General features: G+C 32.8%; 15 protein-coding genes and 1 pseudogene across 27 annotated transcripts; 6 read left to right on the forward strand and 10 right to left on the reverse strand.

Moving 5' to 3' along the window:
- Positions 1 to 3,429: 3,429 nt before the first annotated feature.
- LOC123225623 (cyclic nucleotide-gated ion channel 1-like) lies at positions 3,430 to 6,861 on the reverse strand. The gene is made up of 5 exons (XM_044649720.1): positions 6,679 to 6,861; positions 6,129 to 6,409; positions 4,680 to 4,791; positions 4,143 to 4,379; positions 3,430 to 4,059 (listed from the first exon to the last, which is right to left on the reverse strand). Exons 1-5 carry the CDS (start codon positions 6,859 to 6,861, stop codon positions 3,613 to 3,615), a joined length of 1,260 nt encoding a protein of 419 aa, XP_044505655.1. The 3' UTR covers positions 3,430 to 3,612.
- A 10,335-nt stretch (positions 6,862 to 17,196) lies between these two features.
- On the reverse strand, positions 17,197 to 22,860 carry LOC123226204 (cyclic nucleotide-gated ion channel 1-like). The gene is made up of 7 exons (XM_044650738.1): positions 22,771 to 22,860; positions 22,236 to 22,686; positions 20,687 to 20,893; positions 19,755 to 20,029; positions 19,328 to 19,439; positions 18,667 to 18,999; positions 17,197 to 17,872 (listed from the first exon to the last, which is right to left on the reverse strand). Coding segments are annotated over exons 1-7 (1,731 nt in total). The 5' UTR covers positions 22,773 to 22,860; the 3' UTR covers positions 17,197 to 17,521.
- Positions 22,861 to 25,438: 2,578 nt separating this feature from the next.
- Positions 25,439 to 30,025, reverse strand: LOC123225899 (cyclic nucleotide-gated ion channel 1-like). Its single transcript, XM_044650230.1, has 8 exons — positions 29,800 to 30,025; positions 29,337 to 29,470; positions 28,619 to 29,186; positions 27,870 to 28,082; positions 27,328 to 27,599; positions 26,852 to 26,963; positions 26,401 to 26,637; positions 25,439 to 26,282 (listed from the first exon to the last, which is right to left on the reverse strand). Exons 2-8 carry the CDS (start codon positions 29,363 to 29,365, stop codon positions 25,584 to 25,586), a joined length of 2,130 nt encoding a protein of 709 aa, XP_044506165.1. The 5' UTR covers positions 29,366 to 29,470; positions 29,800 to 30,025; the 3' UTR covers positions 25,439 to 25,583.
- Positions 30,026 to 35,096: 5,071 nt separating this feature from the next.
- LOC123226033 (probable protein phosphatase 2C 76) lies at positions 35,097 to 40,365 on the forward strand. 3 transcript variants are annotated; one of them, XM_044650481.1, is made up of 9 exons: positions 35,097 to 35,359; positions 35,488 to 35,769; positions 36,283 to 36,410; positions 36,986 to 37,084; positions 37,343 to 37,501; positions 38,530 to 38,616; positions 38,912 to 39,003; positions 39,479 to 39,553; positions 39,993 to 40,365. In XM_044650481.1, the coding sequence occupies exons 2-9, from the start codon at positions 35,507 to 35,509 to the stop codon at positions 40,152 to 40,154; spliced, it is 1,065 nt and encodes a 354-aa protein (XP_044506416.1). In that variant the 5' UTR covers positions 35,097 to 35,359; positions 35,488 to 35,506; the 3' UTR covers positions 40,155 to 40,365. The 3 variants fall into 3 exon arrangements, with proteins under 3 accessions (XP_044506416.1, XP_044506417.1, XP_044506415.1); XM_044650480.1 differs by having other exon boundaries at positions 35,098 to 35,399; XM_044650482.1 differs by lacking the exon at positions 36,986 to 37,084 and having other exon boundaries at positions 35,097 to 35,399.
- A 1,789-nt stretch (positions 40,366 to 42,154) lies between these two features.
- Positions 42,155 to 48,636, forward strand: LOC123225534. 3 transcript variants are annotated; one of them, XM_044649537.1, is made up of 3 exons: positions 42,155 to 42,356; positions 44,626 to 45,124; positions 46,030 to 48,636. In XM_044649537.1, the coding sequence occupies exon 3, from the start codon at positions 46,169 to 46,171 to the stop codon at positions 48,332 to 48,334; it is 2,166 nt and encodes a 721-aa protein (XP_044505472.1). In that variant the 5' UTR covers positions 42,155 to 42,356; positions 44,626 to 45,124; positions 46,030 to 46,168; the 3' UTR covers positions 48,335 to 48,636. The 3 variants fall into 3 exon arrangements, with proteins under 3 accessions (XP_044505472.1, XP_044505471.1, XP_044505470.1); XM_044649536.1 differs by lacking the exon at positions 44,626 to 45,124 and adding an exon at positions 45,376 to 45,402; XM_044649535.1 differs by lacking the exon at positions 44,626 to 45,124.
- Positions 48,637 to 52,976: 4,340 nt separating this feature from the next.
- On the forward strand, positions 52,977 to 54,784 carry LOC123225536 (abscisic acid receptor PYL8-like). Its single transcript, XM_044649538.1, has 3 exons — positions 52,977 to 53,273; positions 53,846 to 54,061; positions 54,194 to 54,784. The coding sequence occupies exons 1-3, from the start codon at positions 53,145 to 53,147 to the stop codon at positions 54,398 to 54,400; spliced, it is 552 nt and encodes a 183-aa protein (XP_044505473.1). The 5' UTR covers positions 52,977 to 53,144; the 3' UTR covers positions 54,401 to 54,784.
- A 599-nt stretch (positions 54,785 to 55,383) lies between these two features.
- LOC123225471 lies at positions 55,384 to 56,437 on the reverse strand (annotated as a pseudogene).
- A 58-nt stretch (positions 56,438 to 56,495) lies between these two features.
- On the reverse strand, positions 56,496 to 65,425 carry LOC123225624 (ATP-dependent zinc metalloprotease FTSH 11, chloroplastic/mitochondrial-like; the record flags this gene model as incomplete). Its single annotated transcript, XM_044649721.1, has 12 exons — positions 65,238 to 65,425; positions 65,127 to 65,189; positions 64,335 to 64,761; positions 62,168 to 62,287; positions 61,927 to 61,977; positions 61,377 to 61,438; positions 60,368 to 60,425; positions 59,708 to 59,833; positions 59,523 to 59,603; positions 58,878 to 59,007; positions 58,625 to 58,773; positions 56,496 to 56,780 (listed from the first exon to the last, which is right to left on the reverse strand). Coding segments are annotated over exons 1-12 (1,740 nt in total), but the record flags the coding sequence as incomplete, so codon positions are not given.
- Positions 65,426 to 70,677: 5,252 nt separating this feature from the next.
- LOC123225470 (abscisic acid receptor PYL8-like) lies at positions 70,678 to 72,645 on the forward strand. The gene is made up of 3 exons (XM_044649420.1): positions 70,678 to 71,129; positions 71,702 to 71,917; positions 72,050 to 72,645. Exons 1-3 carry the CDS (start codon positions 71,001 to 71,003, stop codon positions 72,266 to 72,268), a joined length of 564 nt encoding a protein of 187 aa, XP_044505355.1. The 5' UTR covers positions 70,678 to 71,000; the 3' UTR covers positions 72,269 to 72,645.
- An 899-nt stretch (positions 72,646 to 73,544) lies between these two features.
- Positions 73,545 to 84,063, reverse strand: LOC123225469 (ATP-dependent zinc metalloprotease FTSH 11, chloroplastic/mitochondrial-like). Of its 4 annotated transcripts, none has more exons than XR_006504129.1 (18): positions 83,076 to 84,063; positions 82,834 to 82,987; positions 82,294 to 82,386; positions 81,996 to 82,081; positions 81,704 to 81,827; positions 81,370 to 81,489; positions 81,135 to 81,185; positions 80,593 to 80,654; positions 79,129 to 79,186; positions 78,468 to 78,593; positions 78,283 to 78,363; positions 77,499 to 77,628; positions 77,246 to 77,394; positions 75,094 to 75,375; positions 74,732 to 74,821; positions 74,597 to 74,650; positions 73,981 to 74,200; positions 73,545 to 73,648 (listed from the first exon to the last, which is right to left on the reverse strand). XR_006504129.1 is itself a non-coding variant. In XM_044649419.1 (17 exons), the coding sequence occupies exons 1-17, from the start codon at positions 83,720 to 83,722 to the stop codon at positions 74,045 to 74,047; spliced, it is 2,463 nt and encodes an 820-aa protein (XP_044505354.1). In that variant the 5' UTR covers positions 83,723 to 84,063; the 3' UTR covers positions 73,545 to 74,044. The 4 variants fall into 4 exon arrangements, 1 of the variants encoding a protein (XP_044505354.1); XR_006504128.1 differs by having other exon boundaries at positions 73,545 to 73,913; XR_006504127.1 differs by having other exon boundaries at positions 73,545 to 73,898; positions 83,076 to 84,062.
- Positions 84,064 to 85,013: 950 nt separating this feature from the next.
- LOC123226000 (polypyrimidine tract-binding protein homolog 2-like) lies at positions 85,014 to 90,501 on the reverse strand. 4 transcript variants are annotated; one of them, XM_044650411.1, is made up of 11 exons: positions 90,372 to 90,501; positions 89,500 to 89,686; positions 89,188 to 89,397; positions 88,046 to 88,108; positions 87,884 to 87,957; positions 87,407 to 87,502; positions 87,109 to 87,166; positions 86,661 to 86,765; positions 86,493 to 86,574; positions 85,801 to 85,913; positions 85,014 to 85,606 (listed from the first exon to the last, which is right to left on the reverse strand). In XM_044650411.1, the coding sequence occupies exons 2-11, from the start codon at positions 89,683 to 89,685 to the stop codon at positions 85,286 to 85,288; spliced, it is 1,308 nt and encodes a 435-aa protein (XP_044506346.1). In that variant the 5' UTR covers position 89,686; positions 90,372 to 90,501; the 3' UTR covers positions 85,014 to 85,285. The 4 variants fall into 4 exon arrangements, with proteins under 4 accessions (XP_044506346.1, XP_044506347.1, XP_044506349.1 ...); XM_044650412.1 differs by lacking the exon at positions 90,372 to 90,501 and adding an exon at positions 90,289 to 90,311; XM_044650414.1 differs by lacking the exon at positions 90,372 to 90,501 and adding an exon at positions 88,985 to 89,042.
- Positions 90,502 to 91,207: 706 nt separating this feature from the next.
- LOC123226001 lies at positions 91,208 to 93,825 on the reverse strand. The gene is made up of 3 exons (XM_044650415.1): positions 93,437 to 93,825; positions 92,461 to 92,712; positions 91,208 to 91,650 (listed from the first exon to the last, which is right to left on the reverse strand). Exons 1-3 carry the CDS (start codon positions 93,791 to 93,793, stop codon positions 91,354 to 91,356), a joined length of 906 nt encoding a protein of 301 aa, XP_044506350.1. The 5' UTR covers positions 93,794 to 93,825; the 3' UTR covers positions 91,208 to 91,353.
- An 871-nt stretch (positions 93,826 to 94,696) lies between these two features.
- On the forward strand, positions 94,697 to 96,986 carry LOC123225200 (pentatricopeptide repeat-containing protein At2g13600-like). The gene has a single exon (XM_044649102.1). It carries the CDS (start codon positions 94,788 to 94,790, stop codon positions 96,951 to 96,953), a length of 2,166 nt encoding a protein of 721 aa, XP_044505037.1. The 5' UTR covers positions 94,697 to 94,787; the 3' UTR covers positions 96,954 to 96,986.
- Positions 96,987 to 98,108: 1,122 nt separating this feature from the next.
- Positions 98,109 to 100,334, reverse strand: LOC123226407 (bidirectional sugar transporter SWEET3-like). 3 transcript variants are annotated; one of them, XR_006504318.1, is made up of 8 exons: positions 100,196 to 100,334; positions 100,061 to 100,097; positions 99,707 to 99,929; positions 99,300 to 99,461; positions 98,966 to 99,085; positions 98,678 to 98,864; positions 98,417 to 98,472; positions 98,109 to 98,315 (listed from the first exon to the last, which is right to left on the reverse strand). XR_006504318.1 is itself a non-coding variant. In XM_044650924.1 (7 exons), the coding sequence occupies exons 1-6, from the start codon at positions 100,230 to 100,232 to the stop codon at positions 98,694 to 98,696; spliced, it is 750 nt and encodes a 249-aa protein (XP_044506859.1). In that variant the 5' UTR covers positions 100,233 to 100,333; the 3' UTR covers positions 98,333 to 98,472; positions 98,678 to 98,693. The 3 variants fall into 3 exon arrangements, 2 of the variants coding, with proteins under 2 accessions (XP_044506859.1, XP_044506860.1); XM_044650924.1 differs by lacking the exon at positions 98,109 to 98,315 and having other exon boundaries at positions 98,333 to 98,472; positions 100,196 to 100,333; XM_044650925.1 differs by lacking the exons at positions 98,109 to 98,315; positions 98,417 to 98,472 and having other exon boundaries at positions 98,500 to 98,864.
- An 8,295-nt stretch (positions 100,335 to 108,629) lies between these two features.
- On the forward strand, positions 108,630 to 110,676 carry LOC123226153 (probable WRKY transcription factor 30). The gene is made up of 3 exons (XM_044650654.1): positions 108,630 to 109,003; positions 109,113 to 109,241; positions 110,013 to 110,676. The coding sequence occupies exons 1-3, from the start codon at positions 108,708 to 108,710 to the stop codon at positions 110,560 to 110,562; spliced, it is 975 nt and encodes a 324-aa protein (XP_044506589.1). The 5' UTR covers positions 108,630 to 108,707; the 3' UTR covers positions 110,563 to 110,676.
- A 2,057-nt stretch (positions 110,677 to 112,733) lies between these two features.
- Positions 112,734 to 116,058, reverse strand: LOC123226409 (transcription factor SPEECHLESS-like). The gene is made up of 3 exons (XM_044650927.1): positions 115,378 to 116,058; positions 114,524 to 115,057; positions 112,734 to 113,058 (listed from the first exon to the last, which is right to left on the reverse strand). Exons 1-3 carry the CDS (start codon positions 115,723 to 115,725, stop codon positions 112,993 to 112,995), a joined length of 948 nt encoding a protein of 315 aa, XP_044506862.1. The 5' UTR covers positions 115,726 to 116,058; the 3' UTR covers positions 112,734 to 112,992.
- Positions 116,059 to 124,832: the final 8,774 nt, after the last annotated feature.

Below are 124,832 nucleotides of genomic sequence, written 5' to 3' on the forward strand. Positions count from 1 at the left end.
TCCCACATCGCTCCCGTGCAGTCTACTGAGCTTGTATATAAACAGGGGCCAGAAGCCCTTTACCCAATTGACGCGTTTTCATAAGAGAAACAAAACCGTGCGGGCTTGAAGCCCAAAGCAGACAATATCGATTGGGCTGTTTATAACACGTTATCAGCACGATTCGCGATGGGGGGGTGTGTTGTGACCTGAAATCCCACATCGCTCTCGTGCAGTCTACTGAGCTTGTATATAAACAGGGGCCAGAAGCCCTTTACCCAATTGACGCGTTTTCGTGAGAGAAACAAAACCGTGCGGGCCTGAAGCCCAAAGCGGACAATATCGATTGGGCTGTTTATAACACGTTATCAGCACGATTCGCGATGGGGGTGTGTGTTGTGACCTGAAGTCCCACATCGCTCCCGTGCAGTCTACTGAGCTTGTATATAAACAGGGGCCAGAAGCCCTTAACTCAATTGACACGTTTTCATAAGAGAAACAAAACCATGCGGGCCTGAAGCCTAAAGCGGACAATATCGATTGGACTGTTTATAACACTGAAAGTATTTTCAATGCAGGCTTTTTTTCAATCAAATCAAACGATAACAGTTGATGGAGGGGTTGATTCGGAAAAACATTTCCGTATTTGTGGTAAAATAAAACCATTTGTAGAGGATGTAGATGAATATAAAAAATGGTCTGCCGAAAACTAAAAAGTCAAGAGTCGGTTATTAGTATCAAGGAGTCTAGAATTCACATAGCCTTATTAGGATTACCACAATCTGAAATTTTGAATATTTTGTCAAAAACCTTATGTGATGGAAGTGATTGTGTTACAAGTTTCTGCTTTGAATTCACAATTAAAGGGATTTAAGTAAGTCAAAAAAAGAATTCATCCATTGATATCCTTTAAAACTCTTTGTTAATTTAGAGGTTTGATATACTAGAATCAAACTTATAGCAGTATAGGTAGGGGAGGATTGGAGATGACGAACCAATTTGAATTAGAAATAGTTTGAGTTTAAGCTTGCACCAAATCAAATGGTAAATCCAACCCTACCTTATACGTGGAAGTGATGGGTTAAAGTTTTTGCTTTGAATTCATAATTAAAGCAAAAACAAAATTCATCTTTACTTACAAATATATTCACCCCTTTTCATTTTCACCGTCTTGGATGTTAAAAATTAAAGACAAAACAATACTTAATTACATGATAATATATTATTATTTGTAGATAATTTTGTATATATAATTTTATTGAAGAAGAAACTAGACAAGAACTAATTACATTTTGATCTCATACCATATTTGCTTATACCTTTCTTCAATCATAATTTTCCCAAAAAATTGCAGAGAATTTTGCTAGTTTAGTTGTAGATCATCAAGCCTTTTCTTTGCTAGATGCTATGAAACCATACGTGAGAAGGTAAATCCTGTAACTGATTTTCCTTTCTGCTGTTTTACCTGCAACTTCACTCAAAAGCTCTTTATCATTATTGAACTCAATTTTAATTACATGGTTTTGTTTTTTAAAATTAAGTTTGAGTTTGGGAGATGTCCTAATTAGCCAAGCTCACAAACCTAAAAAAATTTCATTCAAATTAGTAAAAATAAGATTATTTTAACTAATATCACTTAAATTGATTTGAAAAGAGTTTATCCGACTCTAGCTCAAGCTTCAATTCAACTTTTTCACATCAAATTAAACTTTTGAACTCCACTTTAATCAAAACCATCTCTTTTGTTAGATTTTATTAGTTATTCCAACCTAAAATCTATCTTATTATAATTACCCTTATATTAAACATACTAACATCTATGGGGCGTTCGGTTAAATGTTCACAAATATTATTTTAGTAATTCATTTTTTATTATTTACGTTATTTTATTTGTTTTTATAAATAATGAAGAATTTCGATAATCTTCTATTACTAATAGTGATGTGATAGATAATATAAAAGATAATCTGCTTACTATTTTTACCTTAGATATTAAAAGATTACCAAAGTAATTTTGATTTTATTATAACTATATATTTATTTATTTATTTTTTAATTAATATAACAAATAACATAAAAAATATTTTTAAATAATTAAATCTAAATACATTTAAGTAAAATAATATAATAATATTCTTTTATTATCTCTAACTAAATACAATAATTTTTATATTTACTCATTTTTATTAAATTTTATCAAATATAGTAATAATTTATACCAAATAATTCATAAAGTAATATATCTTTAGGATGATTTTATTATTTTAATAATAAAACATTACTCAAACCAAATACCCGTTAAGGTTTGCCCGACATGTGGGATAGGCCAAAAACTACTCAAGTGTTCTTTATCATCACTGAACTGAAATTTTCATGATTTAATATATTTTTTCGTTCAAATTTCTTTTAGGAGAAACCGTTTTGAAGGAGATCTCACTTGTCACACCAAATTAATTATATTGAGTAAGTCAAACGTTGAATTTAATGACTGATTCTATAATTATTGAATTAAATAAATTAAAAGTTTGATCTCGATATATCAATAGAAGAGATTTGAATTCATATTTTATTATACATAGACTCCTCTTTTGACATTCAAACTATGAAAGGTACCGCTGTTTGAAAGCATGACTGAATCACTTCTGAATGACTTGTGCAATGGACTGAAGCCGATGCTGTTCACAGAGGGCAGCTACTTCCTCCGGGAAGGCCACCCAGTCGATGAGATGCTGTTCGTCATGCAAGGCAATCTTTCAAGCGTGGCGACCGACGGTGGAAGAGCAGGTTTCTACAACGCTCACTATGTCAGGCACTGAATCTTCAGTCCTCTAATGCCCTCCCGATCTCAACAAGAACAGTCAGAGCCCTCACTGAAGTAGAAGCGTTTGTTTCAAGGCTGATGAGTTGAGGTTTGTGGTCTCCCTATTCAGGCCCTGCCACTAAACAACAAGAACATTTGTATAGCTACTATACTGGTCCGAAGAGATCTGATGTAGCCCGATTAATACAGCAGGCTTGGCAAACATACAAGAGAAGGAAGATTGTTTGTGCCGAGAGCTGGACATCTCGTGCTGGGCCAAAGACAGTAAAACTTGATATTTCACGAGCCATGTTCTATCAAGGCCTGTAAAATGTAGATCTTGATTGACCAAACTAACCCACAGAACATCAAGGCCCATGACATGACCCATAACATAACATAACTGGTCATGATTTTATGGGCCACTTCACAAATTAGATTGCAAAATTATATATAAATTTTTATTTTTAATTTATTTTTGTGAGTCATACCATACTGACCTGCAGATCTTCCCATGAGACCCCTAACATGACCCACTTTATTTACAGGTCTAGGCACGACCAACAAAATGATATATATATCTGTTGCATTACACAAATATATAAATAGAAGTATTTTATTTTTCTAATTTTATTATATTACAAAATGAATATAAAATTTTTGAGAATTTTTTTTCCTCACAAGTTCATACCAACCCCATGTCATAAAGCAAGATATCTAAAGGAAATCTTCATGTATTTCTGGTGCAAAACTAAAAGCAACATTAAACATGTATATATATATATTCTTGTTGCCTTCACTCTTTCGAAATGCATAGCAGACACCTTACCAATTTATTGTTCCTCTACAGTGATCTCAGGCTCTCTTTGCTGCTGATCAGATGAAACGAGAGAAAGATTGCCTGAAACATGCTCCTGATGATGCGTTATGAATATTTTTCTCAGGTCATAGGCCATAAGAACAAAGACTTCGACATCGGTAACGGCCTGAAGGGTTCTGGTTGAGATGGGGAGGTTGGAGGGTGAAGCATCATCTCTAGCCCAAGCAACGAGTTCTCCCCCAAAGAAATCACCCTCTTCAAAAAATTCATTTTCACTCTGATGGGTAGTTGCAGTGCCACTGGAGCTGTAGGTCCATAAGTTGCCTTGCAGCACAAAGATCATCTCATCAATTGGGTCTCCCTCCCGAACAATGCGAGTCCGCTTATCATAGAAAGCTGGCCTCAAACAATCACATAGCTCATACAAAGTTATCTCATTCCAGTTTTCAAACTCATCCACCTGGACACATTTAAAATTCAAGGATGAGAATATAACCAACCAATATACGCATATGGATCTAAGCAGAGAAGAAGGAAGCTCACTTTTTTTAGAAGGTCTAAGCAGAGTTCGCGTTTTATGTCGCCTTTGAGGTCCTTGGAAAGATTATTGAGCAAATTTTCTACATTTACACCATTGATCAGTTCCCAATTGTTTGGCGGTTGTTTCTCAATCTGCCTTTGGAGATTCTTAGAGATCCTTCTGAAGGGCAGCCATTGCATTATCTTCTGATTCTTCAATTCCATCTTTAATAATCCTGTGCGTGCATAGTCTGCCGTAGACTGTTTTACAAAAACCAGCCATAGAAATCAATTCTGCATCATCTTAGGCATAAACAAATTGACAAGTTTAATACAGAAGAAAATCTATACTACCACGAGGTAAGAATTATCATATGTCTATATTCACTCTCTTGTTTATCTGAAGCTTCAGTTTAAAAAAGAAGAGAGCAAAGTTAATAAAAGAAATGTCTAATTTCATTATCATTCAACATTTGCATCATATTAAAATTAATATCAATCAAGTTATGCTAAACCCATTAATAATTTTATGTAATAATTTATGCATATATATACACAAACCTGGAAATGCCCAGTAAGGTAGACAAGAAACAATACACCGAAGCAGGTAATATGAACGACGAAAAGATTTTCCCATAACTCCGGACTTGTCTGGAGGCCCTGGCCAAAAGCGCTGCAAATAATTGGATTTGAATGAATGTGTCAATCATTTATCCCATAAGTTGTAACAAGCCTACATATCCTCAAATTGAGAAAATTAAAAGGTTGTAAAAGTTTGTACTAGATAAAATAACATGTCAATTATGCACTAGATAAGGATAAATTCGAATCAAGTTAAATCTAACTGAGTTGAGTTAAACCCTAGGATTGGTTCAAGATCAACTTAAATTTATAATATCTAATTTGAGTTTGTTCGAGATAGTTTACAATGTCACTAGAAGATTGTCGTTGTGATGAATAATGTTGCAGAACACTAAACAATATTCATTGGAAAAACAAAAGAATTGAACTCCAAATGAGTTGGAGCTCCAACTTGAGTTCAACTTGTTCAAACCAAACCGATTTGGCTCAAATCTACCCTTAGCACTATCTAATGTCATATACTTTTTTTTTTTTTTTCATAATTTTGACAATATTTGAAATATATTAGAAATTAATGTAGTTACACGGTGTTTTCCTACATGCAGAATATCTCTCTGAGGAGGAGCATCGTTACAATGGACCAATCCAACCAACCGCGATCCGTGACTAACTACAACATCAATGCTTAGGCACATCTCCTATGTGCCATTTACCTAGGAGCACACAACACAGATAGACCTCCCATCTTGTGGTAAAGAGCAAACCTTGCGCAGCAAAAATCTACAAAATATCTTCAAAAGGATTTTCCTCCTTCCCAGTGAAGATAATTTTGTTATCATAAATGTTTCATTTTTAGTTGAATTATAATATGAATATATATCTAGAATTACATTTAAATTAGGAATTTTCATATATTTTTATTAAAATGTAATTTGTCTTTTCAAATCTTATAAATATAAAGAATTAATACAAGAAAAAAAAGTGATTTATAAAGAGAGAGAAAAAAATATCTAGCTAATTATTATTATAAACACTCTTTCATAAATATCCATTTTTGATGTCTTGTAATTTCAATTAATTACTATATTGTCGGTGGGCTGAACTACATTAAAATTTTAGCGTCTCTTTTATTTTTTTATTTTTGCTTTATTTTCTAATATTTTAGTAGATATGAAAGTTTTTTCTTTTTGTTTTATTTTCTAATATCTTAGTGGATATCAGAGTTTTACTATCTTTATCGTTGCTATTATGGCTTAACTTGCATAAGACTTAGAATTACATACTTTGATTAATAACAAAAAATCTCATCAACAAATACATATATTACATAAATTTATTTGTTAATTATGTGAGTGACATGATACTCTTAATGCAATTTAGAATTTTGAATAGGCAGAGACAAGATAAGTATGGTAATTATATACAAACCTGAGATTTTGCACACCCCATCGAAAAGCGTACCTTTTACGCTTTTTTTGGCTGGTTGTAACATCCACAATACCAGACTTAAGAGCATCGAAGAATATTCCAAAATCGTAGATCGTAGTATTGAGTGTCTTTGTGGGGCAAAACTCATTTAGAAATGTGTTGTTTACTAATCCATCATGACAATAAAAGGAGCCACATCCAGTAGTGTGATTTATGCAAGCTTCCTCCCAGCATGCAGTCAGTCTTTTTATGGCCAAATAGTACCACAAATGTCCAATCGCCTAGAAGCCAATAGAAATACATTTTAACTTTTAAATTATAAGTCAACAGAAGATAGAAGAAACATTTGAATAGTTGTATATGGAGATTACTCTCAGTGGTGCAGAACAATATTCATTTAAAATGCTTTAATTCTATAAGATGAGAAATCATCTTCATTGAGCGATGATGCAACCGAATCTTCAATCTATGATGTGACCGAAGTGTGTATATAAAACATTGCTCAAATCAATACATCAATGAATAGAAGGTTTAATTGATTTTAACTTACACCAGCAGCTTGCACATAACAAGCAGCAAAAGTGTGCGTTGCCAAAACTAGTATCCCAGAATAATCACTAAGGTTGCTTGCTACAGTTCCACTTCTCAATCTCAGTGGATGCATTTGCTGTATCCTCAGCAGATATTGGATAAGAAAGAGGTCGTATACCAACATCAAGTTCATTCTTGTCATTTTTCTATTGATACACAAAATCAGCAGCACCTGGACCAGTCAGAGCCCATAAGTAACGTTCATTTATTTCCTCAATCCAATGGTGTTAGAAGAGGAAAATTAAAAGATAATTTCTTTTCATATAAACTCAATATCTTTAAGTTATGAAATTAAAAAATATAACTCATAAGTAGTACCAGAAAATTAGGTTACATAATCTAAACCCTATATGCTAATATACTGAAAGAAAATTTAACAGCCTAAAATTGTCTTGCCTGTGCGATTGGAAGAACGCTTAAAAGGTCAACGAGGAAGGTGAACCACAAAAGTAACCCTTTCCTTGCCTTTGAGCGTAAATCAATACAGAGTTTGAAAATTACGTAGGCCATATAGCAAAAATCAATTAGTATTTGCCAAACAATATTACTAGTTCCAATTGCCTTGTTCAATTCAAGGCACTTTTTATCATCATTCACCACCAGCATGAATAAGTAGTCAGAACCCAAATTAAATGCCATAAATGGCAGGAACATAAGATACAACTCTCCGTCAATTCCCCGTCCTAAAAGGGTTGACTTCATCTTAAACCAAAATTTAGCAAGCTTTCCATCATTAGATTGTGGTGATTCTCTATTTCTACTAATCCCCTGAATTTCAAAACCGGAAGGTGGACCTCTTTGAAAACTTGTTGAAAATGAATTAGTTCCATCTCTTAGATCTCTATGTTCCGGGGAAAGTTGCCCTGCTGTACCTTCACCTATATTCAAGGCCAGAGACCTGATCAAAATAGAAGTAGTTTAGTGTTAATGTTTTATTTTACCGAGTTTGAATATTAATCAGAGTTTCGGATCGATTTTCAGTCAAGAATTTGTACAAGAATCGTATAATAAATCATACACAAGTCAACACACCAATATTTACTTGGTTCGGGTTCAAAAGATTAGAACCCTACATCCAAGGCAGAGGAATCCTCTAGCAAATCCACTAATTTGTAAGTAAAATAGTACAACTTACAGATTCAGAAGCCGATCTAGCAATACAGACACAAACGGAAACGAATCCAACCTTCCGACTCGAATCCTTCCTAAACCCGAGCACCACAGCGACCTTGTACACTGACTCAAGTGTTTAGACAACTAGATCTAAGCAAAAATAGTGGACTAATGCATTTCTTGTAAACCCTAGCAGAGAAGAATGAAAAGAATCCAGAAGAAAAAGCAGCCTATTTTCATCTAAAATAAAGCAGCCAACGGAATGCCTTTTTTCTTCTATTCTTCTATTCTTTTTTAGAACCAACTAATGGTTATAAACCATTAGTTAAAGCATTAAACCCAGCAAGGACAAAACTACCCCTGGATAATAACTATAGCCCAAACTTTGCTCAAACTTTGCTCCTTATTTACAAGACTGCCATTATTAGTTTATGCCACATACTTAACAAAACTCCACCTTGACAAAAAACTAATATATATAGGACTCCTCTGCAGACCACAACACATTTACATTGAACAAATTTTGAGCAAATTCAAGGCATCCTTAAACTTACTCAATGGCACAGGCTTTGTTAAGATATCAGCTGGATTGACATCTGTTGATATTTTCTTCACATTAACTTTACCAGCAGCCAACACATCTCTGATGAAATGCAGTCTTACATCAATGTGTTTAGTCCTCTCATGAAATGCAGAATTTCTGGACAAGTGAATAGCACTCTGTGAATCACTAAAGACTTCTGGAACATCAATATTCAGCCCCAATTCAGAAATAATTCCCTTCAGCCACAGTGCTTCTTTAACTGCTTCAGTTAATGCTATATATTCAGCCTCAGTTGTTGAAAGTGCCACAATGTGTTGCAAATTACACTTCCAGCTTACAACATTTCCACCAAAGGTGAAAACATAACCAGTGAGGGATCTTCTTTTATCAAGATCAGCTGCAAAATCAGAATCACAAAATCCTTTCACAGAAAATAGGTTAGTAGCATCAGCAGTATAACATAAGCCATAATCAGATGTACCCTTCAAATACCTTAATAACCATTTTGTTGCATTCCAATGTTCTTTACCTGGATTACTCATAAATCTGCTAACAAGACTAATTGCATATGCTATATCAGGTCTAGTACCTATCATTGCATACATTAGACTTCCTACCACATTAGAATATGGTATATTCTTCATGAAATCAGATTCATCAGAAGACAAAAATCCAGCAGATTTTAATTTAAACTGAGCACCCATAGGAACATTCACACACTTTGCATTGATCATATGATATAGTTCAAGTACTTTTCTAATATAAGTAGATTGAGATAAAGTCAAACATCTTTTCAATCTATTCCTACTTATATCCATACCAAGTATTCTCTTTGCAGGACCCAAGTCCTTCATTTCAAATTCAGAATTCAGCATACATTTCAAATCAAGTAAAGCATTCATATCCTTAGAAGCTATAAGCATGTCATCCACATAAATCAGCAAATATACAAAACTGCCATTTTCAATTTTCTTAAAATAAATACAGTGATCATAACTGCTTCTAGAAAATCCAATTGAAAGAACAAAATCATCAAATCTTTTGTACCATTGTCTAGGTGACTGTTTAAGACCATACAAAGATTTATGAAGTAAACAAACCTTATTTTCATTAGCAGGTTTCACAAACCCTTCAGGTTGTTCCATGTATATTTGTTCTTCTAATTTTCCATGCAAAAAGGCAGTAGTAACATCCATTTGTTCTAATTCTAAATCAAACAAAACAATAGTAGATAACATTAGTCTAATAGATGTATGCTTTACCACAGGAGAGAATACCTCATTATAATCAATGCCTTCTCTTTGTGAGAAGCCTTTAGCAACAACTCTTGCTTTAAATCTTGCTTGTTCAACACCAGGTATACCAGGTTTTCTTTTGAAAACCCACTTACATCCAATTACCTTTTTACCTTTGGGTCTATCTACAAGTGACCATGTATGATTTTTCTGTAGAGAAGCCATCTCAGTCTCCATAGCTTTTACCCAATCATCCCTGTATTTACTTTTACAAACTTGCTTGAAATTAATAGGTTCATCCATTTCTATCACATCACCTATCTGTAATGCATATGAAATGAGATCTGCATGTGCATACCTAGAAGGTAGTCTAATTTCCCTTCTAACCCTATCTCTAGCAAGTTGATAATTGGACAAATTAGGACTACTTTCAGATTGAGAACTTTCTTCTTGACTCGGTAGTGGTGGTTGCTGATTCAAGTCTGAGATTTCGTACTTTGAAGCACGAATTTCATCCAAACCCAATTCAGGTCCACCACTAGACTCTTGAGACTGCCTATGTAAACTAGACTGTGGTGTCTCCACCTCAATTTGAACCTGTCCAGACTGAGTAGTAATAAACAAGTCTTTATAAAATTTTGATTCATTAAAGACTACATCTTTACTTATCACACATTTTTTATCATCAATCAACCACAATTTATAGCCTTTTGTACCTGTAGGATAACCCAAAAAAACAGCTTTTAAAGCCCTAGGATTTAATTTTCCCTGATTTACATGAACATATGCAAGACATCCAAAGGGTTTCAAATGACTTAATGATGGTGGTTTTTTATTCCAAAGTTCCATAGGTGTTTTAAAATTCAATGCAGATGAAGGTGATCTATTAATCAAATAACATGCAGTGGCAACTGCCTCTGCCCAAAATCTTTTGCTTAAACCTGAATCTGCCATTATACACCTAACTTTATTCATAATGGTTCTATTCATTCTTTCAGCTAACCCATTTTGTTGAGGTGTTTCAGTACATGTTCTATGCCTAAGTATTCCTGCTTTCTTACAAAAATCTGAAAAATGTTTATTACAAAATTCCAATCCATTATCTGTTCTTAAAACCTTTATTTTTTTGTTAGTTTGATTCTCAACAAGTGTTTTCCATTCTTTAAAACAATCAAAGGCTTGATCCTTATGTTTTAAAAAATACACCCATACCCTTCTAGAGTAATCATCAATAAAGGTTATAAAGTAATGAGAATTAGCCAAAGAATTGGGGATCTGTGGAGATCCCCACAAATCAGAGTGTATATACTCTAAAACATCCTTAGTTCTTTGAGTAGCAGAGGCAAATTTAAGTTTATGTGACTTACCCAAAACACAATTTTCACAGAAATCCAAATTACCAATCTTATCAAGATTAATCAATTTCTGTTTACAAAGTTCATGCAATCCAGCAACACTTATATGTCCAAGTCTTTTATGCCACAAAACAGTTTCATCAGATTTAGGATTTAAATTCATAGAATCTGACACAATAGAACCTTCCAAGATATACAGCCCCTGATTTAATTTCCCTTTCATAACCACTAAGGACCCTCTCATTACCTTAAGAACACCATTTTCAGATTTAAAAGCATATCCATTTGAATCTAAAGTACCTAAAGAGATTAAATTTCTTCTTAGATTAGGCACCAACCTCACATTTTCAAGAATTTTAATAGAACCATCATGCATTTTAAATTTGACACTACCAACAGCAATAACATCACATGACTCATCATTTCCCATAAATACTTTACCTCCATTCAAGTATTTAATGTCAGTTAGCCAATCTTTCCTAGGTGTCATGTGAAAAGTGCAGCCTGAATCCATAACCCATTCCTCACTAAGCATTCTCTCTGTTAATGTAAGAACCTCAGCACTCTCATACCCTTCTAGGAAATTTACTGTGTCATGGTTTTCATAATTGTTATTATTATTATACAATTTCTTTTTCTCTGGGCAATTTTTCTTAAAATGACCCTCTTTATGACACTGCCAACAAGTTTTCTTACTTTTAGATTTGGATCTAGAGGTTTTCCTATTTTTCAGATTATTTCTCTTTTCAGTCCTACCTCTAACCTGAAGCCCTTCATTGATTGCCTTCCTTTCAAATTTAATTTCTAAATCTTTTGATTTTAAGGCACCCAATACATCATCTAAAGACAAAGACTCCCAACCATATTTTATTGCAGCTTTAACATCTTTAAAAGAATCAGGTAAAGAGTTCAAGATGATTATTGCTTGGTTTTCATCAGATATCTTCTCTTCTATATTAGTCAAACTAATGACAATTTTATTAAATTCATCCAGATTATCATCAAGAGATTTATTAGAATCCATTCTAAAACCAAACAATTGTTCCTTCAGGTAGATTTTATTAGTTAGAGACTTAGTCATATACAGTGACTCTAATTTCAACCAAATCTTTGCAGCAGTATTTTCATTATCAACCTGTCTTAAGACATTATCAGATAAATGCAAGATAAGAAGACTATATGCAGTTTCTAAAATTTCAGATTTCATATCAGGGTCCATATTTTCAGGGAGAGCAGATTCACCACCCAATGCCTTAGCACATTTTTGATGAACAAGAACAGCATGCATTTTCTTTCTCCACATATTAAAATCACCCTTCCCATCGAATCTCTCAACATCAATTTTTGTTTGACCCATTGTTAATCAAGTATTTACTAATCCAATTCTTTACAAGCCACAATAACAGAAAGAGATCAAAGCAAACTATTTATTATTTTATTTCTTTAAGCCACAGTGACAAAATATCTAACACATGAACAATATAGTCACAATCGGCAAACAGAGAACAAATAGCAAGCAAAAAATAATTTCAGCTCTTTCAGAACAACAATTTCAGAATGTAAAGAATATCAAGATAAACAAATCTTGAACCAAGAAACACTCCAAACAATTTTCTTCAAACAAAAATAACAATATTCAACTCAAGAGTGCTCTGATACCACTTGTTAATGTTTTATTTTACCGAGTTTGAATATTAATCAGAGTTTCGGATCGATTTTCAGTCAAGAATTTGTACAAGAATCGTATAATAAATCATACACAAGTCAACACACCAATATTTACTTGGTTCGGGTTCAAAAGATTAGAACCCTACATCCAAGGCAGAGGAATCCTCTAGCAAATCCACTAATTTGTAAGTAAAATAGTACAACTTACAGATTCAGAAGCCGATCTAGCAATACAGACACAAACGGAAACGAATCCAACCTTCCGACTCGAATCCTTCCTAAACCCGAGCACCACAGCGACCTTGTACACTGACTCAAGTGTTTAGACAACTAGATCTAAGCAAAAATAGTGGACTAATGCATTTCTTGTAAACCCTAGCAGAGAAGAATGAAAAGAATCCAGAAGAAAAAGCAGCCTATTTTCATCTAAAATAAAGCAGCCAACGGAATGCCTTTTTTCTTCTATTCTTCTATTCTTTTTTAGAACCAACTAATGGTTATAAACCATTAGTTAAAGCATTAAACCCAGCAAGGACAAAACTACCCCTGGATAATAACTATAGCCCAAACTTTGCTCAAACTTTGCTCCTTATTTACAAGACTGCCATTATTAGTTTATGCCACATACTTAACATTTAGAAATGATAAATTCATGACGCCATATATCCATATCCATCCATGGCAAATAATAATAAATAATATAAGCAAGAAATTTGGCAGACAGATTTTTGTCCTACAACTAACTGTCTAGCAATATTTTAACATTGTACAAGTCCGTTCAAGTACTTACATGATTAAAACGTGGAGAACTCTTTCAGAAACAGGGTCTGTTGCAGATATCAGCACTAAACTTATTCAAAGAATAATTAGAGAGGTTTGATCGACATAGAATCTGAGTCACTCAAGCTACGTAAATAGAATTAACCACAAATTCAAGGCTGCTGTAAACTGTGTCAAAAGATTTGATCGCATTCTCTGGCCTGGAGAATGAGTCTGAGAATGTTTTCTAATCAACTGGTTAGTCGTCGTAAACACTATCTGCAGTTTCCAACTGCCCCACTGGGCTATTTACTACTGTTTTTTAGTCATTGCAGTCTTCCCTCACGTCGATATCTCTTGCTTAGTTTTCTTTAGTCAAGTCTACGCATTCACACTATAAAATTCTGCTTCCGTCTCCCTCCTTTGGATTGTTTATGAACCAGGAAGAAAATATATATATAGGTCCTGAAAGTATTTTCAATGCAGGTATTATTCTTATCAAATCAAACGATAACAGTTGATGGAGAGGTAGATTCGGAAAAACATTCCTATATTTGTGGTAAAATAAAACCATTTTTATGTAGAGGACAAAGATGTATATAAAAAATGGTATGCCGAAAATTAAAGAAGTAAAGGGTTGGCTTTTAATATCAATGAGTCTAGAATTCACAAAGCCTTATTAGGATTACCACAATCTAGGAAATTTGGAATGTTTTGCCAAATACCTTATATGATGGAAGTGTTTGTGTTGCAAGTTTCTGCTTTGAACTCATAGTTAAAGGGATTTAAGTAAGTCAAAAAAAAGAATTAATCCATTGATATCCTTTAAAACTCCTTGTTAATTTAGAGGTTGGATTTACTAGAATCAAACTTATAGTAGTATAGGTGGGAAAGGATTGGAGATAAAAGATCAATTTGAATTCAGTTTGAATTAGGAATGGTCAACATGAGTTTGGGCTCAAATCAATCAAACGGTGAATAATGATATTGCTAAAAGGAAGAATAATTATCGGAGAAGAAAAAAATCACCAGAGAAGAAGAGCTCTAACGCTATGACATTGACGAACTATTGAACAAGAGCTTCAAAAAGTTGGCTTGTTTGATTCGGTGTGAATTCAAACTCAAGCTAAGTCGGTTCGAATCCAACCATTTTTTTTATAACAAAAAGTCATACTTGAGTCAAACTGTCTTTTTAGAATTAAACCTACTATATCAAGCAAATGAAACCTGGATCCATTAAGAGAAGTGTTTAATTTTGAAATATAATCAAAAGAGGTTTGAACTTTTGCTCTTATAATTGAAACTATTTCTTCTTTACTCCTCAAATTACCTCTTGAGAACAGCCTAAATCCACCTTTACCCATTGTAGGATCAAGACCGTGTACAAAAAGTCTTCGTTAACCGCTAGAGCTTTAACTTGAAAGGCGAAAAAAAAGTCTTCGTCGGGGGAAACTTTTAGTTTTTAAAGTTTGGGGGGGTAAAAAGAGATAAAATTTTAAGGAGTTTGAGTTTCGTTAATTTTAACTGCTCATGAATAGGTATTTGAGATTTTCAAAGTTAAAAGAGAAAAAACTTGAAAAAAGAGCATACCTTGGGTGGGAAATAGTCCTTTGGCCAATGAAAAGACTTGAATGTTCAATTTAAAAAACAATAGACTTTGACTCATGCGGCTCCCTCGAAATTTAAAATTAACTTCTGATCACAACAGTTTGGTAGTTTTCTAAGTATGATTTAATATCTAATTTTCATGTTTGAATGTCATTAGAATTCTCCCATGAAATTTCTTATCACCAGCCCCCATCGTGCGTGAAAAAAGGTGACTAAAAAGTGAATTTTGATTCAAGTTCTCTTGACGGCATACAAAGAATATATTCTTAACTAAGTTGGTCTAGTAGTAGTTCTCATGGTTCAGGGGTTTAGTCATAAATCTGGAGTTTTACATGTTTAGTATAGTTAGGTCAACCCCAAAAGAGAGATCTGGCTCCGATGGGGTTTCTTGTTACCAAATATTTTAAGTCTTGTACGAATTAGACCATAATAACAACAATAAGCATATGGTAAAAGATCCAAATGTCTATTATTGTTTGTTATCCATGGCTAACGTAGATTATTCTAAAATTGATGTACGTAATGCTTAGCTAGATAATTAGCCTAGTTGAAGAACCAGATTAAAATATAATTCTAGGGGTTTATTTTTATTCTTATTGAACAAAAAAGGAAATTATCTTTCCTCATTGATAAAGAGTAGAATAAGAAATCTTTTTGAAGATACCATATAGATTTACGCTTAATCAAAGGTCTTCTGGCTATTATGGGATGAAATGTTAGTGCTCTGGAGTGAAGAACGAACAAGAAATGTATTTGAGCGCTCGTGTTGTAGCTATTAGCTGGATTTGATTGCTCAGACAAGTCCCTTTGAAGTGATGCTTCTTGGGAAGACACTATGTGGGTTGGAAAATACAATAAAACAATATACATGTACTTTTAAATATATAATTAGATACATAGATGATTTTCATAATATGATTAGATAATTTTGAATTAAAAAATAAAATAACACTCACATCATCTATATATTAGAGTGTGTACTCGAAATATATATATATATATATATATATAGCGTTGCTAAGTAAAATACCTTATAACATCTATAATGTATCCTTTACAAGAAATGACAAGAAAAATTCCAAAGCAAGTAACTTCCAAGGAAATAACTTGGAAAGTTAACCATAGAAAATCTTAAATAAACAAATAAAAAACAAAAAGGAGTCAGGTTTGTCACCTTTGATCACAACAGTTTTAGTAGTTTTTTAATTCTTAAACGTCCCTTGAGTTTTTAATACCATATTGCGAAAGTCTTCAGACCCTTATAGAGGGTGAGTTAGACACCTTCTTCTTCTTTTTCTTTGCCGATTTTTCTTTTACAATAATTTGAATGAGTCAAGCTCAAATTAACTTTTGTTTAGGTTAACGCAAAGATTATAACAATTTCTTTTTAAGAAAATTGTTATAATCAAAAGCTCCTCTACTTCTGTTCAAACTGAGGCAAATACCCCTATGCCAAGACATTAAGGAATAAGAGGAAAATCAAACATGTTAAATAATTGTGTTTCATAATTGAAAATTGTTTCAGTCAAAGTTTCAGAATTGATAAAATCACTATTCTAGACACAATACAGAACGGGGTTATTCCAAGCAAGAAACAACCGTTAAAGGCATTGTAGAAGAAAATAACAATCGTTTCATCAAATTTATCATTGCCCATACCAGAAGCATTTTAATCATTCTAAAGAGAAATGAATCATTCTAATGACCGTTTCAAGTATGTCAATTTGTGGGAAGCAGATTGGGAAGGGGGGAACGACGTTGTTCCATGAGGAGGAGCATAGTTGAAGAGCAGAACAAGCATATTAAATTGTAATTTGGGTTCCACTATATAAGAGAAACCTTATTCTTATATGCATGAAGGTGTAGGTCCAAGTTATCAATGTATTAGAAAATATGTTTATCTAACTTTTTATATATAAATCAATTGTGAATTCAAACGATGAGTACTAACTGATATCTTATTATATAATTGTATGATGTAATTGTTTATTTTTTTATTAATTCAAAATTATTTAATCATATAATAACCTTTGATGTTTGATTGAGTTAATTACTTATTTACTTTATTTATCAGTCTGATCTCTTTATCTACATCATCATAACCAGATTCGACAAAGTCCCATAAATCATACCACAAAATGTTGGAAATAAACCAGGCTAGACAAAGCAAAAGACTGGACAAAAGAACAAGACATACTGAATAAATTTTTGCTGCACTTTTCATCCATAATTTAAGTGCCTATAAAGAGGCTAATAACATAACAGAAAACCAGACCCCAAGCAACAAAGAAGGGATGGGTTCGAAATCTAACGGTAAACTCTTGATTCACATAGTATAGTAGTCATGGGCCACTGACTAGGTCTAAGGTTTCCCAGCATGGTGTTGTCAGATGATCCAGCTCGACTAAAAGCTACTCGTTACAAGTAAATTAAAAAAATGTGCAGCAACTTATTTTTTGAATCACTCTTCAACGTATAAGTATTTTCCTTTCTGAAATCATCTTAGGTTTAATTTGCTTGCTACTGATTGTACTTGCTGAATATTTTCTTCAAGTCGTAAGCCATAAGAACAAAGGCTTCCACATTGGTAAACGCCTGAGCAGTTCTTTGTGAGACTGGGAGGTTGCATGAGCAGACTTCAGCCTGATTTTTAAACCAAGTGACAAGTTCTTTCCCAAAGACCCCACCGTCCTTCAAATATTCAGGGCCCCTAGAGTTGCGAGTCTGGAGTTCACCGTGCAGCACGAAGAGCATCTCGTTAATTGGCTCTCCCTCCCTGACGATTAGAGTGCGGTCAAGATAGAAAACTAGCTTGACATGATAACATAGATCCTTTAACGCTGGTTCTCCCAAGTTTCGAAACTCTTCGACCTTGGATATACATTCAAGAAAAAGATGAGAATACATCGAATATCTAACGAGGAAGATACAGATCAATATTTACTAGGCGGGGTAACAACACCTATAAAACTATCGCTGGACTGAATTTTGTTATCAAATTTTCAAAATTTTTTATTAAATGAATTAAACTCTGACTATTTTTTATCAAAAGAAACAAACTAATCACTAGATTTGAACATGAATTGAGTTAGCTTAGGCTTGAAAGCAGACTAAGTATGGTTCGGTTTAATCTGCACTTGTTTAGATTGAGTTCAAGTTAAAAGGATCAACACGATTTTGAAATCGAATTGAACTTGAGTTGAAGAGAGTTCGACTTAGTCTAACTCGCAACTAAAGTGGATGGGTCAAGTCAGTTTGAACTTGTCTCACGTTACAATTTAAATCATGTCAAATAATTGTCATAATAACATTGTTTTGCCCATTATTGGATAAAACGACATTGTTTTATCTATGAGCCGTAAATTCAAGTCACGAATTCGAGTCATAAACTTAGGTCGAGCTCTAAACTTTAAACTTAGAAATCAAATCAAGCTCAAGTAGCTCCAATTTTTGTTTGAGTTAAACTCGAGTTAAAGGATCTTTGGATTCGACTTAGTTCGTATTCAAACCTACTAATTATCTTGCTTCCAAAACAAACAATCATAATAGTGTTTGTTTGATATCTTTAATAATAAATGTTGAAAATTTCATCCATTTTAAAAAAAAATTTAAAAGTTTCGTCTCTTCAATAGGAAAAAAAAGTGAATAGAAGCAAAGGTACTCACATTCCTCAACTGCTGCAGGCAAAGTTGGACCTTTATGTCCCTTAGGAGATCCTCTGGAAGAATATTGCTCAAAGTTTCTACATGAAGAACTTTGGTTTCTCGCCATTTGTTCAGCTGCAAATTGTTTATCACTTCCAATTGCAAATTTTCAGGGAGTTTCTGGAAAGACAAGCACTGCTCCGCCGTTTGTTTCTGCAACATTTCAGTCGATTGCCCCGGCGCTTGAACCTGAAACAATGTCATCTCCTCATGTATCGGCATTTCTCCTTTTTTACGTGCTGCCTCCTCTTGTCCCCTCTGTTTATCTGATTTTTCTTCGGATGTCAGGTAACTCTGTTGGCCGGGAAGCACCATTAGTAGAATTAATTAAATTCACAGGTTAACGACACCCGCAGCTATCGAATAATCATATTTTTTCTATTGAAGTGACCACAAAAAATTGAACTTTCAAATTTTCTTTTGAGGGGAGTAAACTAATCTTTAATAGGAAATACCAAGAGTTTGATATCTTTTATATAAAAATCTGAAAGTTTGTTTTAAAATCTGAAAATTCAATCTTTTCAATATAAAAAACAAAATTCAGTCCCTTCAATAGAAATAAAAGTGATAGTTCGATATCTCTTATTATTGTTATTTAGAGAGAGATATAATATTTACCAACCTGCATATTTCCGATTAAGAAGACAAACAGCACCGTGGAATAGATGATTATCGAAACCACAAAAATATTTTCCATGATAAACGTACTTGGTGACAGGTTTTGGCCGAAACAGCTGTAGAAAAGTTGCAATTTCAATCAAAGTTGCAATTTGATGCTATCAATTCAGACACAAATAGAGGTGAACTTGATCCGAATAGAGTCTAGGCTGACTCAAGCTTAAATCATTCAAGTTGGTGAACAATATCACCAGTCAATGACATAAAAGATGTCTTTTAAAGGTAAACAACATTGCAAAATAAATGCATCCATTGTGAACTAGAATTCTGACTCAAAATTAACTCATTCAAACTGAACTATGGATTCAATTTAAGTATACCCGGATCAGATCCACCCCCGGATACAAAGGTTAAAAGTGATATGCACAAACCTGAGAGCTTGCAGGCCCCATCTTAAACAGTATAAAAACTTTTTGAAGAACTGCCGTTCCAGATCCACAATGTGAGACTGAAGAGCATCATCGAAAATTCCAAACCCTTTGATCTCGGTAGCGTTTAATTTACGGCAATGTAGCCCTCCTTTGTTCTTATGCTGATCACGACAGACGAAAGATTGAGGGTTAAAGTTATTCCTTTTGAAATACTCCTCCCTCCAACATGCCAAAACTCTGTCGATAGCAAAAGAGTACCATAAAGCACCAAATACCTGGATTCAGGAACATATTTTAGAAAGATATAACAATTTAGCAGAAAAATAAGAATGGTGACTGTTCTTTCATTAAGTGGTAATACTATATGCAAAAACTAATAGATAGGGTTAGGTTCAAACCAAACGAGTTTAGTTTGAATTAGTTCAGTTCAATTTATATTGAATTTGAACAAGAATTGCAATTTGATAGTTTGGCTTGTATCCTGAGGTACATTTAATCCCATTAGTGATATTATTCATTCTATCAATGACCTCCAACAACATCTCTAGTCAATTCGAATTCTTGTAGAAAAGGTTTTTAGGTCAAACTTTGGGTGAGAAAAAATTGAATACACTACACAGGTGCATAGTATCACTGAATGGTTGATGATAAGGCAAATGATACCATCAGATGATTGAATAGTGGTACTGATGGTATGAATAATATTACAAGATAAATAAACAAGTCAAACTCAAACTAAAATGTCAAATTAGAACTTCAATTCAAGTTTAACTTACTCGAACTGAGGGGTGGATTCTAAATGAACCAATTCAAATCGAATCCATCCCTACAAATGGGTATTTATGTGTTGAATTTTCTCTTTATAAAAAAAAAAAAACAACTATAATCATCAAATAAATTAAGAACAATAAGTGAGGATTGAATTAACTTACATGGCCTCCAAGCAGGTAAAGAAAGAGATTGTATACAGCTTTTACCCACTTTTGTCTAGCAACAAAGCTACTGCTGTTGCTCTCTATGGCATGTTTAATTGTTAATGAGAGTCCGATAACCAGTAGAATATATCCGAAAAGAAACAAGTTAGCCGTCGTCAAGAAGATCCTGTCTTCCGTTCCTGCTGTTAAATCAGGAAGCACTGTCTGTATACAAGGCATAGCAGATTTAAAGAACCATCTAATAATGATATAATTCCGAAAAATTACTATAATCTTATTAATGTGATGAAATTTAGAGTCTTGTGAAAATATGTTACGGTAGCCAAGATTAGAGTTTGAGAAGACTATGGTGAGCCCATTATGGGTGTATGAGAGGATAAATAGATATAGATGAGAAAAAAGATGAAAAACAAGATTCCTTTTTTTAACATGGTTTCACTCAATGATTAAAATATCTAAGTTCACATATAGAGTTTTCACTAGTCTAAGTATAGTTGGGATAACAACTCTTTAAAGGTATCAAACTATACGCTTTTTTCTATTAATAGGAACGAATTTTGTTTTTTTTTTTTTAATATTGAAAAGATTAAACTCTCAAATTTTTCTATTAAAAATATTGATCTTTTAGATTTTTCTATAACAAGTACAAAATTTTTATTATATTTTATTGAACATATAATTGTGTTGTACAGTATTTTTAATAAAAAATACTAAAAGGTTTGTACCTTCTATAAAATTATTTTTAAAAAAAACAAAATTTTGTCCTACCAACAACAAAAATGTGGTATTTTTTATGGGTATTTAGTTTGGATAATATTTTATTATTAAAATTAAAAAATTACGTTGAAAATATATTATTGGGTATAAATGATTACTTAGAGGTAATAAAAAAATACTAATAAATTATTTTACTTAAATATTTTTGGATATAATTATTTTAAAATATTTTTTATATTACTTGTTACATTAATTAGAAATGAAGTTATTTTTATCCTAAAAAATTAATAAACAAAAATATAATTATAATAAAATTAAGATTACATTATTAATCTTTTAATAATTAAGCTAATTGTGATAATTAAATTATTACCTACATTACCTATCACATCACTATTAGTAATAAAAAATTACTTTTATATTTTATTATTGATAAATTAAATCAGATAAAATAAATAATAAAAAATATATTACTAAGGTAATTTTTATTTACTAAGAATTAAACAACTCCTAAAAGTCATCATTCCAAGTTCAGTGCAAGAATAATATATTATGTTATGCATTGTTATACTCATAAGAGACTTTCGTGAGTTTTTTTAGTATCCAATCACTATTATCATAGTCTATTTCACACAAAACTCAAACAACACTAGTGACGAGTAATCATATCAGCAATTTTTTTCAAAGTTGACCATATGCATGCATAAATAAACAATTGGAAGGAGGGGAGGGGGGGTGGGGTGGGGTTGTGGTGTGGTGGTGGGTTTTGGTGGTGTGGGGGTGTGTGTGGGTGTGGTGTGGGGGGGTAAACATCATGAATGGACCTTACCAATGTCATAAACAAGACTGGTATTTGAGTGAAGACGAAATGATACTTCATCGTTTTAGAACTATGGGCTCGATCAAGCAGCTTTTTGAAAAAATTCGGCGCATACAGCAGCATCAAAGCATTGAGGATGACAACGGGGCCAATGGTGGCGTACAATTCATTGTCAATTTCCAGGCAATTTTTTTCAGATTTGATCACATAAGCGTAGTAACGCAAAGGATGCATCAAGATGACGATCAGATATGCTGCAATATACAGCCCTCGCCCCCAGTTGGTTTCGATATCGAATTTCTGGCTCAGCCATTGCAGAAGTTTTCGCAAGGGCTGCGGAAGGCAGCCATAGCAAGATCGGAGTTTGCCTGAAAAGCGTCCAGGATTTTCATCTGGCTGCGACGCCCGGCTCCCTCCCTCTACATCGGAAGCCTGGTGATGAGAGTATGACGGAGCAGACCTGAAGAAGCACTGAATATTGTAAAACTGAACTTGAAAAAACTCAAGAAAATATATATGAAGATTTCGTTTAATAATCACTTACATGATGAATAACACAGAGATCTATTGGAGGATGCTGATAGATCAATGAATACATGCATACATATATACTTTAATTTATGTTCCCTTACAAGCTTCATATATATATATATATATATATATATATATATATATATATATATATATATATATATATATATATTTGAAGCTTATAAGGGAACATAAACTACAGTAAGAATAGTGTGTGTGTGTATATATATATATATATGAAGCTTATAGGGGAACATAAATTAAAGTAAGAATAGAGTATCTAATAATTGCTTCGATACCAGATTTCCACAGCAAAAAAGAACTTGTTTGTCGGGCCAAATTTAAACGAAAGGTATAAAATACGGCATCTCAAATCATTTTTCCTTGTTAAGTAAGCAAAAGGAAATGTTCGAAAACTTGCGTATCCTAAATTAATAAAATTATATGTATCTACTTTAAGTATACAAAATGATACAGATAATGTGTTACTATATAATCGAATAATTTTAAATTCAAGATAAAATAATATTGGATCACATGAGTGTATATTAACATATATACATCAACATCAACTAAAGGATGTTATGATGTTGTAATATTTAGTCTAATAGGTGTGTTATGATTTTTGCTTTTGGGTTTGTAACTCTAATCGCGTTTTCACAATTTATAAGCTTATAAATTATTTAATTAGTCTTTTCTTATGATCTCTAAACAGTGTAAGATACTCATATATATTTAACATCATTCTTGTATTTTATCAACATGACATTTGACTTTACATGTTACAAATGTAGCCAAGATATAAAGTCTCTACGAATTGATAGCTATTATCTGTTTGAGTTCTTCATTTAATTAAATATTGGGATAATAAGACTTGAATGTATCAAGCTATCACATTTTTCTTATTGAATAGACTAAATTTTGTTCTTTTAAATTTTTTATTTAAATGACCAAACTTTCATATTTTCTTATTAAATGAACCAAATTTTCATTATTTCCTATTGAAGGTATTGAACAAATCTTCTTATTTTTAAAACAAAACAAAATAACAATCTTAGTTGCATGTATTCTATATCTTCAACAGGAAATAATGAATGTTTAGTCCTTTTTATAGAAAAATATAAAAGTTTGGTTCTTTCAATTAGAAAATTTGGGAGTTCAATCTCTTGAATAAAAAAAAAAAGTTCAATTAACTCGTGTAACATGATGAGTTAGAGATGTGGAAGAACATAATATGGAAAAGATAAAGTTCAGGGTAGAGCATAAATTAAAGCATAGAACCCCCCCTCCCCTTTATCTTTTCAACTTCTATAATTCCATATGCTTATGTTTTCTTGAAGAAACTGTTTATGTTGAAGCTGGTTGGAATATGTCATTTATTGCTGGAAAGGGGAAAAGAGAAGAACCAAAGTGCTTGTGTCTCACATTATCAGTTTTTTTAATTTTATCTTTTTGAAGGAACTGTCTAAGTTCAAGTTTGTTAGAATATATAAACTAGCAAATAAATTTTTAAATTTCCCAATTAAGGAGATGAAATTTCTCTATTGTGAAAGAAGGAAGACTAGCTGATTCAAGTGGGAACTAGTGCTAAATCTTGCCTACGTTATCATATAAAACCCATTTTAGTTATTAAATCAAATTGACTCAAGATTAAACTGTATAAATTAGTATCAAAACATATTTTAATCATTGTTAAATTGGTCTGATTGTCATACTGATATTATATAATTAAAACTTACTTAAAAACTTTTAATTATAGCATGTTAACATTATTGGTACAATTCACCAAACAAACCACGAATCGACCCATTAATTGATTAATACCCAATCCAGGTCAAAAAAAAAAAACCATTGTGAAACATGCTCATCATGATAAATCTTTTGGCATAATCTATATCCAACATGCAAACTTTTTTTTTTTGGGGGGATAAGTAACAAATGACTTTATTGTGTTATATTAGAATAGAAGGTACAAGTTTGGAAGATTATTAGATAAGAAAGATACAGTTTTGGATCTGGACACATGAAATCAAGCACACCGTAGCGCTTTACTTCACAAAAAGGTAAAAGTTGAAAGGGATGATATTGAAGTCAAGTGATAATGTGTTCACATGATTTTTCGCACCCCAAGGCACCTTTACGGGCTAGCTCCAACGTTCACACAAGTTGATTGTGCTAGCTTCTCCTTAAACAATCACAATTAAAAGTTATAACGTTGAGTTTGATATTAAATTATATAAATACTAAAAAAACCACTCATTTAAATCTACTCTTTAATATTAGGAAGTTTAAAATCATATTAAAGTTGAAAGGGATGATATTGAAGTCAAGTGATAACATGTTCACATGATTTTTCGCACCCCAAGGCACCTTTACGGGCTAGCTCCGACACTCACACAAGTTGATTGTGCTAGCTTCTCATTATACGATCACAACTAGAAGTTATAACGATGATTTTGGTATCAAATTATATAAACATTTAAAAAACCACTCATTAAAATCTAGTTTTTAATATTAGAAAATTTAAAATCATATAAACTACACATCAAAAATGTCTACTTTCTGATGTTAAATTCAATAGATCTTAATATATTCTCATTCAACATTCTTACTGGCTTTTGAAATATTCTCATAAGCAAATTTTTTAACTGTTTATATGTACTTAGATGGCTCAACTAGAATGAGAACAAACTCTATCAGTGATGAGAGTGTTTTGCATATACAAACTAATTTACATAACCCTCCTTGTCTTGGAAGGTTTAAACAATTCAATTTTTCTTTTATACAACAAAGCCAACCATACATATATAGCTAAAGACAGTTTACCTACTGCTCTTCAGCTGTAAAATCAGGCTCTGCTGGCTTCTGAAGCAGCATGGGTGGTACCCTCTCTGGCACCCTTGCTTTACGAGTACCATTACGCCGAATTGCACGAAGGAGATTGGCAGCAAATCTCGAGGCATAAATAGTGGCTCCTAAACTTGGTGAATTTCCACTAGCCTTAGACAATGCATCCTGCAAACGATTCTCTTCTGCACGTAAAGACTCTTCAAGCTTCTTTTTACTATAGCGACGCCAAGCTGCTTGTATGAAACAAGCTGCCCAAGTCCTCCATTGCTGTGAATAAAACCTGAAAGTATGACGCAACTGCTTACTGTGAAGCCGCCTGAATTGAGAGGCAACAAACTTCAAGTCATCAGCCTTTAAAGCAAAGGCTTCAACTTCTGTAAGAGTTCTAACAGTTCTAGTTGAGATGGGGAGATTGGAAGAGCACTGAGGATCCAGAGCCCATGTGAGAAGTTCTTCACCACAGAAATCACCAGCCCCAAGATATTCAGAGTTAAAGAAACCAGTTCTTCCACCGTTCGTAGTTATAGTCAAGAGTTTGCCTCGCATGATGAAGAGCATTTCATCAACAGGGTCACCCTCTCGGACAATGTAGCTTTCTTCCGTGTACAGTACTGGCTTGAGACAGTCACACATGGCATCCAAAAGTTGTTCATCCATTTTTTCAAACATTGGCACCTTAAACACATCCGAAAGAAGAATCCAGGTTAAGAAATCACCAGCAGTACTGTTCTAAATCTAGCAAAAGGGTAAACAAAATGATGAAAACAAACTGTAGTACAAACGAGGAACTCACCCTCATGAGCAAAGCCAAGCAGAGATGTCGCTTTATGTCCCTTTTAAGATCTCTGGGAAGATTACAGAGCAGATTCTCTTCGTCAACTCCTCTGGTTTCTTGCCATTTGTATTGCTCATAACGTCTTATTCGCTCCCTCAGAGTATCAGGGAGCAACCGGTGAGCCATCCATTGTTCTGCATCACGTCTTTTCACTCTCATCTCCTCTAATCTTGTAGTTGTGGACTGCAGATATGTCTGTTTCATAGCAATTTCAGTTCATCAAAATCTATACTAATGGACCTATTTCTGAAACTCAAGTCTCATGCACAACTTTAGAAAATCAACTCAGACTTAAAGACATGTTGTAAGCTATATAATCACATGAAGTTGTGTTCTACTTAACATTTAGGAACCACTGTATTGCTCCAAATAAACCAACCCTCTGAAAATTTTATGAGCACTAACCAACCTGCATATTTCCAATAAGAAATGAAAATAGAACCAAGCCTGAAATTGAAATGAAGACAGCAAAGCAGATTTCCCAGACATAAGTACTTGTTTGAAGGTTTTGACCAAGAGAACTGCAAAAAATAGGAAAAAGCTATCAGATACACTTAAAAGAAGAAGACTGTCATATATCAGAATACTGTAAGAACATGGATCCATCAAAAGAATAAGAACAGAAATTTGTTGAGATGAAATTTGTAAACATGCATCAAAAGACAGTAGTTTGGCATAAGTATGAGGATTCTACAAACCTAAAGCAACCAAGACAATAATTATAAAAACCATTCGGCAGAACCTTTCTAAGCATTAACATCAGTTTCTTACAAGTTGCAGATTTAGCAAAAACATTGTTCTGTCATGATCAATCAAGATGTCAAATGTGACCTTAGAAAAATTTAAAACATGATAAACAGAAGTAAATATCTTATATGTGCACACCTCAGATTTTGCAGGCCCCACCAGAAACAGTAAAAGAACTTCTTTGGAAAATATGTTGACTCCGCAACACCAGATTGGAGAGCGTTGAGGAAAATTCCAAAATTAAATTGCGTCGCATTTGGTGTTTGTATCGGACAAGCAGCACTTAATAATGCACTATTTCCTTCACCATCACCACAATACAAAAAGCACCCAGTATGACCCTCACAGGCTTTTTTCCAGCAAGTTGTTTCTCTTTCTATAGAAAACAAATACCAAAACGCTCCAAATATCTGCACTAAAATCTTACAAGTTAGTAATCAGAAAGTTCAACCAAAAGAGACAATTGCAAATTCACATCACAGCATAATTTAACCAGATGAGTTCTGAGTGCACGGAATAAACATCCTCCAAAGCCAACCAACAAAGCTACTTAACTAGCGTTATCAATTGTAATAACCAATTAATTGCTCTTCCCTTAAAATATCTCCAAGGTTTAAAAATCTTGGCATGTGCAAAGATTTTTAACATAAAATGACAACAATTCTACAAATCAAACTTACATGGCTAGCAAGCATGTAAAGAAATAGATTAAATGCAGCTCCAGCCCATGCAGTTTCAGTAAGTATACCAGAAGTCCTTGTAACTTCCTTGTACAATGGATATATTCGAATAAACCTAGGCAAGTATTGCAAGATAACAACAAATTTCAATAAGTTCTTTGTATTCAGAGCTTTCGATCCTCCCATTCTTGGAATGATAATTAAAATCACCACCTGCAACACACATAACTAAAGTAAGAAGTCTACAAACTGATTTCTAAGAAGAAATATGATCCACTCAGGAAGGAAATAAGCATATAAAAGCAATGATGACTAAAAATTTGGGAACAAAGAATATTTTCAAATAAATCATCAATTTTTGATACAGAATGTCTAGCTAAAATGAAAAATACACTCAATTTGGTAGTTTGAATCTTGCATGCAAATGACCAAGAGGTATGTAGGTCACACAATGCAAGGCCCAGCAATAGATAAAAAGTCTCTTACAATAAGAAACTGACACAAAGCATAAACATAGAAAACTTAAATGGTCCAGCAATAAGCACCAGGGAAACAATTTCAGTCTCCCAGATGACATCAAATGTAACAAACAAGAGAAGTTAAGCTCCCTGCACAGAAAGAATTGCCTACTATATATTGTCATTACTTTTCCCACAATACTAAACTGAGTTGAAAAAAAAAAAATAACTATTAAGCAGCACAAATGCACCACAAATAACACTTTTCAGGACATAAAGAAATCCCTTTACCTGTGGGAGTGGAAGGAGTGCAAGAATGTCAATGAAGAAATACGATGATAGATACTTCTTTGCTATCAACCAAGTATCTTCAACCAAAACACCTCTTCCAAATACCCGAGAAGGAGGAGCAATAAAACCAGTGCGAAACTGGAAAATTATATGAAGTAAATAAAACATATCCGTGAATGAACGCAACACACTTGCTGTAGTCTCCATCTTGCTGTCGAAGGTCAGGCACTTCTTACTATCATTAACCACAGGAACATAAAAGAACAAAGGATCCAATGAGATGGCAACCATACATGACAATACAAATATCTTATTCCACCTCTCAAGGAATGGCCCTTGTGGATCAAGAACCTTCTTCTCAGAACCCAGGCCTTTATTCACAAAACAATTAAACGAGCACGCCCTCAATGTTTTCCTAAAGCCCTTAAACCTTTCACACCCAGCTTCTAACCCTCTTTGGAACTTCTCTGAAAATGAGTTTATTGTATTTCGGAATTTATCCGATTGCATTCTGTAATCCCCAGAATATTGTCCCACCGGACTTTTATCTGAATCCCAATCATTAATCCTGAAGAATAATACATAGCATAATAATGTCAATCTAAATGCAGCCACCTAACAAGCCATAGAATAGAAGCAATAATGAAGTTATAAATCGCCAGAAAAACTTACTAATAACCAGTTTAAAACTATGCAAACGCAGAATTAGAAAACTAACCTTACTAACTTCCCTGACCTGTAAGTCATGAGTACAGCTTATTCACAATACAATATCCAAATTCCAAAACAACAAATCAAGATAAATAAGCCCAGTCCACCTCTTCATGTACCGTGAAATTCCAAATGTCTCACCTGATTCAAAATTTACATAAAAAGAAAAAAATAAGTCAAAACTGCAAAGTAGGATTCCAAGTAAAACAGGTGAAAGAGTCAAAACGGTTCTCACAAAAAAAAAAATTTGAAGTCTCAAATGAACCGTTTCAGAAATGAATCCGAACCGCTTTTTTCTTGCATCAACAACAACAATAACAGTCAGGCTGCTACAGTACTAAGCCGGTAACATTACCGAAATTAATATTACATAGTAACCTATTAGATAGTGAAATCTCCAGTTCTCCGGCAACAGAGCAAAATTCAGACTTGAAATACCAGAAGCATAATAGAGAGAAGAAGAAACATACCTTGGCTGACGGAGGTCAATGAACAAAACTTTGCTTGAGTTGGATTTGTGAAACCGAGAGACGGAAGTTTCGAGGAAGGAAGGAGAGAAGAAGGCGGGGGCCAGAGGGTATTGTTTAGTTGGGGGATAGATGACAAGAATCCTGAAGCCCGAAGGCAGCTACAGAGTTACAAGGGAGATGACAACCCAATCCGCCCAAAGTTTCTTGTGAATGTGACTTTTTCAACCGTTTGATAAATGACAGCCAAGGAAGCGCCAGCCACACTGAAGGTTTCCAAATTTGTTTAGATATTTACTATTAATCTCTTACTTAACTTAGAATTAAAATTAATTTAATTTAAATAAAATTTTTTAATTATTAAAATCATTTTTTAATTTAAAAAAAGTTAGATTTTATGAAAAAGGGAATGAATGATTTTCAAATTTGCAATATAAGATACGATCGATTTTTGATATGACACATAAAAAAATGGATCTTAATAAATTTATATTATATAAATAAAAATTAATTTAATTTAAATTAATATTTTGTAATTTGAATGAGACTCTTATATCAATATTGTATTATATTTAAATTATATTATTTTATATCAAACAGGTTAGATTAAATCAATTTACATGATATATACGAATATCATAGATTGATTTGATTAGCAAAAGGTTAGTTTGGACATTTAAAACTCAAAAAAGGAAATTTGTAATTTCATCAAACATTCGATAGAAAATAGTCATTTAGCCTTACCATACTCTTTCAAAAATCCAATATTTTACAATTTCAATATTCCCTTTCTTAGAAAAAGACAATTTAGGGTGAGGTTTAAATATAATTTAAATACTAAAAAGGGTATATACGACGTGGGGAACAGTTATTTGCTGTAACTGGATGAGTAAGACATTGCCCAGAACCGGATAGATTTTATTCTCGTGTTAGCAGCACATATCACGGTGAAGACTGACTAGAGTACGCTGCCGTCTCTCGGTGACACAAGTCAATATGCTTACACGTAGGATTAGATTCGAACTGAATCAAACTCAAGCTCAATTCAATTTATATATAGTTAAACTCGAGATTATAAAAGTCAAACACGAACTCAGCTCAAATTTAATTCGATTCGTTTTTTATTATTAAAACGACGTCATTTTAATATATATTAGTCAAAATAATATCGTTTTGTATCAAAATAATATTAAAACGACGTCATAAATAGCTTGAGCTTGTATAAGATTGGCTCATTTCGAACTCATTTAAATTAAACTCGAGCTCAAACAAACTCAGTTTGAGTCCAACCCTACTTGCAAGAGATTATATTTTTCGTTGACTTTTTATGTTACCCATAGGTTAGTGTTATATAGGAACTAGATTCAAATCGAGTTTATTTAAATTTAATTTAAATAAATTTAAAATAAGTTTAGTTTGAGTTTAAATTTGAAGGTTTTATATTTGTGAGTTCGATCTTTAATATGTTTAATTTGTCAAACTCATGAGTTTAAAAAATTTGATATAAAACAATTTATTTCAACAAATATATATTAAAATGACGTCGTTTTAATAACAAGTTCAACTAAAATTTCGAGTTTGGTTCTTTTGAAACAAGTCAAACTAAAACTCAGTTCTATGCAAATTGAGCAAAACTTCAGCTCGATTTAGTTCAAATTTAACCCTACTCATATAAGCCTAGCCGAATTTAAATACTCATTTACTCAAATTTGTATCAAATGAAAATTGGTTAAGTTTAAATTTAGCTTGAATTCGATGAGTTAAAACTAAAAGTAACTCGAATTTAACTCAAATAAAAATAACTTAGTTCGGTTCAGTTTGAGTTCATAACTCTAATATATGACTGGATTTATAACTCAAGTTTATAACTCAATTACAAATGATGTCATTTTATCTCATAATCATAAAATTTTGATAATTATTTAACATAATCTAAATTGAGCCAAAGTCAGATTTAAATCTAATCGAATTATCTTTGACTAATGAGTTGAATCAAATCAAACTTCTTTTAACTTAAATTTAACTTAGTTTAAAAATAAATCAAATTTTTTAAATTCAAATATATTCGAATACGAGTAAAACTAACTTTAAAAACCGAAGCAATTTGATACGGGCACAGCCTATCCTTAGCTTCCGAAAGGTTATTTTATTTACAAATACAGGGTATATAAAAATTACAATGTATTTGTGAAAATACGTGAAAATTATCATATTTTTTTTAAAAAAATTTAACCTGTAAATTATATGAAACTACAATAAGATTAATCTGATTTTAAAATAAAATAATTAATAATAAATTTTCAACACTAGAGAGGCTCTGCATGGCCATTTTGATAACCAATCAAATTATATACATAAATAATATATATAAATTTTTATATAAAAATATATATTATTATATAATTAGATAATTTTAAATTAAAAATTAACATTCAGTTATATAATAATATATTATCACCCATATATAAATTTATATATATTGTTTATTACATAATACTTTTTTTTTTTTTTTTGACAATACAAGACCCCTTTCCAAGGATTTTAATTAAAATACCTTATTTTTTTCTATTATATATATATATCTCTTAAAATATAAAATATCTAAAATATTTTTAGACTTTGTATTCATCCAATCAAACATAAACTCACCCAATTAAAAATATAAAATTTACTCACTTATCCAACCAAGGCTGAAATATGAGGTAACAATGTAAAATTTTTCAACGACTTTGACAGTGGAAAAATTGGGTAGGTGGTTCAGCAAACTAATTTATTTTTAAAAATCGTTTAGTAGGTGTTTGGTCAGTTAACCAACCCATCTAGCTAATCCTAAATATCATAATTTTTTTCTTTTAAAGGTAAAATCAAATTATAAACTCGTTATATTTGAATGGAAAAACAAAACTATAGATATATATATATATATACACACGAGGCAAAAAAAAAGAAAAAGAGATTATTTTATTAATATCCCCCCTTTCCAACTCATAAAGAAGCCAATTAACCAAATAGCAAAACTTTGAAAATCTAATGACAATTTTCTCTCTCTCTCGCTAAATATAAATTGAAATTCAGATTAAACAAATAAAATTTTAACAAAAAAATTACATTTATTGTTGTAAACAAGATGAGTTTGAATCAGACTGAAACTTTTGAATTCAAATTAATTTAAATAAAATTTAAAATTAAATTATTTTGGAATTAAATTTAATCATTTACTTTTAAACCTCGAATTGGAGCTAAGTCTTCTTTGTAGGAAGAAATAGAGTTGTTGTCAAATCTCATACCAAGAAAAAGTCCTTATAGTCCCGTTACAGGACTAGGATCGGACACAACTTTCTTACTGTTTGATATTTTATGTAGACTTCTTTTAGATTTTATTAATATTTTCCTACATTTAATTCTTATTTTAACTTTGGTTTAGGGTTATATTCGATTTGAAATAAACCGGAATATCACCTAATCCAAGATCAGCTTGAATCTAACAAAATTAACTCAAAATCAACTTGAAATTGATGATTCAAGATTTAAATTCACTTTGAACATAATTTTTATTTTGAATACAATATAAACTAGTTAAAACTCATTTACGAAATATGAGTCTATTTTTTAACTTAAATCTGTGTCATTAGATTTAAATACGAATTTAAACTCAAATATCTTAGACATAATTCAACTTACTTTTTCTAACCATGTCTTAAAGAGCACTTATGACACATACAATAGTATAACTAAAGCAACATCTTATAAAAACTTAATGAAAATTTGAAGGTCAAATGACTATTTTCCACTTAAGGTTTGATGACACGAATTCTGTCTTTTAAGTTTCGAAATGATGAATTCCTATTTGTCATCAACTTTCATTAATAAATCTATTTGATTTTCTAAAAATAATCGGTTTACCCTTTTATTGAAATTATAAAAACTATGATTAGCACTTAATAAACATGTCAAATTATTAATATATCTTTAACAATTTAAAAATTTACCATTTAAACTTTTAAAAAATATTAGAACTTTAACTAATTTTATAATTTTGTGGTTCAGTCAATTATTTAGAGATATAACTATAATTTTTAAAACTATCAACATGCATATTAAAATTTAAAAAAATTATCAAACTTTTTTTCAAAGTTCTAAAAATTCCTTTGAAAAATTCAATAACACGTTTAATATTTTAAAAAATTATAATTTGCTCAAACACTTGAGAAGGGAAATTAAAAAAATAACAGGGAAAAGAAAAAAAAAAGAATAAGGGAAAAAAAAATTATGTAAAATAACCTGCTTACCATTTCACCTAACAAAATTTATAAACAAAAGTTGATAATAGGTCCTAAAACTTAAGGGAGGGAATATGATAATTCACCAAACTGTGGGTGGGACATAGTCTTTTGACCAAATTCAAATAAATAAAATTCTAATGTTTAATAGCTTTGAGAAGGGATATTTATTTTTAGAGTAATGTTACGTATACCCATTTTTTATTATTCAATTGAATATTTATATAATTATGTATTATTTTATTTTTAATTTAAAATTAATTAATCACATAATAATATATAATATCATATTTAATTAATTATTTAGAACTGAATATATATAATTTTATTATTATTTTTATTATTTAATACAAATTAAAAATTTATTAACAGTCAACCAATCTTTCTATTAAGTAAAATGGACTAAAAATGTAGTATTTGAAATAAAAAGGACTAACTATCTTCACAAACTTAATGTAGCTACATTAATACAAATAATGTAGCTTAATATTGTATGGCTACAAACAAGACTTATCTCGAAATCTTTTCAAAATCAATAAATTGAGGTTTAAAAATTATTTAATTTAAATTCAATTTGATATATTAAACTCAAATATCCTCATTGACTCGAACTTGACCTATTTATGAAAAAAAGCCAAATCTTTTATTTGAATTGAGCTCTTTCAAAACAATCTAAACTTAAATTTAAATTCAATGAGTCATTTAATTATATATTATAAATATATTTTATCATAATTATTATTTTATTAATGTATTATTATTTAATAAAATTATATGTTAATAATAATGTATTATTATATGAGTAAAAAATATATTAATTTTTATGATAGTTTAGTTTATTATATTTATTTTTTTGTTAAATAATTTTTTTGTTTATTTATTTTTATTTGTTATTTAAAAATAGGAAGAATAAGTACGATAGAGTTGAGTGCAGAGGATAATTGCTAAAGTAACTGCATGAAAAGTGCCACGTTGCCACTTCTCTTTGGTCTCAGGCTTAAAAAAGCCAGCTCTCTCGTTTCCTCTTCGCAATCTTACACTTTCATCTATTATCATTCACCACGCACTCTGTTACTGCTCTTCATTATCTCTCTAGGGTTTCCAGATTCTTTCGCAGAGAGAGAAAGCTTCTCAAATAAATCTCATTCCAACTCAAATTGCGTCTTTCATCAGATTCGGATCGTCCATTTATCCGACCAGAACTCAATCGCCTACACCGCCTCCTCTACGCTCATTCCGATTCGATCCATTTCTCGTTCGGACCTCCGATTCCGCAGAGATCCGTAATTCTTTGAATATTCTCTTTACGCATTTTTTAATAAAGTAAGATTTAAATTTTAAACACGTTTGAATTTGTAATCTGACAGCATTTTTGTGACATTTACAGTGCCCTTTTTTCTTGGCATTGCAGGTTTGGTGGTCGATTTTAGATGGTATGCAACGGTTATTTAAGGAGTGTTATTGTAGGAGCTGCGAGAGTAGGAATATTGACGAGAAGGAAAGTGCAAATAAGCCACACTCAGAGGAGTTTGCATGCGTGTGTCCACGTAAATTGCACGTGGAACTGCGGATTTAGAAGGAGCTTAAAGATGATGGTCGATTCATCAGGTGCAGCAGCGAAACGCAGGATGATTGTCGATATATTGCCGGAGAAAGAAGATGAGCGTGGATATGTCAGTGGAGGATGGAAAAGGTGATTAAGTTATTGCATTTGGAAACATTGTGTTGATCGTAAGATTACTGCTTTTCCTATGATTTGCATTGATTAATTGTACATTTTTATTGAATTGCATGTGGATTGAATTCTACTGCTTATTTAATTGACTGGCCATGTGTGTTTGAGATTTTTATGGAATTTTTTTTATGGATATCTTTCTTTGAATTTAACAATTTTTATGGAATTTTTTGAAAGCTTTTTATTTGTTGAAATGGGAAAATTAATTATTGGAGATGGTATTTTTTTAGCATTTGGCTTTAAAAGTGTATACTAATTCAAGTGTTGGTAACATTTTTCGTATAATTGTATTTATATAGAGAGAAATTGGTTTCTTGTGCTCACATTAATTTTTGTGTTGAGGGTTTTACTGTTGAACAAAACCATCCAAAGTTTTGCAATAGTGGTTGTATCTTATGCTATTCATTATAGGTATGTGCTAGATCTATAATCAGGTCTAAACTTACTATTGGTTGCATCTGTGATGGACAGTGAAGATGGAAAACTGAGCTGTGGTTATTCGAGTTTTAGGGGAAAGAGAGCAACAATGGAGGATTTCTTCGACATTAAGACTTCCACAATTGATGGGCAAGCTGTCTGCATGTTCGGAATCTTTGATGGTTAGATTTTCCATGAACATCTCTTGCCTTGGAAAAAGTTATAAAATTATGGGCATTAAAACAGTGTAACATGGATACAGTCACCAAGTGTGAACATGGTCACAAAAGAATATTGAAACTGCTATATGGAACCAGTGTTTCAACCAGTTATTAACATGCACGTGACTGATGGGAAGAGACATGCTTTATTACACGTCTTATCATGTCAGTCTTGAACGTTATGTGTATGGTAATTATGATCCATGACATGATGTCTTATGCATGGAATGAATTTAGGTTTTACAGACGCAAAGTCAGCTGACTCCTGGCATCTGAGCTGAAGCTTGTTGTATGATTCAAATAAGATCCTCTTAGAAAGTTAAACATATTTGCATTATTATAACGCAAATAGGATCCTTGTAATAATGGTACAAGGTCAATGTTTGCTTCTACGTCTTTGAAGGTTTATTTAATATTCAACATTCAAACCTGCCCACATGATCCTCTTATCCTAATGTCTGCGAATGGATAATAAACTGTCCAAAAACAATGTGTATTTTGTGTCTATGTTAGATTGTTCATTGTAACCATTACAGGTCATGGTGGTTCTCGTGCTGCTGAGTATTTGAAGGAACACCTATTTGAGAATCTTATGAAGCATCCACAATTCATGACAGATACTAAATTGGCAATAAGTGCGTACATACTTTCTGATACGGAATATTGTCATAAAGTAATTGATCCATATGATTGTAACATATCCTTTGTTATCAGCATTCAGTGCAGGATCTCAAGTTTCAGATGTTGACTTTCCTCTCTAGGAAGGAATGAAACATCTTTGGCGCTAAGTCTGTCATTTTTGGGTATAGTTTGTGGGGTCCTGCATGGAGTGTTTTCCAGTTTTTTGATAATGATTTGTGTGGTTCCATCCAGTGACGCGGGTGAGCTTGCAGGTGAAACATATAAACAGACTGATGTCGATTTTTTGGAGTCTGAAAGAGATACTTTTCGAGATGATGGTTCTACTGCTTCAACAGCGGTATTGGTTGGTAACCACCTATATGTTGCCAATGTTGGAGATTCAAGGACTGTGCTATCAAAGGCTGGTAAAGGTATTGTTCACATTTATATTTTCTGTGTCTGTTCTATTTGAGGTAAATGATGAGTTCTTAAGGATATTGTGGCAAAGTAGAACATGCTTTATTTCAATGGACTGCCTATTGCAGCTAAAATGGCTGTTTCTGAAATTGCAAATATTAAACAGAGTTGTCATAAAGGATGACGTTGAATATTTGAGCTTATGGAAAATTTATCATATGCTGGTTGATTTATGTGTATATGGTTTTTTAATCTGTTGCATAATGTGATTATGGTCGATATTTGGCATCAATGCAATAATATTGTCGGCTAGAAGTGACTATGCATGTATAAATTTACATGCATTTTCTGGCTAGAAAAGTTAAGGGGGTGTATATATGGATATTTAATAAAATATGAATATTGAAAATCTTGAACAGGTAATATGCTGATAACTAAAATGCTAAGGTCTAAAAGTGTGATTTTATTGCTTAAGGAGCATGGGGTAGCCACAAAATTATGTTAGATAGACTTTTTCTCTCCTAATAGAAAGCATGCTATCTGATATGAATGAGAAGTTTCTTTTCTTTTTTTAGAAGCAACACTGGCTCAGTGTTAACTTATGTACTGCATTTGCTTTGCATTTATGTTTTCAAATTAGTTATACTTTGATAAATACTTAGAAGTTATTTTCATATAAAAGAAATTAAATGTAAGAGATAAAATGAAGTAGTTAATGCACTTATATATGTATCTTTAAACTTATTATGAGTGGAATAAGGTTTACTGTTCATATTTAACATATAATGTATCTTCTTTCATATACAGATAATGATCCTATTCGAGTAGGGCAGCCCACCCAATGTTGTATCTGAAATCTGAGCTGTTGTTTTATGTTGCATTATGTACTTACTTTTCTGGAGGTTCTATTCATTGTTGGTTGTTTTAACCAGTGGATAGGCTCATGATTGTTTTATTTATTTACATTTTTATTGCATATGGAAATGAATATTGAGTATTGTATAGATGTTCTTTAAAGCTTATCTTTTTATTTTTCTTATAGCTATTCCTCTCTCTGAGGATCATAAACCCAACAGAAGTGATGAGCGGAAAAGAATTGAAAATGCTGGTGGTGTTGTAATGTGGGCAGGTAAAATTATTTCCTTTATAATGTTTATTATTGAATTGAGAAGATGCAAAATTGTCTATATCATTGCTGTATTGCAAGCAAAGAGTATATACTGCAACTGATCTGTGGAGTTTAGCAATAATTCACAGCCTACAGTTGCTAAAGTTTGTGCTTATTAACTAAGTTTAGTTGCTTATCACACATTTCTGTTGGTCAGAAAGAGTTTGACCTAAGTCTTAGGGTGAAAATTGGTATGGGATAGAAAACCATGACTGAGTGCCTTGATAGACTGTTGTTCCTTTTATTGTTTTGTCAGGCACTTGGAGAGTTGGAGGTGTTCTAGCTATGTCACGTGCATTTGGTAATCGTATGTTGAAGCAATTTGTTGTTGCTGAACCTGATATCCAGGTAATTGTCAATGTATATATAATGGCCCCTTTAGGTAGTGATAATCAGGGGTTTTTATGGGCTATGTTTCATCTAGTTTGGAGACCAGTGGAAAATTTACATCTTTGTAACTATATCAGAGAGACTTCCCCGATTTGTAGTTTCTCCTTGTTCAAATTACTTGTATTTTAACTCACTAAGATCTCGCTCATTAGCTTCATTTATTAGTCATAATCATGTCACTTTCAGTATTGGAATGTTGACGGTTCAATAAATCTCCATAACTTTTCTGCACTACCTATATGAAATTGCAATTAGAAAACCCTTTTTCATGCTAGCCTGTACATTTTTTGTGGCTCCTAATTTGATATGTATATTTGGGGACCACTATCTATAATGACTATCACTATACATTGTGACTATTGTCAGATATGTTTTTGGCTGGTCATGATTTAGTAGAAATCAATATATGACATGTCTTGCTGTATTTTTACAGGATCAAGAGATAGATGAAGAATTTGACTTGCTTGTGCTTGCAAGTGATGGGCTATGGGATGTAGTGCCCAACGAGGTAAGCCTGCTTTCTCTTTCTATCTCTCTCTAATGCACAGATGCAAGCATATTCACAAGAAAGGCATTTAGACAGATATACAAGATATCATTTCCTGGATCTGAGAATTTGTCTAGAAGACATTATTGAATTATTTTAGTTGTGGACTTGTACTTGTGTTTTGTCTAGAATATATTTAAGTGGATTTATTTGAGGACTGTTGATTATTTTAGACTGTAAAAGGAATAGAATTTCAGGAATTAGTCTATTAGACATTTGCCATGAAAATACATTATAGGGTTGAGTGGCCAGTCAATATGCTTTACTCCTATTCCAGGCGATTATTTTTGTAACTGTGTTTCTTTGTAAGCCAGCCTTTAAAAAAGGTGGTTTTACGGCGAAGTATTTGCAGATTTCCTTTATGTCCACCTGCTTAAGCATTTATGAATTCCATGTTCAGGATGCTATTGCACTTGCCCAAACGGAAGAAAAACCTGCAGCTGCAGCTCAGAAATTAGCAGAGACTGCTTTTGCCCGTGGCAGTGCTGACAATATAACCTGCATCGTGGTGAGATTTTGCCATGGTGGTGATGCAGGTCCAGTTGATCGCCAGCCTGATTAGACATCTTAATTTTATGTTGCATGTGTAGATTTTTATTGAAGCAGCAGTGCAGGTATAAATCTTCGTTCCGAATCTTGCACATGCATGTTGGATGAATGTGCATAGCCAAAAAGAAGGCAATTTATTTATTCTTCATTGTTTTGTTTGTAATTTGCTCTTGTAATGAATACATGAACCATTTTTATGTTCATTCCGTAAATTTCTGCCTGCATAATGTGGCCTTCTGGGTATTATGTTTTAATGAAGACATGATAATACCTCCTTGTTTAGGCAACCGTTAAAATATTAGATGCCAACTGAAATCGAAAGGTGGTGTTGCAGGAAGACCCTTGACCTAAATTAAGGATTGGAGAGAAAATTCAACACACTAAGTCAAGAATTTCAAGGCAAAATAACTGACTTTTGAAAGTCTGGTCAATAATTTTGATGGATGGCGGCCTTATGGGAGAAATGATAACGAGAGATCCTGTACTTCAAAATTTTGACCATAACAACATATTAAAAAAAAAAAAACCAATTACGTTATCAAAAAAACACTTCATGAATTCAATGGTAAGGATTCAGCGACAACCTTCTTCCTCTTTGCAAGTGTTGTTATGGGAGAGCTCATTTTGCTGACAATTTTTCTTCTTGTTCTTTAACAATTTTTCATTTTTCGGTAATTCTACTTTGCTTTTAATTACATTTTATCTCAAGCTGTTTGTTTTAAATTTGAGTCAAGCTAAAATTAATCTTTATCGCTTTTGTCTCAATTCAAATCCAACTCTAGAAAAGAAGTTGGCTAGAGCAAAGATGGTATGGTTCAATTTCACTTTTTCTCTTAAACGGGCATGTGGGTGTGCTCATATTCATCACTTTCACATGAATGACATACTAAATAATATGTGCATACACAAATTTATAACCTTTAATGTGTATGTATAAATTTAGACACATAATGTGTCATCATATGATTGGGTATTATTTTATTTTTAATTATTCAATCAAATGACAATATGTTATTGTTTATGTATAAAATTGTACATAAAAGTTATGTACGTAGTATTACTGTTTTTTCCATAAATAAATTAATGTAACATGAAAATAAATATACAAAGTCACAAGATAAATTTCTTATGGATTTTGTCAAAGAATTTGTCTAGTTTATTTTCAAGTGTGGATAGGATGAATACAAAGCATCAAATGTTGAAATTTCAGATAATTCGTAATAAATATTAAAATATAATTTTATTTTTATTAATTGTATAGGATTGTTATTTCCGTTATAATAAAAATAATTTAATCATATGGTGTTATGTCAGTTAATATAAATTATTTAATAAAAATATTTGTACATCGATTTTATCTAAATATTAAATAATAAAATCACATTTATAAATAATAAATATAAATTTAGATATAAAATGATGACATATACTTATAAATATAAATTTAAGTACAGAATGGTGATATATATGATATAGTTTTATACTCAAGTAAATGCAATTAGATATGCAAATAACTTAAACCAAGAGTTAAAAACTAACCCTAGTTAAAAACCTTGTTACAAAAAGGTGTGTAACCAAACCCATATCTTTTTCTAATTTCTATTTTCTCCATTTTGGTAATTTAATTTAATTTCAATTACAATTTTTTACACTTTAAAAGAGAAAAAAATCTCTCAAACTTCTCATTGTTCTCAGAGCCTTTCACAATATGAGCAAAAAAATATGTCAAAAACTGAGAATAAATAATAATGTACCATCATATTATTATATAATTTTTTAATTAAAAATATAATAATATTTAATCATATATTTATACGATATTATATATACTTAAATTTATAGTTATAATATATGCACATGATTATAATTAATATTTAATGCAATTTGACAAATAAATAACTCAATGTTAGAGTTACAAACTAACCCTAGTTAAGAACCCATTATATAAAGGAGTGTAATCATTAAAAAAATTAAAACATTAACCAGATCCATACTTTATTTATTTTTGTCTTTTTTTTCTATTTTTTGGCAATTTAATTAATGTATTTTCAGTTACAATTTTGTGCCTTTTAAAGTAAAAAAAATAAAAAAGCTCCCTTCAAGTTCTCATTGTTCTCAAGGGCAAGGCCTTTGACAATATTGGGTCACTGTGCCTGGTGATTTGCATATGGTCACAGATTCAAATTTGCTCAAGTTGAAGACTTTCTTTTACTTGGTAGAACCATACCCATTTCTTGTCTCTTTATTATTTTCATATTTTCCTTTTAAAGATCGTGTCTTGTTGTTGGTAGATTGCTTTCTTTTGCTTATCAAAGATTGTAGAATCTAGGGTTTCAGTGACAGAGTTCAAGTTGCGAAATTTGAACGCTACGAGATTGTTTGAATTTTTTTTCCTTTTATCGTTGTGTTTCTGCAATAGATCTATGGTGACCCATGTTGTTTAATTTGCTGTTAATAGGGTTGACAAGTTTGATATTCGATTATTATGATTGGTTTTCTGTTTATGTTGTTCAATGTAGCTCAGCCGCAGATATGATGCTATGCTAGTTTACTAAAGCAAAAATTTGATTTTGATTTGGTAAATTACGTGGGCAGGTTTCTCGGTGGTTTTGTTTATCTTTAAATGAATTCATTTATTGTTTTTTATTTTTTATTTTTTATATCACCTGGAGTTTTTTAAGTGTTTTCTTGTAAATTCTTGTTAAGTCTTGTTGAAGATGAGCAATTTTAAGTAAACTGGATTGTTGTAATGAGTTTCTTTATTCTTCTCTAAGCCCGAACGAGAGAGAGAGAGGAAAAAAAAAAAGAGCGGATATTGAGATTTTATATGGGGGAATGAAAATGAATTTGCTTGGATGTTATTTTTAGTTTAGGGAGATAATGATGTAAGGTTCTACAGTATTATGCCTAAACTTTACAGTGTTAAATATTGGTAAATTAGGTATTTTGGATGTTACTTTTAGTTTGGGGAGATAATGATTTAAGGTATATTACTGTTTCTTTTTTCCCCAGTTTGGAGGGGCAATATCTTACTGTAGAAAGTTTGGTTTAAAGAAGGAAACTGATGCTTCTATCCAAGTGAAATTATGTTGTCTAGTCATTGTAGTGCGATTTTTATTGAAATTTTTAGTGTAGTATAGGCTGGTTGGCTTCTCTAACACCATTTTGTCTGTTTTTCTTTTGAATTTTATTGTCAATGTGGATTTATTCATATTTGTTGTTGGAGTCCACACATGGGGTAGAGGAAGTTAGAGAAGTCAAACAGTTTGAGAATTTAGATGAAACTTCGCCTCTTCTCTAATGTTTTTAATTCACAATTTGGGAACATTTAAGATATGATAAAGCTTCTTCCTATTATCCTATCATAATTGTTTTCTTGTGTCTATATAACTGATATGTACTAGTTATTGCTTCTTAACACCCCAGCCAACCAACGCACACAGAACAATAATTGCTTCTAGAGTTAGAGCAAAATCACAATACCAGAGATTGTAACAATCTCTTGCAGTTGGTAAATGGAAATCTAACAAGGAAATCAAAATGATCACTGACAATTTGAGGAGTCAGGACCTCCTTCACCTAATGGCTGTGCAAACCATTCCTCTAACTAATTTCTCAAGCTTTCATTTCAAGCAATCCACATGGCCTTCGCCAACCATATAGGATCTTCCAAAATCTTATTTAACCTCACAATCTTTATCTTGAACAATTTTTCTAGTATTTGCTCAACGTCCCTTATTGTACACCTTAAATTTGTCTAGCTGGAAAACAGTGACCAGGTTTCCCTCCGTTAGAGCCACCTCAATGCTGCTCCCTCCATACATACTGTCACCGATGACAATTCTTTAGGTCAACAATTTCCTTCACAAAAAAGTACCATTCTGCCTTCAACAACCACCCACATAGATCCTCTCCATTGAATGTTGGAAGTTCTAGTCGTCGTCCTTGCGATTTATGCCGATTTTCCTCCAGACTCAAAATGGTTTCCCTCCTATTCACCCTTTGCTCTACCAATATTTCAATATTAACATCTCTTGTGATCACTCTTGGGTAACCTTCTCAGCTGTGGTTTCTGCCCTTGGTGTACCCTGTTCCACCGACAATGAGGATTTCTCTTTTGAAGCCCTTCCTAGATCTTCTCTTTGAGTGGAAGAACTAATGATATTGCCAACGTAATTCTGTAAGTTCTGTTGATTGGTTGTTATTGTCTCCAATTTCTGCACAACCAAGCTGACATTCTTTGAAAGCTCAATGGCTTCCTTTTTCATTTGGCACCCCTCCGTTATTGTTGTTTCCATTCTCCTTTCAACCATTCCCCAAGGAGCGTTGATACCACTTCTGAGCACGCCAGCCAGCCAACACACAAAGAACAGTATTTGTTTCCAGAATTAGAACAAAATTATAATACCAGATAGTGTAAATACCCACTGCTGTTTTATATATTCACAGAGAATTACAATATGTGCATAACAATTCTCTTGCAGTTGGTAAATGGAAATCTAACAAGGAAATCAGAATGATAACCATAAATTTGAGGAGCCGGATCCCCTTCAGCCAATGGCATGGCTGCCCAAACTATGTTCATAATCCTCTCTGCTCTCCTTTTTTTTTTTTTTTTTTTTTTTTTAAATTTTGGTATCCTTTTTATTCCACCTTTCTAACTAATTTTCCAGGCTTCCATTACAAGCAATCCAGATGGCCGTCCCCTATCATATGGGATTTTCTAAAACCTCACTTAGCCCCACATTCTTATCCTGAACAACTCTTCTAGCAGCAGCTCCACGTCTCCTACTGTACACCTAAAGGGCAGGGGTCCTAACATTGCTTAAGCGTTTGGATTGTCCATATCAAAACACAACATGGCAGTGGTACTCTGTTATTTGTCTGCTGGGGTAAAGCACCTACCAATCACTGATTAGCATGACCAATGACATTGATGAGCTAGTTTGAAATTGTATACAGTACATTAGGGAACCACTATAGGTAAATCCCTTGACTGTCAAGTTGGTTAAACAAAACATGATGGCATGGCAGCTTCAGTTTTCAAATATATGTCGTCTTATATATTTGCTAATCCAATTGATCCTATTTAAGTTTAAATGTTTTGGTTTATTTGTTTTTTCAATTGTATTGTCATTAACTATTGAAGGTTTATTATAATTTATTTTATTTCAAGATTTGTTTCAGAATCTCAATGAATAAATAGTCAATTATATTGTTGTTATCTATTGTAGGTTCAATATCATTCATTTTACATTAAGGTATGTTTCATAATCACGACAAAAATTATGTCTACGTAATTTTTTGTAATGAGCTTATTTTCAATATTTTTGTTGTGTCTACATGTACATAGTATACTAATGATTGGCCACATATTGGTTGGATTGTATGAAGATAAAAAGAGTGGAAATCAACATTGTGTTTCTTGGTACTGAATACTAACTTCGAAATTAGAGTTAATTATGTAGAAGGGATAAAATTAGTGTCCGTGCAAAATTTATTTGCTTGATGTCATGGTTCATTGCATGCATTAGAATGTACTCTGTGTAAATGATTGAGCCATCAGTGGCCTTGATTAGGTTAATTGCCTGAGAGTTAAATTTTTCCTGTTTGCTCAGAAGGAAACTAAGGAAAACTTAGGTGGGATTGAAGGGTAAGAATCCGGTGTCAGAAATCCATACCAAGAATTTTTATCAATTTCAAGTCTTAATGTAGTATTTTTTGGGTCAAATATGGAAACATTCTAATGAAAAATATTTTATTTGGGGAAGATAAAATATTTGTTCCAGTTTTAGTAACAGAATAAGTTATATTTTATTACCTTTGCTGATGTTTTTCTGTAGAATTAGTTCATAGATGTCTTTTGACTCCTGTCCCATTTGTTTCAGGTATTAAACTATCAAAGCTACTGACTCATTGTTCAGATTTGTGAAAGAGCATTGGGCCAGATAATCAGACTGTTGAAGTTTTGCTAATATTTTAATATCAGGGTGACTGACAAGCATTTTACAGACACTGAGGGGGGTTATGGATTGTAATAAAGATGAGGCAGTCAGGGCTAAGGAAATTGCTGAGAGGAAGGTTACTGAAAGGGATTATGCTGGTGCCATGAAATTTGCTTCGAAGGCTCAGTCTTTATATCCTGGGCTTGAGGGAATCTCTCAACTGTTGACAATAATCGATGTGTATGTCTCTGCAGAGAAAAGAATTAATGGGGAAGCAGATTGGTATGCCATACTTGGTACCAATCCTCGGGTTGATGATGAAACAGTGAGGAAACAATACCGGAAGCTGGCTCTGGCACTTCATCCTGACAAAAACAAGGCTACTGGTGCAGATGGTGCATTTAAGTTGGTTTCGGAGGCCTGGAGCTTCTTGTCTGATAAGTCTAAGAGAGTAGCTTATAATGAGAAGTTGTATTCAAGAGTCAGGTCAAAACCTCAGTCCAAGATCAATGTTCCATTTTCATCAACTAGTGCAAATGGCTTTCATACTTCTACAAGTAATACATCTTCAAATGCCAGGACTCAGAACAATGCTACCCGAGTGGGCCCAACATCGGCTCCTACTTCTAATCAAAAGCCTGGTACATTTTGGACTATTTGCAACAAATGCAAAACTCAGTATGAGTATCTGAGGATTTATCTGAATCACAACCTCCTTTGCCCCAACTGTCGTGAGCCTTTTCTGGCTATAGAGAGGCCTCCTCCTCCAAATGCTTTCAAGTCCTCTAATTTGTCTTCTGGCCAGCAGCATCAGAATTCTAGACATCATAATGCAAGCAGTAATAATACTGGGGCTTTCACTGGCCCTAGTTCATCTAACAACACAAACCGCCAGCGGGGTTCTTTCTCTAGAGTGGCTGATGGTAATAGCAAGGTTGCCTCAACTTCTACTGCCACTCAGCAGGTGCATGAGCAATTGAAGAGAGAGAGTAATGAAGCATGGGCGGCGATCTCAAAAAAGAGAAGGATGAATGATTATTGCATGAATGGGTATGTTGGTAACATGGCAAATCAGATGGCCATGGGGAAAGTAGTTGGTTTGGGAAATGTATATGAATCTAGAAGGGGCAGTTCTGAAGTTGAACGAACCTATGGTTTTTCTGGTACTAATAACAAGTACAACAGGGAGAGAGAACTATCATTATTAGAGACTCGTAACATGTTGGTGAACAAGGCACAGGGTGATATTCGTAAGAAACTTCAGGAGTGGAGCTCAGTAAATGCCAAGAGTGCTAACAAAGAAGAGAAGGGGAAAGAACAGGAAAATAGGAAGCAGAAAAGTGTGGCTAATGGTGAAATGGATGATACCATTAATGGCTCCAACAAAAAATACCAAAACAAGGAGTCTCTTCCCAGCTCTTCTGGTGATGATTCAGATAAAGATACCCCTGCGTTGTCGATAAATGTTCCAGATTCTGATTTTCACAATTTTGACTTGGATAGAAATGAAAATTCCTTTGGAGATGACCAGGTCTGGGCTGCATATGATGATGATGATGGGATGCCTCGCTTTTATGCTCGAATACACAAGGTGATATCTTTGAAGCCATTTAGGATGCGGATCAGTTGGCTTAATTCAAGAAGCAACAGTGAATTGGGCCCTATGAGTTGGATAGATTCTGGTTTTGCCAAAACTTGTGGAGATTTCCGATCTGGTAAGCATGAAATTAGTGAAACGTTAAATTCTTTCTCCCACAACATTAAGTGGACAAAAGGTACTCGTGGGATCATTCGCATATTTCCTAGTAAAGGTGATGTCTGGGCTCTTTATAGTAACTGGTCTCCTGACTGGAACGAGGAAACGCCTGATGAAGTGATACACAAATACGACATGGTGGAGGTGCTTGATGACTATAATGAGGAACAAGGTGTGTCAGTTAGACCACTAGTTAAACTTGCCACTTTCAAGTCAGTGTATCAAAAGAACATGGATCCCAAGTCTGTCTGGAGAATCCCAAAAGAAGAGATGTTTCGCTTCTCTCACCAAGTTCCAGGTCACTTGCTTACCGGCCAGGAAGCTCAAAATGCTCCCACGGGAAGTTGGGAGTTAGACCCAGCAGCTATTCCTGTGGAACTCCTTCAGGTAAGTACAGACGGTAACGATTCACCATTGGTAGAGAATGATGGGGAAGTCGAGGAAGAGACCTTGCAGAGGGACCCAAAAGCTGAGGTAGATGACAAGAGATAGCGGGCTTGCAGCTGCCCTGACCTGATAGCAGAGGCACAGCTGACATGGTAGGTGATGCGGAAACAGCTAAAAAATTATAGTGGATACTGCTGAAGATACTTGAAATTAGGTGAGTTTTTTTTACCCTTTTTTGTTTAAGCCTCAGCCAAACTGTAGAAATTGGTTCTTGTGCCATAACTGTATCCAGAGATACAGATTTTTTTGTTCTTGTTGTTTCTCCATATCTGGGGACAGTTAAAAAGGTTGTTATAGGAACTCATGCATGACAATACCCAAAGTTAAACATTATTTTCTTCTTGAAACTTCATTCTTGCTTAAGTTCAGAGGGAGCAAGTGTTTTTTCATAAGGTGAAATCCCGAGTCTAAAGATCAATTCCATAAATATTATATCAACAATAAAATTATACGTATCTGTTTTGAATATATAAATGAATATATATTTAATGTATCCCATCATATATTTAAGTGCTTTTGAATTAAAAATAAAATAATTTTCAATTACGCGATGACATGTAAATGTTTATCTATTTAGATATTTAAAGTTAATATATATAGTATTACTCTTGCATAAGATCCATCAAGAGTTCGATGTTGATATTTGTTGGTGGATTTTGAACTTACATACTTTCTCACTTGGCGGTTCTTATCTTTTGTCACTTATTCTATTCTTTGGAGGCTTAGAGGGAGCAAGTAGAAGTGGCAAAACTTGCCCAGAAAAGAATATGAAATTTCCATGAATGTGGGTAGCAAGTTTTGTCACGACCATTGGTATTGTGTTGAAAATATAGGAAGAAAATGATGAAATTAAAGGTTTGCAAGGGAAAACTTACATTGTTTTTCCTGGAGATACGAAGTGAAATACAGCTTATGGTTTTTGATACACATTCAAAATATCTTTTATGAGAAGCTCTTATGAAGGGTCGGTTTCGATCTAGGTTGAGCTTGAATAAGATCTAGTATTCTATTTCTTTGAAGATAAGATTTGAAATACAACTTATGTCATTTTTCTTTTGATTTTTTAAATGTTATTTTTTATGGTCGAATATGAAACACATTTTTCTTGGTTGTGTAAGGCCGAATCTTGGTTCATAATTTTACCGTTTTGACTTATAATCGAACCACTTGATTTGCTCTGTTTTACAGTTACATAATTTTTTTTTTTTGAATTTTACAATTATTGAGATTTGACCTAATACATTTTCAAGTGTCACTAGGTTAAAATAAAATTCTAATTAAATAAAATTCAAATTTTATATTTAATGATTGAATAGACAAAATCATTTTAAATATTATTTTTTACATTTGTTTATATAGTAACTAATCTAATCATCGATTGACTTGAACCATTCACTAGTTTATTACTTAATCTGAATAATCTCTTTACGTATTATAGTTTTGTTGTAATATTACTTTGATGATACAATCTACAACCACACTTATAATCTGTAAAGTATGAATTAAAAAGGAAAGATTACGTATTGGAAACTCATACATTTGGTTGTACTTTAACATTTTCGTATCATCTATAAACTTCCATAAAATTACATGTTTCAAACAAAGTATAATCAATGAAATTTAAATAAGATTTTGTTAATCAATTGAAAGAATAAGGTTAGTGCAAGGTCCGCTTGCATCCAAGACGGTTATTTTAAACTAGCTCACACTAGTTGGTGAATAGTAATATGAAAAAAAAATTATTAAAAAAGAAAAAAAAGAGTTGCTAGTGAGACGAGCTCAAATGTCAACGTCAATATCAAGCCAATCATAAGCTCAGATGAATTAATCCTTCTTCAATTTAACTGAGCTAAACATTGAACTAAACTTTATCCAACTTAACTTGAATCCAACTTTAACTTTAATTGCTAGGTTTTGGCCAAACTTGAAAGGAATCTTCTAGCACTTTACGAATAATTATAAGTACAAAGATTGTGGAAAGATTGAACAACAGCATTAAGTTGGTTAAATTATATGTTAGTGGATGCAGCCTTGGATTTGCAATGTACATTAAGCTAAATTAATAATTAATCCTTTAATAATTATATTTACAAACAGAATTTATACAATAGTAAAAAGTTCATTTCTCTTTTCAATTTCAAAATTATCTTTAGGATTTGGGATCACATTTGATGATGATTTGCTATGTGTGATTATAAAAAATATAACAAAATTGCTTTGAAATTAAGCACATAAAATTAGTGTAACATGTGGAGATTAGTACTTTATCACTTTCATATCAAGTTCGAGTCTATTTAAAGCTCGATTTGTTGATAAAGTTTGATCTAAACTTAGTCTGGAAGCATAAAAAAAAAATACGCAAGTGTTGATGTAATTTTTCTTTTTAATGATAAAAAAATCCTGTCCAACTTAGTGAAACAAATAAATTCTGGGATGTAATGACTAGACTTACAACTACTAGACTAGATAAATCAGGTATGATTTATCATGGTATATCGTTAATCAACCTGAAGCTATTCATACGTAACAATATACCACGATAAATCACATCTTATTTATATGATGCAGTAATTTTGGGTTTAGTCACTGCACCTGGGAGTTTACTTATTCAGTGAAATTGGGCGGAGTTCTCAGGGCATAATTAAAAAAGTCATTGCACCCCAGGGTTGATGTGATTTTTTACCACTACCTAAATTACACAATTCCGAATCATATGCATGTAAGGATTCTTACGTTTGTAAGGGAAAATCTAGACATCCTAAACACAGGTGTAAAGATTTTTGGCCCATTAGATCTAGTTGAAGACACCTTGGAATATGACCTGTGATTTTTTAAACCCTAAGGTTTGGCATTGATTTCCTTGAAGTCCGGTAAAATCTAATAGTAACACTTAAGTCCTTGTTAGGAAGCAATTGTTTAAAGAAGTTTTGTAGAAATTCTAAAATGGCTATAATATGATGTTTTTTATTATTAAAAAAAAATACTTTTAATTGACAAACGGGTGCTTATAAACATTTCATTAGTTTTAATTAAATATAATTTAGTGTATCACCGATTGACCTAAATCAACTATTTCACTAGGTCATTACCTAAACTGAAAAATCTCTCAATGTATTATATTTTATCGTAATATTACTTTAATGACACAATCAATAACCATATTTATAATATGTGACCATATCCATTGTAATGTGCGAGTTAAAGAAAAAAATTACGTATTAGAAACTCATCCATTGCATGTTTCAAACAAAGTATAATCAATGGAATTTAAATAAAATTATGTCATTTTTTTCAAGAAATCAAAGAAAAAAATTTCCTTATGCATTTGAATTTAGTAAAAATAAAAAAGAATATCAATAATTATATATAATGATTAAACAAAAACTTGTTTTAAAGATTATTTTTAATGTTTATTTAAACAATAACCAAATCCAATACTCAATTAACCGATCTGACAAACCTAGTTAACTTAGACTAACACTTTCACTAGTTTGTTGTCTGATATGGAGTTTGAAAACGTGAGGTCAAAGATGATAAAGAAAAATCTCTTTACATATAATAGTTTTGTCGTAATAATACTTTAATCACTCAATTTATAACTACATTCTTTGTAACATATGAATTAAAGGAAAAATTATGTATTAAAAATTCATACATGTTGTTTTTTAACATTTTCAAATCTTCTATAGATTTCCATAAAATTACCTTTCTCATTATGTCAGTTTTTCACGAAACGAAGAAAACATATATAGAGAGAGGATATGACCACATCATTATTAAGTAGTGATATATACATAAAAAAATGTGTATAAATTTATATAAAAATAATAACGTATTACTATATGATTAGATAAGTCTAAATTAGAGATAAAAGAACGTTCAATCACATAATGATATGTCATTGTTTGAGCACATAATTTATTGCATTATTATTATATATAAATTAATATTAATAAGAAGAGGCCAATATGTAGGGCTAGATTCAATTTGATTTGTTAGAGCTCGGATTGAACGAGCTAAGTTATAGTAAATAATTGGGTTTATTTTTATAAAATGAGCTGTGTTTGAATTGATTCCAATATTTAAGTTCGAATTAACTCAAATCAAATTTGAAATTAAATTATCTTTGAATTGAATTTAAATTTTAACTTATTAATTTTAAATTGATCATAAATTGACTTTTTTAAACTTATATTCATCTCAAACTAAAGCGTGTTCAAGTTCGGTTCGAGTAAAATCTTAGCCTACTAACATGGATCAAATGAACCATAGCCCACCGCAGCCGACCAACCTTCAGCAAGTATAACTAACAACAAGGGCATTTTTCACAGAAAGAGAAAATGTCTGAAAGAGACCAGAAGAATGGCATATCCGTGAATATTAGCCAAACTGAAAGTCATTTCCGAAAGGCACGTTTTGAAAATTATATTATTTTCAAATCTAGTTTAAACCTCGTCTCATCAATTTCTAACCTGTCTCGAGCTGCCTTTTTAAATTTAAGCCGGTCTCGAACTAAATCATATGTGAATTCGATCGGGATGGAATCAAAACCACGGCTAAGGCCAGCCTTCACCACCTAAAAGAATGGCATATCCGTGAATATTAGCCAAGGTCAGGGTCATTTCCAGAAGTAAGCTAGATTACAAAACAAAAATGGATATTTATAAGAAATGAGTAATGCTCGTAGTTGGTATTCTTATTATGATTTCAGGAGGTAAACAGAAAGAAGACGACATTTTCTTATTCTAATTCTTCTTCTTTATCTTCTTCTTCTATAGAAACGAGCTGAAAAGTTATACAGTCTTTGACAAAAGCTGTAAGCAGAAGCTGAGAGGTTAGGCGGGGTTTGGCAAAAATGAATAGCAACGATTACAATAGGGGAGATGACGAAAGTAAGAATATTAGAAAACATCATACACACGATGTAGCTGATCATCAGTGTAGTTCTGTTCTCACCAAGCACATCAGAGCTCCCGTTCCTCTCGTAAAACGTTTTATTTTATTTATTTATTTGTATATATGTGTTATTTTTTGAAAGAGTTCGGGTTATGACTGTTTTAGAAGTTCTTTCAAATGGGTTCAAGTTTCAATCTTGAAATCTGGGTTCTGTGATTATCAATGTGGTTTTGATGGGTTTTAGATTTTTAGTTTCTTTTGTGAGATTTGTAGTTGATCTTGATCCGTGTTATTTTTCAAAGATTTTTTTTTTGTTTGAATCTGATGTGACTGTGATGAAGTGTTTTGGGTTCTGGTTTTTAATCTAGTCATAACGTTTCTTAGGGCTTTTGTGAGGTATAATTATGATAAGCAGTGGATTCTCTGCAAGTTTTGATTATATGGTCTGTTTGGTATCTGAGAAAATGTAAGGAAAAGCTTACCTACCAAGTGCTATAGTGGGAAAGCTGATAAATGGCTTTTGATTGAAGTAGAAACTACTTGTTCTTCCAAAATTATAGGGCTTGAAGGATGTTTTTGTTGAAATTCAGTAAGTTACTGCATTGCTTGAGTTGTTTGTACAAGGGATGCTTCACAATTCTGGAAAATTTCCTTTTACAGGTATGGTCTTTGGTGAGGAGGTTTGATCAACCGCAGAAATATAAGCCGTTTATCCATGGGTGCGTCGCAGAGGGAAACCTTCAGATCGGAAATCTCCGAGAAGTCAATGTTAAGACCGGTCTTCCAGCCACCACAAGTACCGAAAGACTAGAACTTCTCGATGATGAAGAGCATGTTCTCGGAGTCAGGATCATCGGCGGGGATCATAGACTCAGGGTATTCAATCTGTTCTTCCCCTTTCATTCCTCATATCCTTACATTCCATTATGGTTCTTTCTTTATTCGATGAAATGATGTTCATTGCACAAGCGATTCAATTAAACGACTGTCTTATCGTTCTTTCCTCAGAACTACAGTTCGGTCAATTCCCTTCATCCGGAGATTTTCGAGGGAAGGCCAGGGACGTTGGTTCTTGAGTCTTTCGTAGTGGATGTGCCCGAAGGGAATACCAAGGACGATACATGCTACTTCGTTGAAGCTTTAATCAAGGTCAATCTGAAATCGCTTGCTGAAGTCTCTGAGGATCTTGCAGTGCAGGGTAGGACATGCCGTTGAGGAACGCAATGCTTGCCGAGGATGACACTTTTAAGGCTTTCGCATCTCGGTCGGAGGCTTTCAAGACGGACTGGCATTAGTACTTGTTTAATCATCCATATGCACACATTTTCCTTTTGTTATGTTGTGTCTTTATTTGTTAATACGTTCAGTGTCTTTAAGTAGGTCAAGAACCACAGCTCTGTATTTTTGAGTGTTTTGTTGGTTTTCTTATCTCTGTGTACAAAGCGTACTGGAAAGAGTTAGTTCCTGTAAATTTTGGTTTCATGCCCTAGTTCCTAGCACAGTAGCAGCTATAGGATAGCTGTCCTGTGTTTGTAGCCAAATAACTAGCTCGAGTTCAATTCAAATTAATAGTATCCAATTTGATTTGAATTTGTTCAAGTTAGTGTGTAATATTATCGATAAAATAAATAATATTACCAGAGAGATAAATGATTGAATTAATCAAAGTTTCCAAGTTAAGAGTTTCAATTCAAACAAATTCAATCCAGACTGGCTTACATTGAATCCATCCTAGTTGAGAGAGATGTTTTCCTGGATTAAGGAAAAGTTAATTGTACAAACCGTTGTGTATTAATAAGTTCAAACAAATTAACATATTATCGTGATTGAATAAATTTTAATTAAAAATAAAATAAATAATTAAGTATTTCAATTACATGATAACATATCAATTTGTTTATATCGATTAACATCTATTATTTGTGCATATAACATTACTTTAACTAGAATGCAACTAATCTAGCTGGCTTTAAACAACAAAAGTCAGCTTTCAAGCGGTCTAATTCTTGTTTCTTTATTTCTGTCCACAGAAAGATCTTTCAAGTAATAGCAATGGCCTCAAGATTCCTCTATTGAACGACAATCAGCCATCATTTCAGTACGAAATCTTTAGATTTGCAGAAACCATGATATGATAAGCCAAAACAGGCATCATAGCGAGCATGGAAGGAACATGAAGGACGAAAATATTATTAGAGTTTCTAAAAATCTTAAATTATTGCCATAATTCAAAATTTGACCCATAATGGGGTGAAGTTTAAACCCAAATGATACATGATTTTCTACCCTTTTTGGTTCGTTGTTAGAGCAGGGGAGTTAGTTGCTTCCAAGACGAGCCGCCTGTAAACAGAATTCCTATGGCACATCTTTACAATGAAAACAATATAGGTAGAAAATTGCATCAATTTGTATAAAAAATCACCTGTGGAGTTTTTGATATACCGTACAGAGCTCCTCAAAACCTGAACAATGTAAAGATCATCCTCTCATGCCAATACAAGCTCTCCCTCTTCTTGTTGTTCGACTTGTTGCTCAGGGAGCCGTCCTTCTCGGAAAGGAAGAAGAATGCGCTTTATTTCCTCTGAACTCAGTGTCTCGTAAGAGTGCGTTTGCTAGTGCATGTAATGCCTTCTCATGCTGAAATATCTAAACAAAAATTTTGACATTAGAAATCTGTCAGGTCATCAACAGTTATGACATCAGTTAGTAGGCTGGATTTGAGACAAACCAGACTCGGCCTAAAGGAGTTGAGCTCCCTTCAAACCAAGCTCTAGTTTTGGCTTGAATTTCACTGCAGTACAGAGCTGAGCTAAAAACTCAGCTTGGCTCACAGTTGTTTTGGCCATGGCCATTTCAAATCAAGCTTGCCCCCAGGCTCATGCTCACTAATACCACACCCTCAGACTCGAGCTCAAGCTTGCCTAAATTTAGCTCGTTTCAAGCTCAATCGAGGCATATATATAAAGTGCATAGTTTAGGATAGTTTATTCCTCCTCTCAAAAGACAAAAATACCAGACAGATAATCAACTAACCTTCTTTAATAGGGCCTTTACGCGATCATATGCTTCCCTTAGGAGTTTCACCACCTGCAAAACCGATCAAGTAAAATCAGATTGAAAAGAAATTATCATAACTAAAATGTAACGAAGCTAAAATTCAATACACACTTCAGCATCAATACGTGATTGCATTTCTGAACTTGGCCGCTCTTTAATGTTGACAGGCCCAATTGCATCACTCATCCCACAGTTTGATACAGGTCCATGATTTTGAAAACCAGCTAATTTTGTTCAATATTTTAGGATAAAATACCATGTATTGGGCAAGCTCTATAGCTGTGTGAAGATCACTACTTGCACCAGTTGTGACATGATCCTGACCAAAGATGAGTTCCTCTGCAGCCCTTCCCCCCATACAAACATCAAGACGAGCTAATAGCTGCTTCTTGCTAACTGATGTCTCATCACTTGAAGGGAGCTGGGTCACCATTCCTAATGCAGATCCACGTGGCATGATTGTTGCCTTGTGAATTGGATGTGCACCCTCAGTGTTAAAAGCAACAATTGCATGACCACTCTCATGATATGCAGTGAGCTGAAATAACAAGTATCAACAACTCAGAAAACATGAGCAATCTTTTATGAAATATCATATGGATTTTTTTATATAACTACAAAGCTGACTATCTATAAGCTTCTAAACTAATACTCCCAATAATTTATTTTAAAAAATAAAAAGCACACAGCTAGTATCATTGCCACAGGGCAACTATAATGAATTTTCCATAACATGCCAATGGAATCTCACTCCTCCCCCACCGATCTATATTAAGTACTTAGAAATGACTAAATAAAGAAAAGTAGGCTTAACCCTTGAAAGGATTAGATGATAATAATAATAATAATTAAAAAAATTAATTAAAATTTGATCAAAATAAAATATTTGATATTAGGATAAGATATCTAAGATTTGTATTATATATTTGATTTTTAATATATTTGATTAAGATAATATTTGAATTTGAAAGTTAGAATATTGGTAGAATAAATAGACATGAATCCATGGAGTAAAAGAGAGGGATATTATTATTTGGATAAGGAGTTGACACCTCTTATTGCCAACGTTAGCATTGTTCATATTAAAATAGTTGCTTTCATTAAGAGGTTTCTAACAAAATGGTATTTAAGCATTGTAATCCCAAGGATGTGGAGATTTGATATCATATAAGATGAGAGTGGACAATGGAAGAAGATCCGAAGACTAACAGAATTGGAAGCTCAAGCAATGGGAAAAACGAAATTTGTTTTCATTGTGAAAGCAAAGAGAAACCCAATCATAACTGCATATGCAAATCATGAGATGTCCTATTGGTGGATGAAGACGGATTGCATGACTATGCCATCTTGATTGTGTATCATGTTTGATGAGAGAAGAAAGAAACAGATACAACTGAGACAGTAGATTACGATGAAAAATCGGCTAGTTCTAACAAAATTATTAAGCTAGTGATGGACCCAGAAATAGAATCAGCAAAAACTGTGGTTCAGTTGGTCAAATAAAATGACCAGGAGGAGGAATCAACATATTTGGGGATTCAATTGATAGATTTTGACGAGCTTAACTGCTGGAATCCATTTGTACATCTAGTAATCTAATTCAATTAGTAACAAAAACCAAACGGGTAATGAACAATGAAGAAAACATGAAACAAAAAGAACATAAGATGTTGATGGAGACACACCAAGCTAGGATCGACAAAGATGATGTTGAAAATAAAAAACGAGGAAGTGTGACTTCTGACAATAGGAATAATGGCAAAATGAAAGAGGTTTTTCAAATTGAGTAGGATAAAATGGAAAGATGAAATAAAAGAGGGTCAAAATGGGTGTTTAAAAATACAAAAACTAAACAAATAAAAAAAAATCCAATTTACCCACCTTGAGGACAAGGTGGTTCAGGTAATGTTAAGATTAGATGACGATAATAATAATAATCATAATAATAATAAGAAGAAAAAAAAATATTTAATTAGAATAATAAAGTTGAGGTTAATATAAGATATTTAAAATTAGAATAAAATATTTGATTTTAATATAATATGTTTGATTAGGATAATATTTGAATTTAAAAGTTAGGATATTGGTAGGATAGAGGTGATTGGATGGAAGAAAAAAGGAGGAATATTATTATCTGAAAATTTTGGACAACCTTGATTGGGAGGCTACGACCTTTGAAAGAGCTTACACCTCCTTTTGCCTGCATTAGCACTGTTTATATTGGAGTGGGTGTTCTTTGTTAAAAGGTTCCAACAGTCCTCAAGATACATGGCTTATGGATAGAGCATAAATGACGCCCATAATTGAACTCATAAGTGGAATAGAAATTTGAAAGACTGTATGAAGCGAGAATTCTTCATCTCAAATAGTCAATTAACACACCTTTTTTGATTCTTCTGATATGAACATAGTTTTACGCTCAGTACCCAAAAGTATCCTGTCTTTAGCATACCCCAACTCAGTGGCTGTTATCTTCTCCAAACCTTCAACAGCAGCCTTAATGGCAGCAATGTTTACCAAGTTTGCAAGATCTGAATGGGAAGAAAAGAACATGCACACAATTTATGAGAAACACATCTGTTTGATGCATTTTTAGTGAGAAAGATGGTAGTTTAGTTGAATGAAAGGATATTACCTGCTCCATTGAATCCTGGTGTACCTCTGGCAATTGATTTAATATCTACATCCTCTGCCAAAGGTTTATCCTGAAGATAGAGCTCCAGAATTTCCTGTCGACCTCGCACATCAGGATTTGGAACAACAATCTAAAAGTAAATTTTATTAGTCCTCTTCACTATCACTGAACAAAAATCATTCGAGTAAAATTTTAAACACTTTTTAGAACTAAAAGGCTAGGTTTTCAATATTCAAAAAATTGAATTTGCCAAAAGTGGTAGAGAACTTATCCCTGCAAGAGACACATGCCCATGCATAGGCCATTTTCATGTACAGGAAGGTTGGGGTAATAAACAAGCCCAACCATGGCTGTATGATGCATGCAACTTGAAGTGCATTTAAAGTATGATAGACTAGAAGAACAATAATGGAACAAATCTCTGGAGTCACCACAGATTCAAGAAATCTCACCTGGTATCACCATACGGATAAAACATGGATTCTGCTAAAAAGCAGACACATGTGAAAAAGGATGGACTCAGTTATAAGACAAGTAATAACAAAGTATGCATTTAAGCAAACCAAAAATTTCAACAGTAAAATCTTCAGTTTCTTCGCTAGTTCAACTCCAAAAATCAAAGAAATATGAGATATAAAAACTTACATTCCTGTCAAATCTACCAGGCCTTGTCAAAGCAGGATCAAGAATGTCAGGCAAATTTGTTGCGGCCATCAAGATTATTCCCTGTGGATGATAAAGTTACACAAATTCTTTTTTGAGAAGAAACAAAGATTGGTTGAAAATATTGCAGATAAAACTCATTCATAAAGCAAGATAGTTAAACACACTGCATTCTGTTCAAAACCATCCATTTCAACAAGTAGTTGATGCAATGTTTTCTTGGTGTGGCCTTCCCATTGTTTTCTTGTGGATCCAACAGCATCTATTTCATCAATAAAGATGATGCAAGGTGCCTATAAAACATAAAAATAATGTTACATCATGTGATGAAAGAAATACCCCACAGAATTCAAGTAAACAAGTATGACATTAACAAATGTTGAAACTGATCATGATATCGAAACGGCTCAATTATACACGTAGCTACGGAGATATACTGCACTAGCCATTTTGCAGCATTATAGTTTCCCTTTTAAAACAAAAATGGCACTTGCACATATTTTTATCCTCAGAACAAGGCATTATTTGAAATATGTCACCAGAGAACTTTTCTTTGGGCAAGTTTATTAAATAAAAGCAAAAGCAACTAGAAACATTGTAGACAAAAGCATTGCAACATGTATGAATAACGCTTATATCTGTCTTAATGACATCTACGCAATCCTCAAAGATCCAAATAGAAGCATAGTTAAAATTTCATATTTAAAAGCAAAATGGTTGTTTAAAAAATTTTAATATTCTTTTTAATAATAATTTCCCTGATCTATTTTTATTTACTTTTTGATTTTCTGCTACTGTCACTGAAAAAATGCCTGAAAACAACAAACCTTCTTTTTAGCTGCTTGAAATAAGGACCTTACACGTCGGGCACCAACACCAACAAACCTGCCAAATAAAAGGGAAAAGACTGAGCATCACCAGCATGCATTTTTTTTCTTTTATTGATGAGTTGCTAATGCATGAATATCACACATTGACAAGCTCACACCTTCAACTATTGCAGTTGAAATCAATTTTCAGACTGGTAGTTCTTCAAGTTACAATTTATACGATCACAAAAGCAACCATGTAAAAGTTTCGTCTCTGTTTCATTTTTGCATAATTTTACTCAAATGTAATAGCGAAAGCTAGTGCCATATTTTAGTTACTGTTCGACAGAATAATCCAAAACACACACCCTTCTCTTTTTCACCTGACCAAAAACAAATGTATAACCCTAAAATTTGTATTGATAGACATTAATAAACTAGTCACATCAGACACCCTTAGGGACAGCCAAAAGAGGACGTCAATGTTTGAACCAATAAACAGATTTGTAAGAAGTGAATAGCAATAACAAGTCTGTGAGAAATCAACAAAGTCTCACATTTCATAATGCCAAAACTCTTCTACAGATATTAATAGATTTGTTAAATTTCTCAGAATAGATCCCACATTTATTTCTTGTTAAATTACTTAGAAAAGCCTAGATCATATTGAGCCTTAGAAAAGCCTAGATCATATTGAGCCTTCAATAATTAGTAAAAAAAATCTTTTCAAACTGGAAAGAGAGCAATCATAAAAGTGGATGATGCATAGGAATATCTAAAATGATGTCTTGCAATAGTAGTACGGAAAAATAAACAAAATCTTGATTTATCAAAGGAAAAACTACAACATGTTGTCACAACACCGAAAATACACCATTGTTATTTTCATAGTATCTAATATCTTAGCCAAAGCACATGCAACCCTACTTAAGCATAATTTGCCCAAGACAAACATCACTAGATTAACAAGGTCATAAAGGAAATGAAGATTAACAAAACAGAAATATAAAAACAATAGATGGCTTACATTTCCTCAAATTCAGATCCTGCTCGATAGAAAAATGGTACCCCAGCTTCACCAGCAATAGCCTTCAAGGTTCAAAAATTGTGAAACCATTTTGAGAAAAAAAAAAAAAACTAATATTAAAAAAAATGGTCTGATATGTGAAAGTGAAAATATCTAAACAAATGTAAAGGAACCTAATTCGCCATTACAATTCACACGTCTATGTTTTTTTCACTTTTTTCATCTATGATAAATAATGGTTCATAGGAAAAGCTATACAAGGAAAACCTAAACGATTTTGATATGTGTAACAACCTATCCATGTGCAAGAACACTGCCACTGGATGCAGTTAAAAACAAAGGAACAAAAGATCAATTAGGTTAAAAAAAGGTAAGTGAATGTACTAGCTTTAGCAAAACTTGAAACCTAAAACCCCTTTTACAAGTTAAAAAAACAATTGGTTCATGAAGGCTAAAACCTTATTAGTTAAAAAAACAATTTAGCAAATGAAACCTAAAACCGCTTGGCAGGAAAGAAACAATTTATGAGAGTACAAAAGAAACACCTTACCTTGGCAAGCAAAGTTTTTCCAGTTCCTGGCGCTCCAGTCAAAAGAATTCCCTGCAATGTGTAAGACTGGTAATTTTAAAACAATCTACTAGTGACACTAATACAAATTCAATAATGAAGTTATTTAACCTAACAAGGAGGCATGAAACCATTTATGCTTAACTGCTTCTTGAAAATGCATAAGAAAAACAATGTTTAGCAGCAGGTTCCTTCATATGAGTCATAACTAATGTGGACAAACCTTAGGCAACTTCCCACCAAGTCGAGTAAACTTTGATGGGTTTTTCAGATACTCTACCACTTCCACAAGCTCTTGTTTAGCATCATCACAACCTTTGACATCCTTGAAGGTTTTAACATTCTGAAAGAGAACCAATAAGCAGGAACAGGATGGAGGATCAAGATTTACAGTCATATCTCAAATACAAAACTGAACCATAAACATGAGTGATTGCAGATCATTTGAATGCTGCATATGAAGCTCAAGGATTATTTAAAAGAAACGAACATGTGTAAGCATTCCTACAAATGGTCTGAGGAAACCAACTTCACAAGCTCACAATAGTATTGATAGGTTAACCATGTTTTGTGGGAGCTAATGACCCAAATTATTATTTTTATTATTATTCTATTATTTTTTACATTTGCCTTTTGGCTTCAATGTATTTTAACCTTTATCAATCGGTCACTCTCAAAACACCCACGTTTCAATTAATCCCCAAACGACTGTTACAGCCCTGTGCTTCTTTGTGCTGGACACATGTCTCATTCCACCGCATTTCTCTCACATCAATCAATAGCTCCCATTTTTTAACATTCCAAATGCTGTTCTTTCATCCGCTGGAAATTGAACATATTATTATCAAACTTTCCTGTTTTTGTCGGTTAAAAAAAAGAAATTTAATTATCGATTGACTTGAACCACTCACTAGGTTATTACCTAATCTGAATAATCTCTTTACGTATTATAGTTTTGTTGTAATATTATATTGATGATACAATCTACAACCACACTCATAATCTGTAACGTATGAGTTAAAAAGGAAAGATTACGTATTGGAAACTCATACATTTGGTTGTACTTTAACATTTTCGTATCATCTATAAACTTACATAAAATTACATGTTTCAAATAAAGTATAATCAATGGAGTTTAAATAAGATTTTGTTAATCAATTGAAAGAATAAGGTCAGTGCAAGGTCCGCTAGCATCCAAGATGGTTGTTTTAAACTAGCTCACACTAGTTGGTGAATAGCAATAAAAAAATTATTGAAAAAGAAAAAAAAGGAGTTGTTAGTGAGACGAGCTCAAATGTCAACGTCAATATCAAGCTAACCATAAGTTCGGACGAACTAATCCTTCTTCAACTTAACTGAGCTGAACATTAAATTAAACTTTATCCAACTTAACTTGAATCCAACCTTAACTTTTGATTGCTAGGTTCTGGCCAAACTTGAAAGGAATCTTCTAGCACTTTACGAATAATTATAAGTATAAAGATTGTGGAAAGATTGAACAACAGCATTAAGTTGGTTAAATTATATGTTAGTGGATGCAGCCTTGGATTTGCAATGTACATTAAGCTAAATTAATAATTAATCCTTTAATAATTATATTTACAAACAGAATTTATACTTTTTAATAGTAAAAAGTTCATTTCTCTTTTCAATTTCAAAATTATCTTTAGGATTTGGGATCACATTTGATGATGATTTGCTATGTGTGATTATAAAAAATATAACAAAATTGCTTTGAAATTAAGCACATAAAATTAGTGTAACATGTGGAGATTAGTACTTTATCACTTTCATATCAAGTTCGAGTCTATTTAAGGCCCGATTTGTTGATAAAGTTTGATCTAAACTTAGTCTGGAAGCATAAAAAAAAAAATACGCAAGTGTTGATGTAATTTTTCTTTTTAATTGTTAGATTTTTTGGATTTTTAAGTGTTTAAATTTTGGACAGGTTCTGTAAGCAATAAACAGCAGCTTCCTTTGAAGAAGCAGAACACTTGTTTTCGGAAGAAGAGCAACAGAGGTAGGAAATATTTTTCTATATATTATCATTCAACATAAAAGGTTTTTATATAAAACAAAATACAATATTGGCCATAACTTAATTAATGAGCACCATACTTATAACAGCAAAAAGGTGCTTGAAAATATGGATCATCATCCATTTAACCATAAGCTGCAACTAACACCAACAACTTTTCTGACTTAGATACAAGCAAAAAGACACAAACATCCTCAATAAACTAACACTCCTCCTTTGAGGTGTTTGCTGTAACTCCAAATCTTGATCTCAAGTGTTCAAATATAGGTTTAGGAAAAGCCTTAGTAAATATATCAACCACTTGATCCTTAGAGTTGCAATGCTTTAGGCTGATTTCTTTTGATTTTTCTACCTCCTGAATTGCATGAAATTTCACATTGATGTGCTTTGTTCTACCATGATGAACTGGATTTTTAACAATTGCAATGACTGTTTTATTGTCCACAAAAAGCACTACACTTTCATCTTGAACATGGCCCAAGTCCTTGAGAAGTTTTCTTAGCCAAATGGCAGCAATGTATTTTGCCTCAACAGATGATTGAGCAATAGCCTTTTGTTTTTTTGAATTCCAACAAAACACCGCACTTCCAAATGAAAAACAGTAACCAAAGGTGTTTTTTGCATCTTCCACACTTCCTGCCCAATCACTGTCAGAAAATCCCACAAGTTTGTTGTTTTCTTGTTTAGAGAACCATAAACCATACGTTGATGTTCCCTTTATGTGCCTTAAAATCCGTTTGGCAGCAACCATATGAGCATTGCTTGGTGATTGCATGAATCTGGACAAGAAAGATGTAGAAAACATAATGTCAGGTCTGCTGGAGGATAAATATAATAGGCTGCCAATTAAGCTTCTGTATGCAGTGGCTTTTGCTTCAGTCTCTGAATCATTTTTCTTCAGTTTTTCATTTACAACTAGAGTGTAGAAACTGGTTTGTAATTCTCCATCTGAAATCTTCTTAAAAGATCTTGAGTATACTTCTTCTGAGAAATGAATATACCACACATTTTTTTATCTATTTCCATGCCTAAAAAATATTTCATTTCACCCAAATTTGACATTTCAAATTCTTGTTGCATGATCTTCTTGAATTTAGCTAAAGTTTTTATATCTCCTCCTGTCACCAAGAGATCATCTACATACAAGGAGACAATAAGTTTTACTTCATTCCCAAGTCTTTTTATGTAAAGTGTTGATTCATTTGGGCTGCATAGAAAACATTGGCTTAGCAAGTATGAGTGAATTTTAGAATACCAGGCTTTTGGAGCCTGTTTCAGGCCATAAAGTGTTTTATGTAACTTGTACACATTTTGCTCTTTGCCTGGAACCTTGAAGCCTTCACGTTGTTCTACAAATATGTCTTCATCCAGTATACCATTCAAGAATGCAGATTTAACATCTAGATGGCATATAGTCCAGCTCAACTTAGCTGCCAAAGCCATAAGCAATCTGATTGTTTCATATCTTGCTATAGGTGCAAAGGTATCAGAAAAATCAATGCCAGGTTGCTACTGATATCCTTTGGCAACTAACCTAGCCTTGAGCTTACTTATAAAGTTATCTTGATTGAATTTAGTTCTATAGGTCCATTTTACACCAATCACTTTCTGATCTTCTTGCTTTTCAACAAGACTTCATGTGGAATTCTTATTGATCATATCTATTTCAGTCCTCATTGCAGATCTCCACTCTTCATTTCTGGTGGCTTCCTCAAATGACTTTGGCTCAACACTTGCAACATTGCACCTATCATAAATGTCTTCAAGAGATCTCATTCTAGTTACAGGACCAAATTCTTCATCACTAGAATAAGTTTCATCATCTGGACAAATGTTGGTTTTATGTTGATGGCTAGACTCACCTTTATTCTCTTTTTTGGCTTCCCAATTCCAGGCTGCTTGCTCATTGAATTTAACATTCTTGCTGATTACTATCTTCTTGGTCTTGGGATTGAAGATCCTATACCCTTTTGTGACATTACTGTAACTAACAAATACACCCACTTCTGACTTCTTATCAAGCTTAGTTCTTTTTTCATTAGGCACATACATATAGCATAAACACCCAAACACTTTTAAGTGCTCAACTGAGGGTTTTTTCTCCAGACCACTTTTAATAAGGAGTTACATTATTCAGTGGCTTTTTAGGAAGTAAATTCAGTAGATACACTGAAGTGTTAGCAGCTTCAGCCCAAAAATTTTTAAGAAGTTTTTTCTCAAACATGAGGCATCTAGCCATTTTCATAATTGATCTGTTTTTTCTCTCACAAACTCCATTCTGTTGTGGAGTGTAAGGGGTGGTCAATTGATGCATTATTCCCTCTGTATTGCAAAAGGAAATAAATTCCTTTGAGGTGTATTCAATGCCAGTATCATACCTGAGCACTTTAAGTTTACATCCTGTATATCTTTCAACCTCTACCTTAAACTTCTTAAACAAGTCTAGGACCTCAGATTTTTGTTTCAAGAAATAAATCCAACTCAACCTTGAGAAATCATCAACAAAAAGTAAAAAAATCTGCTTCCATTCAGAGAAGGAATACTCATTGGACCACACAAATCTAAGTGCACTAATTGAAGCCTCTCTGTAGCTCTTGAATTACTACTGGAAAATGGAATTTTAGTTTGTTTTCCAAACTGACATACATCACACATAGTTTCATAATTACTCATAGCAAGTAAGTTTAACACAATTTGCCTGGAATGCATTTGTTTCAAAGTTGAGTAATTGAAGTGACCGAGTCTTTTGTGCCATAGAGTTAAATTACTCTCAGTGTGTTGATAGGCATGATCACCAGCTTGCATCCATTTAATTGCAAAATTTTTATCTTGCATTTTAATAGTCATTAGCTCACAATCATGTTGATCAATTATAAAACATGACTTATTTGCAAAATGTAGTGAATACCCTTTTTCTAGCATTTGTGCCACATTCAACAGATTATGATTAATCTTAGGAACATAAAAAACATCTTTAATGACTTTAGTAATTACTGAAGTTTCTATGAACGCTGCACCCTTTCCTTTGACTTCCAAGAGCTCTCCATTTCCAATTTTTACTTTGGATGAGTAAGTCACATCCAAGTCTTTAAGTAAATTAGCATCAAATGTCATATGGTTAGAGTATCCACTGTCTATTAGCCAGATATTGTGCCTACTATCAGTTGCATAACATGTTGCAACAAACAGATTTTCACTTGGCTCTTCTGGTTTTGTAACAGTTTGAGCTTGTTGAATCTGCTGTACTTGGTTTCCTCTCTTGTTCTTGCACACTCGATCAATGTGTCCAAGTTGATTACAAAACCTGCACTTAACATTCGGTCTGTACCAGCAGTAATTTAATGAGTGCCCTTTTTTCTTACAGTGAAGACAAAAAGGATATTTTCCTTTTTTCTCACCACTTTTGTTTCCATCACTCCCTTGCTTCCACTTTTCCTTCTTTTCTCCAGGTTGTTTCTTGTTGGAGCTGCAGTTTACTTGTTTTCCAGTAAGCTTAGAATTGAAGGCTCCTTCAGCAGTTTCTTCTTGCCTTAAAGCTCTTCTTTGGTCTTGAGCTTTCAGAGCATTTACTACCTTAGACAAAGTCAATTCCGAAAAATTCTTTGAATCTTCAAGTGAAGATATTTTGGCTTCATACCTTTCAGGAATGGATACCAATATTTTTTCAACAATTCTCTGATAAGATAGTTTTTCTCCCATCAACCTAATCTAATTTACAACCTTCATAGTCTTGTCAGTGTACTCTTGGATTGTTTCTTCTTCCTTCATTTTCAAGACTTCAAAATCTCTTCTTAAATTGAGAGCAAGCATTTGCCTTGACCTCTCATTGCATTGGGAGTCTTCTTTGAGTCTGTCCCATGCATCTTTGGCAGTTTCACAAGCCATAATTTTAGTGAAAACTGCATCAGTCACTGCTTGGTGGATAGTGGACAAAGCTTTTGGACCTTTGGTCGCTTCTTCTTCATGCATCCTTATTTGATTCAAAGTAGGATTAGACCCCAATGGAGGTGGTGTTTTCTCCTCCTCAACATATTGCCACAACCCTACTCCTCTCAAGAATGCTTTCATTTTGACTGCCCAAATATGATAATTTTCACCATTGTAGACAGGTGGTGTCATTGAAGATGAAGATGAAGTCATTACTTAAAGAAACCTTTTCCTGATAAGCTCTAAAATTTTACACACACAACCTCCCTTAAGATCTAAGCATACTTTGATACCATGTTAGATTTTTTGGATTTTTAAGTGTTTAAATTTTGGACAAGTTCTGTAAGCAATAAACAGAAACTTCCTTTGAAGAAGTAGAACACTTGTTTTTGGAAAAAGAGCAGCAGAAGTAGGAAATATTTTTCTGTATATTATCATTCAACATAAAAGGTTTTTATATAAAACAAAATACAATATTGGCCATAACTTAATTAATGAGCACCATACTTATAATAGCAAAAAAATGCCTGAAAATATGGATCATCATCCATTTAACCATAAGCTGCAACTAACACCAACAACTTTTCTGACATAGATACAAGCAGAAAGACACAAACATCCTTAATAAACTAACATTAATGACCAGGAAACCCTATTCAACTTAGTCAAAAAGATAAATTATGAGATATAATAACTAGACTCACAACTACTAAACTAGATAAATCAGGTATGATTTATCACGGTATATCGTTAGTCAACTTGAAGCTATTTATACGTAGCAATATACCACAATAAATCACATCTAATTTATATGATACAATAATTTTAGGTGTAATCACTACACCTTAGAGTTTACTTATTCAGTGAAATTGGGCGGGGTTTTCAGGTCATAATAAAGAAAGTCATTGCACCCCAGGGCTGATGTGATTTTTTATCACTACCTAAATTACACAATTCCAAATCATATGCATGTAAGGATTCTTACGTTTGTAAGGGAAAATCTAGACATCCTAAACACAGGTGTAAAATTTTTAGACCATTAGATCTAGTTGAAGACTCCTTGGAATATAACCTGTGATTTTTTAAACCCCAAGGTTTGGCATTGATTTACTTGAAGTCCGGTAAAATCTAAAAGTAACACTTAAGTCCTTATTAGGAAACAATTGTTTAAAGAAGTTTTGTAGAAATTCTAAAATGGCTATAATATGATATTTTTTATTATTAAAAAAAAATATTTTTAATTGACAACCGGGTGCTTATCAACATTTCATTAGTTTTGATTAAATATAATTTAGTGTACCACCGATTGACCCAAATCAACTATTTCACTAGGTCATTACATAAATTGAAAAATCTTTCAATGTATTATATTTTGTCGTAATATTTCTTTAATGATGCAATTAATAACCACATTTATAATATGTGACCATATCCATTGTAATGTGCGAGTTAAAGAAAAAAAATTACGTATTAGAAACTCATCCGTTGCATGTTTCAAACAAAGTATAATCAATGGAATATAAATAAAATTATGTCATTTTTTTCAAGAAATCAAAGAAAAAAATTTCCTTATGCATTTGAATTTAGTAAAAATAAAAAAGAATATCAATAATTATATATAATGATTAAACAAAAACTTGTTTTAAAGATTATTTTTAATGTTTATTTAAACAATAACCAAATCCAACGCTCAATTAACTGATCTGACAAACCTAGTTAACTTAGAGTAACACTTTCTCTGGTTTATTGTTTGATATGGAGTTCGAAAACGTGAGGTCAAAGATGATAAAGAAGAATCTCTTTACATATAATAGTTTTGTCGTAATATTACTTTAATGACTCAATTTATAACTACATTCTTTGTAACATATGAATTAAAGGAAAAATTATGTATTAAAAATTCATACATGTTGTTGTTTTTTAACATTTTCAAATCTTCCATAGATTTCCATAAAATTACCTTTCTCATTATGTCAGTTTTTCACGAAACGAAGAAAACATATATAGAGAGAGGATATGACCACATCATTATTAAGTAGTGATATATACATACAAAAATATGTATAAATTTATATAAAAATAATAACGTATTACTATATGATTAGATAAGTCTAAATTAAAAATAAAAAAACGTTCAATCACATAATGATATGTCATTATTTGAGCACATAATTTATTACATCATTATTATATATAAATTAATATTAATAAGAAGAGGCGAATATGTAGGGTTAGATTCAATTTGATTTGTTAGAGCTCGGATTGAACGAGCTAAGTTATAGTAAATAATTGGGTTTATTTTTATAAAATGAGCTGTGTTTGAATTGATTCGAATATTTAAGTTCGAATTAACTCAAATCAAATTTGAAATTAAATTGTCTTTGAATTGAATTTAAATCTCAACTTATTAATTTTAAATTGATCATAAATTAACTTTTTTAAACTTATACTCATCTCAAACTAAAGTGTGTTCAAGTTCGGTTCGAGTAAAATCTTAGCCTACTAACATGGATCAAATGAACTATAGCCCACCGCAGCCGACCAACCTTCAGCAAGTATAACTAACAACAAGGGCATATTTCACAGAAAGAGAGAATGTCAGAAGGAGACCAGAAGAATGGCATATCCGTGAATATTAGTCAAACTGAAAGTCATTTCCGAAAGGCACGTTTTAAAAATTACATTATTTTCAAATCTAGTTTAAACCTCGTCTCATCAATTTCGAACCTGTCTCGAGCTAACTTTTTAAACTTAAGCCGGTCTCGAACTAAATCATATGTGAATTCGATCGGGATGGAATCAAAACCACCGCTCCGGCCAGCCTTCACCACCTAAAAGAATGGCATATCCGTGAATATTGGCCAAAGACAGGGTCATTTCCAGAAGTAGCTAGATTACAAAACAAAAATGGCTATTTATAAGAAATGAGTATTGCTCGTAGTTGGTATTCTTATGATTTCAGGAGATAAACAGAAAGATGACGACATTTTCTTATTCTAACTCTTCTTCTATAGAAACAAGCTGAAAAGTTATAGAGTCTTTGACAAAAGCTGTAAGCAGAAGCTGAGAGGTTAGGCGGGGTTTGGCAAAAATGAACAGCAACGATCAAAATAGGGGAGCTGACGAAAGTGATCATATTAGAAAGCATCATACACACGATGTAGCTGATCATCAGTGTAGTTCTGTTCTCACCAAGCACATCAGAGCTCCTGTTCCTCTCGTAAAATGTTTTATTTTATTTATTTATTTGTATATATGTGTTATTTTTTGAAAGAGTTCGGGTTATGACTGTTTAAGAAGTTCTTTCAAATGGGTTCAAGTTTCAATCTTGAAATCTGGGTTCTGTGATTATCAATGTGGTTTTGATGGGTTTTAGATTTTTAGTTTCTTTTGTGAGATTTGTAGTTGATCTTGATCCGTGTTGTTTTTCAAAGATTTTTTTTTTGTTTGAATCTGATGTGACTGTGATGAAGTGTTTTGGGTTCTGGTTTTTAATCTAGTCATAACGTTTCTTAGGGCTTTTGTGAGGTATAATTATGATAAGCAGTGGATTCTCTGCAAGTTTTGATTATATGGTCTGTTTGGTATCTGAGAAAATGCAAGGAAAAGCTTACCTACCAAATGCTATAATAGGAAAGCTGATAAATGGCTTTTGATTGAAGTAGAAACAACTTGTTCTTCCAAAATTATAGGGCTTGAAGGATGTTTTTGTTGAAATTCAGTAAGTTACTGCATTGCTTGAGTTGTTTGTACAAGGGATGCTTCACAATTCTGGAAAATTTCCTTTTACAGGTATGGTCTTTGGTGAGGAGGTTTGATCAACCGCAGAAATATAAGCCATTTATCCGCAGGTGCATCGCAGAGGGAAACCTTCAGATCGGAAGTCTCCGAGAAGTCAATGTTAAGACCGGTCTTCCGGCCACCACAAGTACCGAAAGACTAGAACTTCTCGATGATGAAGAGCATGTTCTCAGAGTCAGGATCATCGGCGGGGATCATAGACTCAGGGTATTCAATCTGTTCTTCCCCTTTCATTCCTCATATCCTTACATTCCACTATGGTTCTTTCTTTATTCGATGAAATGATTTTCATTGCACAAGCGATTCAATTAAACGACTGTCTTATCGTTCTTTCCTCAGAACTACACTTCGGTCAATTCCCTTCATCCAAAGATTGTCGAGGGAAGGCCAGGGACGTTGGTTCTTGAGTCTTTCGTAGTGGATGTGCCTGAAGGGAATACTAAGGACGATACATGCTACTTCGTTGAAGCTTTAATCAAGCTCAATCTGAAATCGCTTGCTGAAGTCTGTGAGGATCTTGCAGTGCAGGGTAGGACCGAACCTATCGATAGGATGTAAGAGTAGAGATAGGAATGCTGTTGAGGAACGCAACGCTTGCCGAGGATGACACTTTTAAGGCTTTCACATCTCGGTCGGAGGCTTTCAAGACGGACTGGCATTAGTACTTGTTTAATCATCCATATGCACACATTTTCCTTCTGTTATGTTGTGTCTTTATTTGTTAATACACGTTCAGTGTCTTTAAGTAGGTCAAGAACCACAGCTCTTGTAAAAGGTCATCGTTTGCTCTGTATTTTTGAGTGTTTTGTTGGTGCTCTTATCTCTGTGTACAAAGCGTACTGGAAAGAGTTAGTTCCTGTAAATTTTGGTTTCGTGCATTAGTTCCTAGCACAGTAGTAGCAATATAGGATAGCTGTCCTGTGTTTGTAGCCAAACAACCAGAGTTCAATTCAAATTAATAGTATCCAATTTGATTTGAATTTGTTCAAACTAGTGTACAATATTATCGATAAAATAAATAATATTATTAAAGAGATAAACAATTGAATTAATCAAAGTTTTCAAGTTTGAGTTTCAATTTAAGTTTAATTTAAACAGATTCAGTCCAAGTTGGCGTACATTAAATCCAACCTTAGTTAAGAGAGATGTTTTCCTGGATCAAGGAAAAGTTAATTGTACAAACTATTGTGTATTAATAAGTCCAATCAAATTAACTTATTATTATATGATTGAATAAATTTTAATTAAAAATAAAATAAATAATTAAATCTTTTAATTATATGATGACATATTAATTTATTTATACCGATTAATAAATATTGTTTGTGTATATAACATTACTCTAAGGAGTCGTTTGATTTGAGTAATATTTTATTATCAAAATAAAAAGATTACCTTAAAGATAAATTACTTAAAAGATTACTGGGAATAAATGATTATTATGTTTGATAAAATTTGGTAGATATAAATAATTATTGTGTTTGATTAAAGGTAATAAAAAATTACTAGTAAATTATTTTACTTAAATACCCTTGAATATAATTATTTTTAAATATTTTTTATATTATTTATTATATTAATTAAAAATAAATTTATTTTTGTCTCAAAAAATTAATAAATAATAATATAATTATAATAAAATCAAGACTACCTTAGTAATCTTTAAATTCTTAAGGTGAAGTCAATATTGGTAATAAAAGATTACTGTAATATTTTATTACTGTCAAACTAAATAAGAGAATAAAAGATAAATTATCAAAGTAATCATAAAAACCACAAACCAAACGCCCCTAATTGGAATGCAACTAATCTAGGTGGCTTTAAACAACAAAAGTCAGCTTTCAAACGGTCTAATTCTTGTTTCTTTATTTCTGTCCACAGAAAGATCTTCCAAATAATAGCGATGGCCTCAAGATTCCTCTATTGAACGACAATCAGCTGTCATTTCAGTACGAAATCTTTAGATTTGCAGAAACCATGATATGATAAGCCAAAACAGGCATCATAGCGAGCATGGAAGGAACATGAAGGACGAAAATATTAGAGTTTCTAAAAATTTTAAATTATTGCTATAATTCAAAATTTGACCCATAATGGGGTGAAGTTTAAACCCAAATGATACATGATTTTCTACGCTTTTTGGTTCGTTGTTAGAGCAGGGGAGTTGGTTGCTTCCAAGACGAGCCGCCTGTAAATAGAATTCCTATGGCACATCTTTACAATGAAAACAATATAGGTAGAAAATTGCATCAATTTGTATAAAAAATCACCTGTGGAGTTTTTGATATACTGTACAGAGCTCCTCAAAACCTGAACAATGTAAAGATCATCCTCTCATGCCAATACAAGCTCTCCCTCTTCTTGTTGTTCGACTTGTTGCTCAGGGAGCCGTCCTTCTCGGAAAGGAAGAAGAATGCGCTTTATTTCCTCTGAACTCAGTGTCTCGTACTCTAAGAGTGCGTTTGCTAGTGCATGTAATGCCTTCTCATGCTGAAATATTTAAACAAAAATTTTGACATTAGAAATCTGTCAGGTCATCAACAGTTATGACATCAGTTAGTAGGCTGGATTTGAGACAAACCAGACTCGGCCTAAAGGAGTTGAGCTCCCTTCAAACCAAGCTCTAGTTTTGGCTTGAATTTCACTGCAGTACAGAGCTGAGCTAAAAACTCAGCTTGGCTCACAGTTGTTTTGGCCATGGCCATTTCAAATCAAGCTTGCCCCCCGGCTCATGCTCACTAATACCACACCCTCAGACTCGAGCTCAAGCTTGCCTAAATTTAGCTCGTTTCAAGCTTGATCGAGGCATATATATAAAGTGCATAGTTTAGGATAGTTTATTCCTCCTCTCAAAAGACAAAAATACCAGACAGATAATCAACTAACCTTCTTTAATAGGGCCTTTACACGATCATATGCTTCCCTTAGGAGTTTCACCACCTGCAAAACCGATCAAGTAAAATCAGATTGAAAAGAAATTATCATAACTAAAATGTAACGAAGCTAAAATTCAATACACACTTCAGCATCAATACGTGATTGCATTTCTGAACTTGGCCGTTCTTTAATGTTAACAGGTCCAATTGCATCACTCATCCCACAGTTTGATACCTGAAGCAAAAAGTTGAACTTAATATCAATCAATTGAATTAAAACAAACTAATGTTAACCACGTAGGAAATAGATGAAAGTTCCTAATATTTTGAATTCTAATTTCTGTAAAAAATTCAGAGTAAATATATTATAAAACGCACCAAACAACTTGAAGTTTAATTATTCGATTCAGACAACTTTGGGATAGTTATTTAGCAAACAAGTGGCAACTCCTTTGTCCATGATTTTGAAAACCAGCTAATTTTGTTCAATATTTTAGGATAAAATACCATGTATTGGGCAAGCTCTGTAGCTGTGTGAAGATCACTACTTGCTCCAGTTGTGACATGATCCTGACCAAAGATGAGTTCCTCTGCAGCCCTTCCCCCCATACAAACATCAAGACGAGCTAATAGCTGCTTCTTGCTAACTGATGTCTCATCACTTGAAGGGAGCTGGGTCACCATTCCTAATGCAGATCCACGTGGCATGATTGTTGCCTTGTGAATTGGATGTGCACCCTCAGTGTTAAAAGCAACAATTGCATGACCACTCTCATGATATGCAGTGAGCTGAAATAACAAGTATCAACAACTCAGAAAACATGAGCAATCTTTTATGAAATATCATATGGATCTTTTTTATATAACTACAAAGCTGACTATCCATAAGCTTCTAAACTAATACTCCCAATAATTTATTTTAAAAAATAAAAAGCACACAGCTAGTATCATTGCCACAGGGCAACTATAATGAATTTTCCATAACATGCCAATGGAATCTCACTCCTCCCCCACCGATCTATATTAAGTACTTAGAAATGACTAAATAAAGAAAAGTAGGCTTAACCCTTGAAAGGATTAGATGATAATAATAATAATAATTAAAAAAATTAATTAAAATTTGATCAAAATAAAATATTTGACTAACATAAAATATTTGATATTAGGATAAGATATCTAAGATTTGTATTATATATTTGATTTTAGGATAATATATTTGATTAAGATAATATTTGAATTTGAAAGTTAGAATATTGGTAGAATAAATAGACATGAATCCATGGAGTAAAAGAGAGGGATATTATTTTTGGATAAGGAGTTGACACCTCTTATTGCCAACGTTAGCATTGTTCGTATTAAAATAGTTGCTTTCATTAAGAGGTTTCTAACAAAATGGTATTTAAGCATTGTCATCCCAAGGATGTGGAGATTTGATATCATATAAGATGAGAGTGGACAATGGAAGAAGATCCGAAGACTAACAGAATTGGAAGCTCAAGCAATGGGGAAAAACGGAATTTGTTTTCGTTGTGAAAGCAAAGAGAAACCCAATCATAACTGCATATGCAAATCATGAGATGTCCTATTGGTGGATGAAGACGGATTGCATGACTATGCCATCTTGATTGTGTATCATGTTTGATGAGAGAAGAAAGAAACAGATACAACTGAGACAGTAGATTACGATGAAAAATCGGCTAGTTCTAACAAAATTATTAAGCTAGTGATGGACCCAGAAATAGAATCAGCAAAAACTGTGGTTCAGTTGGTCAAATAAAATGACCAGGAGGAGGAATCAACATATTTGGGGATTCAATTGATAGATTTTGATGAGCTTAACTGCCGGAATCCATTTGTTCATCTAGTAATCTAATTCAATTAGTAACAAAAACCAAACGGGTAATGAACAATGAAGAAAACATGAAACAAAAGGAACATAAGATGTTGATGGAGACACACCAAGCTAGGATCGACAAAGACGATGTTAAAAATAAAAAACGAGGAAGTATGACTTCTAACAATAGGAATAATGGCAAAATGAAAGAGGTTTTCCAAATTGAGTAGGATAAAATGGAAAGATGAAAAAAAAAAGGTCAAAATGGGTGTCTAAAAATACAAAAACTAAACAAAAAAAGAAAAAAAAATTCCAATTTGCCCACCTTGAGGACAAGGTGGTTCAGGTAATGTTAGGATTAGAAGACGCTAATAATAATAATCATAATAATAAGAAGAAAAAGAAAATATTTGATTAGAATAATAAATTTGAGGTTAATATAAGATATTTAAAATTAGAATAAAATATTTGATTTTAATATAATATGTTTGATTAGGATAATATTTGAATTTAAAAGTTAGGATATTGGTAGGATAGAGGTGATTGGATGGAAGAAAAAAGGAGGAATATTATTATTTGAAAATCTTGGACAACCTTGATTGGGAGGCTACGACCTTTGAAAAGAGCTTACACCTCCTTTTGCCTGCATTAGCACTGTTTATATTGGAATGGGTGTTCTTTGTTAAAAGGTTCCAACAGTCCTCAAGATACATGGCTTATGGATAGAGCATAAATGACGCCCATAATTGAACTCATAAGTGGAATAGAAATTTGAAAGACTGTATGAAGCGAGAATTCTTCATCTCAAATAGTCAATTAACACACCTTTTTTGATTCTTCTGATATGAACATAGTTTTACGCTCAGTACCCATAAGTATCCTGTCTTTAGCATACTCCAACTCAGTGGCTGTTATCTTCTCCAAACCTTCAACAGCAGCCTTAATGGCAGCAATGTTTACCAAGTTTGCAAGATCTGAATGGGAAGAAAAGAACATGCACACAATTTATGAGAAACACATCTGTTTGATGCATTTTTAGTGAGAAAGATGGTAGTTTAGTTGAATGAAAGGATATTACCTGCTCCATTGAATCCTGGTGTACCTCTGGCAATTGATTTAATATCTACATCCTCTGCCAAAGGTTTATCCTGAAGATAGAGCTCCAGAATTTCTTGTCGACCTCGCACATCAGGATTTGGAACAACAATCTAAAAGTAAATTTTATTAGTCCTCTTTTCCACGAGCATAGAAATTAATTTAAAAAATCGATTGTTAAATCTAGTGCAGATAAATTGACTCATCACCATGAGAATGAATATATGGTTATATTCATTAAATTACCATCCATAATCTCAAAAGCTAATCCAAAGACTTCACTATCACTGAACAAAAATCATTCAAGTAAAATTTTACACACTTTTTAGAACTAAAAGGCTAGGTTTTCAATATTCAAAAAATTGAATTTGCCCAAAGTGGTAGAGAACCTATCCCTGCAAGAGACACATGCCCATGCATAGGCCATTTTCATGTACAGGAAGGTTGGGGTAATAAACAAGCCCAACCATGGCTGTATGATGCATGCAACTTGAAGTGCATTTAAAGTATAATAGATTAGAAGAACAATAATGGAACAAATCTCTGGCGTCACCACAGATTCAAGAAATCTCACCTGGTATCACCATACGGATAAAACATGGATTCTGCTAAAAAGCAGACACATGTGAAAAAGGATGGACTCAGTTATAAGACAAGTAGTAACAAAGTATGCATTTAAGCAAACCAAAAATTTCAACAGTAAAATCTTCAGTTTCTTCACTAGTTCAACTCCAAAAATCAAAGATATATGAGATATAAAAACTTACATGCCTGTCAAATCTACCAGGCCTTGTCAAAGCAGGATCAAGAATGTCAGGCAAATTTGTTGCGGCCATCAAGATTATTCCCTGTGGATGATAAAGTTACACAAATTCTTTTTTGAGAAGAAACAAAGATTGGTTGAAAATATTGCAGATAAAACTCATTCATAAAGCAAGATAGTTAAACACACTTCATTCTGTTCAAAACCATCCATTTCAACAAGTAGTTGATGCAATGTTTTCTTGGTGTGGCCTTCCCATTGTTTTCTTGTGGATCCAACAGCATCTATTTCATCAATAAAGATGATGCAAGGTGCCTATAAAACATAAAAATAATGTTACATCATGTGATGAAAGAAATACCCCACAGAATTCGAGTAAACAAGTATGACATTAACAAATGTTGAAACTGATCATGATATCAAAACGGCTCAATTATACACGTAGCTACAGAGATATACTGCACTAGCCATTTTGCAGCATTATAGTTTCCCTTTTAAAACAAAAATGGCACTTGCACATATTTTTATCCTCAGAACAAGGCATTATTTGAAAGATGTCACCAGAGAACTTTTCTTTGGGCAAGTATATTAAATAAAAGCAAAAGCAACAAGAAACATAGCAGACAAAAGCATTGCAACATGTATGAATAACACTTATATCTGTCTTAATGACATCTACGCAATCCTCAAAGATCTAAATAGAAGCATAGTTAAAATTTCATATTTAAAAGCATAAATGGTTGTTTAAAAAATTTTAATATTCTTTTTAATATTAATTTCCCTGATCTATTTTTATTTACTTTTTGATTTTCTGCTACTGTCACTGAAAAAATGCCTGAAAACAACAAACCTTCTTTTTAGCTGCTTGAAATAAGGACCTCACACGTCGGGCACCAACACCAACAAACCTGCCAAATAAAAGGGAAAAGACTGAGCATCACCAGCATGCATTTTTTTTCTTTTATTGATGCGTTGCTAATGCATGAATATCACACATTGACAAGCTCACACCTTCAACTGTTGCAGTTGAAATCAATTTTCAGACTGGTAGTTCTTCAAGTTACAATTTATACGATCACAAAAGCAACCATGTAAAAGTTTCATCTCTGTTCCATTTTTGCATAATTTTACTCAAATGTAATAGCCAAAGCTAGTGCCATATTTTAGTTACTGTTCAACAGAATAATCCAATACACACTTTTCTCTTTTTCACCTGACCAAAAACAAATATATAACCCTAAAATTTGTATTGATAGACATTAATAAACTGGTCACATCAGACACCCTTAGGGGGCGTTTGGTTGGGGATTTTTAAGATTACCTTGGTAATCTATCTTTTATTCCCTTGTTTAGTTTGTCAGTAATAAAAGATTACAGTAATCTTCTATTACTAATGCTGACGTGGCAGGTAATATAGATGGTAATCTGATTACCACTTTCACCTTAGGTATTTAAAGATTACTGAGGTAATCTTGAGTTTATTATAATTATATTATTATTTATTAATTTTTTGAGATAAAAATAAATTTATTTTTAATTAATATGACAAATAATATAAAAAATATTTAAAAATAATTATATTAAGGGCATTTAAGTAAAATAATTTACTAGTAATCTTTTATTACCTTTAACCAAACACAATAATTATTTATACCTACCAAATTTTATCAAACATAGTAATCATTTATATCCAGTAATCTTCTAAGTAATCTATCTTCAAGTTAATCTTTCTATTTTAGTAATAAAACATTACCCCAACCAAACGCCCCCTTAGGGACAGCCAAAAGAGGACGTCAATGTTTGAACCCATAAACAGATTTGTAAGAAGTGAATAGCAATAACAAGTCTCTGAGAAATCAACAAAGTCTCACATTTCATAATGTCAAAACTCTTCTACAGATATTAATAGATTTGTTAAATTTCTCAGAATAGATCCCACATTTATTTCTTGTTAAATTACTTAGAAAAGCCTATATCATATTGAGCCTTCAATAAATAGTAAAAAAAATCTTTTCAAACTGGAAAGAGAGCAATCATAAAAGTGGATGATGCATAGGAATATCTAAAATGATGTCTTGCAATAGTAGTATGGAAAAATAAACAAAACTTTGATTTATCAAAGGAAAAACTACAACATGTTGTCACAACACCGAAAATAGACCATTGTTATTTTCATAGTATCTAATATCTTAGCCAAAGCACATGCAACCCTACTTAAGCATATTTTGTCCAAGACAAACATCACTAGATTAACAAGGTCATAAAGGAAATGAAGATTAACAAAGCAGAAATATAAAAACAATAGATGGCTTACATTTCCTCAAATTCAGATCCTGCTCTATAGAAAAATGGTACCCCAGCTTCACCAGCAATAGCCTTCAAGGTTCAACAATTGTTTGAGAAAAAAAAAAAAAAAACTAATATTAAAAAAAATGGTCTGATATGTGAAAGTGAAAATATCTAAACAAATGTAAAGAAACCTAAATCGCCATTACAATTCACACATATATGTTTTTTTCACTTTTTTCATCTATGACAAATAATGGTTCATAGGAAAAGCTATACAAGGAAAACCTAAACGATTTTGATATGTGTAACAACCTATCCATGTGCAAGAACACTGCCAATGGATGCAGTTAAAAACAAAGGAACAAAAGATCAATTAGGTAAAAAAAAGGTAAGTGAATGTACTAGCTTTAGCAAAACTTGAAACCTAAAACCCCTTTTACAGTTAAAAAAACAATTGGTTCATGAAAGCTAAAACCTTATTAGTTAGAAAAACAATTTAGCAAATGAAACCTAAAACCACTTGGCAGGAAAGAAACAATTTATGAGAGTACAAAAGAAACACCTTACCTTGGCAAGCAGAGTTTTTCCAGTTCCTGGCGCTCCAGTCAAAAGAATTCCCTGCAATGTGTAAGACTGGTAATTTTAAAACAATCTATTAAAGATACAAATTCAATAATGAAGTTATTTAACCTAACAAGGAGGCATAAAACCATTTATGCTTAACTGCTTCTTGAAAATGCGTAAGAAAAACAATGTTTAGCAGCAGGTTCCTTCATATGAGTCATAACTAATCTGGACAAACCTTAGGCAACTTCCCACCAAGTCGAGTAAACTTTGATGGGTTTTTCAGATACTCTACTACTTCCACAAGCTCTTGTTTAGCATCATCACAACCTTTGACATCCTTGAAGGTTTTAACATTCTGAAAGAGAACCAATAAGCAGGAACAGGATGGAGGATCAAGATTTACAGTCATATCTCAAATACAAAACTGAACCATAAACATGAGTGATTGCAGATCATTTGAATGCTGCATATGAAGCTCAAGGATTATTTAAAAGAAAAGAACATGTGAAAGCATTCCTACAAATGGTCTGAGGAAACCAACTTCACAAGCTCACAACTTTAACTTTTACCTTCTCTGGCATAAATTCTTTATTCAAGTCCTTCGGAGAATAAGAAGAACTTGAGCCAACACCTGAGGTTCCTATCCCACCCAGGCTTCCTATGTACTTTTGAAGTGCAGCAGCACCCATTAACCTGAAAGCAGTTCATAGTTAATAATAGTAACATCTCCAGTAGACAAGCAAACACTAACAACTTTGACGGCATGAGCAAGAGAGAACTTGTCTGATACTATGCTGATTCTCAAATTAGAGAACATGACGATCAAGTTAAACAACAATAAGTAAACCAAAAGATTCATACCATACTAATCCAACAGCCACGGTGAATAAGATAGTTGAGATAAGCTCTTGTGCAAATCGAGATTTGTTTGACACTTTTGGGTCAACCTGATAGAAGACATCACATAATTCAGGATCCGAACATGTTAAACACACACAATGAGAAAGAAAGAGAGTCTTAAAAAGAGGAAGCATAAAGGTGGAGAACAAACAAATATTTTTGTCTGACATCCTATAACTATGGGATTTCCAACAATCATATGAGAGCTAACATGCTTTTCCCTTCCAGGAAGAACAACTACTCCTGTTTTGAGACTTACCATCACCACATGCAATGGCTGTTTCTCAGATATGCCAGGGTTCAAAAAGGGCTCATTTGTGTTCCCTGATGCACGTTGCTTCAATTCTTGCAACTACAAGTAAAAATTAGAAATCGATCAGCTATGCAAAAGTCATGTAGTCAGCATATTAAAGAATTTTCATGAAGGAGGCTAAAAATTGAGGGAACCCCTATAAAAGAAAGGGCTATGACCATGATAATGGATTTTTTCAAATAAAAATCCTGTCAGGAGTTGTACGCCAGGTAAAACGAAATTTATGGCAATGGGAAAACATGTCTTGCAGCTTATGGCTTGTTCACCATAAAAATAGTTTGAAAACACTGAAATCATTGTTTAGAGCAAGGAAGGTTTTGATTCACTGCCCAGCTCTCTAACAGTGCTTTCCCTGTATAAATATTCAGGTACACTTCATTACCTTACTGAGATAGAGAAACTTACTCTTCACAAATGAGACTAAAATAAATCAAATCCCATCATTATTACATAGAAAAAGAATTACAGAAGAACAAGGATGATTACCAATGAAGGAAGAGCAGAAGGCTTGCCAGATTGTTCATCTGGAAGATACTCAGCAATAGCATTAGTAGCAACAAGTGCCCGAAGATATTCTGCCACACCTCTGCTATCCACATCATGCTCCCTTTGCTCAAACCGTTTGATCACAGCCTCAGGACTAAAAAAAAAAAAAAGAACTAATAAATGCCGTTACATATACTCCACTTTGTAAGAAACAAAACAGTTGAGAAAAAGTAAAACTGAACCTGTGCTTGTTGAGTTCAGCTAAGAGAGCATTCTGCAAGGCAACATCTTTCGGATTAGCATTAGCCTCAGCAATCAGCTGTTCAAGCCGTTTCTCTTGCCGCCAAAACGGCCACCAACTTAACAAATCCCAGGCCATCATTTTCTCAATTCCTTTTTTCATCTTCGTCCACAAGTCCATCAAAAACACCAGCAAAAGAATTTTAGTCTTTGCCCCCTCATTTTCCACCGCACTCGCGCCCACTCCCTCACTATCGTCGCCATTCATCTCCTCCTCCACCTTCAACTCACTTTCAAAACTCCCACCGACGGCAGTCTCTTCAAAGCTGGAATTCGACACCTCGGAAGAAAATTTCAAACCATTACCATCATCATTGCCTCCGCGAAAATCGGAACTAGAATTGTTAACGAATTTAGAATCCCGGGAATCGACGTTGTCAGGATGCAATGTGCAAGGAATTGAAAGATGAAGGGGGCGAAAACACAAATAATTAAAGGAGGAAGAGCAGTGGTGAAAACGGTGGCGTGCAGGAGGAGAAAGAGGGTGGTGAAAACGGTGTCGTTTAGAACAAGAAGAAGAAAGAGGAGAAGTATAGAGAGAAAGTGAAGAAGGCTTACAAAGAAGAGCAGCTTGGAGAATGATGGTCATTGTTAGGGTTTATTTGTGAAGAAGAATCTCTCTCACGCGCTGGCTCACTCTTCTCTTCTCTGTTTTGTTTTTGTCTTGACTGGTTATTATTATGTATCTGGGAAAAGAGAGAGAGAGATGAGACGAGAGCCACAAGAATTGGTTGATTAAGAGACTTATCTCGATTGAATTGGCGCCGGCTTTATGCCTGTCTGTGCGACTTATGAGTGAGCAAGATGGATTAAGTATGTCACTCGTGTGCGGGTTTTTTGTGAGTGAACTCAGTGAGTGGAAGATCTTTCCTCGCCGCGGAGATAGTTCTGAAATCAAGCCGGGTATCTTGAGCTCCGATTAAACATGGTGAGTTAAATACATTTTAATTAAAAAAAAATCAATCCGAGACGAAAATATTCAAACTTAAGCTAATGATACTGTACAGCCAGGGTTAGATCGGCTTAAAATAATTCAAATTTATTTAAATCAAATCCAAATTAAGCTCGTATCAAAAGAGTTGTTTCATCTAAATCTGAATTAAACTTAAGTTAAAAAAATCAATTTGATTTAACTCACATAACAAAAAATGATTTTACTCGATTCAAATTTAACTCATAATTCTATTTGAGGTTGGATTAACATTGACCATAAAAAATAGAAAAACTCAACATGGGTTTTAACCAACTCATGACCATTCCTTCCCCGAAACCTTTTTCAAATTAAACTTTATTCAAACTCAACCCAAGACAAATCCAAGCGTATTCGGATTCACATAGACCCAAAAGAAAATTCTTCGGTAGAAATTAGAAATTAAGTTAGATTCAAAGTCCGCTTAACTTGAATAGATTTGAACACAAATCTAAATCAATGAACACAAACCCAAATACAAATTAAAAAATTAAACCAAAACCAAACCCAAACCCAAATTCAAACTAGAATAGTGCTCAACTCGTAAGCCAAACATGACTTTCTTAAACCCTTAACAAACAATATCATTTCTAACTCTACCTAGAGATAAGATTAGATTCAAAATAAGTTTGTTCAAATTTGAAACAAACTTAATTCGGACAAATCCAAACATGAGCCCAAAACAATGAATAAGAACCCAATCACAACCATGTGATTGAACAAACTTGATGAGCCTAAACCGAATCCAAGACGAGCTCAATCCAAAACAAGCCGAAAACAAACCAAACCCTATTCAGACTCGGCTTGGCTCAACTTGTTTCCAGCTGTAATTACAAACCACATTTCTTTATATAAATTTTTTGTAGTGTGTCCTAATTAAAAAAGCATAGAATTACATGTAAGACTGGAATAGTTCTCAATGATTGGCTTGTAATGACAGCAACTTAATAGTCAGGCTGAAAATATACAGTAAAAGTAATTTCACATTAACAAAACAGCGTTTGTAATCCAGTCTTAGCCTGCCACTTACATAGGCTTCCTTCAGAATTGGAAGGTGAAAGTTCGCCTTGGCTTCTTTTGCCCAAAATGATATTTTCCATCCACCCAACCGAACAGCCACTTTTAGAGACAGAGGCCTCCGATGACTGCACAAAATTTATCAAAATGATCTCAGGAGATGTGCTATTGCATGCGATCAGGTCTAGTTGGAGGCATTGTCCCTATGTGCGGTGGCATGCCACGCTGGCCGGGCATCTGCATCATTCCTGGGCCCATTTGAGGCATTGTGCCAGCTGGCATGTAGGAATGATTATGCATCATGGACATGGATTGTGGTACTGCTGGAGGTGCTGAGCCCCATCCTCCTGAAGGCTGATGCATTGCAGGTTGTGGAGGAGCTGGAGGATACTGAGATCCATTGTATTGATGCACAAGTACAGATGACTCGGGGTTCACCATGGGTGTGTTCGGAATCGTGTAATCCCTGCTTCGATCATTATTAACCTGCAACAAACAGTCAAGATCTTCGAAAGATATTCAGAATGTAAAAGATGTCCCAACAATGTTCACTATTTGAAGCTACAATATGATTGACTCCATGGGACACACAAAGCGATAAAAATCCACCCTATATCTTCAAACAGTTTGTCGTATTAGTTTATGGAACCAGAGCTCTTCCAAACTGCGGAAATAAATACCTTTATACTGAGATCAGTATGGCGGGAATATGATATGTGAAGCTTGCAAAACCCTCCATCATAAATGCAGTGTCCTTCCAAGGCTTCCTTTGCAACTACAGCTGTCTGAACATCTGCAGATGGTAGAGTGTTAGTTGAGACAAAATGCATAGGACGGCTAATAAAAACCAAAGAGTGGACTGCCTTTCATGGTTTCAAAATATTTCTTTAAAAGAAAACTGATCTCCCGTCACCCAAGCATAAGCCATTTCTTTCTCCATAAAGTGTACAGAATATACAAAACACAGATATCCTTCAAAAACATTATTTCTTATAAATCCCAGAAGATCAGAACAAATGCCAAAAAAAGGGGGTAAAAATAGATCGACAAAAGAAAGAAAACAGGAGATCAGATAAAACAGAAAGGTGGAAATTAAAAAAACAAAAAGAAATATCAAGTGATGCATTTTTGGAACTTTGAATTGGGTATGTTATCCAAAGCAACAATTTTCAGATCCCAGAGGTAACATTTATATTCTGTTTTTAATAAAATTTAGGATTTGATATATGATGTGACCAAATAATGAACATAAAAGATTGTATACTTTGACAACACATATAGGTTCAGAAAATGCCAGTTTATTGACATATGCACAAAATAACCATTAATTGTATTTTACACAAATATAAGTTGACAAGCTCCACGAAATTACCAGGATATTGAATCAAGGCCTGAAGTCCACCATTCTTATCAAACATGGCAATCTTCTGAACAGGCCCAAAAGCAGAAAAAACCTAGTCATGGGAAAAAAGGATGCAACTGGTTAGTGTTGAGAAAAAACAAGTCCACTGAGAATGTCAACAATTGCAATTGTATATACCATGTGTAAAACATCCAAGGTGACAGAATACTGCATGTTCTCAATAGATGCAAGAAGAACATTGCTCTCAGGTTCTAGTTTTTTCCCATCAATGCCCACACTAAACTGCATGAGAACAATGAGAAAACTATTTAATAAAGAATTCAAGCATAGAGATCATCAGATATTCCACCAGAATATGTAGCGATCTAAAGCATCATCATATTTTAAGTCTCACTCAGATTGCATCTTGGCACATAGAACACATACGAGGATTCCATCATATTAAACTGGCGGGGAAACATTATACTAAGAATTCATTCACGAAAATCAAGCACAAAACATTAAGAGACCGATTAACCAAAATAAACTCATAATGTACATGCTTCAAAGGTGACAACTACTATTTCAAACTGCAATTTGTAACAATTAATATACATAACACAATAAACTTTTGAGCACCAGTTACCTGACCACTAGCATCTATGGCTGATGGAGCAACAGGAAGGTAAGGATTAGTGTAGTCCCTGAAAGGTGTAATTAACATAAATAAGACAAAATCCGATAAATATCAAGACAAAGTAAGAAGTCTAGTAAATAATAAATATGCAAAGAATTATATAACCAACTGGGTAAAGGGAACAGAATGGTACAAATAGTTGTAAAAAAAGGTAACTAGTCGTCCCACATAAAGAAATTAGTGTGAAGCTAATACGCATTGCAGTACATTAAACAGTCATATGCCAAGTAACCGATAACTGGAATACCTGCTGCGATGACTCTGGAATTTCACACTCAAATCTGTGTGGGCAGAATATGTGATCCTCAGGGCACATTGCCCCACATTCTCAGGAAGAAGATACCTGATACCAATGAGAAGAGAATCAATAATATATTTAAGTTGCACAAAAGATACTAACAAAATTATTAGAACTGGTACATGCATAGCTTAATCAGATCCATGTAAAACATGAAGATTAGAGGAACTATCATTGCCAGCAATTTACCAGATAAAGAATAAACTACTTATCGATGGTAAGCCAATTTTTGTCAAACTTTCAAGGATTAAAATAAAGTAGGCCCTGAGGGGCTTCATTGTCCATAGAAAGTATAATTATGACTCTTAAATGTCTTATATGTTTATTTCCAATCATGATATGTTCCGTAACCTAGGGATGCTATTGTCACCTAGAGCCATCAATTTATGACTAAATACCATGTCAAAAATCTAATACAATTGTCACCTAGGGATGCTTCTTCCATCCAGGGCATTTTTTGCTGAGGAGGCAGTTTCTGTATCGGAAAATTGCACCAAGGCCTGAAAAGATAATTGTAGTGTGTGCTCAGTTTCAAAAGAAGAGAAATCACCAATACAATTATGCCACCAGCAAAAAATATATATACACCTGAAATCCAGCTGTTTTCTCAAAAGTAGTAATCTTATGCACAAACCCAAAAGCTGAAAAAACCTTCATCAATGAAATAACTGTTAGAAACATGTACTGAAAAAAAAATCCACAAGCTCAAAAAGCAACTTCCCTGCATGGTTCTTTGCAGTAAATATTACATAAAACCAAACACACATATGTTTAAATTCTCCAGGTTTGAACAAGTACACAGCACATTTTATATACCAAAGGGAAAAAATACAAAATGAATAGAAAAACACAAAACATTTAAATCATATTTTAAAAAATAGCATCTCTACAGAAGCTTTATTATCCCTGCAGGGCTTAAATTCAGATAATTTTTATGAGAAAACAATATCTCTCTCAGATGAAAACCAATTACTACTAGTGCTATGGACACTTCACCTCCGTGTACTTTAGACAGGCAATTTCCTCGACTTCACAATGACTTAATCACTCTTTCTGGGCTACAAGTAACCCCTCCTTAACACAGATTAACAGCAAGTTAATGAGAACACGTAGACACTTGAGACTCAACTCTTCCAGTAAAGTAATAAAAACACATTTCTATCATCCAGTCTCACCAGAACTTGTACAAACAAAAGATTCGTAAATTCAGAAAGGCTAGCATCCAATGGTGCAAAAACCTTCTGTAACGCCAGAAGAAACAAGATAAAACCAAAATTAAATGGAAATGATAATAGCATTGCGTCCCAAAAATTATAAGCAATTTTACAGGAAAAACCAGCAACACCATTAACCATGGGATAACCAAAACATAATGTAGAGCATGCAGATATAAAAGAGTGAAGGGATGCACAAGAGAAAAGAAATGAAATTATCCTAAACCATTACAATGTTAGGAATAGGAAGGTAGGAGGAAATGAAGGGAAGAGAGAGGTAGTGTTAAGGAAAGGAGAAAGTAGACAAACACACATGTGCTCTTTTTCTCGATGCACTAAGCTGCCATTGGAGATATTGCCTTGACATGGGCCTGCTGATCCATTTACATTCAAGTCAAACAAAAGCTTTCCAAAGCATGACAAACTACAACCTAATTACAGAAGTTCATTGACAACATCCAGTAGTAGTATGTTTACCTTGTCTAACCATAAAAGAAAAGCATGAAATTAGCTTACCAAGTGTAAGACATCAATGCTGACAAGGCGTGCATCTGTACCCTCAATTGTTACCAACAGTACATTTCCAGCAACATCTGCCGTTGTTTTGTTGTTTACTATCTCCTGCCTATTAGAATATTGCAGGTACACAGTCTTCCCTCGCACTTGAGCAGGCTCTGAGGATGAAGCATAATATGATATCATGGCAATAGCTTGATTTAAATCTGCCTGAGGATATGCAAAAAATGAAGGATAAATTCCCAAAATACTAGTTCTAAAAAATTACGATAAACAGTAAAACATGAAGATGAAGGATCCACTCCCACTTACAAATTCTATAAAAGCCTGATTCCGGTTTGCTCCAACATTGCATTTAGTGTTCACAACTTTACCAAACGGTTTCCCAAGTTCAATTAATTCCTCCTCTGTGCATTCCCACGGTAAGTTTCTCAAATGCAGCACCTTAGATGGGGGTTGGGTGTAACGGAACTGTGGCTGACTAGATACAGATGCCATCCTGAACAACCACCACAATCTAAGTTATATCATGTGTCGCCCCTTTGACTACAATATTAAACCACATCAAAACCACATTCACCACTGCAAAAACCTATATACTTGAGTCTACAACAATTATCAACCAAACACAAGAAAATGTTTCATATCCATAACACACCTACAAAATCATTCCCCCCACCAAAGCTATAAATACAAGTAGTCATAGACCCATAAAAGTATATACATGGAGTTATTTAAACATATATACAGTAAAAGTTCATTTGTATACTACAGTGCTTCTCTAAATTTTCAAAATATGTAGAATAGAACTCTCCTCAGCGATGCCTTCTTCCCAAATTGCCAACTTCTCTCATTCAAAACAAAGATTTGAAGCCAGTCTTTTAAAAAATTACAGAGTGATAACCTACAAAAGAAGCAAAAAACGGCGAGCACGGCCCACAAGAAAAAATTGCTAAATAATTTTTTATCACCATCGATAATTGCAATGGGAAACAGAGCACTCTTATGTAGTAAATAATCTACAAAATCTAATTAATGTAGAGCCGAAACAAAGGTAGACAATAAATCTTTTAAAAGAACAACCAGAAAAAAAACTTTCACCTAGGGAAATAACAGCTGATCCATCTATTGAACAGAGAAAGCAAGGATAAAATTGAAATCATAAAGGATTAGAAATCATATACCTGAATATTTATAAAGCCGGATCTTGAATGGGATTTTACAAAAGTTAGGGTTTGGAAGGAGAAATGAAACTGAAGCGATTTATAATGTTATCCGGGCTGGTGTTTGGGGATGCAATATTTTTGGGCCAAAAGACTTATTCCCACCCAAGGTATGGGAAATTTCATTTGTCACCCATAAACTTTTAAAAATTCAAATACCTACCTATAAATAAATTTCTATTAAAAATATCAGATATGATAACAAATAAAATTTTTATTTATTAAAATTTTTATCATATTTTTCTTTTCAAGTTTAAAATTTTTATAATTTTTTATTAACTCAAAGTTTAAAAAATAACAATACTTCTCTTCTTTCTAACATTGATTTGCCCTCTCAAATAGTCAATTGTCATCTCTCATATCTTATCTATCTCTCCAATCTCTCTTCCTTCCCTTTTCAACCAATTCAGCTAAGATAATATAATAAAATTTAATAGCATTAAGATTGGAAAATACGATATAACCACAATATTATAATACAGTTTCTGATTATAACGGTATTTTACTAGTTAGGTTATGATTTCAACATAATAGTATTGAGATTGGAAAATACGACATAATTTTATTGCAAGTCCCAAACCTGAATAAAATTTAATTTAAGATTTAAATTTTTTTTAAATTTTAAATTAGTTAAATAAATTAATAATTAGATTCAATTTTGAAAAAAAATTAATTTAATTTGTTTTAAACTAATTTAAACCCAATTTGTTTTATGAAACTAATTTGAACCATAACCGAAACCCGACTTATTCTATACAAACTATGGTCAAGCATATGATGTAATTTGACAAATCAGAGGCATCAAAGTTTATCCATTCATTACATGAGCTAGGCAGCGTGGAACTCAGTCGAGAATTGTGAGTCCAATAAATTAATGAACATAAACGAATATTAGAAATCCTAATATGGTGATTATAATATTAATCAATTGAAACTACGTCGTTCAAGTGATCTGGCGAATAAGCACATCCTTGTAAGGCGTTGGAGGTTTTGCTGGTGGGTTTGTGGCGTTGTTTTCGACCAGAGCAGGCGGCGGCTTTTTTATCCTTCGTTGTTCTTCTATAAGGAGCGGAACATGGCCTTCCCTTTCTTCAACCAGTCTCTCTTGCGCTCCTCCTCGCAGTTTCTCGAGCCGTAGCACGTTAACTTGCTGCATTTTGAACACTTTCACCACGTTCGATATCCCTCCAATGAAGAACAATATGCTCGCAACGATCCCCAACCAGACCCAAGTGCTTCCCTGCATGACGAAATATCTTATACATAAAATTCCCATAAACTCGATTTGATTAAGTCCCACCATGCCTTCTAATAAGGTTCTTAATTGGACAAGCAAGCTATTTAAGATTTGAGAAGAGTTTTTCAAACACAATTAAAGAATCAAACTTTGTTTTTTTTTTTTTAAGGAATCCTACTTGACGAAACCGACCACCCTTTTGGGACTGAGCTCAACCATAAAACCAGTAAATTTCAAAGAGACTAACCAATAATACAGAAAATCTCACTTATTGGAAAATGACCATTCAATCGGCTAACCTAGAGTAGACCAGCGCATCAACCCATTACCAAGCCTCTCACTTCAATGCAAGGCACCTCACTTGGCCGATATACCTTGAGGAGACAGTCCAGTATGACCACTAAACTGGTAAACCCTAGGGAGACTAACCCAATAACCCACTGTGAGATCTCTACTTCAATATAAGGAACCCTATTTTATGGAGCCTGATCATAAACCTATAGAGATTAGCCTAACAATCCATTGTGAAACCTTCCATTTTAGTATAAGGAACCCTATTTGGTGGAGCTGACCACTAAGTTGGCAAATCTCGAGGATAATAGCTCAACAACCTATTATACAAGCATATAAAAAAAAAAAGCTAGTGTATACATTTAAGTCTAAATAGGGGAGTGTGAAATCAAACCTAGATATATATTTTAACTCTACTTTCGAGATTTCATGCATTAACTAGTTGTTCTGGTTGCGGCGGGTTGAAGTGGCTTTCAAATATCTTAATTTATATTGAAATTGGTGTTATAGCCACGTACTTACCAGTAGGTGTAATCCATGGTGCATGACACTGGCTTGCTCTCGGGAATTGATAATGGCGCCCACCATTAAGAATAAGCTTCCCATCAAGAAAGGGAGTTGAACACTTTGTTGCAGGATTTGAACATGGCCATCAGCTCTCTCATAGATTTGACAAGAATTGTGGATGGATCCAAGCACCCATAAAACAGGACCAGCAATAAGCATGTTCAAAGCATGCTTTTCCAATTTGAAGAAACCATATCCTTTCTCCTCCTGCAATATATTTGTAGATAGTCAAGGCAAATCAGCACATTTTCTCAAATAGGCATATTAAATAGGGGTTACTAATCCCACATCAATTTCCATTAAAAAAAAAATCATCATTAATACTTAATTATAGGACAATGTTTTTAGACTTGAACCAAACATTAATCCATCTAGGGGTGAATCTGTAACAAGTTAGTTTGGATCAAATTCACAACTTGTTTCAAACGAATTAAACTCAAACTAAAACTCGATAAATTTATTCAAGATCAACTTATTCTTTTATTTAATAATATTATTTATCTTTGTTATGATACTATTTATTTTATTGGTAGTGTTATGATATATTGTACATTGAAACGAGCTCAAATACAGGTTCAAGTTGGAATTATGGCTTCAACCGAGTTTGAATCAGTTGCAACCTCAGATCAACTCAAATAGATTCCACCTCAAGATTAGTTAAAAGGGTCATTTTCAGTTTTAGTCAGTCCGACGTTGATTAAATAAATATTAAAACAGTATTCATACAGTTTTGCAGTTCATGATATATATTCCTTTGTCAGATGGATTATGTTGGGGCGTCAAACAAAATTATGAAAATTTACATACTGACGGTTTGACTGGATCGACCGATTCAAGTCTACCCTAGGAAATTTTTTGCAGAAAATTTCTTAGAAAGTGTGTGATTTTCATTAGCAGACATATGATAATTATATATATATAGATAACGAACCTGAATGAAGAGAAAGAGAAATCCCAAGAACAAAAGAATGGATCCCAAAATCTGAACGAAAGGAACTGCAAACTCTACAAGCGCAAGCTGGACGTCAAACTCCATCAATGGAAACCAATAATCGAAACCCGCGAGATGGGCAATAAGATCATGAATATTAACAACCATTATCAACGCTAAAGCTATAAGCAATAGCACCAAACCGGACTTGGGTTCCATGGAAAACTCGGCTGCAAAGCCACTCAATAGCACAATCGTAGCAAAGACATACAGCCCAGCGTTTGTGTACTCCGCCCGGTTCCTGGATAGCCGGGGCCCGTACATTCGGCTCTCTCGTGCCGATGCGAGCTTCACCATTGTCGTTGTTCGTGATTAGGGTTTGTGTTTGTGATCGATCGGTAGTTGCAGAAAGAAAGGAGAAGTGCTGACGAGATTTTGTGAAGAAGAGAGAGAGGGGACACGTGTCCTCATGCATGGGAGGCAGTTTATGATGAAGATTGAACAGTGAGAGAGACCACGTGTTGCCACTTTGTGTGAATTTGAGATTATGGAATAGAAAGGGTCATATTACTACATAAATAATTATGCTGAAAAATAATTAATTTAATCCTGTTTTAATCCTGTTATAAAATTTTATACCACTTATTATATATTATATAATTTTAATATTATTAATTAAATGATAATTATATTTATAATATTAACGATTTTTTAATTTTAACAATTAATAAATAAATATTTACATTTTTAAAATTTAATAATTTTTTAATTAAAAAAATTATTTAAATTGTCTACCAAATAAAATTACAACCAATATACTATGTAAATTAAAATTTTAATTTTAAAATAAGGCCAATGGGACTTGAATATATCTTTTCATTGTTAGGCTTTCCTTAACTTATACTTACCAATAATATTAGCCATCGTTTAGTTAGAGTTTAAAAATTATTTTAAAAATACATTTTTTTATTATTTATATTATTTAATTTAATTTAAAATAATAAAAAATTTCAATAGTTTTTACATATTTTGATTATCATCTCCATCATTTTATTATAATTATATTTTTATTTATTAATTTTTTAAATTAAAAATAATCTTAATTTTAATTAATATAAAATATTATTTAAAAATAATTATATTTTAAAAATATTTAAATAAAATAATATTTTTTATTTTTTATTATTTTTTATCAAATATAATAATCATCACGTACAATTTTACCAAATTTTAGTAATAAAGTATTAGCCGCATCAAAACCTTAACAAAATTTGTAGGTAGTCACAGCGTATAAAAACCTTCCCACACTGAGGAACTTATCTATAACTAATTTTCTTTCTTCGTTTTCAAAATGTTGTGGAAATCGTGTTTCCCGGGAAAGTGGAAGCATAAACGGTGGAAAAACTCGAAACTGTACTCGACGAAAATTCAAATACAGCGAACCCAAAGCACCCACATAGTCTCCACAAACATTGCCATAACTCGGCACGCAAAAAATGGCCAGTTAGATATTGCTCGTAATCTGTTCGATCAAATGTCAACTCGAACAGTTGTGTCGTGGAATATCATGGTTTCTGGTTACTCAAATTGGGAAAAATATGACGAGTCTCTTAATTTAGTTTCAACAATGCATCGTAGCAATTTCAAGCTCAATGAAACAACTTTTTCTACTACTTTAAGTGTGTGCGCGCAGTTGAAGTCTTTAATTGATGGAAAACAGATTCATTGTCATGTTTTGAAATGTGGGTATGAGAAGTTTGAGTTTGTGGGCAGTTCTTTGTTGTATTTTTATGCAAAATGCTTGGAAATAGAGGAAGCTAGGCGGGTTTTTCAAGAGTTGCATGATGATAATGAGTTGTTGTGGACTTTGATGCTTGTGGGTTATGTGCAATGTAACTTGATGAGTGACGCTTTGGACGTGTTTATGAATATGAAAAGAAGGGATGTGGTGGCGTGGACTAAGCTGATTTCAGGTTATGCGAAGAGTGAAGATGATTGTGAGAAGGCTTTGGAGTTGTTTTCGTGGATGAGAGAGAGTGGTGAGGTTATGCCAAATGAATATACTTTTGATACTGTTATAAGGGTTTGTAGCAGACTTGGTGTTTTGTGTGAAGGCAGGGTTATTCATGGGAACTTGATAAAGTATGGTTTTGAATTTGATCACTCGATTGGATGTGCTCTGATTGAATTTTATTGTGGTTTTGATTTTGTTAATGATGCTAAGCGAGTTTATGATAGAATGGTAAATCCATGTTTGAAATCTTCAAATTCACTTATGAATGGGCTTATATTGATAGGTAGGATTGAAGAAGCAGAACTGATATTTAACAGACTGACAGAAGCTAATTCTGTTTCGTATAATTTGATGATTAAAGGTTATGCAGCCATGGGTCGAGTTTTAGATTCAGAAAGATTGTTTGAGAAAATGCCTCACAGAACAATAATATCTACGAATACTATGATTAGTGTGTATTCAAGGAATGCTGAAATTAAGAAAGCTGTGGAACTTTTTGAAGAAACAAAAGGGGAAAGGAATCCAGTGACTTGGAATTCTATGATGTCCTGTTACATTCAAAACGATCTGCATGAGGAAGCTTTGCAACTTTATTTGACAATGTGCAGATTAGGAATAGACCGTACTAGATCGACATTCTCTGTTCTGTTTCATGCATGCTCATGCCTTGGATCTCTGCAGCAAGGAAAATTACTCCATGCACACTTGGTTAAAACACCATTTGAGTCCAATGTTTATGTGGGAACATCCCTCATTGACATGTATTCCAAATGTGGGAGCCTCACAGAAGCTCAAGCATCATTTAGCAGCATCTCTGCACCCAATGTGGCAGCTTGGACTGCTCTTATTAATGGATATGCACATCATGGGCTTGGCTCTGAGGCAGTGTTACTCTTTGAGCGCATGCTAGAGCAAGGAGTGGTACCAAACACTGCTACTTTTGTTGCCGTGCTGTCTGCTTGTGGTCGTGCTGGTCTAGTCAGTGAAGGGATGGCGATGTTCCACTCAATGGAAAGATGTCACAGAGTAATCCCTACATTAGAACATTATGCATGCATGGTCGATCTTCTTGGTCGGGCAGGCCATCTACAAGAAGCTGAGAAATTCATCAAAGAGATGCCAATTGAAGCAGATTGGGTTGTCTGGGGAGCTTTGCTTAGTGCTTGTTGGTTCTGGATGAACCTGGAAGTGGGTGAGAGGGTGGCTGAGAAGCTGTTCAGCTTGGATTCCAAGCCAATATCTGCTCTTGTTATTCTGTCCAACATATATGCCATATTGGGGAAGTGGGGAGAAAAGATGCTCCTGAGAGAAAGATTGAAAGGCTCAGAAGTGAAAAAGGATCCTGGATGTAGTTGGATAGAGCTGAGTAGCCGAGTTTATGTGTTTTCTGTTGAATACAGAAATTATCCAAATTGTGATTTGATATATGCTACTTTGGAGCATCTAAATACAAATCTTAACTCGATTGTCCAAAATCTTAATTCCATTGTCCAATTTGATTGATATTCGATGTCAATACAAAGTCTAGTTATTTTAGTTCAACATCTACCATTGACCAAATTTTTTGTAGCTGTTTCATCCACAGCTTAAGTTTTGGATTGCCAATAATAATTATATGATTTCTATTTTTTCTAAAACAAGTGATTGATATCCATCTTCCTTTATAATTTTTTTGACATTTTATTCTATAATTCTTACAATATAGGTGGCATTGTTGTCTCATCTTACTCTTTCATATTTTAAGATGCACTGGATGGCTATCTTCAACATCAAAACACCATAGTTTCTTGCATATTTCAAAAACTTTGTAGACTCAGAGCACTGTTCTTATAAAATTACTATATAGGCCAAAGTGGTTTCAGTACTTTCAGTACTTTCAGTAGTTTTTCTCTATTTAGCAATGATGATAATGCAGATTAAATGTTGTTCTTGGAAAAAGATTGCATTAATATGACTCTTGTTTCAAAAGATAAGAAGATTATCTGTCTTAGGCTTTTGGTTGTGCTGGTGCCTATATTGATAGAGCACATTTCTACACTCTACGGACGTTTAATTTGATTAAATGAAAATGACACTTCCTTGTTAAGATCCCAAGTGCAAGGTATGGGACTTGGATCCCACATTGGAAAGTATTGGCAACTAGTATGAGGTTTATATGGCCTTGGGCTCTCCCATCTCAATAGCTAACTTTTGAGGTGTGGTTCTCCTAAGCTTTGTATCATTTCGTATCAGAGTCATCATCATGTCTCCCAGTTGCAATCGTACGGCACGGGTGGTGACGCCGGCATTGCAGTGTTCGCTCGGGGCTAGCAGAGAGCTAGCGCACAGCCAGCCCGCGTGGGCGCCGGGGCTGTGGAGCGTGGTGGTATGTTAAGATCCCAAGTGCAAGGTATGAGACTTGAATCTCACATTGAAAAGTATTGACAATTAGTGTAAGGTTTATATGGCCTTGGACTCTCCCATCTCAATAGCTAGCTTTTGAAGTGTGGTTCTCCTAAGGTTTATATCATTTCCTCCTGGTGATTTTGTTGACATCGTTGGTTGCTGCACATAACGGACGGCGATGGGTGATTAATTGTGGACCATTTCATGCTGTTATCTTGGAACTTTTGTACAAAGACGTGAACTGGTAATTAACAATACATTCGGAATTGTCCTTGATAATTATTACGTTCTGTGTTGAGCATATTAAAATTGCTTTTACAGCATATCACAGTGATCCCTACATTAGAGGGTTACGCATGTGTGGTCTATCATATGCATCTGCTGCTCCAGTTTTTGAACTATTTATTATTGCTCCCACTTTGGCATCAATTTAAGGGATGTGGATCATTTTCTTCCTATGTTCATGCTGTTTACTGAGACCTGCAATTAGAAGTAACTTTTTATTATTTCATGACATTGCTTAATTAGCATTCTTTAAATATTATCAGAATTTCTTGAAACAAAAAAGCCATTTTAATAACTTCAGCTGTGATTATCCTCTTCTTGAAATTTGTTCCTCCAAGAATTGAAGTCACTCCTGTCACAAACAAGCAATTATCTTAAAACTCTATTGATGCACACAGGTTGACTCAAGGTTAAATTTAGGTTCACATGTGCATTCTTATGGATCAAAGAATGCTTGAACAAATGCATTTTCAGACCTTTATATTGAACATTGAATTCATTAGAAATAATTAATTATTTCTCAATATCTATAGACACCGGGGGGAACCTTGTCAGACCTTTTAGTTGAATTCTTCAACTCTTGCTGTTGTCATCATTATTCATCATGAACTGCAACTGTTTGGATTTCTCTTCATTTTGTTCTAAATCCCATTTGTTTGATTCTTCTATAGTTCCCCTTTTCCTGTACTTGCAATAAAGAACAAGTTGGAGGATGCCTAAGGGGCTACCAACCAGATTAGGGGACTGCAAGGATCAAGGAATTCAATTATGAAGCTATAAGCAGCATAAATTGTTTTTAGTTTGTAGTTTTGCCTTAGAAAGAGGGTTTTGGTAGCTATACATACCGCAAGAAATAGATCATGGCTCAGCAGTCCATAGGTCATCCAAAGTGAGCTAGCAATGAATGAGAAAAAAGATAAATAGAATGGCATGAATTCTACGCTCTTCGTTTGTATAACTTGCTTCTGCAGTACAAAATTTTAGTTATATGAATAAAAAAGTCAAGAGGATACACAAATGCAGGCGGTGATGTGATGTGTAAATATTTATTTTGTGTGTGCATCAACAACATAATGAATGTTAATTTACTAATTTTTTCTTTTTTTTAATTGGGAGATTCTTTTTAGGTTACTTAGAAGAATACTACCATGATCCAATAATTGAGAAAAGGTGACTCACCACAGCCACCAGTGGAGAACCATACATTGCCACAGAGGCCACCAGTCCAACACTGCCCACAAACACCTTGCGATGATGGTGGTCATGGAATACAAAACCTGAGATAACTGCAGTGATGCTGAACACTAGGATAACAGGTATCAACGTAGCAGCAACCTTCATCTGTAGAATCATTGCATTTATAATACTTTCCTGAACTATGTCTATGAAAATGCATGCAGCAAGATTACAGACCGTCTCATGTTTTTGCTTACTTCTGCTGAATGTAAATGACATTTGGCATGTATGGAAACAAAATTATACATTTTCTGCATACACCAGTTTCTGTGGACTTGAATAATATCTTCCTTTCATGCATGCAAATAATTCTATATCATTTCAAACAGACATTATTTTAAATTGCTTACCTTGCCTCTGGCTGAAGCAAACCAAAAGTGTATCAAAATGAAGGAAAACTCAAGAAGGATACCTAAACCATTGATAGTGACCACAGGGAAATTCTCCCATCTGTAACTTGTAATAGGTAGTCCATACCAAGTATAAAGGAGACAGTTTAACAGTGCAATGATATAAGGGATGCATGAAAACCCTTCTGTGCCTTTCTTCCTTATCACCCTTGAAAATGTTAATCTGGCAACATAAACAAAATAAATGGTTTGAGTTTCCAAGTTAACTGCTTCAGACCTCTATGAATTATAAATTAATTCTAATAAAATATATTGTATAAAATAACATGTAGAAGAATATTGTCTCAACATTACATGGGTGCAGCATAAAGTAACAAAGAAGCTGCATTTCCTGCAAGAAAAAACATTGTTAGTGTATTAGGTGAATGTTTTGCTGTCCTTGGTGATATATTAATAGAAGGAAAAACAACAAACAAAGAAGAAAGGTACCCATGACTCCAACTGCCAGGCGCAATCTATCTGCCATTTTTTGCCCTGTAAAGATGGTCCTAATATGGAGAAATGGTCCCAACAAGAAGAGTTAGTAAACAGCTATATAAGTTTGTTGCATGGACTGTTTAACAGCCTTTAGGGGATATTAATATTGGAAAGATTCGTAAATAGAGAATAATAGAAAATTGATAGAAGCAAAGTGCTCTGTACATTGATCCCAAAGGTTGGTCTAAGTGGTGAAAGGCCAAGGGTCATTTATAAACGTCTACAGTTTAAGTGACCGTAGCGTGATAAATCACAATAAAGATATTGTTTTGCTATTTTGAATTATCATGAGTGGAAGCTGTCACATTTCTTCCACTAGTCACTTGAAAAAATTTCTTTAGGTTTATTTGTCTGATACTTGATCCAACATAGAGCGCTAATAGCTTTTTGTTTTTGTTTTGGCTCAAATTTAAATGTCTTCTAATTTTGCATATAGGGACACCACTAAAGAAGTGTTGTCTTGACTGACAATTTTGTATTTAAGTCTATGCAAACAAACTGATGCATGACACTTGCTTTAGACAAGAAATTATATCTACCATTGAGGCCAGATCAGTCTCCATGGGCAAGCAATAAAAAGCAGAACAAATTGTTTTACAGAAATGATAGATATCCAATCAACTTCTTAAAAAAAATTTGACAGCTATTATTCTAATTCTCTCATTACCATGGTTCTTACGCAACAGCAAAAATTTGCTCAGAATCAAACTCTTCTGACTGGAAATATTTGTGCAACGTGCTTTTAATACAAAATGTTTTCGAAGCAGAAAATCATAAGTGAACGATTTTACAGGGGGTTTAAGGTCAAAATATACCGTGTCTAAAACTGGAGTTCCTTTCCTCATGAAACTTTTATTTTTTCTTGTGTATGGGGGGACCATTTGATATGATTGTGATATCAGCTTCCTTTTTAGCTGTCTTCAATAATTATTCTATTTTGCTTCAACAATCCTTCAAAAATTCTATATCCTCAACGCAACATTGGGGTTCCTGATGCCTATTATATGTCACATTTGGTTCTGTTACTTGACTGATGCCTAGTGTTGTTTCTGATAGAGAGGAAAACATGGAAATATCTACCTATTGGACTCTTCATTGTGCCACCATAGAAGATTGTAGAGGTCAGACATTGGCAATAGCTGCAGGAGTTGCTTGTGAACCTAGATCAGGAGAACTGGTAAGATTGCAGTAATAGATGAATATTAATTTGATGGCTGTTTTGAGAACAGTCTCTTCGTTCAGAATATATTCCCCAGCTACAAATTACTGGCAACCGCAATTTGTTGTTGATGTTTTGCAGCAATCAATCAATCAAACTTGGTGCAGATGCTTGAAGATTGCCACTGTTAATGTGTTCACATTTTTTTATAATCAAGTACAAGATACGAGACTTGGATTTTATATTAAAAAGTATAAGTTTCTAGTGTAGAACTTATATGATCTTGATCTCTCAAATCTCAATAACGTATAAGGTATAAGATTGAGATCTCACACCAGAAAGTATGGCCGTCTAATGTGGGGTGCTCTTCAATCTCAACAACTAACCTTACATTCCGAGAATTAAATTATTGGTTGTGATCAATCCAAGAATATGGTTAGTCTCTCTTATCCTGTTCACACAATCTGTTTAAATGCATTTATTCTCCAAATGTTTATTCTATGTCAGTGATCAAGCAATGAACCTCAATGTGTAAAGAGGAAGGTTGGATTAACACTAAGATGCATTTTAGTGTGCTTTTGCAGGAAGAATTTTATTGATTCGACGTTGATAATAAAAAAAAACACTCCTAGAAACAGGTAACGTGAACAAAAAGATACTATAATTATTCTAATCAAGGAGAAACAAGCAAACTGAATCTTTCTACGGTGGTAGAAAAAGATGCTTATAAGTCGAAATGTGATATTTCATGAGTTTTATGTTTGAAACCTTTTTTTTTTTTTTTTTTTTGTATATTTCACTCTTTTTTCATCGAAATGACACTTTCCCACCCTTGAACTTTAAAAACAACACTTTCATCTTTTGTTAAAATTCAAACATTAGTTTTAATGGTCAAGTAGTATTTTTAATCGGCATATAAAATATACAAATATTATAGGGTTAGTATCACTTGCACCTTTAAAATACAAACAAATTATATGTTCCTTTACCAACTTTAACATTTATCGCTTTGACCCTTATCTTGAGTTGAAAAACAATCAAAACCCTAAGAAATGAATTAAAAACTTAAAATAATTGTTGAAAATGGCAATCAGAATCACACTAAGGTAGTGTATTTTCAATCAGAAATATACTACCTCAATGTGATTTAATAGGAGTTATACAAAAATGACGAAATTTCAACAATTATTTCTTATGTGTCTATCATACAACTTAATGAATTTATTTAACTAATATTACGTGATGAAAGGTGAAAAAAAAAAATTATTTTTAATGTTTGAAGGGGAGAAAGTGTTATTAGAGTAAAACGTCGAAGAAAAATAATTGTTCTTTCTTATATTATGGGGTATTCGGGTTGTGAAAATATTTTCCCGATTGCCAAACTTAAAAAACTTAAATTATTTCATAGTTCAGGGTGTGTGAAAAAATCACTAAAGAAAAAAGGTTATGGGAGAGTAGACCTAAAAGATGCTGTTAATGCTGGCTTATCGAATAAGCACCTTTGGTTTCTCCTTTATAAAGACAAATACTTTTTCATGTGTTTTCTGAGCCAATGGAGCCTTTGATTTATTTAATGTAGTCATTATCGTTCATTGATTATCATGACAATCATTCTGTTAAGCTGGATTTCATCCAGACAAGGGCGAATTTGAGATTAACATCAATGAGTTGAAATTTGAATTCGGTTTGAAAATAATTTAACATTATCTTAGATTTGAGTTAGTTCAAACACAAATGTTTAAATTGATTCGAACAAAACTTTATTAATAAAAAGTAAGCTTAATCATTGTTTGAAACTCAATTTGTTTGATCTAAGGTTTGAGCTTAAACAACTAGACTCCAACACAACTACTGATTTATTTTACCTCTAAAATAATTTGTCATGGTAGAATTAGTGCGCAGAAGAAGTTGTTTATAACTTAAAAGGGTAGAAATCTGTCCTTTTGAAACTTAAAGAGTTGAAATTTGTCATTTCATAAAGTTTTGATTATCCAATTATAAATAAAGAAAAAGCATGAAGTGGTTGACTCAGTGAAAGCGAGGGTTAAATTCAAAGAATGAAAAGTGTAAAGTCCACACGCGGTCTCACCAAATAATCCAAGGTGTAAACTCTCGTGGATTGTTGCGGCTGACTGGTTCATTATAGGCCTTTCAACTTCAACTACCATTTGACAAACGATGTCTCAAGTCTTAACATATTTAATTGCTCTTTGTCCCCTGGGGTTCAAGTCGTTTTCAAGTTGCCCTTTGTTTATCCTGAAAGGGTAATGTTATATATATTTAATTTTAAATATTTAAATAATATATTATTATATTATTATATATTATTTTATTTTTAATTTAAAATTATTTAATTACATAATAATATATTATGTAATAATTATTTTGTTTTAATATTTGATTTCAAACAAAACAATTTCGAGACTGATCATATATATATTTTAATTTTGTTGGTTTTTTTTTTTTATGGGAAATGGCAAAGCTTGCTTACTTAGTTTGACCAACAAACAAGTAAATTCTAGAGATATTAATTCAATAATCTATCGTTAAGGTAATCTATTATTAAAGTCTCTTACTTTAATACAAATATATTAGAAGACTTTAGCGTGTGCGCTCAAATCTATTTGAGAGAGCGTAAAGTCAAATCTAGATCATTCGACTCCACTGTTAAAATTTTATATTTTAATTAACTATTTTATTTATGATGGGTATTTTCTTATCTTTGTTATAAGAAAAAAATAAGGTTTTAGTTGCAAATTAAATTTGAAACTAGTATCTCAAATTAATGATTTTCATCTAATATATTTAAACATTGTGCTATATACAATAAACTATACAAATTAACAATAAACATTAGATTATATATTAATAATGAAATATTATTATATGATTAAATAATTTTAAATTAAATTTAAAATAATATTTAATTAAATAATAATAATAATAATATATTATTATTATTATTATTATTATTACATAAATTAATATTTATTATTATCATCTTACTTAGTATGATATGGTAAGGGCCACGTCTAAGTTAATGCGGCTGGCTACTAAATTCTCCCCCTTCATATTGTTCTGTTCCCTCACCCACCATCACTGTGTTGACGGTTGACAACTAATATTTCGGTGTCTGTGGCTTTATTTAGAAAGGAAAGAAAGAAAGAAGAAAGCAAGAAAGAAGGGCGGTCCAATCATTGAACTCGAGTTGCTGCTTGACTATTTGTTCTACGCTTACACTTAGGAGGGTCATCCAGTGAATCGGGCTGAGGAGTACATGGTTTGAGCTTTATTTTATAATTTAAAGATTGAGTTTGAGCTTATTGATCCAGAAAAATTTTTGCTTGAGCTTACTTAGTTTAAACGATCAGTTCGCTTAAATTCGATTTGAATTAAACAAAAAATTATTTTAAACCCTTTATAATTTTTAGAAATTTTATATAAACTCTATAATTAATATATTTATTAATTATTCATATATTCAAGATTACAAAATAAAATTTTAATAATGTAATTACAATATTTGAAATTTCTAAGAATTTATTAATATTATATTGAAATTGAGATCACAGGCTTACCAAGTTAATCAAAATCAAACTTAAACTTAACTCAGTTGTACAATATATCTTATTACGTGTCATAATACATACATACATACATATATATATATTCAAAGCGCCCAAAATGTTTTCAATAAATTATTTGAATTATGTATTTTTTTATTTATGATTATTTGGAAATAGTTTTAAAAATTATGATATATGTAACGAGTATAAATTATTTATGTATCTAAAAGTTCTAAACCCTAAACTAAATCAAATATGGTTAAATAACTTCAAGTGGGTAATCTCATTTTATTTATTATTATTTTTTATTATTAATTTGGGTTTACATAATTTTTATATACCCGTCTCAGTGTAAATTTTTTATTATAATTTATTAATACAATATAAGATATGTGTTTAAAAAAACCTAATTTTAGATTAAATTAAAGATGAATTTAAATCAAATTAAATTAAAAAAATTATTTGTGATGGAGTTTAGTTTGTTTAAATTGTCAAATAAAAAAATTGTAAAAAAAGAAATTACTCGACTCTTGAGAATAATCCAAAAAGAGGTAGAAGAAGTGTTAAAAAATAGAAGAAATATTAAAGAAAAAAATTTATTTAAAAAAAAAAAAACCAAAACAAAAATCTTCAACCATGCCAGAGAGCAACTCATGAATCATGGCACAGAAAACGACTCAAATCTGTGCAGTTTCATGAATCTTGAAGCAAGTTGATTGGACAGACTTATTGCAGAATTTTTATTTCAAATTTACACATGAAAAAAACAAAATCAACGAAATTAATTAATTATGTGCCAGCAAGCACTGCATGAAAGCCGCCAGGAAACTTCCAATTTCAGACACAAAGTCGATAATTTATAAATTCAGAAGAGACAAGCTTTCGGAAGCCCCAAAATATATAATGCAGTTCATATTTGCCCACGTGTAATCCACACTTCCAATTTCAGACACAAAGTCGATAATTTATAAAGGCCAAACGACTATTTCCCACCCAAGGTTTAGCGTTTTCTCAAAAGTCCCCCCTTTAACTATGGAAACACCAAACACCCACCCATGGCCGGTTAGATTTAACCAAACCCTAACGGCTGAAAATTTTATCTCCTTTTGCTCCCCTAAACTTTAAAAACTGAAATTTTCCCCCCGCCTAAGTTTTAAAAAATGACAGTTTCACCCTAGGGTTTGGTTTTGAAATCTCCGGCGACCTCTCCGGCTCCGTTGCCGACGGCCACTCCCTCCCGAAGCAACCTCTCCTTCCGGCGATCTCTTTCCTCCCATTTGGAGGTCCGATCGACGCCCGGAGACGTCGTGGGAGACGAAGACTTCGTCGGGAAGACGAAGTTCTTCGTCTTCCCAGAAGAAGACCTCTGGGAAGACGACCGTCTTCCCAGACGAGGACGACGGCGTCGGCTTCGTCTGGGAAGACGAAGAACTTCGTCTTCCCGACGAAGTCTTCGTCTCCCACGACGTCTCCGGGCGTCGATCGGACCTCCAAATGGGAGGAAAGAGATCGCCGGAAGGAGAGGTTGCTTCGGGAGGGAGCGGCCGTCGGCAACGGAGCCGAAGAGGTCGCCGGAGATTTCAAAACCAAACCCTAGGGTGAAACTGCCATTTTTTAAAACTTAGGGTGGGGGAAAATTTTAGTTTTTAAAGTTTAGGGGGGCGAAATTAGATTCTATTTTAGTTTATTTTTAATATTATAGCCAAAATGACGATTTTACCCCTACCACCGTTAGGATTTGGTTAAATCTAACCGGTCATGGGTGGGTGTTTGGTGTTTCCATAGTTAAAGGGGGGACTTTTGAGAAAACGCTAAACCTTGGGTGGGAAATAGTCGTTTGGCCATTTATAAATTCAGAAGAGACAAGCTTTCGGAAGCCCCAAAATATATAATGCAGTTCATATTTGCCCACGTGTAATCCACACTGCTTTATTAATTGATTATATAAATAATAAGATTATTTTAATCAATTAATAAACACAGAAGTGAAAATAAAATAACATATGCTAGGACTTAGTTTAAAACGTGGATTGGTCGGTGTAACTGGTTTGATAATCATGTTGACTATCATAACGTTAATATCGTTAACACAATTATTAAGAATGAACTAATTCAGACCAATATTAGGAGTGGTCGGTTTGAGTTCAACTTAAACAAAAAAGACGTTGAGTTCAAGTTAGTATTAAGATTATCAAAAAGAGTTAGGGGTACACACGGTTTGATTTAATACAATTTAAGAGTTTTTACAAACCTAATTGAAAAAAAGGTTTGGAAGAATTTCAAATCAAATCAACTGAAAAAATACAATTTGATTTAGTTTGATATAGTTTGAATTTATTATAATTATTTATTTTAAATATATATTATTTAATAAAATTAATTGAAGTATAATTTTCAAGATAATAATTTAAGCACGCAAAATAAATATAAAAACTATATACAATATACATGTAAAGAAAATAACAAATTAAATATGAAAAAAATGTGTACATCTAATTATTTATTGAAAAATTATGTTAAATATATTTATATATGTATTTTAAAAATATACAGTTTACAGTTTGGTTCAATTTGAAAATCGTCAAAATTACAATCCGAACTAAAAACTATTTTTAAAAAATTCATCAACCCAAGTCAAATTATTTTACAAATCAAACCGTAATTTTTAAGTGGTTTGATCCAGTTTCACAATTTGAAACAAATTATGCACACTTTTAGAAAACATGGTAAACGAAGAAAAAGAAGAATTGTTAAATAAAAAGAAAAACAAAAGAAGAAAAGTCGTTAAAGAATATGAATATATCAGCAGCTTTTAAGGACTCAATCAATCCAAATTGGCTTAATTCAAACTTATATTAGAGTTATCTTAGCTTGAGTTGGATTTGTTTAAGTTGAACAACGTGTTGATCTCAAACGGACTCTTTTCATATCCAATTTCAACAAAGTGTTCTTGCATGTGATATTATTAGGTTTAGATTTTATATATTTAAAATTATCTAATAAACATATTTAATATATATAATTATATTGTTATGATTAATATCATTGGTTCAATCAATCCGATCGATCAAGACCTAAATTGGTTTTCTTGACAGGTCAAAGTTTACTCTAGGTCTAAAATCACTGTGTTAAGGCGTTCAAAAGATTAAAGTAATTGACACGTAATTAGAGTTTCATTATTAATTCAGTTGTTAATGTTGCTGTAGTAGCAACAACGCGGAAGCAGGTTTGAAGATTCCTAATCATAATCCTCTTTGAAATTTAATGTAGAGGATTTAGGAGGATTAGGTTTGATTCAGATCAAATTTTATTCAGATGTAACTTAACATTAATATGAATATATAAAAATCAATTTCAAATCAATTAAGTTTGAATAAATTTAAATTTAGATATTTGATTTAATTTAAACTTAACTCATTTACGAAAATGTGTTTAAACTCGATCTATTGGATATCAGGCTAGACATGGTTAGAAGAATTCGCAGGAATCTGTCCCAAGGATTACGCAATGGAGAAATGGTCAGCAGTGGACCTTGTTTGTTACTTTTTGAAGCCACCAACTGTTCTTATGACCAAAGACCGGTCTTATTCGAAGAAAATCAACTCTTCTTTTATGTCTTCAGTCAAACTTTTCCCTCAATTTCTTCATTTAAATCACAAGCCCGTCTTCTCCCCCACCTCATAAACGACTTCTTCTATAATCCCAGTTCAAAATTTTATGTTTCTGAGTCTCGAAGCCAATGGAGAATATGGGAGACTGGGACCAAAACAACCAGCTGATGAACGAGCTTACACAAGGGAGAGAGTTGGCGAGGCAACTCCAAGTTCATCTCAATGCGCCATCTTCTTCCCATGAAACGCGGCAGATGTTGGCACAAAAGATTGCTTCTTCATATGAAAAAGCTCTCTCGATACTCAAATTCAGCAGCAGTGTCTCTGTGGGCGAGCCGCAGCCTGCCGGACTTGGTATCGAGTCTCCGCCGCTCAGTGGGAGTCCCCGGAGTGAGGACTCGGACCAGGATGGCTCAAGAAAGAGGTAATATTTACTAAATTAAACCATTCATAATCCACTTCATGTGACTGTTTATACTTCTTCAAGCTTATTCTACAGTGCTGTTTCTGAGAGGTGAGTTTGTGTGTTGCAGAAGGACGTTTCCAAGGTGGACAACGCGGGTCCGTGTTAACCCAGGAGGAGGATTAGAAGGGCCTCTTGATGACGGGTTTAGCTGGAGAAAATATGGGCAGAAAGAGATTCTTGGAGCCAAACATCCAAGGTACGTGCTTACACAGGCACCTATATACACCATACAATTTTATGCACCAATCTGCATGGCAATACAAATCTATAAGCCATCTTTATTATTGGACGTAAAGAGAGGAATTCGGCGTCTCTGGCCCGCCTCTCTTCATTCGTGGAGGAGATTTTCTGGAATAGAGTTGGGGATAGAAATAGAGACAAAGATAACTAAAATCCTTATAGTTGAGATAGAGATAAAAAGTATCTTTAATTTATTTTCTTCTCAACCTTTTCTCTTTTTTACATATTTTTTAAATTCTTATATATTGAATTACTTTTTTAATTATTATAAATGTGTTGTAACACTAACAAATATTCTATGCAATATTCTATATACATATTTTTTAGCATATAATTAGATATATAAATAATGTGTCATTTTGTAATTTTGTGTTATTTTATCTTTCAATTGAAATTACTCAACTACATAATGATATATTATTAGTGTATCTAAATATATACTTAAAACTAGTTTTATTGTTATTTTCTAGTGGGGATGTGAGGGAGAAAGTGTGGAGAATTTTCCCACGGAATTCCCCATCATCCAATTATAGGACGGGAAAAGGTTTTCCTGTAGAGATGGGGGCAAGAATTAAGATACTTGACCCCTATCTGCCTTCTTGTCATCTCTAGACTGAATGCTGGGTACCCAATTGAAATCTCTCGCTATCTAACATGAATCATGGTCAGTTTTATGCCACGACGATGCTTAGTTGAAATTTGATCTCGTTCTTTTGGTTTCTCACAGGGGTTACTATAGATGCACTCATCGAAATGTCCAAGGTTGCTTGGCTATAAAACAAGTGCAGAGATCCGATGAAGATCCTACAATCTTTGAAATAACCTATCGTGGAAGTCACACTTGTGCACAAGCCTCAAAAATGGCTGCTTCTTCTTCCTCAGCACCACTTGAAAATCAAGAACTACTTATCAACTACCCACCAGTGCAAGTTACTCAAGAACAACAACAAGAGGCATTATTGAATCTGGGACAAGGCCTTAAAGTTACAGAAGATTTTGGCGTTGAAATCACTCATTCAAACACTGAAAGCCATTTGTTCCCGCCTAACAATTTTACAGGAGGGAACTTTCCACTTTTCTCGGCTTCTTCAAGCGGGATGAATAGCTTTCAAGGGTTTCAAAGTTCTGATCAGTCAGAATTGAATGAGGTTGTGCCAGCTGCTACGTCTTCTGCAACCGATTCTCGAACTGTAGGCAGCTTGGATTTCCCTGAATTCGATCCAAACTTCACGTTTGACAGTTCACTCTTTTCCTCCTTCCAGCCCTTCGGAAAATGAAGGGTGATTTTGCTTAGCCACGTCGTCATCTTGATTCTGATATGGCTAGTTTGTATTTTAGTGATTGTTTCGCAATTTCATTCAGAAAGCAATAAACTGAGAATTCATGATCGTCGTATGCCGAAACCAGGTAGACTTATAAGCCAAAAGATTTTCATCTGGGCTGAATTTGAATATGTCTTGATTTGAGATCATCGTAGATCCAAAAGATTAAGTTTGAGATTGATGAATTGAAACTCAAAATCAGTTCAAAAACAATTTAACTTTATATTTGATAATAATTGTCTCAAATTTAAATATTTAAATTACCTAATTTTTTGCTCGAATTCAGTTTATTTGATCTAAACTCAAATTTGAGTTTCAACAGCTCATGTTGAATCCAACCCAAATCTTTGGTAAGTCAAGTCTCTTTTAAAGGTGAATATAAATTGAGTTGAATCCAAATACTCTTAATTTAAGTTTGATTAGAATAAAAAATGATTTAACTTGAGTTCAATAAGCTAAAACTAAAGGTGGTTCGAAACCTGACAAAATAGAAAATAGTTCGGTTTGTGTTCAATTTAAGTTCATAGTTTAAATTTGTGACTTAGATTCTTAGCCTAGGTATGCGGCTTATTGATTAAATGATGTCATTTTATTCAATAATAGACAAAATAAAGTTATTTTAATAATTATTTAATATAATTTTAATCAAACCACAAATAAAGTTTAAACTAAATAGAATATTTTCTCAGTTCTTAAGTAAAATTGAGTTAAATTCTCTCTAATTAAAATTCGACTTTATTTAAAAACTAGCCGACTTCTTGACTTAAACCCAACTTGTATTTAAGCTAAAAGAATTCATTTTAAATCAAACAGATTTTGGAGATCGAGCTAACTAAGTCTAAGTCCATCCTTAGTCCTTTTTGTTGGTATCAAATCCCCAAGAACATAAGTTATAAGAAATGAAAACATCCGAGTGGGAAAAACTAAAACGGGCAATTGAATACCCATTGGGCTGAATCATAGGGGAGGGCTGGCAAATAATTCAGCAATGGGCTTGCCTCTTTATTTCTTGAGCCACCAATGTTGTTGAAAACAATGTGCATTACAGGCCACAGCAACTGAAAATTTAAAACAAACTGTCTCGTACAATTTTAGTGGGTGGTCTTCCAGGCTTCAATAATTAAAGCATTCATTCATATTTCAGCTAAGCTTATGGGAAGGGACCACTATCACAATTCGATCTTTCCCAACTTCTAATAAATGTTTTTGGACCTCGATCAAGCCTTGATTCTGTCAAAGAGTCGATTCACAGATTTATTGATATGATTTAACTAAATTTTTAAAAGGAGTTTATTAAAGATGTTTATTAGATAATGTTGTCATTGGTTGAACCGTAGCCCGAGATTGATCAACAATTTCCAATGAGATTGAGGTCAAGCTAAACCCTAGCTGCTCAGAATAAATCATCCATTAATAAAGAAACAACATAAAATTAAAATGATCATATCAAAGGAAATCTACTAAAAAATTCATCAAATGGTCCTTGAACATTTATGAGTAAATCTCTATTTTCTTATATATCAAATATTATGAAACAAGATGTTAAACATGTCATCTGCTCACAAATCAGTTTGGAGTAAGAGTAGAAGACCTTTTGTCTAGAGAGCGGAAAAAAAACTCAAAACAGTTAAAATTATTTCCCATCATCTCTCAAATTGCTATATCTCATCTCCTATCCTTGTGAGATCACATATCATTATCTTCGACTTTTACAGAATTATGCCAACAATGATCTCTCTACAAATTACCCTACTTCTTATTCTATAGATTAAAGATTGTATAAAGGTAAATGAAGAACTCTTTAATTTGTAACTTATATTGTTACTTTGTCAGAATTATTTAGAGATATACATAACATAACAATCCAGTAAACTCTTGAATAATAGGTCAAACCATTTTAAAAAGATCATTCAGTTAATCATAGTGATCACCCCTTCATTAGATCAAGTCATTGATTTTACGTATCTCTCGTTGGTGGAATTTTCCGCACCAACAATGTTTTGCTTCACATATTCAAACATGCATGCATCCTCTTTATTTAATTAATAAATGGATAGAACAAATTTCACATATTACAAGTTTTTAGCAGCCAGCATTTGCTCGTATTATGAAAGATTTACATTAAATTTAGAATGGGAAACTGAAATTTTCATTAATAAATAAGACTCATACATACTAATTAATTAGAGAGCTTCAAAATGCTCAATTACAAGGGTTACACTAGCTAAAACAAGTCATCACATGACACTTCTAATCATCTACGCACGTACAATTTAAATAAATCGGTGCCGGCAAATGTCTACCACATTTCTTTTGTTTATGGAAATCTTCTTCGAAACTTCTGGTTAGGGTTCGAACCTGCAACTGAAACTATCATTAGAAGACTTAACTGAATGTTTGTTGGATTTGTTCAGCGAGCTCCTCCGCACTCAGTTGGCATTCAATCCCAATCTAATAACAAAACAAAACATCAAAACAATTCTTAAACAAATTTGACTATCAATGAAAATAGTGGGGGGCAAGTAGGGTTAGATTTTATTTAAATTATTTGAACTTGAACTCAAGCCAAAGATTGGACTTGTTTTTATTATAATATAAGTAAAATTTGAATTGATTTAAATATTTTAGTTTAAACTAGCTCAATTAATATCCGAAGTAAAAGTGTTTTTTTAGTTGATATTAAGTTTCAATTCATGGATTTTAAACGAACTCTTTTATATTTGAATAGATATGAAATTATGACTGGTTTAAACTTGAGCAAGAACGAATCCAACATTAGGGCAAGACTATAGAGAAATCCTAGTTTTAAGCAATGTATTATGCTATTTAAAAGACATGCATAAACTTTAGAGTCTGTAAAATTGCTCCTGCAAATTATTACTGCCTTGTGAGTAAAATTTGTTCATTTATTAATTTCACCAAATTTATACATGGAGGTAACTTTCATGGTGGCCTACTTAATATACCATAAAGGTAACACATATTTTGAGGAAAATATTCAAACCTTTTCATGTCAAGAAAATCCCTAAATTTGAGCAAGATTGTATGTATAAGTACTAGCTAGGTGAAGCTTGGTTGGCAATAAATATACGCCTGTTATGTCTTATTCAAAAGACAATATCCAGACAGTAAAGTTAGCAGAAAATTTTTGTAAGATCTGAATAGCTAGCAGCACAATAAACAAAATGAAAAAAGCTTCATGGGTCACTACTGAATAGACAAGTCAAAGAAAAACAAAATAAATAAATAAAAACATGGTTCAAATTCTTAAAAAAAAAAAAAACATAAATTTATGCAGAAAGCCTCAATGTCCCATGTGTAGAATTACTTAGGGATCTGCAGCCAAATCTTTGGCCCACCCTTTTTGAATAGGGAGGAGATTCTCAATTAAAAATGAATACGGGGACAAAGATAGCTAAATTCTTACAATCGATGATGAGTTAGAACTAAAATGAAGATAAATATATTTTAGTTGGTCTCTTTTTTCTTACATATCTCATAAATCTTTAAATATTGAATTATTCTTAAAAGTTTTAAATTATTATAAATATATTCTAATATTTAATAAATACTTTATTATTATTTTAATAAAGATAAAAAGGGAAGGAAAAAGAAAGGAGAATTTTTCTTGAGGGGAAGAGAGGAGTATTTTTTTCCAAGGGAGAGAAAACAAGGATTTCCTATTATCTCTATATCGGGATTGGGGAAGGGGAAAGTTTTTCTCCAGTTGAGATGAGGTGAATATTAGGGTATTCATCCCCTGACCAGCCGGTTGCCATCCCTAGAATTAGGTTGCAGTATTGATGCTAGAATTTTATATTTTTAACTTTCAAATGAAAGGGAAATTATCAGTTTTCCTTTTTTGGGTGAAAGTGAAACATTAAAAAGTTGCAAATTAAATGAGGTAGAGCTTTACCTTGATTGTGAAGGAGTTGAGCATGGTTTCATCAACAGTGTTGACGTTCACATTGAGAATCTCCAGAGAGAGGTCTTCAAGAGTGGCAATTATTTTCACAGCCTGGCCAGGAATTCTCGGGGAAACCGTCTTCAAAAGAACGTTTGGGCCGGAAAACTTCACCTCAACGTCAGCCATGGCAGACTTTGAATTAGCTATGAGCTCATGAATACTGTCAATGGAGGAAGTACTTGAAGAACAGGGAGATGGTTCAACAGAATTACTAGGCTTCGTCGGCGAGAGGTGACCTTGCTGCAACCTCGGCCGGTAAGGGCTGCCGGGTTGTGGGGTTCTCGGACTTATCGGCAGGTTCAATCTCGGACTGAGCGGCGGTTTTCTAGGACTAAGAGGTAAAGCTCTGGGGCTTGAAGCAATTCTAGGGCTTAAAACCTCACTGTAAACTTTTCTTTGCTTCTTGGCTTCAAGTGACTGCAAAATCTGCTGCAACTCGTTGATGTAATCAACAACACCTCCAATTATCGATGCTTGATCTCCCTAACATCCAAAATCAAAATAGAAAAATAAATAAATGATCTTTAATCCCAACTTAGAAGTTACAGAAGTTTTTTTTTTTTTTTAATAAACAGAACCCGGCGTCCAGGGTTCCACAGCATAATTGGAACCTATAACTAGTGCACTAGATAAAATTCCAGTGTGCACCGGATAATTTAGAATTTTTGTTTTGTTGTATTACCACAATCCAGGCTTTTTCGCATGAGAGGGAGATTATGCTAATTGAACCCTAACTTTCACGAAGGGTTCTTCCGTTTAACCACTCAAGATATCCCTAGGGTTAAAGTGATCATGGGGCTTACTCTTTTCACATAGAAGCAAGGCATAAGAGATCTCAGCACAGAGAGGTGCTCGTTCATTTGCTTTCTGCGGTTGCGCTCCACCGTTATGTGAGAAACCCTTTGCTGTCCATCCTGGAGGGCTTCATCGGAGGCATTGGTTGCAGCATTAGAAGTCTTCTGTCTCTTGCTCTTGGGTTCAGTTTCAGATTCTTGCACCAACCTTGCACCCTTTTCTTCTTGATAAGAGCTGACAACAGTTTCATTAACTGGAGGGAAGTTGGTGAAGGTATCTAAACTCTCAAAAATGGCAAAGAGATCATCATCGGCCAACTCAGGTTCATCGAAAAAATCGGATAAACAGTCACCCATTTCGTTATTTTCTTTTCTTTCCTGGTCGAAACAAGAAGGGCTCTGGTGTTTTTTCTTTCGGGGAAAGTGCTCAATTTAGGAGACAGAAGAAGTGAGAGAGGAAAAAGGATACCAAAAGGACTTACTAGGAGAGAGCTGATGTGAAAGAGACTGAACTATCACTATCAGCTCTTATTTTGATGGTCTCTTTCTTATGAAATCAAAAAATTTTTGAAATTTTTGCCGCTACTTTCGGAATTCTCATAGGGAACAAGCGAAGGATTCAGTGAAGCACGGAATTTTTTGAGGTCAGAACTCAAAAGGAAGCAGGCGATAGCCGTTACTGATCGAAATGGAGATAGAGAGAGGGACAGCAGCTTCATAGAAGCAAGCTATATAAGATGTAAGATCGGGGATGGATGATTATGAAGAATAATGGAAATTAATGTTGGAATTAATAAGCCTAGTGGGGCAGTGAAGGAGGATTCTTGAACTTTATTTTATTTTTTTGTTTAAAAATAATAATAATAATTTTAGCAATGATATCAATTTGGTATTATCTTATTATTACATAATTATTGTATTATTAATTTAAAATCAATTAATTTTATAATAAACATCATTTAAACATTTATTTAAATATCTAAAACTAAATATATATAGTTTTATTATTAATTGCTTATCATTAAATGTAAACACATTTTTATTTATAATTTTTTATTTTAGGGTTTAGAAACATTTACCCTAATCTCGTAGAATTATAAGTTCATCTACCCTAATCATACACTCAAAGCCATATAAATATACAAGAAAGGGAGCATAAAATATATCAATTAAGATATATTCGATATAAATATGCGTATATTTAATCTATGATTTATCTTGAATGAGTGTCAATTTCAAATTATACCTCTAATGTAATAGTTTAATTTAAATTAATTTATTTATTTATGTAATAACTCTATGTATTTTTTTATTATTATTATTTATATTTATGATAATATTATTTATTTTATCACTAATTTCTTAATAATACCATAAATTAGAACTTTGAATTGAGCTCTCTCCGTCTCAAGATGGAATCCCCATCTGCAAGCCATCACATCACCAAGTGGTTTCTCATACAGGCCAGATGATATAAATTAAAGAAGAGGACAAAAAGTCCTTTTATGGTAATTAATTTCGAAAAATTAATTTGGTTTTGATTTGATTTCGATAATAGACAAAAAGTCTTTTATAAGAAAGTTCTTTTGTTTAATCACTCAATCTAATCTTTGAGTCAATGTACATAATATTATTATTATTTATAGATTAAAAGATAAAATAACTATTTTCACTTTTCCAAGTTTTAAAAGGGTAATTTTCATGTGTCACCCACTTGAGTTGGTGAATTTATTTGATTTTTACTAAAATGAGTATTTTACCTTTTATTATAATTATAAAATTTGATATTAATATTTAATATAAATTTCAAATTATCGAAAAATCTTTATCAATTTAAAAGTTTATCATTAATTAAACACTTAAAAAATATTAAAATTATAACAAATTTTAAAATATTATATTTTAATCAATTTTTTAAAGGTATAATTGTTATTTTTTAAATTACGTAATATGATATTGAAATTCTTTAAAATTATAAAATACACCACAAACTTTTCAAATTTCTAAAAACCTCCTAAACTTTCATTAACACCCTAATATTTTCAAAAATTGTTATTATCCCCTCGAACTTTTGAAAAATGAAAATGGAAAAAATAAAAAGAATAGGTGAAAAAAGGAAAATAGAAAAAATAAGAAAAAAACAGAAAAATCTATACAAGATAACCTTCATATTATTTCACTTAATGAAATTTACTAACAAAAGTACATGATAGATGAAAATCTGGATTTTAAAAACTTAAAAGAACGAGAATTTGTCATTTCACCAAACTTGGGTGGGACATAGTTCTTTGGCCTAACTAAATTTTACATAGCAAATTAAAGAGCCATTTGTCATATAAAGTTGATGAAATAGTCTTAAATTTAATATATATATATATATATATATATATATATAATAATACTATATATACGTATTTTAAGTACATAAATATATAAACACTTATATGTATTATCATATGATTGAATAATATTTTATTTTTAATTCAAAATCACTCAATTATATGATGACACATATAAGTGTATATCTATTTATATATTTAAAGTGTGTGTGTGTATATATATATATATATAAAGAGGAATTTAGGCCAAAGAAACCTACAAATTCAAGTTTGGAAGCGAACAAGAATGGTTTTGATGAGTTATTTTCCAAGTGTTATTACAATTTATTGCTGATTGTGTGCTGGAGTTTGACATAACATTACAGAAAATACGTAGCAGGACTGATTATAAATGACAAAGATACCATAAGCTGGTCGTTAGGTTTATATTGAAGGAGCTTCTTCAATTTCAATGTGATGCTGTCAGAAATTCCTGGCCATCCTTGTGGGTACGTACCACTGCTTCACATTCATCCAGCCCTCCACCTTCAGCCAAATTATTTTTATCTATAGGATAATCATGTAAACTATAAATTACTAAATCAAATTAGTTTAGGGTTCTAAGAATATCTGAAACACCATAGATCTGTAAAGCTCCTGAATTATAGGTATTGGAGTGGCCGACTAAATAGTCTTCCTCCCTAAAAACTCTCTTAATATCGATTTCTAAAGTTGTCCTCTTTAGGTTTTGAAGAAAAAATCTAATAAATATATAATAATAAACTCAGTTTTATCAATAATTTAATAAATTTTAAAATTCACATTGGTAGTGTCTATTCAAATCATTATTTGATTAACTTAAATTTATTTGTAAACTTTAATTATATAATTTAATTAACAATTTTATTAAATTAATATTTGTCGAGGTTGGAAATTTTTCTATCTTGTGAAAGGAATTTAAAGGATTAATCCATATTTAAAAAGGAATTACATGCAAACACAAGGTTCTCGGCCGGAAATTAAGATGGCACTGACTCGATGCAGAAGCAGGCTGCGTTGTATTGGAAATCCTGCATGCATGCAAAAAGCTGGAGTGGAAGGACATCGTAAAGGTACGGTGATAGTTATGTCGATCTTTTCGGGTTCTTGAACCTGGATGAATTATGATTTCATTTTTCATTTTGATGGTTGAAAAGAAGGACGTTTGCAGTAGAATGGTACGTACCTACATGTAAAACTGGCCAGAAACAGCAATGAAATGGTGCAATAACTGTAAGTTTAGGTAGCTTTCACTTTGCAAGCACCCAAAACTGGAGAATATTCCTCGTAAAATCTCTCTATCAAAGGCATCTTAACTTTTCTCCTATATTTATGTGAATGTGAATGCGATGGTCTAAGTAGGGATGGATTTGAGCTTTGAATAAGAGTTTATTTGAGTTTAGTTTTAATCTAAAAAATTCAGTTTGAACTCAAATCAAGAATTTGATCACTAGAAAAATTGTTTGAAAAAAGGAGAATGATAGTTAAAATAAAAAGAAATTATCTAAGAAAAATAAAAATTCGATGAAAAAAATGAATTTGTCTATGACTTTTTAGCAACTCATTGGATTCGAAACTTAAACTTGAGTTGAGACTACCTTAACTCAAGTCCAACTAATTTGAACCAAAGAGTGAGCTCAAATTGAGTCAATTTGGCTTGGATCTAAACCCTAAAAGTGTTGTTAAAAATTTTTTTAAATTATTTTCAATGGTATCTCCCTATGTAATAATTTCTAAATCATCCCAAAAAAATAATAATAATAATATGGTGATGATGGAATGATATATTAGAGATATTGTTGTAGTGTATGTTATACATACAAGTGCATACAAGTTGAGCTGGTTCTAACTCGATTGTCAGCTTGGCTGGCGAATTCGAGTTTGGGCCTAAGAATTTTATATTGTTGAGCTTGAGTTTAAGATTGGAGCGCATTTGACTCACCAAATTCACAAACTCGGAAAAGTTTAATCGAATTAGTGAAAACAACATTATTTTGATTAATATGTATCAAAATGATATCATTTTAATCGATTTTAGCTTAACTATAATAGTAAATTGAACTTAGCTAAGTACAACAGTTGAACTCAAGCTTAGCTTCTCTTAAATCAACCCAAACTTGTATTGATTTGAGAGGAGTCTGGCTCTTTCAAACCGAATCAAACTCAAACAGACTCAAATTTGATCCCATACCTCATTATACATAAATATGTCTCCTTCTAATAAGTATGGAAATAGAAGTCATAGTCATTAGATGTCCAAGTTGAAAGTAACATTTAGGAAAATCATGAGTTTTGATTCAAAGTTTGGCCACTGAAAACCATGGTTTCTGTAGTTAGAGATAGCTTTAAAACGACAGCATTCAAATCAAAACACGACAGACAGACTGAACATATTCGTGAATATATGAATGATGAGAGAGAAGAGAAGCAAAATTAATTCATATCATTATAAACCTGCAACTTGTGAATTCTTGGAGTTCCATATTTTAAAGATGGTGGGCTTTCAATGACAGCAGACACGGCATCTCCGTGCCTGTGATGATCCTTCTGGTGTTTTTATGGATTGGAGGAGGCCAAATAACTATGTCCTAACCAATATTTGAAAAATGACAATTCCCACCTTTAAGTTTGAAAAAATCATCTTCCCCCCTATCAATCAAAGTAAGTAGTTTGTTTTAACAATTAAATGGTATTTATGTTATTTTATCTAAAAATGATAAGATTAGTGTAATTAATTGTCATTTTGTTCATGAGATTTAAAATGTTATGATAACATTTCTGCCTAACTGAATCGAGAACACTATTTTAGGGTGTGAATGTCATTTTTAAAGCTTATTAAGAGTAAATGAATATTTTCTCTATTTTGTTTAAGAAATTATCAAATTCTCCTTATATATTATAAAAATATTTATGACTCATTCTTTTATAATATGATATTTATATCTTTTATTTGTTACATTCTATTTAGTTATTTAGAAGTGTAATTGTCAATTTTTTAAACTTGTGAACAATATATAAAAATTAAAAAAATTAAAAAACACCCAAACTCTTTTCAAATTCCCAAAACTGTATAAAAATTTTTATTAACATCCTTAATATTTTAAAAATTATCATATACTTTTAAACATATAATTATACTTATTAACATCTTATTTATATTTTTACTGGTAATTTTTTTATTATTTTTAATTGAAATTAAAACAAATCCAGGTTAAAATTTTGAATAAGATTTTGGAGGCAAAGTATTATGTAGTTAATAAATGGGTAGGAAAATGACTTTTTCAAATTTGAATGTGTGGAAATATGACATTCATCATACCATGGGTGGGAACTAGTCATTTGGCCTTGTAGAGACGACTCTCAATATTCAATACACCTTCAAAATGAAATTGCTCTCTCTCTCTCTCTCTCTCTCTCTCTCTCTCTCTCTTTCTCTCTCATTTTTGCAGAGCGGCATGTGTTATAAGGTGAGAGGAGAAGTAATTGCAAGTTAGAGCATGCATGGGAATGCGTTTCATTTAAGTAGAAATATTTTTCAAATGTATCCAAAATCTTGGCATGTAGCATCAACTTCACATTTACCATTCTCACCAACTCCTCTGCTTCTCTTCTTCTTTAATTCCTCATTTACTTTACAGATATCATTGTATACAATATCTCATCAATGCTCCATGCATCATTCATTTAATTTTCAGTTCTAGCTCCTTCCAACATTAGGGTTGGCCGGCATGCATGCAAAACTCGAGTCCAGCCAGTGGTTTGAGAAAGCTCAACTTGAGTTTAGATGGGTTAAGCTTGAGTCAAGTGTGACTTACAGTTCTTAGCTTGTTTGAAAACTGAGTTAAACTCAAATCGGGGGAAATTTGTTTCGATCCAACTCACAAACCAATTATATGACTTAACATTTTAATGATAAAAAAATTCTAATAGTACGATGAGATATCATTTTTCCTTTTTTGGGAAATTCTAATATTTAAAATGATATTATTTATAAGATTATGAAAACAAATCACGAATTCGAGTAATAACAACCAATAATCAATACCACGAAATGTAACTTTTCTTTTTTGTTCTTTTACCAAACGAAAATGATTAATTTACTCATGAATACTCCATGCATCATTGATTTTCAATTCTAACTCCTTCTCAAACTAGGGTAAGTTAGTATATGTGCAAATAGGATTAGATTCGAATCGAGATAAATCTATTGCTATTTGTACATAAGCACAATTTAATAAACGAATCATTTAAAGCCTACTAGGCAATCTATGTGAAGCGAAAAATGTACGCGTATACATATATGTGACAAAACTTTATATCAGTTTTGAAGAATTAATAAGATGGGTCCTGCCATGCCACAACTTCATTCACTTCTCCCATCTCTGAAACATCATTTACTATCACCACGAAATGTATGAGCAAGACATTACTGCACTTTTAAGCCCCTCTCTCTCTCTCTCTTCTTCTTCTTCAAACAAATAAATTTAAATTTAAATACGATTGTATCATATTAGATATAATTAGGTTTGCATCTGAGCTAAGTGAGCTTAAGTTTGGTTTGATGTTCTTCTTGAATGAGCAAAACACAAGTTCGAATTGGCTTAAATTATATATCGTGTCGTATTATAGGATGCCTTTTTCAAAAATATATAATAAAAAATTCTAATTGTTGTATTATCATTTTAGAAAATATTATAAACACTCTTGAAAACTTAAAATTTCTCATATACGTCTCTATTATATCTTTATTTTCTCTAAAAATGTGTATCATCAGTATCAATAATATGTATCACACTATACGATATATCCATTTTATCATATTAATTTAATATATTTTAGAATATATATCATTTTTTGTATGTATTATATTATATCATAAGATATATATCGTGTATTATAAAATATTAATAACCATAATATCATCTTTCTTAGTGATTTTCATATTTTCTAACAACTTTTGTTTTCTGCTTCAAATGTGGCAATTCTTCCTCTTTTCCAATGTTTGTTGACAATTTCTCAAATGACATGCATTATTATTAGCTCTAGCAAGCTTGAACTAGATTTTTTAAATTCAATTTGACTTTGAGTTAATCCCTATCAAGGCAAGCTTACTTCAGCTTGAATTCACTTTTAAATTATAATTTTTAGTATTTAGTAAAAATTTTTAGAAGTAGCATTAGGGTTTGTGAGTAGTCCCAATCGGATGGGTAAGGATGTCGGATTGGCCAAATGAGGACCCACTAACTTGATTTCATATTAGATTTTATGACCCATTTGTTTGTCATGTCCCCATTTCTGCCCTATAACCGTTGAGGCTTAAGCTTTGGTTCATCTTCCCCTTCCCTCCTCCATAAATTTCTGTGTTATGTTATAGAACCAATTCATAAAATCTTTCAGTATCTTTTTAGGCTACGGGAGTAAATGTTGCTGCTCTTGGGTCCTACTACGTATATTATATGAAGGAAATTCAATTGTTTTTTACATTGGCTTATTGTTATTTAGTAGTATAAGGTTGTTGATTTCGTAATGATATCGTGGGTCAGAAGTTGCTCCAGAAGTGCAACGTGTAAGAGTAACATCATGCACTTTGTTGAAGAAGGAAGTAAGTCATTATTGCATAAACTAGTTGAGAGTTAGAGTAATTTTATTGGTGAGTTAAATACAAAAAAATCTCTATAACTTTAAACCCATAATAGATATACGCAAAACTAACCTTAAAATAGGTATGTCCGAGGGTATCAAATGGATAATTCAACCGTGCCAAGCCTCTTACCTGTGAATACTATTTCCTTCATTCTTTTTCTCGACATATATCTCACGTGACAAAAAATTTAACAACCCAATTACAATATAACTAAAATTCACATTTTCTTTCAACTCATAAAACAACTTCTATTATTGCGAACATTGACAAAAACAGTCGGATCTAAAACTTAACATTATTCCCCTTTCAAGGTCTAAATCTTATTTGCACATGTTGTCTAAAGAAGGTTATCACCAATCAAATCACTCGTGCCATCATTTTTTCATCATTTGCCTTTTCTAAGCAATCATATTATTTGTCTTTGTAATGCTAACTTTCAATTTAAATCTCTCTCTAAATTCAACATCCTTTTCTTGAATCTTTGTCAATAAGTTTTTTGTTCTCATAAATGCTTCATTCTTATGCTATAAGACAATATTATTATCTAATTTTAAAACTGATTGACTTATCAACAAAATCTTAACTAAAAATTGATAGGATTTAAACAAAGATGACAACAACAACAAAATCTTTTATTCATCTTTTTAGCTTATTGACAGGACTAATTGACAATTTATGAACAAATTAAACTCATTTAGGTGTTCGTGACGACTTATAACTTCTTTAGTCTTTAAAGAATACATATCAATCTTCAAGCACGATCAATTAGTTAATGACTTAAGGTATAAATGCCCATGAGCTTATCCCACAAACCCTTTTGCATAATCTTAGTCAACACGCTATAATTTATTTATGGGGCTAGGAAAAATCTAATGATAGTAACAACTTTCTTTTGAATCTTACTTCGATTACTATCAATCATTTCTCTTAGACTTAGTATCCTCTAATGGCTCATTTAGCTCTTGTTGTGTGAAGAAATCTTGAATTGCATTTTTTTCTAACATAAATTTATTTTTTCATCAATTGGAGGAATCTCTATTTTACTAGAAATATCTTCCAACATTTTGAGGTATCCCCTTTACGCAAATTAAGCCTCAAGACTCTTCTCTTGACTCATCTCATCTCAAGTCATGAAACTTGCTCTAATATCACTTATTGAAATTTAAAAATACAAACAAATAAATAACACCAAACCCAAGAAAAATAAAGAAAGCCTAAAAGAAATCCCAAAGCAAAATATATACAAATATTTGGTTCATTCGGATATAAAGTGATATATTCTAATTAAAACGACTATTTAATAAATTTTTAATAAAACTATATATATATTTTTAAATATATAATTAATTTATTATTATATTATTTAATAATTTTAAATTAAAAATAATTAATAATTAATTTTATAATAACATTTATATATTTAATTATATATTTGACTGTTTATATACATAATATCGGTAAAT

Source organism: Mangifera indica, chromosome 9 (assembly GCF_011075055.1).
Source record: "Mangifera indica cultivar Alphonso chromosome 9, CATAS_Mindica_2.1, whole genome shotgun sequence".
Taxonomy (NCBI): Eukaryota; Viridiplantae; Streptophyta; class Magnoliopsida; order Sapindales; family Anacardiaceae; genus Mangifera; species Mangifera indica.

Excerpts from the sequence above, each read along its gene's own strand:
- LOC123225623 (XM_044649720.1), bottom strand. The coding sequence starts at position 6,861 with ATGACAAGAATGAACTTGATGTTGGTATACGACCTCTTTCTTATCCAA. Across the intron at positions 4,792-6,128 it reads TGGGGTGTGCAAAATCTCAG|CGCTTTTGGCCAGGGCCTCC; the intron begins GTTTGTATATAA and ends AATTATTTGCAG. Across the intron at positions 4,380-4,679 it reads ACCTTACTGGGCATTTCCAG|TCTACGGCAGACTATGCACG; the intron begins GTTTGTGTATAT and ends TTTGTAAAACAG.
- LOC123226204 (XM_044650738.1), bottom strand. Across the intron at positions 20,894-22,235 it reads CAGTCTTGTTTATGACATTG|ACAGTGCTTCCTGATTTAAC; the intron begins GTAAGGTCCATT and ends CCTTGTATACAG. Across the intron at positions 19,440-19,754 it reads TGGGGCCTGCAAGCTCTCAG|CTGTTTCGGCCAAAACCTGT; the intron begins GTTTGTGCATAT and ends ACTTTTCTACAG.
- LOC123225899 (XM_044650230.1), bottom strand. The coding sequence starts at position 29,365 with ATGACTTACAGGTCAGGGAAGTTAGTAAG. Across the intron at positions 27,600-27,869 it reads TTTACATGCTTGCTAGCCAT|ATATTTGGAGCGTTTTGGTA; the intron begins GTAAGTTTGATT and ends ATTTTAGTGCAG. Across the intron at positions 26,283-26,400 it reads GCTTGGCTTTGCTCATGAGG|GTGCCAATGTTTGAAAAAAT; the intron begins GTGAGTTCCTCG and ends GATGTGTTTAAG.
- LOC123226033 (XM_044650481.1), top strand. The coding sequence starts at position 35,507 with ATGGTATGCAACGGTTATTTAAGGAGTGTTATTGTAGGAGCTGCGAGA. Across the intron at positions 36,411-36,985 it reads CATGTTCGGAATCTTTGATG|GTCATGGTGGTTCTCGTGCT; the intron begins GTTAGATTTTCC and ends TAACCATTACAG. Across the intron at positions 39,004-39,478 it reads TTGCTGAACCTGATATCCAG|GATCAAGAGATAGATGAAGA; the intron begins GTAATTGTCAAT and ends GTATTTTTACAG.
- LOC123225534 (XM_044649537.1), top strand. The coding sequence starts at position 46,169 with ATGGATTGTAATAAAGATGAGGCAGTCAGGGCTAAGGAAATTGCTGAG.
- LOC123225536 (XM_044649538.1), top strand. The coding sequence starts at position 53,145 with ATGAATAGCAACGATTACAATAGGGGAGATGACGAAAGTAAGAATATT. Across the intron at positions 53,274-53,845 it reads TCAGAGCTCCCGTTCCTCTC|GTATGGTCTTTGGTGAGGAG; the intron begins GTAAAACGTTTT and ends TTCCTTTTACAG. Across the intron at positions 54,062-54,193 it reads GCGGGGATCATAGACTCAGG|AACTACAGTTCGGTCAATTC; the intron begins GTATTCAATCTG and ends TTCTTTCCTCAG.
- LOC123225470 (XM_044649420.1), top strand. The coding sequence starts at position 71,001 with ATGAACAGCAACGATCAAAATAGGGGAGCTGACGAAAGTGATCATATT. Across the intron at positions 71,130-71,701 it reads TCAGAGCTCCTGTTCCTCTC|GTATGGTCTTTGGTGAGGAG; the intron begins GTAAAATGTTTT and ends TTCCTTTTACAG. Across the intron at positions 71,918-72,049 it reads GCGGGGATCATAGACTCAGG|AACTACACTTCGGTCAATTC; the intron begins GTATTCAATCTG and ends TTCTTTCCTCAG.
- LOC123225469 (XM_044649419.1), bottom strand. The coding sequence starts at position 83,722 with ATGACCATCATTCTCCAAGCTGCTCTTCTTTGTAAGCCTTCTTCACTT. Across the intron at positions 82,988-83,075 it reads GCTGAACTCAACAAGCACAG|TCCTGAGGCTGTGATCAAAC; the intron begins GTTCAGTTTTAC and ends TTTTTTTTTTAG. Across the intron at positions 80,655-81,134 it reads GAAAAACTCTGCTTGCCAAG|GCTATTGCTGGTGAAGCTGG; the intron begins GTAAGGTGTTTC and ends TGAACCTTGAAG.
- LOC123226000 (XM_044650411.1), bottom strand. The coding sequence starts at position 89,685 with ATGGCATCTGTATCTAGTCAGCCACAGTTCCGTTACACCCAACCCCCA. Across the intron at positions 88,109-89,187 it reads GCATTGATGTCTTACACTTG|GTTTTTTCAGCTTTTGGGTT; the intron begins GTAAGCTAATTT and ends TCATTGATGAAG. Across the intron at positions 86,766-87,108 it reads CCATAGATGCTAGTGGTCAG|TTTAGTGTGGGCATTGATGG; the intron begins GTAACTGGTGCT and ends GTTCTCATGCAG.
- LOC123226001 (XM_044650415.1), bottom strand. The coding sequence starts at position 93,793 with ATGGTGAAGCTCGCATCGGCACGAGAGAGCCGAATGTACGGGCCCCGG. Across the intron at positions 92,713-93,436 it reads TTCTCTTTCTCTTCATTCAG|GAGGAGAAAGGATATGGTTT; the intron begins GTTCGTTATCTA and ends AATATATTGCAG. Across the intron at positions 91,651-92,460 it reads ACCATGGATTACACCTACTG|GGAAGCACTTGGGTCTGGTT; the intron begins GTAAGTACGTGG and ends TTCGTCATGCAG.
- LOC123225200 (XM_044649102.1), top strand. The coding sequence starts at position 94,788 with ATGTTGTGGAAATCGTGTTTCCCGGGAAAGTGGAAGCATAAACGGTGG.
- LOC123226407 (XM_044650924.1), bottom strand. The coding sequence starts at position 100,232 with ATGGCAGATAGATTGCGCCTGGCAGTTGGAGTCATGG. Across the intron at positions 100,098-100,195 it reads CCTGGCAGTTGGAGTCATGG|GAAATGCAGCTTCTTTGTTA; the intron begins GTACCTTTCTTC and ends TTTTTCTTGCAG. Across the intron at positions 98,865-98,965 it reads GCCATGATCTATTTCTTGCG|TCCCCTAATCTGGTTGGTAG; the intron begins GTATGTATAGCT and ends TGATCCTTGCAG.
- LOC123226153 (XM_044650654.1), top strand. The coding sequence starts at position 108,708 with ATGGAGAATATGGGAGACTGGGACCAAAACAACCAGCTGATGAACGAG. Across the intron at positions 109,004-109,112 it reads CAGGATGGCTCAAGAAAGAG|AAGGACGTTTCCAAGGTGGA; the intron begins GTAATATTTACT and ends TGTGTGTTGCAG. Across the intron at positions 109,242-110,012 it reads CTTGGAGCCAAACATCCAAG|GGGTTACTATAGATGCACTC; the intron begins GTACGTGCTTAC and ends GGTTTCTCACAG.
- LOC123226409 (XM_044650927.1), bottom strand. The coding sequence starts at position 115,725 with ATGGGTGACTGTTTATCCGATTTTTTCGATGAACCTGAGTTGGCCGAT. Across the intron at positions 115,058-115,377 it reads CTTGCTTCTATGTGAAAAGA|GGAGATCAAGCATCGATAAT; the intron begins GTAAGCCCCATG and ends TTTGGATGTTAG. Across the intron at positions 113,059-114,523 it reads TCAACTCCTTCACAATCAAG|ATTGGGATTGAATGCCAACT; the intron begins GTAAAGCTCTAC and ends TTTTGTTATTAG.